General features: G+C 41.0%; 6 protein-coding genes across 10 annotated transcripts in view; 2 read left to right on the top strand and 4 right to left on the bottom strand.

Annotated features, from left to right (window-relative positions):
- The window catches only part of tiam2a (TIAM Rac1 associated GEF 2a), a 58986-nt gene extending 55547 nt beyond the window's left edge, over positions 1-3439 (bottom strand). Inside the window, exon 1 of one of the 2 annotated variants that reach the window (XM_053632336.1) lies at positions 3160-3439. The gene's annotated coding sequence lies outside the window, so the exon portion shown is untranslated. The remainder of the gene's footprint in view (positions 1-3159) is intronic. The other variant, XM_053632330.1, reaches the window with a different exon arrangement.
- A 13909-nt stretch (positions 3440-17348) lies between these two features.
- scaf8 (SR-related CTD-associated factor 8) lies at positions 17349-42826 on the bottom strand. The gene is made up of 20 exons (XM_053632337.1): positions 41891-42826; positions 39968-40051; positions 25706-25750; positions 25441-25602; positions 24931-25087; positions 23856-23983; positions 23079-23255; positions 22857-22936; positions 22633-22753; positions 22359-22490; positions 21984-22093; positions 21701-21897; positions 21449-21549; positions 21197-21310; positions 20896-21052; positions 20635-20768; positions 20412-20550; positions 20258-20323; positions 19964-20173; positions 17349-19836 (listed from the first exon to the last, which is right to left on the bottom strand). Exons 1-20 carry the CDS (start codon positions 41918-41920, stop codon positions 18362-18364), a joined length of 3819 nt encoding a protein of 1272 aa, XP_053488312.1. The 5' UTR covers positions 41921-42826; the 3' UTR covers positions 17349-18361.
- A 3401-nt stretch (positions 42827-46227) lies between these two features.
- On the bottom strand, positions 46228-57168 carry map7a (microtubule-associated protein 7a). The gene is made up of 15 exons (XM_053632780.1): positions 56040-57168; positions 54312-54647; positions 53201-53275; positions 52937-53100; positions 51704-51806; positions 51469-51582; positions 50579-50721; positions 50365-50474; positions 49067-49290; positions 48738-48885; positions 48448-48616; positions 47985-48068; positions 47740-47787; positions 47423-47636; positions 46228-46555 (listed from the first exon to the last, which is right to left on the bottom strand). The coding sequence occupies exons 1-15, from the start codon at positions 56146-56148 to the stop codon at positions 46545-46547; spliced, it is 2052 nt and encodes a 683-aa protein (XP_053488755.1). The 5' UTR covers positions 56149-57168; the 3' UTR covers positions 46228-46544.
- A 20101-nt stretch (positions 57169-77269) lies between these two features.
- On the top strand, positions 77270-85782 carry znf395a (zinc finger protein 395a). Of its 3 annotated transcripts, none has more exons than XM_053632339.1 (10): positions 77270-77545; positions 79509-79751; positions 79828-80015; positions 80104-80210; positions 80309-80499; positions 80609-80709; positions 81787-82009; positions 83003-83098; positions 83708-83829; positions 84187-85782. In XM_053632339.1, exons 2-10 carry the CDS (start codon positions 79548-79550, stop codon positions 84296-84298), a joined length of 1344 nt encoding a protein of 447 aa, XP_053488314.1. In that variant the 5' UTR covers positions 77270-77545; positions 79509-79547; the 3' UTR covers positions 84299-85782. The 3 variants fall into 3 exon arrangements, with proteins under 3 accessions (XP_053488314.1, XP_053488317.1, XP_053488315.1); XM_053632342.1 differs by lacking the exon at positions 77270-77545 and adding an exon at positions 77554-77874; XM_053632340.1 differs by lacking the exon at positions 77270-77545 and adding an exon at positions 77554-77984.
- Positions 85783-87226: 1444 nt separating this feature from the next.
- pnoca (prepronociceptin a) lies at positions 87227-98488 on the bottom strand. The gene is made up of 3 exons (XM_053632349.1): positions 96883-98488; positions 91325-91477; positions 87227-90137 (listed from the first exon to the last, which is right to left on the bottom strand). The coding sequence occupies exons 2-3, from the start codon at positions 91445-91447 to the stop codon at positions 89547-89549; spliced, it is 714 nt and encodes a 237-aa protein (XP_053488324.1). The 5' UTR covers positions 91448-91477; positions 96883-98488; the 3' UTR covers positions 87227-89546.
- A 23972-nt stretch (positions 98489-122460) lies between these two features.
- The window catches only part of kif13ba (kinesin family member 13Ba), a 33717-nt gene continuing 11998 nt past the window's right edge, over positions 122461-144179 (top strand). For both annotated transcript variants that reach the window (XM_053632210.1, XM_053632209.1), the window contains exons 1-21: positions 122461-123712; positions 126913-127006; positions 131724-131736; positions 131845-131905; positions 132173-132265; positions 132977-133157; positions 133876-133963; positions 134816-134950; positions 137036-137148; positions 138074-138185; positions 139053-139265; positions 139442-139552; positions 139661-139795; positions 140170-140300; positions 140413-140499; positions 140596-140789; positions 141043-141271; positions 141635-141797; positions 142519-142665; positions 142764-142913; positions 143024-143149. In XM_053632210.1, coding sequence (XP_053488185.1) covers positions 123643-123712; positions 126913-127006; positions 131724-131736; positions 131845-131905; positions 132173-132265; positions 132977-133157; positions 133876-133963; positions 134816-134950; positions 137036-137148; positions 138074-138185; positions 139053-139265; positions 139442-139552; positions 139661-139795; positions 140170-140300; positions 140413-140499; positions 140596-140789; positions 141043-141271; positions 141635-141797; positions 142519-142665; positions 142764-142913; positions 143024-143149 — 2646 coding nt within the window. In that variant the 5' untranslated portion in view covers positions 122461-123642. The remainder of the gene's footprint in view (positions 123713-126912; positions 127007-131723; positions 131737-131844; positions 131906-132172; positions 132266-132976; positions 133158-133875; positions 133964-134815; positions 134951-137035; positions 137149-138073; positions 138186-139052; positions 139266-139441; positions 139553-139660; positions 139796-140169; positions 140301-140412; positions 140500-140595; positions 140790-141042; positions 141272-141634; positions 141798-142518; positions 142666-142763; positions 142914-143023; positions 143150-144179) is intronic.

The raw sequence follows: 144179 nt of genomic DNA, 5'->3' as shown, positions 1-144179 counted from the left end.
ACAGCTGTCTACTCGCAACATTTCAGTCACAGATAAATATACTCTTACCCGAAGAGAAAAAAATATTATATATATATAAAATCTTTAAAAAAGAGAGGAATGTTACAGCCGCTGAGCTAAAAAAAAAAAAAAAAAAAAAAAAAAAAAAGCAGTGAAAACGTATCTGCTTTATGCAGATAGCTTTATGTCCAGACGTAAAGAGAGAAAAGGTTAAAAGAACCCTAGAAAAAAAAGGGGGGGGGGCATTTATTTATTTTTCCTGGCATGATTTGCATTCAACTAGAGATCGACCCACGATCTTGATTTCTTACAACGGATACTGATTATTTATTTATTGTTTTACTTCTGTTTCTGACACAACGATAACCCCACTGAACTGAATAAAACAAACCGTTTTATTGACGGTGATCGTGTCAATTTCACGTCGTCCTCGCATACAAAACAAAACTAATCAAGAGCCGTCGTGGCGGTCCTGCGTGCAATTCTCAAAAACGCCCACAAGATGGCACAACTTATCGGTGGATCCGATATTACAAAACCGATAACCGATTATGGGAAAGATATGCTAAAAGTCGTGGTTTTTTTTTTAAACAATTATAGGTCGATCTCTACTATAAACCAGCCTCGCTTTTCTTCTCGTCGGGTTAATAAGACGAGACGGGAAGAAGGAAAGAAAAAGCAGCTCGTCGCGTTAACGAGAAACCGCGACGGAGCGCAAACTCCTCCGTAACGAAGCGATCAGACGTTACAGTTTTCCCTCCATCCGTAAACGTTAGATAAACACATTCCTCCTTAACGATTACGCACGGTTCATTTCTTCGTATTGTTTGCGTGGAGCGCCCGCCGTACACGACCCTGTGAACGAGCTGTTCCTATAGAAACCGTAACATTAATATGCGCATAACGAGCGCATTGATACAAAACTGCTGTACAGATTTGGGATTGAAATAAATAAATACATACATACATAAATAAATAAAAAGTGCAGCTCTTGTTGTTTATATTCTCAGAAGGAAGAACAGTCTTTGGGACTCGAATGTTCGCGTGCAGAAATAGCTCTGTAATGGCACTCGTGGTTTAAAAAAAAAAAAAAAAGTTATTTTTAAAAGAAAAAAAGGTTTAAACGTTCGGTCTGGGGCCACGTCCTCGGATCTAAATTTGCCTAAACTTCTGAATTGGATTTGAATAATGTTCAACTGCCTCGCATGCGAGCGTCAAGTAAGCGACTTAAACACGACTTCCTGCAGAAACGCCACGACAATAAATAACCCGCGTGTCACTTCCGCACGGTCATTAAGTGAGCGGTGTTTTGTTCCCGTGACGGATCTGTCGATGCCTGATGGCATGTCTGGGCCTCGCTCCTGCAGCCGCCGTGTGTTTGTTCTGTCTCCTGCTCGACGATACGTTTCCAGGGGTCTGTGTGTTATAGTGCTGAACCTGACACCGCACCCTGCCATTAGAGAACCTCCCAAACATCACACGGCTCCGCTTAAACACCACTGCAACGCCGGAGAGACAGCAGCAGCAGGAGGAGGAAGGGGATTAGTCTTATCCCTGCCTGGTGGGGACGATATTTAACACCGCTCGCATTTCTATACTCCACTGACCTTGAAATATTAAATGGAACACGCATACAAAGAGTGCTCAGGATTGACGTGCGAGTGAATTAAAGAGATCGATTCGTTCAACTCGCACGTTTTAGCACTACGTTAAATCTTTTCAGCAGTTTCTAGACTTTTTAGTAGACTCAAAGAAATGACAGAGAGTAATACAAACACTGCGTATGGTTATCATAAAATAATCGACAATCGAGGGTTTTACAAAAGCACACAAACGCTCCAAATCCGAGTATCCAAAGCCGAAAATGTACAGAAGCCCGTTTCTGTCGGGGAAAGGGGGGCGGGGATTTATAGTGCTTTTTTTTTTCTTCTTTTTTTGGGAGCAGGGATATTTATAAATTGTCTCAAATATTCACAAAATTCTGACTTGGTATCTCGGAATTCTCAAAGTGGAAGTCAGGACTGTTAGATGAGCCAGAATTACGAGACAGTACGCCTTACTTCGGAGAAAAGTCTGGATATTTTAAACGCCAAAATTAGATAAGTCACATTTGAGAGAGGTCAGAAGTGGACCTTTGGGGATTAGCCAAATAAAATAATAAATAAACAAACAAACAAATAAATAAATAAATAAATAAATAATGTCGAAACTGTGAGATAATAAATGAACATTTCTGATATAACCCTCGAGATACGTCAGAAAAATCATTTTTTGAGATAATAAATCAGGATTATGAAAATAAAAGTCAAATTCTAGTTAGACATCAGAATTCTGATCTAAATATAGTCAGATTTTTGGGAGAAGTCAAAATTGTGAGATTTTGTGAGACTACTGACAAAAAAAAAAGGGGGGGTCGAATTTTTTACTTGTCTATCTGACAGAAATGCTATTTTATTTGAAGCCACAAACAAACACTTTAAAGAGAAGAAAGCATCACGACATTAATGAAAGTAAAACCTAAATATCAAAAATGATAGGAATAAAGCTTCGTCATTAAACAAGCAGGTAATAAAATGTAAATAAATAAATAGGGAATATTTACTTGCTCGCAGAAACAGACAGGAAAACCTGTAAAAACCTCATCACAACAAAACATTCATTTCACAGACTATTTATTTTTATAAGCACTCCAAACCAACCTGAACGAATCGGAGAGTTAAAGAGCCGAATCAATCATTTGCTGTACCGAACTAATGAATCGGATCAGTACAACAGAGCTGGGGTTTGAACTTTTAATAATAGGGTTTATCGGGGACGCGCGCGCACACGCACGCGCATCCGCATGCACACACAGACACGCGCACGCGCTCGCGAAGGTAACAAAGCACTGCACGCACCAAAGTACAGTCTTTTTTTTCCAATTAGTCAATTTAATAACAATTAATTCTGTTAAAGCACTGAAGCATAAAATAAAACAAAAATAAAATAACTTACAAAGTCTAATCGCGCGCATGTTGTTTTTGTTTTTAGAAATTGTAACACTAACTAACTAACACACACACACACAAACTGGATAGACTTCAGCACGTGCGCGAAACGCTTCAATTTCAGCTCGGTTTTAATCCCAACAGCTTGATTTGGAGAAATAACTTTACTCACCGAAACCTAACACAGCTCCGGTGTGAGTTTAATCTCCTAAATCTCGTGTTTATTCTCCTGAGAACATCATCTCCACCTCAGAACACCTCTCCAGAGTTCAGCAATATCTCCTCAAAGCGTGTGAACTTTCTCTCATTTCTCTTAGCAGGATTAAACACAGAGCACGAGCCCGAACACACACACACAACCACGCGCTGGATAGCCCTGACTCCGCCCACAAATGATGGACAGCTCCATCAGCCAATCAGAATGAAGCAGCCTCAGCGCTTATTACCATACGAGTAAAGAAAAGCCAAGTAAGGACAAGACGCTAGTCAAAGTCTGTGTGTGTGTGTGTTATTTATATATATTTATTGGATCTGATATTTTTAGAAATATGTAAATACCCCTGAACTCAAAAGTGTGACATTTAATCCAATTAAATCCGAGTCTGATTACGCAGGTCGGTTTTTTTGGGATCAGATTTACACACCAGCAGCAAAAAGTCATATGTAATCTGACCTGCATCTAGTCAAACTATGACTTGATGATAATGAGGTACGGAGAAGAAATTTAGCCACAGAGTACGCTAAGCAGAGCTAAAGTTAAGCCGGATTTATGGAATGAGATCTCGTACAGCGCTCAGATCACCAAAAAAATAACAGCGTAAGTCCTGAACAAAACACATGTGATTATTATGGCATGTCTTGGCTACTGTTAAGCTACTGAACAATAATTTGCATATTCATGCATATTCATACTCATGGTATTTTAATGAGTATAAAAGCGTAGAGCTATTCCTCATCTATTTCATTATTAAATATACAGTCCATACAAGATTTTTTTTCTGATTGTTGCGGCCAAAAATGCTTGATATTTTTAGTGCTTTTTTATTTTTGCAGAATTGGCGAAATCGCAATAGCACAAAATTATTTTGCGCGCTTTTTCGCAGTGATTTTTGTCTGTAAACGAGAACTTTTAGCTGTACTCGTGACGCGTCTCGGCGGAAAACCTGCGGTAATTTTGAAAAAACCGCACGCTCCTCCGAATACTGCAAAGATTTTGCGAAATCACTAAATCCTGGAGCTTCACTTTAAACGTTATAAAATGACAACATGCACCTTACTCACTACCTAGTGCACCATTTTGGTAGTTTTATTTACATATTTCCACACGAAGTAACCATTTTAGAAAACATCGCCTACAATAACTAACGATCTTTTGTACTGTAGAAAGCACCGAATGCATTCCCATAATGCATTTTTGCTATTGCTTAAATCTGTGGATTTTTTTTCCCCTCGGGTAAGTGTGCACAGCTCGTTAGTGACCACAAGGAAAAAAAAATGCTAGGAGGAGACAGCTAGCGTTGCTGAGTGTAGGAACAATCCTTACACTTGGTGTGTGTGTGTGTGTGTGTGGTGGGGTGTGACATTCACCCTGAAGGGCCTTTGGTCTATTGTAAAGCCCTGTCCTGTCTGGCAGCTCCGGGGGCGGCCACTGGGCCGGTATCCAATTATGTGCAATCGACTTTGAATGACATCCTGCCTACTCTGACACCAATCTTGAGACGACCCAGCCGTGACGAGAAGACAAGCAGGACGTGTTCGGGACACGTGTCGCTTCACTTATCACACGACTACGGTACGTGTTCACTCACTGATTAACAATCGTAAAAAAATATATATATAAGTCCTGCTCACTGTGTGTGGCATGTGCTACTGACATTTAATATGCTCTAATAGGCATGAAAATTGGGTCGTCATAGCAATTGTGTCACGTGACGTCACGTGGAGGATGTGATTGTTATGCACCGTGACGTTCTTTTTTAACCACAAAATCCAACCTTCACCTCCACAACACAATGCTTTCTCAACTCCTGTAATTGGCATGCTAATTTACCGTGATAAAATACAAATGGCTTGGGAGCAGTGGGTGTATGTGTGTGTGTGTGTGTGTGTGTGTGTAATGTGAAATAAAAGCCTCCTAATTTAATACTTCTGTGAAGTTCTTCTGTTTCTCCACACCTACACCGTGCCTCTACAGTGATGGCTGGTAATGAACATGAACGGAGGTAAATTAATTCTAATGAACATGTCTCCTGACGTGTTTTCGGAACGAAAGGAAACAGGTCTTCAAGAAAAGCCTAACGCTCTGCACGATGTTAATGAAAAATCAATGGCGGTAACAGTAGAAGGAAGAAAAGAAGAAACCCTCCTGCGGTAGGAGGGTCACCCGAGGTAAGGATGGAACCGTGAACCCTGGAGCTGCTTTTCTCTACGTGTTCTTTCAACCTGTAGTTTCAGACTAAATGTCTGTCAATATCCATAAACCGAAAGATGTCAACAAAAATCCAGAGAAGGCATATATTTAAAAAAAAAAAAAAAAAAAATCTTCCACGCTGAGGAACAAAGCGTCTCAGTTCCATGATCATATTCCTCAAATGGGCTTCAGAGAAGCGCAACGGAAGAGCGTTCGCTCTATCGTCAAGTTCAAATCCTCCCACACACGATCTGGGTGGGAGGAGCATGCTCTCTCTCTCCTCTGTCAATCACAGAGACACGAGGCAAACCGTAAGCGTCTCGGAGCTCGTGTATGCGGAAGAGGGCGGATAGCGCTTTCCTCTGAGTGTGCTACTCGGGAATGAAGAGAAGCAAAATAAAAGATGTGAACAAGTTCTACTGGACAACTCAGGATGTTGTAAAGATAAGAGTCACTGCTCAGAATGCCGGCGAGATTTTTTTTTAGGAACCGGCCCACGTTTCGACCGGGTTATGACTTTAAACCGTAAACAGATGAGGACGTTTTCGAGCACACAGCATAAAGAAATAAAGATTGTCCAGGGCGTAGCCTTCTGGCTTCGACACCATGTTTTATTATCCAAAGTCGAATCCTTCAGCGTCTATAAACAATTATGATTTTATTGCTTATATATTTAGATATAAATGTTTTGCTAGCATCATGATCGTATTATCATCATGTATGTAGCTTTCGTAAAGTGTTGCAATTCCCAATAATTCTTTTTTTTTTTTTTAAAACCAGACAATGGATTTACTGCTAAGAAATTTTATTTAGTTTATACTGTTCATGTCTTTTTATTGCCACGCCCTGTAAATAACTCCTGTTTTGGATGAAAGCATGATAACCAGCAGCTTTTTAGTGAGAAAGAGAAATGTAAAACACGCTACAGTAGCTCTGATCATCAGACACATGTTTTAGACGGTTAGTTTTAAATAAAAAAATAAAAAAGGGGGGGGGGACAAACTTTTGCACTCAAACCTAGCTATGCATGATTCAGCTTCTTTTTATTGAAGATGTTGAAATGGCACACAGATATTTAAAAATAAAGAAATTTTTAAAAAAAAAGCTGAACAACGTATACCTATGGTTGAGTGCAAAAGTTTGCACACCCCATGGTTCCTGAATGAAGGAAAACAGGAACGTGTGTATCGATTTGTTTACACAAATTTACACAAAATAGAACTCTAAGAAGTCGAAAAGGAGAGGGGAAAAAACAACTGAAAACTATATGGGAAAGAGGTTTTCAGGGTCACGCTTGACGCTTTTGGTCTTCAGGCCTGAACTGAATAAGGTCGAGTTTGACCTTGATCGAATGGTGTTCGAAAAGAGATGGATAGAAGAACTATGAAGATGGAGGATATATAAAAGACTAGACAAAGGGCAGTGGTGGCTTGGCAGTTAAGACTCTGGGTTATTGATCGGAAGGTTGGGGGTTCAAGCGCCAGCACTGCCAAGCTGCCACTGTTGGGCCCTTGAGCAAGGCCCTTAACCCTCTCTGCTCCAGGGGCGCTGTATCATCATCACAGGCTGACCCTGTGCTCTGACCCCAACTTCTTAACATGCAGGGGTATGCGAAGAAAAGAATTTCACTGAAAATCAATAAATACTCATTAAAGTTACAAAGGCTACATGTAGGTGAATATTTACGGTATATCACTATCAGGTAGGGCAGATGAGGTAGGGTAGATCAGGTATGGCGGATGAGGTAGGGTAGAGCATGTAGGGCAGATGAGGTAGGGTAGAGCGGGTAGGACAGATGAGGTAGGGTAGATCAGTTAGAGCAGATCAGGTAGGGCAGATGAGGTAGGGCAGATGAGGTAGGGTAGAGCAGGTAGGACAGATGAGGTAGGGCAGATCAGGTAGGCCAGATGAGGTGGGGCAGATGAGGTAGGGCAGATCAGGTAGGGCAGATGAGGTAGGGCAGATGAGGTAGGGTAGAGCGGGTAGGACAGATGAGGTAGGGTAGATGAGGTAGGGTAGAGCAGGTAGGACAGATGAGGTAGGGTAGAGCAGGTAGGGCAGATGAGGTGGGATAGAGCAGGTAGGGTAGAGGAGGTAGGGTAGAGGAGGTAGGGTAGAGCAGGTAAGGCAGATCAGGTAGGGCAGACAAGGTGAGGTAGGGCAGATGAGGTAGGGCAGATGAGGTAGGGCAGAGCAGGTAGGACAGACGAGGTAGGTAGAGCAGGTAGGACAGACGAGGTAGGGCAGATGGTATTACTGATGATGATAAAAGCACATCTGTGAAACGCAACACAACACACAATGCTATAAACTGCGTTTCTTTGTCGTCTTCGTTTTCGCCTGAGGGTGTGTAAACTTTTGGACTGCACTGCACGGTGTGTTTTCTGGTCTGTAATTGTGTTGTACGATCGTCTCAGGTTTCATGAGATTCGCCTCATCCCCATGCGAGGCTCTTTGTGTTCCTTCATGAATGAACAATAGCATTTTCTCACGTTGGAAGCCGGCATGCTTTTGAGCCGTTTAGCCGTTGCTGTGTCAACACCGATATTTGTTTGAGGTCAGAATGATTAAAGTAACGCCCGAGTAGCACCTGCTGCAACATGATCCTGCGCCGCATTCACTCGCAATCCACAAAAACGAACAATTCAGGGTCTAAGACCTGCTACGACTGTGTTTAACAGCACAGAGAGAGGTAGTTACTGCTCCGTTTATATCCGCGTCAGTTTTAGGTCTTTAAAGCCAAACGATTTGAAAGACTAAACAAAAAAACCCCAAAAAACTGTCGTTAATATAAACACTATTAATACATTAATACGCACGCACCGGCGCTAGAAGTATACACGCCTAAGTGCAATTTAATTCCGACTAAAAGCCACAAAAAGAACTACGGTGGGCGTGTCATATCTCACAATGACCCAAAGAGCAGCGTCTCCACGGCAACGCAAAGTTTTGTGCAGATTTCCGAGAAACTCCTCTGTCCTGAAGACGTCGGAAAATTTCACCTCCGACTGTTACGTTCCACGCACCGACCACCGTGAATCAGCCGTTACCATGGAAACTATAACGTACGACAACGAACGTATTAATATAAACCTGTGATTTACAAGGAATTCATAAAAAAATAAAATAAAAACACCTTCTGACCAATCAGATTTAAGAATTCGACCAGGCTGTGAACAAACGGTGATATTTTTCCGTATTTTTACAGGAAAGGCACGAGAAAGACAGCACCATTCGCTGCGGTAAGAAAAGAAACGACGCTTAAATTATTCACTGTGGAATTTCACAAAATGGCGTCATCGGTGCTAGTAAATCTGCAGTTACGGAACGTGCAAACGTATAAAACGTGTACAGCAGCCATGTTCTTTAAAACTATCCCTAAAAGTAGTGTAATAAACCTTCTCATACCATCTCCAGGTAGTTTTTACACTATGGAAAAACTGTTAAATATCCAGGACAGCTTCACGTACGGATATCGCGAACGTTATCCAGCGACGCTCCTGGGACTCTTCACACGCCGGCTAATATAAATTCCAGTCGGAGTGATGTAATTAAAGTAATATAACACACCGAGGTTTATTTCCTAAATTAATACCAGGTGCAATGTGTGGATTAAAACTGGATTATGAAATTGCATTTCGGGTTTTTGTAGCGCGACGTATCAAATACAGCCGGCTTTGTTCCACGTCTCACACCTACACCGTCTCAGGGTGAAACTGGATCTAGCAGAATCGGGAACGTCTACGTGTTGTTTACGTCTACAAACGCCTCTGACTCAAGAATGAGTAAAAACGTTTAGACGTGCGTTATAAGGAAACTGATTTTCTCCCATATTAATCTCACACACGCTACAGATTCAGCAGACAGAAGCTATACCGTTAATGTGTGTATATAAATATATAACACTCGAGTATACCTTTAATATGTGTATATTACATATACATATATATATATATATATATATATATATATGTATATACACACACGCACACACATTGCACATATTCCTCACTCCTGTGTGTGTTTGTGTGAGAGTGAGAGATGGGCATTGTTCAGAGATGAGGCAAAGCCTTCAAATGTAAACAGGGCATGGAGATAGTGTCACTCCGAGACTCCGGTCGAGACGTAGACCACCCTCGCACCTCACACACACAGCCGGGTGGTCCGGCGTCACGATCTCACACGGATCCGTCATGCTTAGCGCAGCTCTGTGACTTGCTCGTGTGCTGCTCTCCATCACTACCACACACAACATTCCTAATCGTCTCAAACGAAGCTCGCTCAGACGCAGCGGACAAAGCTGGCCGATTCTCGGCAGGACTGCGCGTTTGGGACGAAGCCCTTGTGGCTGTGCGCCAGGTTATGTTTCTCATTTTCACCACTGCTGTCCAAGGATGGCTCCCTGCCTGTGTGTGTAAATGTGTGAAATGAAGTGGGGGAAGGCTGGAGAAACACCACTCGTGTCCATCATGCATGAGCTGCTGCTGATCGATAAGACGAGCCGAGGAAAAGGAGTGGAGAGGAATAAAAAGAGGGGCCACACTGACTCATAAATCCCCAATGCAGGGGGAATGAGGAGAGAGGGAGGGAGAGAGAGAGAGAGAGAGAAAAATGAGAGCGCATCATGCTGCCTCAGCACTCCCCTGATACACTCCCTTTCACTTTTTTTTTTCCTCTCCTAGGAAACAAAGGGAAGGTACTGAATAATGGCACATACCTTAAATGAATCACAAGTCACTGACTCATTGACTCAAATGAATCAGGAAAGGGTTTTTTTCATTTCTCACAATATTAACTCTATAAATGATGGTGTGCCCTATAGGCTTCCCTACATACAAGAAAATGAGATGTACTGCCCTATAGGCTTCCCTACAACTGAAAAATGAGATGAAGTGCTCTATAGGCTTCCCTACGTCTGTAAAAATGGGATGTAGTGCACTATAGGCTTCCATACATGCAAGAAAATGAGATATATGCCCTATAGGCTTCCCTACAACTGAAAAAAAGAGAACCAGTGCTCTATAGGCTTTCCTACATCCAAGGAAATTAGGTGGTGTCCTATAGACTTCTCTACATCCGAGAAAATGAGATGAAGTGCCATATAGGCTTCCCTACAACTAGGAAAACAAGATGTAGTGCCCTATAGTCTTCCCTACAACCGATAAAATGAGATGAAGTGCCCTAAAGGCTTCCCTACAACCGATAAAATGAGATGAAGTGCGCTATAGGCTTTCCTATATTTGGGGGGGGGGGGGGGGGGGTGAGATGAAGTGCCCAATAGGCTTCCCTACATACAAGAAAATGAGATGTACTGCCCTATAGGCTTCCCTACAACTGAAAAATGAGATGAAGTGCTCTATAGGCTTCCCTACATCTGTAAAAATGGGATGTAGTGCACTATAGGCTTCCATACATGCAAGAAAATGAGATGTATGCCCTATAGGCTTCCCTACAACTAAAAAAAAGAGAAGTAGTGCCCTATAGGCTTCCCTACATCTGTAAAAATGAGCTGTAGTGCCATATAGGCTTCCCTACATCCAAGAAAATGAGATGAAGTGCCCTACAGGTTTCCTACATATAAGAAAATGAAATGCAGTGGATAGAGGCTTCCCTACAACTAGGAAAACAAGATGTATTGCCCTAAGGAAATCCAAGGAAATTAGGTGGTGTCCTATAGACCTCCCTAAATCCGAGAAAATGAGATAAAGTGCCATATAGGCTTCCCTACAGCTAGGAAAACAAGATGTAGTGCCCTATAGTCTTCCGTACATGCAGGAAAATGACATGCAGTGCCCTATAGGCTTCCCTACATCCGATAAAATGAGATGAAGTGCCCTATAGGCTTCCCTGCATGTTGGGGGGGGGGGGGGGTTTGAGATGAATTGCCCAATAGGCTTCCCTACATCCGATAAAATGAGATGAAGTGCCCTATAGGCTTCCCTGCATGTTGGGGTGGGGGGGGGGGGTGAGATGAATTGCCCAATAGGCTTCCTTACATGGTGGGGGGGGGGATTAGATGTAGTGCCCTATAGGTGCTCCTGTGTTAATACCCTTCAGGCGGCCTTTTTATTTTTCAGCCCATGTCCGCCCCGATAGGCACGACTAGCAAAATATTACCTCAAAATGTAAACTACAGGGAGCAAACACAGTAAGCAGTTAGCCATTCGGGATTTGTGCTTCGCCCAGAAGACGACTTTGGTCACTTTGATGAAGAAATGTAGGATCACGTTAAACAGCGATAAGGAAACATTACTGAGGGTAAACGGATAATAAATAAATAACTGCAAGATCGAATGTATGTCAGCATCATCCAGCGTATAAAGACCTGAGAGCGTAGCCCGGAGGTCAGATGTCACTTCCTGTCTCAGCTCTCGGACAGGACGGAGGCCCGTTTTCCTTTTTAGCCTTTGAGCCTCGTCAGATTTTCATACTTCAGTCTTTAATCTCGGGCTCGTCTGCTCGGGGTGGAGGGGTCGGAGGAGGCGAGGGACTACAGATGTCCGCCGTCATGAATAAACATGATGTTGAATAATTAAATCCGGTAAGTGGGGGAATATTGATGCAGCAAACTGGCTGAGCAGATTGGAGCAGCCACAGGGGAGGAGAGGACTGAAACGTCGCTAAATGTCACGGCTAACGTGTCAGATCTCGGTCCGAGCTCCTAAACTTGGAGCAAACCTTCAAAACGGGTTCGATTAAAAACCATGTAGCTGTTGATACGGACGCGTTTATTTAACATTTATGGAAGGAGTCTCCGGTGTCAGTGCTCTGTAACCGTCAGAGGTAAAGCTGTGTTCTTTCTGACATCTTCAGGCATTGTACTACAAGAGCAAAACATGGAGAACTTCAGAGGAACAAAAATGTCTTTCATGAACGCTGAACTTCCATTAAAAAAAAAAAAAAAAGGATATTAACAATCGATACACTGTGTAACTGAACACATTTCTCAGTGTCACACAGCAACAAACATCTCTTTGTGGCTCTCTTTCACACTCGTGTGTGTCCCCAGCATGTTCCAGGCATGATAAATACCAAACGCAGGAATTTCAGTGTCTGAAAACAAACAGGAAATGATGTCGAGCCTCAGGGCAGAGGTGGTGTACATGTGTTTCAGCGGTGTGAGAGCGACGGCGCTCGGAGGTGAGTCACGCTGTAGAACCAGGTGTAAAGACCAGACGGAGGAGTGTGAACAGCTCTAAACAGACGGCTAAAGGAAAACCTTCCTCGCGAGCTCACGTACTGCGGTACACGACACTCGAGAAGAATCTGAAAACGGCGTCCGAGGCGCCGCGTGGACGGGCGACGTGTCGTTCGGGAACGAGTCGACTCTTTAAACCGGCTCTTTTAGATAAACGGAAATAGGAGAAGGCAATTAAGACTTCCCAACGATCAGTATGAATAGAAATAAATATTCTTTAAACGGAGCGAAGACACACCAACGTTAACGCCGGGATGCTTAGTGTTTTTCTTAGCGCACCTTCCTTACTTATGTACGAGTTCAGCCCCAGCTAGACAAAGAACACCACGTAGTAGAAGAAGGAACGTATTGGAAATCTCGTAAACTCGACACAGAGTCATTTAGGAGTCAAAAGATTCGACACTCATCGATGAGAGGAGAGTCGAATAACCTGTTCGAATTACGAGATGGCGGAACCTACCGCGAGGCCGTTTTTCTAATCATCGAACCAAACAAAAAAAACGGCAAATAAATAAATAAATAAATAAATAACCGGAACGCGGCGACGATAACGGATCAGAGATTCCGCGTTCGTTCCATTTGATCGTTTTTGCGTTACGTTATGGGTGCGAAACACGTCGCGGCTTAAACGTCAACGAAACGTCTCGGAGCAGAGAGAGAACGAGATGAAACGGCTCAAACAAGTCGGACATTTATCCCTTCGGTGCCTGTGAGGCATTTTTCTTATAAGCTTTTCCTATCTGTCAAGATTTGTATAGCGGGCTTTGTCGCTTTTCTTCCATCTGTGACAGCTAGAAAACATTCCGGGATTGTTTTTTAGTTTGTTTCTTATTTATTTAGACCTGCATGCCTGCTGTGAATGTGCCTGAGCTCTTTGTGAAATGCAGACTGCTTGTTAAAGCTGCTCTGGTGTCATACTGAAGCCCGTGTCTAGCTGACCCCTGACCCCCCACAGAGCAGCTTCCTGCCCTCAATCACCCCGCCCTGGAGCAAATCAAACAAAGAGACGGAGGAGTCAAAGCTACGGCACTCGAATCAATGTGTGATTCTGGAATGTATGTAGAATTATTACACAGTATACGTGGTACAGTAGCCATGAGATTTGATATATATATATTTATATATATATATATATATATATATATATATATAAAATACAATAAAAGGTCCAGTGCTACAGAGTGTAGCTTAAAAGAAAGTTTCCTCGCTAATCTTCTCGCTTCTCTCTTGCCCGAGACCGGTTTTATTCCTGCCTCTGCACAACTCGAGAACAGAAAGCATGTAATTTTATTTCCCTTTGATGGAGAAATGTTGGGTGTGAACACGCCAAAGCCAAAAGGAGGCAATAACACACTCGATCACACGGTCGGTCGACGTCTTAAACGGGAGCTATATTTAACGTGCTCAAGCCACCACAGGAAAGATCCTGGGAGAATCAAAGGCAGTTGAAGACAGGACTGAGGTCTAGGTTGAGCACGCTCATATCGTTGCCTTTATGCAGGTTTAATACGTATAAAATATTACATCCACCCCTGCAGTGTGTGTAGAAATTTGGTTTTGAAGTGCAGGAAGTGATAAAAAACCCCAGCAAGACCCGCGGCATGTCCGAGCCAAGAACGGACCCCCACGGAAATATCTGCTTAGTGGTGGTTCTGTGGTGGTCGAGGGGGATTGGGGGAGGGGGCGGGGATACTTTATGCAGATAGGCAACAGATAGTCGGTAACCCGTTAATCCTGTCCATATTTTGTCGTGTTACGATCTGGACCTGAAGTGGACTTGATCGGGTTTTATTTTTGTCATGATTATACACCAAATCTGTCATGTAGATATTAATCCCACAGTGAAGCACGGTGCTGGTAGCATCGTGTTAGACATCACCTTTAAGACTTCTCTCTGGCTAATCCGCACTTTATTCGGTCACTGGATTTTGTTGGACAAGCTCCTCTAGGTGCCATAGTCTTTCCCTTCCGCTCCCCACCTAAATGGATTTCAAAGGATGCTCAAAGATTTCCATTTCTAGAACTCTGTCGCGGACTTGTTTCGCTCCTTGGTTGTCATGACCCAATCTATTTATTCTTCCAGGAACAGGTGTATTTATATCAAGATCATCCGACACTCAATACAGGTAATTATGCAATCCTGGTGCTATCAGAAGTCAATACAGGGGTTTCATAGCAATGTTTAATAAATTCGCAAACTATATTGAAACCCCGCCCTTCCCCAACCACCACCACCCCCTCACTTCAATATTATTAACTAATCGCGTTTAAAATCCCCATCAGGTTCGTTTCAGTACCAGGATGTAAAACTACACACTGTGGATATATATTCAAGGGCGGGGGTAAATACTTATACAAAAGCACCGTTTCCTAGATAACATCTACTATAACAGACGGAGAGGTAGAACAATAGTGCGGTATCCGCATGGCCGACACCAAGAAGAGAGGTGCGTCTGAAGCCGTGACAAGAGTGTGTGTGACCTCTAGTGGACAAACTCGGCACGTCAACTCAGAAGGTCATCAGAGCCTGAGAACTTGAATGGTAATCTTTATAATCTAATACCGAGAAGTTTAAACTCCGTTCACCGACACGTCGCCGACAGCTGTGCAGTCGGATTTAGCCCTCGCTTCGTCTTTATTCTAAAAAAAAAGGGAGAGCGATGCGGCGGCGCTTTAGCCTTTTAAGGCTGTCCGGCTCTCTCAGGTCCTCATCGGCAGACTCGGCTTCCAAATCTTGAACTTTCATGCTAGTAACATCAACACCACCACCAACACGTCATCTCGGAAGAAATAATCATTAAAACATAAAAAGCTCTACAGCTTGTCGTTTTGTCGTCTGATGATTCAGGAAGACAAAAAACGATTGCCAGAAAGAAGCAAGAAGCAGGCGGAGTACGTAAACGGTGGTTGTCCTGTGTAAATGATTACCACCGGACCACCTCACGCAGGCTTTTAACAGCTCACCCTGTAAGAGTTTTATTAGCTCCCAAGTCAACTCTCAACCCGCCTAACGACCTACAAGAGGGCGTTTTCATTCGGTACGTGTGGGGTCTGGAGAACAGCTTCGAGCAGGATCCTGCTGAGAGCTGCGTATATAGAACAGACCGGAACTTCTCACCATCGCATTCCTCTTTTCTTACTGAGAAGCAGCTGAAAGTCCCTCACAGAGGGAAGAAAAACAAAACAAAACACGACAGCAGATGAGCGACAGCAGCACATATCCTCGCGTTTTGTGCCAGCCCTCCAGATTGTGTTGCGGTCCAACTCACGACAGCTCACGAGACAGGAAGTGTGTAAACGCAACGGTTAGCTGGTCTACACGGATCGGTGCCGTGCCGTCACGCTAGCCGACAAACGAGGGACGCGTAAATGCAGAGCTTTTCGACCTGCGGCCGACGAAGAGACACAGATCTCTCTCTAATTTGGTCTCGACCGATCCTCCACCCACCAACCAGTTCTCCGCCCATCATACGACCTAACCGGGAAGGAGGATCAAATCTAAAACACACGACGTGAGCCAATCACATCGTTTCAAACCGCTCAGGCGTGTAAACACCTTCGGAAGAAAAGCGCTATCCGCCCGCTTCCGCGTACATGAGCTCACGCGATGCTAACGATTGATCGACAGCAGAGAGAACACGCCCCCTTTCACCTGCTTTCTTGGCCATGATTTCATTTAGCGTATCGGTTCGCAATCTTACAGTCGATGTTGCAGTCGCTTTTCCGGAAATTTCTAAGCGAAGGAGTTTTTGCGCGAGTAAAACGGGAAGACCCTTCGAGAAGCTCGAGGTGTTCTGAAACTGCTTTAACACCAAGGCCTAAATCTGAGCCGTGTGCAATACGCAACTCCGTCTGAGACTCCTGATCGGGTTCAATCAGTTCACGTCTCGTGACGCGTCTGGCGTGCGTGCGAGTGCGGCGTCCACACCGCACACCCGACGAGGACGAAAACATCAAAGGAACGGATTTAAATTTCTGCATCGAGTGATGAAAGCCGGCCTAGATTCGAAGGGACGGGCGCGAGTGCGCAGCATTTCTATTTCATCGTGTCTCGCTTCGGCAGAATGCAAATTCTATCAGAGAGAGAAAAATAATGAGGAGCTTTATATTTAAACCAAAAAGATAATTATTCAAAAAGGACTTCTTCAAGCATGAGGCACTGGACACCATGTTTTCCTCTGATATACTCTTACATCACACGCCGTGTTTGTAGGTTCTGGCTTGATGTCCGTTAGATGAAGTCCGTTTCGGGAATAGCTTTCGAAATACAAACGTCAATAGGAACCGAATGATCGACAGAATTTAAACCGGAACATCTATTACGCTAAAAGCTTTTTCCCTTGGAATTTCCTGGTCCATTTTTCCTGTGTGTAAATGTCTGTGTGTGTGTGGGGGGGGGGAAAGTCACCTGAAGAGAGATTAACAGTTTAAAAGGCTGAAGCTTGTTAGTTGCAGATGTGATACGAGTCTGGAATGATGCATAGCTCAGTGGTTGGTGTGTGTGTGCGCGTGTGTGTGTGTGTGCTACCCCAGACAGCTTTGTGGTTTATGAAGGTCTGAGTAGATTATTAACTGAAACCTCCATAAAGTCAACACAATGGAGCTACAGTGGCGAGTAGATTATGTTTGGGAGGCTTTCGGGAACATGTGTGTGTGTGTGTGTGTGTGGGTGCAGTAGCTATCAGCTAGTAGCCCCGAGACACTTATTAAGACATAACGTCATCAGATGGGCGTAACACAACAGAGAGAGAAGAAAAAAGAACAAAAAAAAAAGAAAAGAAGTCATATTTAGGCCACTACCTGCCCAGTATTCGGCTCGTGGTCGATTCATCGTGTTCGCGTGGTTCGTTAATTCCTTCACAGAAAATACAAAGTCCTAAAGCATTTTTTTTTAACCAACAAAGCATGTTTATTTGAAACTAAACAGAGTGCTCTTAACATCCATTTGCCTTCCGTGACCTTTTCTGGCTGAGCCGATGTATTCGCTGCAGTGTGATGAAGAAAAATCAGACATTTAAGATGGGGAGAGTACATCATATCATATTTTTAATCTTTTTGTATTCTTTTCAAAAAGCAACTAAAAACGGCATTACTGTTCTCACTGTATTGGCTGTACGTATCATTTTTTGCTTAAAAGACAACAAGCATTAAGGACACCACAAAGGCATTCAATTCATTTCATTTTAAAACTCTGCAGCCGCTGGTTGGAAAACAAAACACAGAACAGGCCTGGACTGCTTTTTTTTTTTGTTTGTTTGTTTGTTTTTGTTTGTTTGTTTGTTTTCCTTCCCCCCCTTCCCCCACTCCCCAATCACACGTTCTGCATTTGATCCTTCAGTGGGGGGGAAAAAAAAAAAAAAATAGCCAGCGTCCTTTTAAACTCTTCCATAGGAAGGTCACAGCTCCACACCCTCCCCAAAATCACAGTTAAGCTAAACAACATTTTGGCATTTTGGCAAGCAAATTCCAAGGATTTTAAAAACCTAGCTTTAAAACAGTGGGGTTGCATTTAATAAAAAAACAAAACAAAACAAAAAAAAAAACAACTAAAAACATGAAATTAAAATAAAACATTAAAATATCACCTACCAGTGAAATCCTCTATTGTGAGCCATCTATGATGTACATAACTGGCATGAAACGCAAGATCTTTTTTTTTCCTTTTTTTCTTTTCGGGCAACAGAACTGAGCAGGTCCTGTGGAAGCCGTTTGAAATAAGTACAGAGATGACAACTATACAAAATCTTTTTACCTACTGAGTGACGATTATGTTTCCTCAGTGTCCGTTTTCACTAGCTCAGGCTCAGTCCCAGTCTCGGCTTCTTCCTTCGGCGCGGTCTGTCCGCCGCCGCCGCCTGCAGCCACGGGCGGGGAAGCGGAAACTTCCGGGGCTTGCGTATCGTTTAGGGGCTTGGCTGTGGGAGCGGGCGGGGAGGGGCGAGACGGCTCGGCTGTGGGTTCCGAGTCGGTTTCGGGTTTAGAGTCCAGGTCGTGAACACTGTCACTAAAGGTGCCTTCGTGGTCCTGGCCGCCTGCACTCTCTCTGTCAGGCTGCGGCTGCAGGGGCGGCTTCGCTTCCGGCTGTGGTTCGGCTTGTCTCGGCTCGTGCAGTAGGACGGGTTTAGGATGCGACTCGGGCTGAGACGGAGGCAGGTTTAGCAGAGGTGTGGGTAGAGGGAGCAGTGGTTGGGATGGTCTGGGAAGAGGGAGGAGAGGTTGCGAAGAAGGAGGCGCCCAGCCGCCGCGCTCCCTGTCTCTTTCCTTATCGTTATCCCATTCTCTGTCTCTCTCTCGCTCCCGATTCCGATCTCGCCCTCGTTCGCGGTCTCGCTCCCTGTGCCGGTTGTCATTCATTTCCCTGCGGAAGTCCCTGTCGTCGCGGTCCTTCTGCCTCTCCCAAGGCCGACGACGATCGTCAAAGTCCTGATGCGAGTTGGCATTGAAAGGACCTCCTCCTCCTCCACCACCACCACCACCACCACCACCACCACCTCCTCCTCCTCCTCCTCGATTCCAGCCCGGCCCTACTCCACCCATGGCTCCTCCGCCTCGCATCTCGAAACGGTTTTGGAAATTCGGATTCCCGCGATCCTCCTGAAAGCTCTTGGGTGGTCCTGCTGGCATTCCTCTCATATCTCGCTCGTCCAAGTCCCCGCGCGGTGCGCCCCAGCGCGTCTCAGCTCTGAAAGGGCCTGGCGCGGGCTCCCGTCTCCCGGGTCCCTCCATGTGCACGCCTCCTCTGGGAGGTCTCTCCAGCAGTGGAGTTCTGACAGGGGTTGGCTCCGTCCTCATTTCAGGAGGAGGGGTCCTCAGCAGGCCCGTGCTCTGTTTCTCCGGAGGCGGGAAGCGATAGTCCTGATCGCCCTCTTGTTGACCTCCGCCATCTGAAGTAGTCGGTGCGTTATTGTTATTATTAGCTTTGTCCATGTTGTCTGGTGCAGGAGCTGTGGGATTGGGGGCCCTCACGAAGGGACCGTCTGCACGATTAAAGTGCTCCATCTGAGGGAAAGGGGTGCGGGCACGGACCTGAAGCGAGGAGGCGTCCAGGAGGCTGTTGGCTTGTTGCGCCAGGCCTTGCTGCATGAGCATGGGGAAACGAGCCCCGGCTCCCTGGAGGAGGTTGGGACGCAAGTCAATGGGCAGCAGCCCAGGCATCCTCTGTCCAGAGAGAGGGTGAGAGAGAGATGCGGAAGGGTGCATGCCCAGTAAACCCATCCCACTGCGTACTGCGTTCTGAAGTCCTGTTAACAGACAGAAAGACGACTCTAAGTGAAGGCTTAACAATATTTACCTGAAGTCTAGACCTAACTCAAGACCTTAGAGAGCTTACAAGCTTGAAGATCAAGATCAAAAACCTTAAACTCGTACCGTGTAGTGTTATTTCGTTAGGTGCGTCTAAGCTCTCTGCAGACACAGCTGTTTTGTCAGCGCTGGCCTGCTGTGCTTGCGCTCCCACAGGGTTGAACACCGCTCCAGGCATTCCCGAGGGCATGAAGCTTGCCGGAATAGTGCTCGTCGGAGGGAGCATCGCTCCAAACGTCTGCTCCTTGTTGCCATCTTGAGTCGGTTGTACCAAAGCTGTCAGGAAACCGAGTCGGACCCGATTAGGAAGCACGCTTTAACAAAGCACCCTATAGAGATTTCATATGAGGATGAACCTACGTGTTTGGGCGGAGGCGAGACCAGCTCCGATGGCAGACTGAGCGACACTGGAAGCGGCCATGAAACCTAAAGACGAACACGGAGATTAATAAAGCAGTCCTGGACTTAACGCTCAACAAGCTGCTTCAGTGGAGAACTGTGAAACCGGTTGTACCTGGAGGAGGCTGCGAGGTGTTGAATCCAGCCCTGAGAAATGGGGGCGGGGGACCGAAACCTGGTGGGGGCATCGTCATGGTGACCGGAAATGCGGGCGGGACCAGGCCGACAGCAGGGACGGTCTGCGCCACTGGGATCTGAGTTAGAGAAAACGTAGACGTATCGTGTGCTGTAGATACTTTGAACCAAAGTAAAAGAGTAACAAAGAGAGCCTGGTGTACCTGTACGGGCATCATCGCGACCGGCTGCGTGAAGGTTTCGTTCTGTGACGTGCTCGGCACGCTGCTCTCGGCAGCCGCCGGCTGAACCTGGGGTTCCTTAGGTGTTCCTTCTGTGTTCTTCTGAGCTTCCCATTCTGCCCAAGTGAATCGGAAGAGCAGAGTCAGGGGGAAACATATTTATATATATATACATATACACACACACACACACACACATATATACACACATCTATTTACACACACACACATATATATTCTCACCACTGTTGACTGTTTCCTGGTCGATCATGCCTCCTTCCGCAAAGCCGTCCAGGTCGTCCACCTTGACCTTCTCCCAGGGGATGTAGGTCACTCCTAGATCCACGTCCCAGAACTGTTTGTACTCCTGTTTCACACCCTTATTAAGGGCCCAGGCAATCTAGACACACACACACACAAGACGCTACTAATACCGAACACTAAACTCTATACACTCCACACCTTCTGATCAATCAGAGTTGAAAATAAAACAGCCCTGCGGTGTACAGGACCGGTATCAGTTGATCAGGAGCGGATTACAAACCTTTATAACCTTGGACCCGATTTTATACGAGCCGGTGCTTAATTTCTGTCTTGCGCGATAAGCGTCCTGACGATGCACCATGCAGATGTAAGCACATCCTCTGGGAGGAATCATCTAAACACACACACACACGCACACAAAGAATAACCCGGTCGAATGAAAGAACAGAAAGGTTTGAATAAGAACTTCTGGAAGTCGTAGAGCTCCTAAAGCTCTTTCAGCTCAACACAAGTCACACGCGTGCCGACTCACGTTGATGGATTCGATCTGGCCAAACTCCTCAAAAAGGTTGGTGAGGTCTTGCTGTGTGGCCTTCTTGTCCACTTGGCCCACCCACAACGTAGTGCTACAGACTGCAAGGAAATAAATATAAACACAGATAAACCTAAGAACATTAAAATGATTACAGACTTAGGCTTTTTAAAACGCGTAATACGATTTAACGGCGCTATTTTAGTTTACGTTATTACGTCACACGACCGTAAGCACGTTCCTCGACCGTACCGCTGAGAAATTTGGAGCGGATTGGAGGAAGGCCTTTCTTCTGCCGCTCCTTCTCTCTCTCCCGTGCTCGTCGCTCGCTGGAGTAGGAACGAGAGGATTTCGTTCTCTTCCGTTCTCTGGAGCGCGAGCGCGACCGTTTCCGGTGTTTGCGCTTCCGGGACCCTGAGCGTGACCTTGACCTCCTCCTCTTTGGGGACCTGCAGTAAGAAGTAAAAACGCGGTCTGATTTACGGTGAGACGGGCAAGAGAACGTGTTGCACCTGTGACTGGCTGCTTGTCAAACCTGGAGCGAGACCGAGAGTGCGTTCTGGAACGAGTACCGCTGGTTTTCTTCTCCTCCGACTCGAACGTATCCTCGTCTACAGTGTCCTGTCCCTCGTCCAGGTCCATGTCCTGCACCAAACACAAGCACAAAACCCTTCCTGGTCAGCTGTATAACCCTTCCTCCTTTTCAGTCTGAAAAGACTAATTAGTACGTCCCTGGTTTTAAAATCATCATCGTCGCTTCGTTTCATTTTTCTGGTTTACATTTCTGCGTGTTCCTGCTTCCTCTCATCATCGTCTCAACACTCTAAAGAGGTCGGAGTCGACGTACAGTTACTACACACCCGAGCTCTACATAAACAGTTGAGCGAATCTTATTGATATTTCTTCTTGCCTGTTGTTGGTTGTCAATAGAATCATCCAGTTTGGTTTCCTGCTCTTGGAGCTGCGGTTGGACGTTGCTCTGTGCTGGAGGGGCCGAGTTCTCCGGACCGAAGATGCTCTCCTGGTTCTCCATGGCCATGGACTGGAGAAAAAAAAAAAGAAAGAAAGAAGGAACCACAAAGAAAAAAGTTAAGCACGGACTCACCACGGTTTGTTCTGGGAGTAGAACTTTCTATAAAAGTGTATAAAAGATAGCTGTGTAGCTTCTCCTCGGTCTCCTTTACCTTCTGCTGATGCTGTTGGTGCTCTAGAATTTGTTTCTGAAACTGTTCGAGGTTCTGCTGCTGGAGCTGCTCAGCCAACTGATGGAAGAGGGAGTTGTTAATGGACTCTGAAACCATGGGCCTGTAACAGAAGGAAAAAAAACGGTGAGTTCCTTCGTCAGTTCTTCCTTCTCCGTCACGGATTCCGACGCGAACGAGGTAAACGACTGTAAAGTAGTACGTACAACTGAGGTGCCGCCGTGTCCTTTTTGGAATCTTCGCCGGGTTCGGACTCGCCACCGAAGTCGAACTGTCCCAAGAGCTTCTGCGAGAGGAGAGGATGATGTCAGAGCAGACACGGAGGAAACTCGATGCCCAAAGTAAAAGCGTTTGAGGTCCGCTAAAATGTTAAAATATCACGTTTATTGAATGGTGTGTGTGTGTGTGTGTGTGTGTGTGGTGTTCACCTTGTTGAAGGAGGAGACTCTCTGCTCGAGCGGGTTGAGCGTGTTGGCTGCTGCGGCCGCTGTGAGCTGAGCGGTCAGGGCCTGCAGTTGGACCACCAGACCTGCGTCTAACGCCTGCAGGAGAGACGGCTGAGGCTTCTGCTGCTGCAACTGCAAACTCTGCACCAACTGCTGCAACTGTGAGACAGAAAGAGCGTACGGGACACATCGATATACCGGTTACAGCTCAGCGTGATCTCCATCCATCCTCTGACACGTACTATGGCTCCATCTAGTGGTTCTTCCTGATATGACACGGTATGTGTCAGTATTATATTTGAAAACTACCGGTAAAAATATTAAAATATTGGCCTCGAACCCAAGCCTGGTGAAAAATTTCAATCAGCCCTGACAAATCTTTTTGCATCAGGATTGTAATTAAAATACCGCAGCACTGAGACATGTGTTAGTTCACCTATCGTGACCTTCAACTTCTTTTATTTAAAGACAAACACTGAGGATGCTGAACGGTGCTCAACAGCAGATGGGATTTTATCGCTCGCAGCCAAGGATTTCTGGAAACTCCCACACACCCCATTAGACTCCACTCCACTTAAGTGCACCGTGAAACCGGAGCAGCTCTTTGCGTCTCTGCCAAGCAATTCGACTCAACCCGTGTTACCCTGACTCAAAAACCCTGTGCCAACGAGACTCGTTTTCAAGGCCCTTAAACGATATTTAATTACACTCCATGCCACGGATAACGAGGGTAAACTAGCAAGTGAGATGGGGGCTGACCTGCTGTCCTTGAGGGCTCTGTAGGATCTGCGCTACGGCTGCCACGGTGTCCGAGTTGGAGATCTGAGAGGCCCAGTCCGGTAAACTGGGCACGATGTTGGCCGGAGTGGCCGGAGTAGCAGGAGTGCCTGTTAGACGAAGACAACCCGATTAATCACAAATAAACTCTTATTAGAAATGAAACACAGTGAGCCAATTCAGGAGAAGAAAAAAGAAAAAGAAAGATCAAAAAAGGACCCCGTCGATTTAATTACAGATTCAGTAATGTGTTCTGTGTGTTTGTGTTACATCATCATCATCATCACTGGAGTCTCTGAGACCCCAAACTACAAGAAAACAAACAAACCGTTAAGTTAATGTATGAGAAAGTAACATCAAACTGGCAGGGGTTCCCATTTTTAACCAGTAGGTGGCAGCAAAGGCCAAGGGGAAATGAAAAAAAAAATGAAAGCAGATCTGATGAAATAAGCAGATTGAAGTGCTGATGGGATAAAATATAAACATCTATGATTGAAGCAGAGGCTTAAACGGATCAAATAAAGCCGCGCAAAAGTGTGCAAACGTTTCATTCATGTCTCAGATGTTTATGTTGTGACTTCCATCTGCAAAAACACGACATATTTCCAAACCACTTTTCCGATTAAAAGTTAAACATTACACAAATCTTTGTATGCTACTGATAAATAAAGAACGAAAGAAAGCAAGAAAAGTCAAATACTGTGTAATAGACAACAACAACAAAAAAACAGAAAGTAGGGATGGGATTAGCTGCAAAAACAGAAGCGAGTGTGATGATCAAAACGTCTCCAGAAGACCTGCTGCGGAATGTCAAAGACGCTTGGTCCGTATTCTCATAAAACCGAACGTCGCTGAAGTGTTTTTAAAGCTAAAGATTCATCAGGGAAATTTTTTAAATGTGTAAAATGTTTAATTTCATTATTTCTAAAGACGTCTTTGCTTTACAGGATTTTTTTTTACATGCATAGTACTGTGTGTGTGTGTGTGTGTGTGTGTGTGTGTGTGTGTGTGCATATGAGAGAGAGAGAGAGAGAGAGAGAGAGCGCGAGAGACTAACCAGGAGTGGCATTGTTAACAGGAACCGCGGTGCTGGCGGGAACGGGTGTGACGCTCGGGGGCGGGAGTCCCGCTGCCATGTCCAGTAACGGCTGGATGATGTCACTTTTGAACACGCTGTTTTTCTGCCACAGGTTGAGGACACGGACGATCTTGCTCTGAAACGGGAAAACACGTCCGTTCATTCTGTCACACGCTAATTTATCTACTCCGGCGATTCCGACACCCGTGAACTACGTAAAGTACAGCAGAGAATAACGTACAGGGACCTATGATTCCGGACGTAAGGCTCGAAAAAATGTAAACGATACCTATCCGAACGTGTTTAAGTACCAATAGCTCCCCCTTGTGGTTAGATTTCCTTTCTGTAGCATACTGCTGATGTTTTTCTATAGACGCAGCTAGAGCTGTGGTTAATTACAATATAAACAGATAAAACTCAGAACTTTGAAAGAAAAAAAAAATACAACATTTCACCCAGGATCTGCCACTAACACAGCGGAGAGCGTACCTTATCATCAGAGGGGCATCTGTAGAGGTTCTGGAAAGTGCTGATGATGTTCTTGCTGAAGCGTGGAGCGAACACGTCCTTCTCCTGGCCGAACTGGTGCCGCGACTGACGCACGATCGAGTCGATGACGTACAGACCGGGGACCTTGTACTCAGGCTTGCACTATAGGGGGGAGGATTTGGGGACGGACGACCCGACAGGTAAGCGTCAAAGTTAATAAGAGAGTTTTGACGACAAGTCGTTTTGGATTCGTAAGACCACTCACCTTCTGAATGAACTTCTCCACGCTTTGGACCACATGTTTGTAGAACTGGAGGGAAGAAAAAAAAAAGAAGGAGAAAGCAAGCTGAATTATTTCATACGCTGACACAAGAGCTCATTTTCTTTCCTTTTTATTCCTAACAGAATGAACCGGTCGCACAGGCTAGCAAAACATACAACTTAATTTAACTCAATTGTTTGCTCAAGCGTAAGACCTGAAGAGGAGGTCTTTAACCCTATTTGGATGGGATTAAAATGTACACGGGGTTCCGGGGTGATTTCCTATTGTACAGGAGCTGCTGTGTGATTTTATTTCACACGGATCGGCACGGTCGGAGTTTTCCCTCTGTCCTCCTGTGAGAAAATGACCTCATCACCTACTGCCTTTCAGTCAAATGAAAAATGGATGCTTCTCGCACGCGTCGTGATTGTTGTTTTATTGTTTACAATTTGTCACTGGAGCTCTGATTCGTCCCAAACTGAAATAAAAGCCAGCGTCTCGTCTCTTCCCTTCTCTGAAAAACACAGATTTTATTGCTGTCTGGATGGATGGACACGAGAATGAATAAACGTGTAAAAAAAAAACAAAAAAAAAAAAAAAAACCAACAACAACAAAAAAAAACAAATAAAACGTATTACCGACGTCCCGCTGATAAACTAATCCAATCCGAGTAGGGCTTTATTCGGTCAGTTTAAACACAAGGTGAAAACGTCCTCAACGTCGACGAGAAACGTCCAGCACCTATTTGTCTTTAGTTGTGTTTCTATTTATTTACAAAGACCTGTTAATATTACCGACGGTCATAATTACCGCTTTATTAATAAACGAATGAGTCATTACCGATTTAGCAACACGGCTATAAAACAGTAATATCACGTCATCAAACAGTTCACAACTTCCTGTCTGAAGGAAAAAGATTTAAATAAGTAATAATATTTAAATTATGAAATAATTATACAACGTTAAATAAACGATCATATTATACTTTTTTTTTTTTTTTAAAAAGTGAGTAAGAAATGAAGAAATTGGGGGGTGGGGCGGGGTGACTCATCCTACATGTAAAGGTTTTAGATCTGAAATAAAAACAAAAGATCTCTGAGCACAGATGAATTTTAAGACACACAAACAGCAGTTTAAAGATTCGTACTCCTACTAACGAAACGCATTTCGGTATCGAGGACAGAAACGAATCTGACGTTTCACGTCAAACGGTCCACAGCGTCCTAATAACCTTTAACGTTAATTACTGTAAACGCATCCTACACTACAGAACACTCGCATTTCATAAAATCCCCCTGCAAGGTGTTTCATTATGCCCATTAACATAAATAAATAAATAAATAAATAAATAAATCGCAGACTGTTGCTAGACGTTGCTTTTTTAAATTGATTTCTGAATCATAAACAATGCAAAACAGTTTGCATTTCAGTTTTGTATAAAACTAAATAAATCAAAAATTGCTACGATCAGATGTTTAATATCGTAAACAAACTGTACTTCAGGTTCAACGTATCTTAAAAATAAATACATACATTCAAATTTGCCCCACTTGAATAAATAGTGAGTTCTGGGATTTGGAAAACGATCGAGTGAAACATAACGAGCTCTGTAACTGAAATAGAGCTCCAAAGTTGGCTAAAATGGCGCTTGCGGTGTTTGAAAGCTATACAAGAGCTCGTTTTAACCGTTACAACGGTGCAGACATCGCAGACTCTCCAGGAAAGAACCAGCGTGGGTTCTATACGTTATAATTCTACGGAACGTGCGGATCGGGACCTCTAGTGTACAAACGGTGCAACTGCATTACATGCATAATAAACAGAAAAATGATTTTTGCATCATGATGTATCGTGTCACGACGTATCGTTACACCTCTACCTTTTATGCTAACGACTAACATGTGATGTTTGATGGTAAATGAGACCTTTTAGCTGTACTCGTGTTCGACGCACGTGAATCGAAGAAAGCTTTGACATCACGACGCCTCATGGCCCAAATCTGCGGAAAATCTGCGGTAATTTTGAAAAATAGCGAGCGCCTCGGAATATTACAGAGTTTGCTTGATTTTGCGTTCATTTCTGCACTTGCAAAATCCTGGAAGGACTGCAGTTTTAAGGATTGTTTTATTGCCTTAACTTTATTGGGGGGGGGGGGGGGGGGGAAACTGCCATGTGTATCAAGCAGTGAGAAAATGATAATCACAGACATTATATTTCTTTATCCAAAATAACAAACAGTTTTCATGACATCAGGAGTCGAAACATAAGAGCTGACTCCCTCCACACACCTACACGCTCGACTCCCTCCGCACACCTACACGCTCACTAGCTAGCGCTATTACATCCTTAATATTGATTTAATCCTTATTTTGAGGAGATTAACGACATGGTGTCCTCAAAGAAAACTCATTCACATTCGCTGAGGCAGCTTTGCTGTAAATCAAATCAATTAAATTTACAATTCCCAGCTCAGTAAACTTGTGACAGGATGGTACATGCACACACACACATCAGCTAATTTAAAAAATAAAAATAAAATCTGCCTATGCAGTATCTTTAAACTTAAAAGCAAAATACAATACACAGCATCTTCAAACGGCTTTAAGAGCAGCGTACACGTCTTACAAAAAAATACTAAACACGTGGTACGTGAACGCCTCAGGCTCTTACAGCGTCCGACCTTGCTGTGACCTTGACTCTGTTTGGATCAATTCCATAATCTAATCAATTCATCTGCCGGTAACGATGATAATCTCAAATCCTATAACTCGTTCTTGAGATATTGCGCTGACGGGTCTCTCGGACAGATACGTGACTAGACGGACGGACGGACGACCTCGTAAACATTAAAAAAAAAAAAAAAAAGACAACAGCAGCTATCTAGCTTCATATCTTTCAGGAAGTGATGAATTCTGCACAGGAATTTAGGATGATTGGGAAACCGTTACGCGTTCTCGAATTACGCGTTAAATTAAAAAAGTGTTTGTTTTCGTTCCTGGTTCCATTTTCTAATCCCTGATTATACACATGCATTACCACTGGATACAATCGAGGTGTTGTATCGAAGCGTTAATGCTAACAGTTAAACGTTCACGAATCGCGTGTTGCAATTTGATCGTAAACATGTAAAATGATCATCACGTACTTGGCCCTAGGAAAATAATCACATGCCAAAGACCACCGGCGTGATCTAATCGCCTTTCAACGTACCGTGTACTATAAAGAACCAAACAAAACGGACAACGTAAACAATTAGCAAGTCATAAATAACATTTGGATTAAACTGGTTAGTTTGCTCGTAGTGCACGCGCTCACACACACACACACACACACACACACTACTGCATCCTACTGCACCATCAACACTGAGCGCTTCACTGATTAACGGTGTAACAGCACCACCTGCAGTTCGCTCTTATGATTACGATTATTTTTATTTATTCATTTGTTTACTCCAGTAGACAACCGCTCGTCCCGATTCGTTCTCGAATAGTCAAGCTGACACGGGCGGAGCAGCGAGTGGGCTGGAGGCCAAGAAACCGATAATGAAAAATAAACGCAAAAACAAAAAACCCATCGTCTGTGAAGCAGAGCGCAAATGTGACTTTCATTATTTTTTTTTGAAATTTTAAACAAACGTAGACTTTTGTTAACCAAATAAACATTAAGTCAAAGCGGCAGTCTGTACGGACCGAAATCTGGTCTCGATTGTCAAAATTCAACTCTCTTTTATAAATAAATAAATAAATAAATAAATAAGAAAGAAGGGAGCAAATGCTAGCAAAACAGCCGCTCTGCGAAACTTTGCTAACTTAAACCACATATTATCGTGAACGATATTACAGGGCCCTCCACTAATATTGGCACCTTTGGTAAATATGAGCAAAGCCGGCTGTGGAAAATTGCCTTTATTTGTTTAACCTTTTGATCTTCTGTTTAAAATAATCACAAAAATACTCTGCTCTCATGGATATCAAACCATTGAAAACACAACACAGGGTTATCAATCAATCAATCAAATAATGAATTAATCCTTTCCCAGCCATAATCCAGACTTAACTCTTCCAGGTAACGACGACAAATTCAAAACGAAAACAATCAAAACGAAACAAATACAATCGAGCAAAAAGAAGCTGAAAAGAATATTCTCTTGATTCTAAAGCAAATAAAAGAATTGATCACCTGTACAGGGTCTGTTTATACACACACACACACACATTTTCACAAATCTACAACAAAAAAAAAACAACAAACAAACAAAACAGCACAAATTATTTTTACACCGTATTTATACCACAAGCTAGCTAACCTCGAGGACTCGTTCACCTTCACTTAAAATACGATCTGACGTGCTCGAGGGACGCTTTTATTTAACAGCAGCCAAATCATAATGAGTATAACGGAGCGCAAACTTTACCGACAGCAAAGAAAACCACAAGGAGAAAAATAAATGAATAGGAAAGGTATCACGAATCTGAACGACTTCGATTCCACACACGCACCCCAACGAGGTAATCATTTCTGAAGCCCAAATGTTGTTCTGTTCACTATATCAAATATAGAAAGAGGTCTGTAGAAGGTACGTCGAGCTCCACGCACCCAAAAGAACTGTATTTAAGACTCGTAGCACTGAATAAATCACCTTACGAACTCAAATACAAAAAAATCATAATAAACACAAGTATCAAGTGGCTTTTTACTAACTGATTAGCGACTCGCGCCCGGTTTTTGTCTTTGCTACAAAACGTCTACTGAGAACATTTGTAGAAAACAGGATATGACCGGAGCAAATGAAGAAGCAAGAGTTTAAAAGTATGTGCACCTCGTGCACGCTGTGGACCAACGTTCGCGCCCGCAAAGCTGCAGTCGTAGCAGAACGTAGTAAATCCGGGTAAGTTAATATAAAATTACGACTTTGATTCTAGAAAACCGGACTTCAGCGCCGAGACATCAGCTGGTGTAGATCGTGTTAAAGTTCAGAACTCGCCATCGGCTTCTCAAACAAGGGATGTCTTAAGACTAGAGACGATGCTGATCACAGAAGAAAAAAACAGGGCGAGAAAAACAAAAAACAGGGGATCGGATTTCAGAGATATATGTATATATAAAATATTTTTAGAAAAAGAAAAGAAAAAAAAAAGAAAGAATGAATTTGATCCAATCCTGTAATAAACGAAAAGGAATGGAGTTGAATTTGGGAATGCTTACATACAGAAAGACTTGATTTTTTTTAGGATTTGATTTTTATTATATTTATACTTTATTATATTTGCACTGTGATTGATTTTTGCGTAAAAGCTGCAGTTTTGTGTAACTCGGGCTCAGGTTCCTGTATCGGCAAAGAAGATTGGAATCGTTCCGTCTCTGGCCAACACAAAAACATCACATCCATCAGTCGCAGCTTTTAAACCAGCGACCTAGAAACAGATTTTAACGTTTAAAAAAAAAACCCCCCACTGGTTCTCGGGTAGATACCGGTCCGGTACCCTCCCACCACTAACCGAACCTCCGACCAGTTACAGATTAATGAATGTGTAAGACTTTGTTAGATGAGCACAAGGATAAAACCTGAGAGAAACCAAAGATGCACCGCAAACCTTTCACGCAGACGTAACGTTCCTTGACTCGTGTCTATCTTTGCTGTCTTTTTTTTTATTTTATTTGCCAGTAATGGAAATTACTCATCAGAAAGGATTCAAATACGAGATAATACATATCTTTTTTTTTTTTTTTTTGGACAATATCAAGGTTTGCTCAGCATAAACAAACAAACAAACAAACAAACAAAAGCTGCATTTTTTTGTATTTCTTACTTGCACGAAGATGTGTTCAATGTGAGGATTTTAAAAAGAATAAGGCTTTAGGGCCGTGGCCTTAAGAGAAGTCTACTAAGTGGCTGGGAAAACCCGCTTACAGACACGCTCAGGGCCACTGGGGCGGAGCTTCGTGATACATGGGCGGAGCTTCGTGAACATGGGCGGAAATGGGGAGGTGGTCTCAAGGAGTTTAATTTATATATCAAATGTCGACTCCACCTACGTAACCATTAGACACCTTGACAAACAGTTTTCAGTTTAAGCTGAATTCAGTAAAACGAGTAAATCTTCGGTGCAGAAATACAGTGGAGCGAGTCGATGTTAGAAAAGTACGGATAAAAACCTCACATTTACAACTATGTTTAAAAAACACTTTAAACAGACTATTATTACATCACGAATAATTAAAAACACGGAAAATTCACTTAGCAGACAAACACAAGGGCGAAGAAAGTCCAGACTAGTTCTGAATCACCTGAGGAGATCCGATATAAAGATAAATCCGATCTGAGATCAGTAACGTAGTCTTTATTCATTTCATCTCAACCTGACAGAATGTTCTCAGTACCTTGAAGTAGTGGAAGCTCCATCTAAGCTTATTAATTCCGGTTTTATAACGGCTAAATGACACGATTCGTTATCGTTCGACTACGTCTTTGTCCTTGTAGGCGAGTTATTAAAACAAAAACAAAAAAACGGTCATAATAAAGACGCAAGGAGTCTGATAATTAAAGCGGTCTGTGACGTGAAAAAGAAAACGCAGACAAACGTGAGATGAAACGAGAGGCGTTAAAGCCAGACGTTACAATTTAAAATATAATTTTAAAAAAATTTAATTGAAACCAGGAAACGTTCTTATAAGATTTCTTACAAGCGTGATGTTCTGTCGAACACGTTTCCACAACGTTATCGTTCGTTACGTTTATTACTCATTAATCGCAACACTGCTGTATGAAATCTATCAATATTTTATTCGCAATATTAAACTTTAACACCGTTGCTGCTTGACAGAAAATTTAATTAAAGTACTGTACACGTTCCCATGGTTAGTACTGTTTCGCAAGTGGCTATTACATTATTTATTTATTTATTTATTTAAATGGTGGTCTCTGACTTTTGCTCAGCACTCGGGTGCATCGCGTTTCTCTGGATCATCTTCGAGATGTTTCTTCACTTTGACTGGAGTCCATCCGTGGCGAATTCAACTGATTGGACATGATTTGGAACGGCGCACGCCTGTCTATATAAGGGCTTTCGTGTGTGTTGCGCTGAGGAGAGGCTTCCGTCTGGCTGCTCTGCCATAAAGCCCAGATCTGTGGAGTGTTGCAGTGATGGCTGACCTTCTGCAAATTTCTCCATTCTCCACACACGAGGTCTACAGCTCGACTAGGGTGACCATCGGGTTTCGAAGTCAGCTCTCTCACCAAGACCCTTCTCCCCCGACTGCTCGGTTTGTCCGGACGGCCAGCTCTAGGAAGAGTCCAGATCGTTCCAAACTCCTTCCGTTGAAGAATTATGGAGGCCTTAAAGTTCGCTCTTGCGAACTTTCAATACAGGAGAATTTTTTTTGTAGCCTCGCCACAATCCTGGCACTTCCTTTGAACTAACGGCTTGGGGTTTTTGCTCCGATAGGCATTTTCATCTGTTAGACCTTATAAAGGTCTTTCCAAATCGATTGAATTTCCACAGGTGGACTCCGATCAAAGTCTGGAAACATCTTGAAGATGATCCGGATGCGAAATGATCAATTTCAAGTGTCGTAGCAAACGGTCTGAATACTTATATACATCACAGTGATGGTTCAGATTTTATCTTTTAATAAATTTACAAAGTTATCACAAATACAGATTTTGCTTCGTCATCATGGAGTATGGGGTGTAGATTGATGTGGGAAACAATTTTTTTAGCATACGGCTACAACATAATGTGAAAAAACGAAGGGGTCTGAATACTTTCTGAACGCACTGTGTATATATATGTTTGTATATATATATTCCACATTGCCTAGGGTAAACAAAATGCAGACATGTGGACTATCTATGATTGTCAAGAAGAGCGCTAACTAAACTACATAACCGGATTTTTAATGAAGGGGACGATGGGGAAAGTCCGCTTCCTTGAGAAGGTCCATTTAGCGCAAAATTTAAAGCAATTAAAATAGGAGACCACTCAAAACAAAATCACATTATCTGGTACAGCCAAATAAATAAATAAATACATACATAAATATGGCATTGGGGTGATTTGGTTCTGTACAGGGATAAGATTACGCTCCAGCTTTATAAAGAACAACTTTACATTTCCTGTAAATGTGAGAAGAAACATTAACGGTAAAAGCGTACGTTAGGATTGAGTGAGTGAAGTTATTTGGATATTATACTGTTATAATAAAATGATGCGTGTGTATGTGTGTGTGTGTGTGTGTGTGTGTGTGTGTAAGCCCAAACCTGTTCTAGCGTGTAAAAACACATTCTAACATGTTAGGTGCTTCTGGAAATTCTGTGCATGTCATAAACCTGCACACTTCTGAAATATGCTAGCGCATACTTTAAATATCGCTCTATATTAATATATTTTTTTAAACCGCAACGATTTAAAAAAAAAAACATACACACGTACGTATGTACGTTTACACTTGTTTGTGTGTGTGTTACATAGGATATTATAATTACTGTTGAAAAGCAATAAGCATTCAATTTAAATAAACAAACAGATAAATAAGGAATCGTTTGTTAATTTATAAATGTTATACCAGGACTAGAATTTTACGCACTGGTCCTCCGCGCTAAATTTTCTGGCCCAAGAGAGGCGAGACGACAGGCAGTGGCGTGTCCACGCCTAAAAACGATGAAGCGACAGTCAGAAAAATCACTGAAGCGGAAAAACAGTCCAGAACAATGAGTTTCTAATTCGTAATGCAGCACTGAACTCTTAGCAGAAAAGCAGCAGCACTGAATGAAAGGGATGTGGAGTTCAAGACCACGCTCTGCGACTTAATCAGGAATCAGACCACACGCTAAAGCCACGCCAAGAGATGTGTCCTGATTCACGCTTCACGAGATGATACGGACACAAATATAAGTATTAATACATGGCTGACATTTCAATACGTTTATTCTCGAATGACAACCGATCGAACCATTGTACTGTAAGAAAAGTAGCTCGGGGTTTATAATATAAATGTGTCATTTTCCCCGAACGTTTCTAATATTATTAACGTTATTTGAATCTTTTTCACCATCAGAAAACATACCGTGCTTACGTCTACGTAAATATACGGCATATACCCTTACATATGGCATATACACGTATATAGACACCGTGCTTACGTCTACGTACATATAAGGCATATACACGCATATATACACACCATGCTTATGTGCACGTAAATATATGGCATATACACGTGTGTGTATAATATATATATATATATATACACACGCTGTGCTTGCATGTACGTATGTATACATCATGTACACCGTGCTTACATGTACATACGTATACACGTATATATACACACCATGCTTACGTGTACGTACATATATGGCATATACACCGTGCTTTCGTGTACATATAGGACATATACACGTACATATACACACCGTGCTTACATGTACGTACATATACAGCATATACACGTATATATATATACACACACCGTGCTTACGTGTATGTACATACACACGTACATATACGGCATACACACATACGGCACATACACGTACATATGCGGCATACACACTTAGGGCATATACACGTACATATACGGCATACACACATACGGCACATACAAGTACATATAAGCGTACATATACGGCATACACACATACGGCACATACATGTACATATACGGCACATACACATACGGTACATACACGTACATATACGGCATACACACATACGGTACATACACATACATATATGGCATATACACGTACATATACAGCATATACACGTATGGCATATACATATACAGCATATACACGTACATATACGGCACATACATATATGGCATACACATACGGCACATACATGTACATATACGGCATATACACGTACATAAACGCCACATATACACGTACATACACGGCATATACACGTACATACACGGCACATATACACGTACATACACGGCATATACACGTGTATATACATCGTGCTTATGTGTACGCACATATATGGCAGATTACAAGATCGGCGCTAGGGATCTGCGACGAATTCCAGATAGTGTCAAAGTAGTGTACTACGCGCTGTTTCAGTATTTTTATGTTTACGCAGGAATGAAACGAGGCCGCGGGCCAGACATGGATGCTCGGAGGCAGTTAGATTCCTACTGGCAAATTTCGTGCTCTTCGTGAAACAAGAGAGCGTTCGTGAGGAATATTAAACAGAAATATTGCAATACGCCCCAGTGAAGAAAAATACATCTCGCCGGTATTTATGCGCGGATATTCGAGACGACGAAATTCTGTCTCATGCCTTAACATGTATTTATATGAAGCCTGAGGATTACTGACAAAAATGCTAAAAAAAAAAATCTGATTTCTGCAACACTTTAAGAGTCCGTCATTTACACAAATAGACCACGGAGGGGATTTTCAGACCGCGAATACATGTGAGGTTCTAACACCGCAGATCTCATCAACTAGCTGCAGAACTTTACAGCTCTCACATGTAGCCATATACTATATAAGCAATAAAACACTTAGGGGACGTCCTGTTACAGGACAATAAATCAGCAAATTAATATCCTAAGGCAAAATAAAGATCACCGGGGTACGAGAAGTTAAAAAAGAGCCGACACTGGAGACTCCTTCCATTAAATGTTAACGTCTCCAGAAAGCACCGCGAGATCCATAATTATACATCTTTCCCTTTGTTACATAACATGTTTTATAATCGATTGCTTATTATTATAACGTTTAGATTCTGTGGAGAGTCCTCGAGAATGAGCTGTTGCTATGGAAACGATGACGCATTAGATATTAGAATGGGCGCATTATTATATCCTGTGATTTGCAGCTTTAATACTGGAAAAAAAAAAAAAGTATTTTTTTTAATTCGACACCCTCTGGCCAATCAGAATCAGGAATTAAACAGCGCTGTGGTGTGAATGGCGATTAAAGTGCCGTTTCTGTGTTCTCTACATGCTGGATATCTCCAGAGCTTCACAGCACACTACAGAGACCTGTACTGATATCTGGAGGTGGAAGACATGACGGTCAGATAAGGGGCGCATCGGGATGTGTTCTCCTCTATACTGACAAAATTACAGCTGGATTCAGTTTCACATCAGCAGTGCAGAAGGTGTAAGTGGATTAATCCGGGCAGGGCGCGTGGAATATTTTCCGGACGGACCGTAACCGACAGCCCAGTACTGCTGCATACAAATACGATTCCGTACACTAAACCACTCTCTCAGAGTTAAAACAAGTGAAAATCAAGCACCGTAAGCAACTAATCATCAAATCTACATCCTTCTCACGGCACACGTGTACACAACACAAGGGTGGACAGACCATATTCATCAGCGAACCCATCAGGAAGGTAAAAGCTCCAAAGTGCTGTCCAGGACCATGTTTTTGCCATTTTTCATGCACGCATACAGACTTTCACATACACCGTGTTCAGTCAGTTGTGACCGGTGGACCAACAATACGCTTTCAATCAAACAAATACAGGAAACGGACCGGACGGGGCGAGCGCTTCGGGGTGCGGACGACGTTTCTCGGTAGACGTGAGCTGCTAAAAACGAGCCGGGAAGCAAAGGGGATTCGGACCGATTGACGAATCGAGAGCCAACACGTACAGTGGATTTACAAAACGTTTTAAACTAGACATCTCTATATCGATATCGAGCGCGTCTCCAACATAGCGTTCTCTGTGCTCGGGTGATTTATGAGATATACAGCGCTGTCTCAGGCACACGCAAAAACTTTTCCGTAAAAGATGCCGTGGATCCTTCAGAAACAATGAAGTTAAATGTTCATACGTAAAATAAACACTATAAATAGCAGAAAAACAAACATCTGGTATGACGTCTCTTCAGTCTAGCCGTCTCGGGTTCAGCGTGCACAGTTTTATAAGGAAACGAACGGGAAAGTTTCACCGAGCATCTTTTTACGCTTTGTATGTTGTTCATTTTTTTTTTTTTTTTTTAATATTTCGCTCCGATTCAAGCTAATAAAAAACATTGCAGGTAAAAGGTATTATTTATAAGTCTGGTTAGCATCTTTCATTTCTCTCCAGATGGGTAATCATGACGCGTACCGATATGTCCACCCGGGTAATGAAGCAACGGATTTGTCTACGGGCCAATAAAACAATCTGACCACGTCAAAACATACACAACTTGCAGCAAACACCCGAATCAACACCATCAAGCACCATCGCCTCGATCTAGAACAACAACATGATCGTCTGTAAATCTTAGTCTGAATCAATACATTTTGGAGCAAGTGAATGAACCAAGCACATCTCCAACTCCAACCAGTAGATATAAACTGAATTACCGACTTTATTTTAAGTCACACTACTTTCTGCATGTGTGTGTGTGTGTGTGTGTGTGTGCGTGTGTGTACAAGTCAGAGCACTTGAGTCATTTATTTGGTTATTCTTTATGTTCCATCGTCCTATTAAAACAGCCCATCTCCTACCTAAGCTGGTTAGGGGTTCTCTTATCACTTTGAAACTCTTTCTCTCTGTCTCTCTCTCTCTCTTTCTCTCTCTCTCTCACTCTCCCATCGTCCTGCTTCACTTTCAGTGCTTTGGGGTGCTGGGAGAGCTGCTGAGGGAAGGGGAAAGAGGTGTTATTCACAGAAAACACACAGTCACACAGCACGATTAAACCAACCTGCTAACATTCATAAAAAAAACAAACTTGTATAAAGAAAAATACAACTGTAAACACAACTGTAAGTTCTTTCCGCTAACGAGTCTCTCGTTCTGACTCACAGCCGGAGATAAATAAGGAAATCAGCACGTGTGTGTGTATTCCTCGTTTACGGTCTACTTCTTATCACGCTCTCACACCGTCTTCTCTTCATGAGAGTATAAAAGCAGCGACGAGGAGCGAATACGCCGTTTCTAACCCGTCTTCGAGACGCCACGTGCCACTTTTCTCTCGTATTTACCGTAAGGACGTCGAGGCAAAGAAAGGAATAAAACATCTGGCATGGTGCCTTTCAGGAGAATAATAAACAACAGGATGCTGTGATGAATCTGCTGATTATTCTCCTCAAATAGCAAAGCGTTTCATTCCTTTTTTACCACAAAGAATTGTCAACGATTACAATTTCTAGTAGGTAAATAAATAAATAAATAAATAAATCAATATTTAAATAAAAAGGATTTAAAATACACACGTTTTGTTAGGAACCATTAAAACTTTTCAAATTACTTTAAATTTCAAAAAAAAAATTTTTTACAAAGATTTTTTTGGTTGCAAGGAATTCTCTTCGAGTATTGCGATGTGATATTTTGGTCATATCGCCCACCTCTAGAGGGAAGGGGAAAAAAAAAAGCAAAACCGTGATTGCCGACGCATTTATCGTGTTTGCGTTTAAGGATTTAAAACATACACCATAAAGCAATTCATCATCTGGTTGTGTTTATTTGTCCCATTTCCAATTTACCGCTAACCTAACGAAACATCTGGCTGCTGGAACGCTTGCACTTTACATTCGCATGTATTCATATGCTAGACGGTTTTCACACACCAAAGTGAAAGAATTACAATCCCAGGAGATTTAACCTCATAACCGTCTGAACACTGGATCAGAGCTTTAACAGCCAGAACTACTGTCAGAGCTGCCGACCAATCAGAATCGAGAATTCAAGACCACCTCCGTTTCCGCTCCCACCCTGAACGACGCTTTATAAATCGCGGTAAAATCCTCCCGTGACGTCAGAACAACACACCCGCCAACCTTTCGCTGGAATATACTTTAATTTATTCGTTTTTCTGGGTGGACTTGTGCTTAAAGATGCAATCCGGTTCCACAGAGGTGAGGCGGTTCTACAATTTACTTCTTTAGACACTGAGGATTTACGTAACGTACGTAAAATATGTACATAAAACGTACAAAAAAAAACAACCTGTCTCTGTTTTCCTTCCGGGTTCAAATTCAACGCGTACGATGCTTGATTTTCAGAGTTGTTTAACGACATTTAGAAACAAAACTACGATGATTATAGGCTAGGTTTTTTTTTTTTAAAAACATTTTTTATTGAGTTATAAACGTACAGATGCAAATATACTTCACTTGCGCTATGCGTACGTGTTACACGTCAGAGCCAAAGACGTTATACATAACGACTAGCTTCGTTTCTCTTTAAAACTTTCTTCCGTCGTCGTGAATGTTGTCATGATCCGCGTCTTGAATGGATGCTGAGAGGAAACCATAAACCCTGCTTTCGCTCCAGACTTGCATTTATCTAGATACTTACCTTTATCGCTTTAATGGCTGACTTGGTGATCTGGGTCATCTTCGCTTTGGAGATCGGAGGCTTGTATTCATTCAGAGAGTACAGCTGAAAAACATAACACACACACACACACATTTAATTTAACATCATCACGGAGTATCAGCAAAGTTCTGAAACACGTAGTAGAATTAGTAGCTGTTTAAAAAAAACCCCAAACACCTCACGTATAGAAATTTCAAGTCATTTACTTGTAGATCGAGTCATTTTTACTAAAACCTAAAAGTCACTGCGGCAGGTAGGGGCGGAGTCAGCAGCTCATCGTACGGCACGTATGAACCGACTCAACGTCTCGGGCCGGTATGAGACTCGATATCGGTACAGCCTTAAAATAAAGTGAACTGTGAGCTTGCTGGCTCAAAAAAAGACTTACTTTTTTACCTCACGATACTTTACTTGGTTTACTGCAGGTCAAATAAAAGGCTGGATTACATGTACATGAGGTTCTGGAATCATTTCCTGTTTTAAACGAGCTACTCTGATTTCATTCCCGTCCGTCTTTCCTACTAGCTACTGTTTTTCCGCCAAGCTCGGTGCTCGTCTGATCGTTTTCTGCTGCGTTCGGATGGATACCTCCGTACTTTTCTACACAGCTGGCGCTTCACGTTTTGAAACAAGTAGATGTTTTGACTGCTGCTGCTTGCCGTGTTTAGTCTCGTAGAGCGCGCGTCAGTGCTGTGACGGATATTAAACCCTTCCCGAGTCGGGAGGAGAAAGAAAATACACTTCATCATCCCGCAGGCTGATTAACCCCGAGCCGAACAGACCGTTAGGGTTTCCCTGATCCTGGTGCTGAAGTTCTCACGTTTCTATCCTTATGAAAGGTTTACGACAGCCGGTTCTATAAAAATGTACTCTCTCTTTAGTAACTGATCACGCAGGATATAGAATAAACCCTTCGTGAGGGCAAAACGTGCGTGTGTTAGGACTGAGAAACATTGCTTAAGGTGATCCTTCCAGAACAAGACAGTCGAGTTCGACCAATATAACGATCTTATAACGGACAGAGGCTGAGAAGGTCAAATTACTGAGCAATAATAATAATAATAAACAATCCAGATGATTCCTATGTCTCCATGTTATGATCCATTTCCGGTTTCCATCCTCATCACATCTGTCAGGGGATTTTTTTTCCCCCCCTCAGGGCACGTTTTCTTTCTCAATCTTTCTTGCTCATACAATCCAGTGTATTATTATTTATTATCCAGTGTATGTACATTAGCATGATGAGCAAAATGTCATCAAAAATTAATTTCAAATTCAGACTGACCTTCAAAACAAAAGTTAAATGTTTTATATACTTTATATACTCTATATATATATATATATATATATATATATATATATATATATATATATATATATATAAAAACAGGTTGCTGCTGTTGGCTAGCAATTACTCTCTGTGTACAGCTGATGCTAATTATGCTAGGTTATGCCTAGCAAAAATAAGAAGCAAATTTCCTCTAGCTAGAACTTGCTTCTAGTTAAGGGTGAAATTTTTATTATTATTATTATTACTTTATTAATTACGCTGGCTAATCAAGCACTATCAATTCTGCGCATGTATTAAATGAAATGAAATATGACAACCTAGCAAACATGCTAGCGGCTTTTGTGTTAGCGTTAGCTGCTAAAGAACTAGCAGCAGTACGTTGCGTATATTTAAATGCAGCAGTATTGTAGTGTTTAGCATTAGCCGTGCTGGAACGCTTGAATGAAATGAAATGCGCTAGAACATCGGGCTTTGGCTAGCTAGCTAAGCGCTAAAGATGTACGTAGAGTCACAGGCCTACGGCGCTTTAGCATTAGCTACACAGACCATAATATTTAGTCAGAACTCATATTAAAACTCGAGTAAATTATAGGAGTTGTTAATGAACAAACCTCGCCGTTAAACGCTTTAACAGCCTCCATGGTGCACTCGTTATCTCTTCTTTTGTTTATGAACCAGAGTGAATATTTTGGGGTTATTATTTTTTTTTTTTCGCCCTGTGCTAGTCAAGGCCCGGGGGATGGAGCTGGAGCTGCAGCTGGAGCAGGCTGCATGGCGCTGAGTGAGAAAGTGTGTGTGTGTGTGTGTGTGTGTGTGTGTTAGTGGGTGAGATGGAGGAGAGTCGGCGCTAATATGGCTGACCCGCGATGCGAGGAGCCGCAGCCAGAGGGCGACAGTTTACATGATGTGTCCTTTTAAATGTTTAATTTAAATTTTCCTTTTAAAAATGTAAAATTTTCCTTTTAAAAATGTAAAATATTCCTTTTAAAAATGTAAAATTTTCCTTTTAAAAATGTAAAATTTTCCTTTTAAAATTTAAATGTAAAAAAAAAAATAACGGCTTCGCCAGTTTTCTGCACGCGTGCACAGTGGCGATTTTGACTATGAACACTGTGTTAAAGTACATGTGAAGTTTAAATGCTCATTCTGTTTAAATTTGTCAAACATAAAAGGTTAATTCAATTATTAAAAAACATTTTATGTGGAAATAATTTGTTATTTAAAAAAAAAAAAAAAAAAAGAGCTCGTCTTTATGATTCCACCAGGGGGCAGAATAGCACTCCATTTTGTTAGCAAGCTGAAATTCTGATTTTGTAGCTAGAATTCAGGCTTGACGATACAAATGACGATATTTGACGATACCAATACTGAATCTGCTACAACAGAATACAGCGAAATTCAATTCATAAGATTATGATACGTATGATATTTGATAATACCACCGGTACGATACAATTTCGATTCAATTTGTTTTGACAATATGCTGAGATACGATACAATTTAAATTCTTAACGCAACGATGCGTTATATGACATCACCACCGAATCTGCTACAAGAGAATACGGTGTAAATCAATTCATATGGTTATGACACGATATTTAATGATACCATACGTTATCATTTCGATTCTTAAGGCAACAATCCGTTATCTGACACTAATGAATACTAACGAATCCGATATGATACGATACAGTTTAAATTCTTAAAGCAGCGATTTGATGCGTCACAAAACCACCATGTCGGTTACTATATGGTACAATTTTTGTTCTTATTTGACGATACTATAATGAATCTGCTAAGATATGATACAATTTAAATTCTTAACGCGATGCGCTATTTGACGATACGGCTGAATTTGCTATGATACGATTCAATTTTGATTCTTAAGACAATACATTATTTGACGATACCCTGTGATGATATGTTAAGATTTCGATTCTTAAAACAACAATTCGATATTTGACGTGACCAATGAATCTGCTACGATACGATTTCAATTCTTAACGCAAGAATATGATATTCGACGATACCACTGAATCTGCTACAGTAGGATACAATTTCAATTCTTACGGCAGCGATCCGATATTCGACATATTTCATATTTATTTGTTTGTTTGTTTTAATTATAAACGCATGTAGCTTTTTATGACATTCATGATTAGTGGACCGTTGGGTCTTTGAATCATTAATTATTTTGAACAAATCTGGTTTGTTTTTTGTGAGAATGGGAGGAGGTGATCTAGTAGCGCCACCATGTGGACAATAATGGAAAATTTCAATCAAAGGGTTTTTGGATAGCCTTTGGTTTAGATGACCACAAACATAACAATTTATCATCAACTGTACTTTGACATACTAATTACGTCAGCATACTAATAAACTAATACTAACGAAATGATTCTTAGAGCATGTTTGATATATGAAATTTAGATACCTAGATTTGATTTTTTTTAGTTTTAATGTACCAACTAATTCTGTTGGGCATATTTATGCACATATTTAATATTCATCACCATCATACAACTGCTTTAGGATCGCAGAAATAGTCAATCTTGTATTTTTTTAAAACATTCTTGTTGCAAAAATCTAATTATTAGTTGAATTTTGAATTTAAAAAAAAAAAAAAAAAAAAAGCTATAGTATAGTATTACTGAATATTAACTACGAGTTTAATTAAACATCCCGTATAGCGAAGTACAATTTTAAGCAGATGGAGATAAATGGTGAATTAAAGTGCAGGGATGGGATTTGATATAAATCATTTGAAATAAAGCTGTAAATAAAAATAAATAAATAAATAAATAAATAAATAAATAAATAAATAACACCGTATGCCGTTTGTGCAAACTTTTACATGAATCTTTCCATAATATTAAGCAACAACTGCCTACATCAATAAATACAGCACAGTTCATTCGTTACAAGAATCGCATCGGGTCATAGTAACTTCGCAACACACACCCGCGCCCCTCGCTCATTTTAAAGCGAGTTTATTTACACTAATAAAACACTGCATTACATGTACATTCCATATTCATTGTTTTAATTATGCATAATTCGTCATTGCACAAGCTCAGATCTGTACCGATGCTAGAAGATCTGTTATTCTACTGGAATATAGCTTGATAAAAATGAAAATAAAAACTAACAAACAAAAAAAAAACAAAAAATGGAGAACACTTTCCCCAAAAAGAAATGACATTTTTAATCCTCTTAACTGGTAGACAGAGAGCGAGAGATAGAGAGATCGAGAGAGAGAGATCGAGAGAGATCAATGTGATGCTCGCTCGACCATTTAATAATGATCTCTGTGGTGCAATGCTTTTGGGAAACCCAGGACGGTTATGTTCTTACTCTTATTTGGAATAGCTGATTAGCAGCAAAGCTAAATGTAAAGTTTACTGATGAAGCAGCTGAGCTCAGCGCTCGTATCCCAGCAGCAGGGTGTAGTACGGCACAGCAAAGCACATCTGACGCAAAAGCACTTCGATTTCGTACTAATAGACACAAAACAACCGCTTCACAACGAAGGTTCCTGAAGCCGAAGTCGTACGCTTGTATACGTAACAAGTAAGAAGTCTGTACATCAGTGTGTGTACTGTTTATAGATTAAACACTTAACATTTCTCCTCGAAAGCATCTTCACGTTTCAGGTGAGGCTCGTCGGGTAACACTTTCTCTGAAGCATGCGTCATAAGGCTGACATAACCACGTTATAAACCCGTCATGACAGAAACGATACTGCCAGGTTTATTACAATGACAACTTTCTTAACGTTTGATGACATGATAGCTAGCTAATGTTACCAGTGCTCTAGTTTGCATAGGTTTTATGATATGACATGTTGTATAACGTCGATACAACATTACTCATCTCTGATTGGCTTGCAGGTTCTAATACATTATGGTTTCTATAGTAACAGCTCATTCACGGGGTCTTGTACGGCAGACGTGCCTCATAAACTAATAAGAATTTTTTTTAAACAGATTTGTAATATGTTGTTATTTAAGAAAAAATGTTCACATGACCATTTACGGAAGGAGTCTCCAGTGTCGGTGCTTTGTAACAGCCAGTTTTTACTTTCCTCTTTCTCTGGAACACGACAAACTGCGGGTTTTTTTTTTTTTTTGCCTTATTAAGTTCAAGAGAAAACAGCGAGGCTGGTGAGGAAACGAGTGTTTATAGCTGTTATAACGTAAGTGAGAACAGGATTTAACTTGTTTAAATGTAACTACAATTGGATAAAAAATACGATGTGTCTTTCTTTAATAAATAATATATTGTAAATATTATAAGAGGAGTAAAACACTTCCGGACATGTTGTTATAGGAAAATAATCCGCTTTCACTTCAGGGTGGTAACAGTAACATGAGTTCCATATTAAATAGCTAACCGGCTAGTTAGCTGCTAGTAAACTAGCTCACATTTGTCACAGGTTGACACAAGTGGGGTTTTAGCATCAGAGTCTTGATTTTTATCCTCAATTCCTCACTGTTTAATTAAAGCACAGCCAAACGTGTCAAAATACGAGGTTTATCTATCAAACACGGTTTGGTTAGTCACTAAGATTAGCCAGAATAGCTAGTTCTGTGGCTAAATGTTTTCAGATATCATGTTATCCTTTGGTAATTTGCATATCGGAAGTGATTGGTTAAAAATCCTGGGTTGTGACATCACAAACTGAGCTGTTCTGAATCAGCTGTGTGGTTTAAATGGAAATTTAACACTGCTTCACATCGGGATGCACTGTTGATTATTTTTTAAAAACAGCGCCCCCCCCCCCGAGTGTATTATTCCTTACATATATATCATAAAGGGTTATGAGTTGCATTATGACATGTTACCGCTAAGTCTATGGCAGCATTATAAAGCATGTTTACCTTAACATCTACCTTTACTATAACGCACATGCTAGCTAGAGGACACTTGGCAAGAACTTAGCACGTGATGTAAGCGGACAGTTATCTGTAACGCTGACGTGACAAGTCTGGACATGACGATGCGCCATGACACGGGTTTGACGTGGTTGTGTCACGTTTATGAAGTTTTCCGTAAAAGGTTACACTGGGAAGTCATTAGTTAAGTAGCGAGTTACCAAAAACGCCAAGGACAAAATAAATAACGTTTCAGCAGGGGGTCAAATACTTCTGTTTCACTTCAAAGGTGCGAAAGGTGTCGAGGGTTCTTAAAGTGCAGGTGAAGCGTTTCTGCTTGTTTTCATACATAAAGTACAGAGTTGCAGGTTCCTTGGAGATCTTCTCATCTTTAGATGACTTCTGAAGGATGAAAAAAGGAAAACAATTTTTAAAAAAAAATAAAAAGAAACTGTTAAGTTATTATCCATGAATGTGAAATTCTAAACCATTCACAATAATCTACCTAACATTACAAATTCACCCTCATATAAATACCAGGATCTATAAATATACATGATATGCAAATTGGAAAAACTTTCTTGTTATTCTGCCATATTAAATAGCTAACCGGTAATTTGCATATCGGAAGTGATTGGTTAAAATCTTGTGTTGTGACATCACAAACTGAGCTGTTCTGAATCAGCTTTGTGGTTTAAATGGAAATATAACCCATGAACCAATCTATATAATAGGAATTAGCTAGTCCTTTAAAGACTACCCATCCCAAATTGCTAACAGGCTAGGTACCTGCTGATGACCTGGTTCATATTTGTCAACGCAAGTAGGATTTCAGTTTCAACTGTCATCATAATTGTTTTCACGGTTTGATTAAACCTGACAGGCTAAACGTTTCCAGATGTCATGTCATCCTTTGGTGATTTGCATATTGGATGTGATTGGTTAAAAGTGTCACTGCGTCTGTGTTGTGATGTCACAAATTGTGCTTCGCTGAATGTTTTATACAAAATTATTTTTATACAGATAAAAAGTGTGTTTAAAATGGACACATGACCCAAGAACCAATCCGAATGAGCTATTCGAGAGGAGTTCAAACATTTAAATCGAGCTTTTCGCTTTAAGGGAAGTTTAAATTGTTATCTCCGTCAGTGGCTCCTGGTTCAAAACGGATTAACCGAAAGACTGTGGTTACTGTGCCATCGTAAGTTTACTACATCGTGTTAAAGATGTCCCTGAAGGCATATCTTTTGATATTTTTTGGGTCCTCACCTGCCCTTTGATGGGCCTGGATCTCCTCCAGACCCGTGAGGGTGCGGATGGACCTGCGCTCCTTGAAGGCCACTGCAGGAAGAATGTCCTCCTCGTTGGCTAAGCTCATCATGGAGCCCTTGGCCGGGCTGGGAAGCTTGATCACTTCTTCTAAGGGGAGGCTATGGAGGGACGTCACGTTCTCATTCGGTGGCACAGACGACAACTGAGGTTTCTACGAGACAACGTGAATTTACGTATGAATACGTGGTTTTCTTAAGATTGCAAACTTGTGGAGAAACATCTATTGAGGTATAATCCGTAATTCTCTTTATTACCATCTCAGCATCTGTCTTCCTTGTTCTTTTCATAATTTCTTCTAACCGCTGTGGACACCAATATAACATATTAGGACATAAAACAGCTCTTTGGGTATTTTATTTTTCTGTATGGAGATGGAGATAGAGATGGCTGGCCTGTAATTTTCTAGGATGCGAGATATAAATAATGTCGACGAGGCCAGCGTTCAAGCTCAGTGCTCGGGATGACCTACATTCACATCGTGAGCCGACGGCCATCTTACCTTCTTCCTCTCCTGCCGCTCGGTTTCCTCTCTCTGGAACCGCGTCTCTCTCTCAAGCCTCTGCCTCTCCTCCTCTTCTTCTTTCTGAAAGCAAAGACAGAATGTAGTACCTTTGAGAAACGTACAAAAGAATATTGGATGGGTTAGTTACTGTAGTTAAAGGAGCAGTTTGAGAGGTTTAGAGCCCTCTGCTGCCCGTGAGGCGAACTGCAACTGCATTTAAAACATGCATCACTGATATGAATTTAACCTCCTTCTGTGTTTTAACTATATATATTATTTTTTTTACAGAAAAAAAGCCAAGACATTAGCAGCTTGTTTCTAGATTGGGGTGGAGATCATTTCAGGGCCAGAAAAAATGCTGTTATAGAAAATTAATAATTAATCAACACCTTCTGACCAATCAGAATGGAGAATTCAACACCACTGTGATTACACTGAAGCGTATAAACACACGTGTGACCTGTTGCTGAAGTCTCCTCTCCTCCTCTCTTTGCTTCTGAGCCTTCTCCTCTTCTGCCTTCCTTCGCTCCTCCTCCTCCTCCCTCCTCCTTTTCTCCTCACACCGGGCCTCCGCCTCATGCCTCGCTCGCTCCTCAGCTCTCCGAAGGGCCAATTCTTCTCTCCCTCGCCTGAACACACACCCACACACACACTAATGCGTAGTAATTGTACACTTTTACGACTTTAAGAAATACATTTTTGAAGACGTTTGAATTCTGTATAGTGTGCATTCTCCCTCTTTCTCCTCACCGCTCTGTTTCCTCCCTATGCCTGCGTTCTTCTTCCTCCCTCTCTCGCTGCAGCCGAGCTTGTCGTCTGTTCTCCGCCAGCAGACGTGAAGCCTCTTCAGGGTCTGTGGTTCCTGCTGAGGGTCTGCTCTGGGTTCCGACACTTGGCTCTAAAACAACAACAAAGAACAGTTGTTCTGAGTAAAAAAGCACCAATGTTTGACCATGAAGAAATAACCGGGTGCCAAAACTTTAGGAACGTGGTGGGGAAAAAACCCTATAACTCGGCAATTCTGTCCTGAAGTCAAGCTTTTAAACTGGTTGCGGATCAAAAGCTGTTCTTTCGCTCACCGTTAGGAGTGCGAGGAAATCCAGGAGCAGCCGGAGGTCTGTTAGAGCCCGGGTTTTCCCGGACCAGTCCATCACACCCAACATCCTCGTGCGAGCACACAGCAGCTGACTGGTCACGTTGAGGCCGATGGGAGTTCAGTGTGCTCTCTGGCCTGGGATCTTCCTCCTCAGGCAGGGCGGGCAAACACTCCTGACTGGGGGACACTCTCGGAGTCAGCCTCGGTCTAGTAACACAGAGAGAATCTGTTGATTTATCTTCATATAAAACAGCTCTGATTCTATAACAGCATCTCTGACAGCACTGCAGCTGCAACTACACAGCTGTGTAATTGTTTTCGTTAAGTGGCGCTAAGTTAGCGAATGATGACCAGTGATTGGTAGTTGGCTGGTGGTAAGTCGGTTTACTCGACTTACCACCAGCCAACTACCAATCACTGGCCATCATTGCTCCCAAAAAAAAAAAAAAAAATCATAGATCACTATTGTTCTTAGCATTATATCACTGATTACGTGTCTTTCCCAACAACCAATCACTGATCACCATTTTTCCCCCAACAACCAATCACTGATCACCATTATTCCCACTGACAAATCACTGATCACCATTTTTTCCCCCCAACAACCAATCACTGATCAATATTATTCCCAACAACCAATCACTGATCACCATTCTTTCCCAACAACCAATCACTGATCACCATTCTTTCCCAACAACCAATCACTGATCACTATTATTCCCAGCAACAAATCACTGATCAGCATTCGTTCCCAACAACCAATCACTGGTCACCATTGTTCCAACAAAAAATTAAAAAAAAACACAGATCACAGTTGTTCCTAACAACCAATCACTAATCTCCATGGTTCCTAATGACAAATTACTGCTTTCCATTGCTCCCAACAACCAATCACTGATCACCATGAAACCATGGACCATGAAATGTGAAGGATGTGGAGAGATTCTGTATGGAAGAACGTTCTCAGATCCCTCGCCATGTATTCTCCAACCTCATCAGGGATTATAGGAGAAGACTCAGAGCTGTTATCTTGGCATAGGGAGATAGCACAAAGCATTGACTAAAAGGGTGCCAATAATTGTAGCACACCTATATTTAACAAAGATATTTTTAGATAAACCTGTGTTTTGTCTGCAATTGCTTGATATCCATGAGAGCAGAGTATTTTTGTGAATTTTTTTAAACAAAAGAGCAAAAGGTTAAACAATAAAGACAATTTTCCACGGCCTTCTTTGCTCATGTTTTCCAAGGGTGCCAATATTAGTGCCGTATTTTACATACCCTGTTAACGAGGATATTGTTTTGTTCTCGGTCCCTGATGTGGAGCTGACTTTAACTCTCGCCGAGTGAGAATGGGGCTTTTTCCGTTCTCGCCTCTCGAGATTTGAACCCTGAGACCCATACGACACGCACAAACAGAGACAAAGAGCTTCCATTACATTAGCATGTCAGTGCACATTATTAGCAGTCTTAATAAACAAAGCAGAACTCTCACCGGTTTATTCCCGGAGGTTTGGTGGCTGCCATCCTTCACCCCGGGCCTGAGAGCCTTGCTGTGTGTCGATGCTCCACCAGGTTTCTGAGGACTGCTATTGCTCATAGTGTGGCATGAAACTGCACGTCGACAAATATGAACAACTGAACAATGACAACATGGGTTGTTTTTTTTATAAAATAAAAAAAAAAATTAAAAAAAGAATGAAAATGAGTGAAGCAAAAGAGGACGAGAGAAAAGCAAGCACCAGCGTTAGCACAGCTGCTTCGCCTTCGGTTTACTGTAAATCTCTGAGCGATTGGGATTTGCTATTTTTAAAGGAGCAGTTTGTCATTTTTAGGGCTCACACTGCTGAAACTTATGCTTTCGGAATCATCTAAGCAGTATTAATTTGCTGGGAGGTGGAGCCAATTTCAGGGCAAGAAAAAATATAAAAAGAAGCTTTAATATGAAGAAAATAGCCTGATCGACTGCATGGGAATATTCTGAATCAAAATGTCTCTAAGATGTCCATGAATATGTAATATTACTACATTGTGAAAATTACAAACGGCACCTTTAATATACTATAAACTGCACCTTTAATGCATCTCTCTAGTTATCTCCTCTCTGCTGTCTGCAAGGTAACCCACTCCTCGCCTCAAACTACTTCTTTAGAAGTTGAAGGCGGCAAAGCTAATCAGTATTACTTTAACAGATGGTGGAGCCAATTTCAGGGCCAGAAAAATGTCAAATAACACTTTAAAATGAAGAAAACTGTGTTGTACAGCTACACAGTGCTTCACAATGCTTCTAAGCTGTCATCAATTATTACAGCTCGTGAAACGTTGTTAAACTTACAAACCGCAGCTCTAATATACTACAAACTGCACCTTTAATACACTGTTTACCTTCTTCTCTGGACAGACATATGGCACTCCTGCTCCTGGCTAGATAAGAGATGGTAGGAGTCTGAAGGCGATTAACCAGGTTTATCTCCCACTGACTAAGAGAGCGACGTTTAGCTGGAGAGAAGCAAACCACAGACACTTAAAGCAAAGAGGATCGATACGAGGTTAACGAAGAACACGCGAGAAGCCAAAGAGAAGGGTTTAGGCTTTTAAAGACACACTCGCAGAATTTTACCGTTTGTGTTGTTCTTGGTGTTGCACACTCTCCTCTGTGTGCTTCTCTGTTTGGCTTTCTGGCTCCTCTCCATGGTCTTCTGCACCACAGACTCGTACCGCTCCTGAGAGAAGTCCAGAACGTTACGTTACACACCTAGTAAAGTTCTAGTAAAGTCACTTAACGGTAATCGGCTCCTGCAGCTTAGTTTGAGTAATAACATTCACGTAGAACCACCACGTCCAAGTCAACAACTCAAGTCATAGACAATTAAGTCCAAGTGAAATCACAAGTCATGAAAATGACATCCTGGACTTCAGTGGAAAAAAAGTTAGGACTCTAGAACCTGTGGGAAGCCTTAAAGGTTCTACGTAGGATCCTCCAGGAGAAGACATAGAACCCTTTTGAGAAATTAAGAAGCATTATATCCAAAATTATCCAAAGGACCTTTCCTCTTCTCTAAGAGTGTGGAGAAACCGTTACAGGTACGCTTATGTGTCGCTTATCCAAAGGACCAATGATGAAGCTTTAAATGATTCATTTTCTTCTACGAGTGTGTTGAAACGCTTAAAGCTTCCATGCAGGTTCTATGTAGAACCATATACCAGTTCTTCCCCAAGAAGAACCCTTAACTATTCGAAGAACCCTTGATGAAGGACCGTCATTCTTCTACTACATGACGACGTGAGTATTTCCCTTTCCGAAAGGGTTCCAAGTAGATCAAAATAAACATTTTTTAGATAAAGAGGTTCCTTCTAGAAGTCCTCTTCATCCTGTTCATTTGGAGGAACCCTTAAAGTTCGCAGAAATAGAACCCAATCGTAGCAACCGATAAATGCTGTAAAACAAAAACAGTTTAACATTAAAGCCTTCTTTGTCATGTCCATTTGGAGGACCCTTCAAAAGGTTCTACATACACGGAACCCTACAATACAACAGCACTGACATTTCACAAAGGATCCCAAGCAGATCCTGTGTATTTAGTGAGCTAAGAACCCTATGAGGAACCCATTTTTCTATCAGAACACTGTTAGCCACCAGCAAATGTCCAAAAAAAATAAATCAAGCAAACGCACTTAGAAAAAAAAAAGGGTTCATTCTAGAACCTTAAAAGATTCACTGTCCTGTCCCTCTGTGAGGTTTTTTTTTTTTGAAAGGTTCTATATAGAACCCTACAACAGAGTATTTCTTTTTCCTAAGTTCCTAAGGAAGCGTTCTATCCATGAACCCCTTGAGGAACCCATTTAGACTCACTCGCTCTTCTTTGAGCCTCTGTCTGCGTTTTTCTTCCACCGCGTTCCTCCTCCTCTCCTCCCTCTGCCTCTGCTCCTCCAGCTTTTTCCGACGCTCCTCCATGTGTTTCTCGTAGAACCTCCGGGCTCTCTCCTCTCGGACCAGCCAGCTGTGCTCCCGTGATGCTAAACACAGCCACAAGCTAACAGTTAAGTAAAAAAAAAAAAAAAAAAAGACATGTGAAGATAAAAGCATCTAGAAAATGATGCTTGTGGAAATAAATACCGAGCTGTTTGAGGTGCTCCTCTCTCCGTTCTCGAGCCAGTCGCAGTCTCTCGTCTACCTTCACCGTGTGGGACTCTGAGAAACACAACTACAGTCACCGGCTGCTACGTTTTACACGTTATACAACATGCAGAAAGAATACTTTTATATTTTACTTGAATATTATTGAAAGTTAATACTTGTACTCTTACGTAATTACGTCTCCAAGAAATAAATGTACTTTTAACTCCTTACATGATTCGTTTAAGCTTTCAAAAGTACTCATTAAATCGTGAACGTTTTGTTTCTAATCCAGTCAATGACTGTGCTGCAGGGGTTTCCTCCGGGTACTCCGGTTTCCTCCCCCAGTCCAAAGACATGCATGGTAGGCTGATCGGCATGTCCAAAATGTCCGTAGTGTATGAATGGGGGTGCGAGTGTGTATGTGAGTGTACCCTGCGATGGATTGGCACCCCGTCCAGGGTGTACCCCGCCTTGAGCCCGATGCTCCCTGGGATAGGCTCCAGGTTCCCCGTGACCCTGAAGGATAAGCGCTATAGAAGATGGATGGATGTTGAGGTAATTTTCACGAATTTGTTAATATTAACTGCCGATATTACCTCAGTTTTTGTGTATGTGTGTGTGTGTGTTTTGCTAACACCAGGTTCGACTAGCATAAATTCCAGTAGCTAACATAATTAGTTTGGCAGCAAGTCGAATTCTAGCCATTGCAATGTTTACAGAGAACGAATGATTTATTTATTTTTTTCAGGCAAATTAAAAAAAAGAGAAAATAGTTTTAGATAAGAGATGAAAGTTTACATAATTAACATTACATTTCAGCAGTTTTTACTGCTTAATACTTTTAAGCACTTTTAATATTAGCAAGTTTGTGACTTTCGCTTGCGTACATTTGATCCACTGTTTAGTGAGTTTGAAAGATTTTAAAAGATTCTGAGATATTATCTATATTTACTTTCATTTCAGTATAATTTCTCAGTACTTTGTCCAACCTCTGATCTGATCTAATCTGATCTGAAAACACAATATCAGTCTCATGGTTAAATGAGGACACTGAGTGAATCACATGATTTTTTTTTTCTTAATCTGATTTACTAATGGATTTTTTTGCTTAGAGCTTTAAAAGCTCTTGTCTTTTTGTGTGTTTTGTTGTTGTTGTTGTTGTTGTTGTTGGTGTTGTTGTTGTCGCCTCCCCCCACCCCACAATTTGTTTGACCAGTACAAAGAGGCCCGTTGTGCCACTGCACCACATCAGCACCACAGTCTGGCCCGAGACCGCTGAAGTGAAGGAGGAAAGCAGGACAGCAGGACTGACGGTCAAGCTCGAGCTGTTTCACACCTGCAGCAGCAGCAGCGTTTCCGTTTCTTCTGAGGTTACTCATCTGAGCTGAGGGAGAAAAGGACGCTCGCTTCTGCTCCGGTTTGGACTTCACATCAAGGTTGGATCCTGACAAACAGCATCAGATCAGATTCAGTAACTCTGTTAAAGCTTAAAGGTGAAAGGTGTCACGTTTGAAAGTTTTACAGACCTGTAACGTTCATGTAACGTCTTCCTAAAAACTGTGATTCACAATATGACCGTGTGATGGATGCCGCTAATTTCTAAATGTACTAATGTTGGGGGCGGGACACTTCAAATTCTACAGAGCGTATGATTGGACAGAAAATCTGATAAGATGCTGAAGTGCAGTATGATGTCATCAGAATCGTTGATCCGTATCGGTGGTAGAGAGAGACGGTCGATTTTGAACGCGTATATCTTCTAAATGCGAATTTTGTCATTGTTTTGGAGCGCACTAGCTTAGAGCTAACCTTAGGGCGAGCATATTCATATTAAAAGCCATTTCATGGGGACTTTAAGTGGGCGGCCATCTTGGACAACCGGAATCACTTTTTTCTCAGCACCCCCTAAGCCCCGCCTCCCAACGTTTGAAGGTGGGACTGTAGCAGAAAGCTGCGAATGATGCAGATGACGATAAAGTTCTGCTGTTGTAGAAAACTGTATGGACTTTGAATTAAGCGTGTACGTATTTTAGTTCTGCAAACTCCCTCGACAGCTACAAATACGCTAGTTGCCATAGCGAAACATAAACGAAACATGCTAACGGACAAAAAAAAAAAAAAACGCTCCTTATTACCTCAAGCTCAGTTTTAAAGCACGTTTGTGTTCATGTGAGCCAGTTTTCTGCTTGATGTTCGTTGATAAACAGAACGTCGTCGTAGAAAACAACGTTTTGCTTTGTTTAGATCGATTTAGCACTTTAAGATCTTTAATAACCAGCAGGCCGACGTCAGACCCGTCCAATGCTGACTCTGAGAGTGTTGTTCTCCAGCACAGCCCAGGGCCTGAACAGAAAGGTACAAAGACGTTGTTTGTTTGCGTCGAGAGTGTGTCCGGGGGACGATGTGGATGAGATAACACATCCAGAGCGCCTGACTACGGTTCCTCAAAAACTCCATACTCGGATGCTGGATGTTAGGACAGAGCTTGTGAGAAAGGTATGCTTTGTGTGAAGTCAGATCGTTCCAATCTTTGCTCTGTGTGTGTGTGTGTGTGTGTGTGTGTGTGTAGGTGTGTGTGCGCGTGTTACATAACAGAGAACCATGTGATTCCAAGAGAACCCTGGGGAATCAGTAAGTTCGTCGTACGGTACATGGGACGGTTCCATCTGTTATGGTGACACAATTCTATACTGTATTTATTCATAAACGTCCTGAGCAGCGAGCACGTACTGTGTACATTGTGTATGTAAATGTCATTGACACACATACAGTATCATCCACCAAAAAAAAAAAAAAATACCTCATCATGCTCGTTAGTGTTAATCCGTTCACCCACCTTTCATCTTGTCTTCTTCTGGAAGGATGGAGAGTCTGGGGAACGTCACCTTGCCAGCCTGCCTCCAGTTCCTCTGCTGCCCTGCCAGGCTCATACATGGAGCTGGCATTGTGCTGTTACACCCTGATTCTCCTGTGTGCTGTATCTGCTCCAGGATGTGTGTGTGCGTGTGCGAGAGAGAGAGAGAGAGAGAGAGAGAGAGAGAGAAAGAGAGAGAGAGAGCCTGGGCTGCGTCCCAATCCCACTCAGTACGAAGCGCTCTGTAAATGAATCTATTTTGATTTGCACTCTCTCTCTTCCCCTTTAAGAGTCTGCATCGTTCACGTCAGCAAGGATGAGGCGCATTTGGAGCTGAATAAAAACACACACACACACACACGCTCCACAGAAGTTACCAGAGCAACAGTGAAATATCAGTTTGACGGCATGACATTACCCATCTGTTAATAAATGGGAGGATAAATATTATATACAAAGAAAACAAATATAAATAAATCCTTAAAATAATTTGCATAAACGTGGGAAAAACTACAAACAACTACATTAAAATAAAATCTTCAGAAATAATTGATATAAAATTGCAATATTTACAGAGACAAACTAAATACGTGGGAAAAAAACGAAATAAATATTAAATAACTATTTTTAATCATAGAAAAAAATAATCTCAGGAATACATTTGCATAAAATTGCAATACATGGACAAAAACTATTAAAATAAAAATGAAACAAATACAAATCAATCTTCAAATAGAAATTTATTAAATTTAAAAAACAAATGTATTAATTTAATAAACATTCATGATAAATGATAAAAAAAAACAATAGCAGTGATATAAAATTCCAGTATAAACACAGGCAAAAAAAAATTTAATATACGGACTAAACTAAATAAATATAATTTTTTTAAAAATCTTAAAAACGAATTAATATAAAACTGCAGTATAAACAATGGCAAAAACTAAACATTAGAAATATTTAATAAACAAACAAACAAATATTAAATCTTAAAATATGAATTGTGCACATATCCCATAATGCCCAGCTCTACAGTATGCATGTCTCAAAGTACATTTTTTAATAAACCGCCATTAGGTGGCGCTCGGGATCACATGATACCTTGGTGACCCCCCCCCCCCCCACACACACAACCCCAGGACGTTCAATTATTTATTCTTGGCGTCATTTAATTTTTTATTTTTAAAAAAAATCCTTTACAGAGATACAGAGATTTATACAGTAAAGTGCAAAAGTTTGTGCACACATCCCTTTCAGCTAGGAAACTGTACGTCTGTTTTACACTGAATCTGATTTAAAATGAAATTCTATTAAATTAAGTTTAATAAAAGATGCTTGATGTTGGTATTCTGTAAGGAAACAACGAGTCAAAGCATTTTGGTTGAAGGTTTGAGGGTCAATTGAAGATCCAGAGGCGCTAAAACAGCATGGAGACGGTTACAAAGGCAAAATGTGCACATTTACATTTACAGCGTTGAGCAGCCGAGCTTATCCACAGAGACGCACGTAAGAGCTTTATGTCTCCATAAAAACAAATCCTTATGCTGGAACAAACAGATCAGGGTCAGGGCTAAAACGCTGTTAGTTAGTCAAGTCACGTTACAATATATTTATTATAATGCACATTTAAAAACAACTTTCATTGACCGATAAGCTGTGAAGTTTTGTTTTTTTAAAAATTAAGGATATTAAAAGTGATAAAAAGCTACAAAATAAAACAACACAGTTAAGATAAAAAAGAGAGAAATTATAAACGAATGAATAAAATAGAAGAGATGACGAAGAGGCCCTCAACTCCGTGTTCAGCAACTGATATCAAATCAAAATGGCTGCTCATAGCATCAGCAATACCTTGCACTGTATATACATTAGCTTTAGATCACACAACATATATACAGACATTGGAATCTTACCCGGTTCCTCATGAGCAATGGCGTCCAGTTCAGTAATATTCTCGGGTTTGCGTGCTGCAGCCGCCGCCTTCAAATCCCACCGGAGATTTTCTATGTGGTTCAAGTCAGGTGACTGTGATGGCCCTGTAGAATCTTCCAGGACTACTTCTGCAACTGCCTTGGTGGAATTTGAGGTATGCTTGGGATGATTGTCCAGTTGGAAGGTCCAATGATACCCAAGCTTCAGCTTCCTCACAGATGGCGTGACGTTTTCTCCTAGGATTTCCTGATACTTCAGTGAATCCATCTCACCTTCCACACGCCGCAGGTTTCCAGTGCCAGAGGATGCAAAGCAGCCGCAGAGCATCACCGAACCTCCACCATGCTCGACTGTGGACAGAGTTTTCTTTCTTCATTCTTCTTCCTCAAGACATACCGCTGATCCATCGTGCTGAAAAGTTCCAGTTTTGTTTCATCGCTCCACAGAACAGAATCCCAAAACTTCTCCGCATTATTTATATGATTTTGAGCGACTTTTCTTGTGCTTTTGGGTCAGTAGCGATGAACGTCTTGGAGTTCTGGCATGGAAACCTTCTGCGTTTAGTACGCGCCTTACTGTGCTCACTGAAACCTCAGCGCCTGTTACACCAAGTCTTGCTGCAGGTCTTCTGCAGTCGCTCGAGGGTTTTTCACAACATGTCTTCTGCAGCCGTTGATAGCTTTTTTTGTTTTTTTCCCCCGCACTTTTAGGGAAGGTCCTGATGCTAAGTGGCAAAAAATATGATATAATTATATAGTTAAATATGATCGTTCAAACGTTAAAAGTGCATGTCCGTGCATTTGACTGAACCTTTACATGTAGTTCACAGAAACAAACTCTCCTCGTGTTCTAGCTAAGCAAATGTTGTGGCGTGACACAAAACACACTCTCTAGATGTGTATGTAAATATCCTGAGCAAAGGAAATGTGGTATGTAATTATAGGAAACACTGATAAGAACAGAGAGAGAGAGAGAAAGAGAGAGAGAGAGAGAGAGAGAGAGAATGTGAGAATGAGAGAGAATGAGGAAGTGACGCTTTTCAGTAAGGTGTATATCACCTGTATGTGACACACACACTCACACACACACGCACACACACTTTCACTCAGACAGGAGACGGTACTGAGCCTCGTATTCAACCACACTGACATGCAGGACACACACATGGAAAAGGAGCTCTGCTTGTGATCTAAGAAAAAGGTCAAGAGGTCAAGAGGGACATCATCAGCAGATCGACGAACGTCTCAGCGAGAACACGTACGTGACTTCATCTTCCTTTTTTCCTTTTCAACGAAATTAAAAGAACAGAGCTTAGCTTGTGTATACACCTGCATCACACTTCACCATCATTTTTTTTCCCGCTTTCATTCTGGATTGTTTTTTTTTTGAGATTTGTCTTTGTTCCTGAAAGAGAGTCACTGTTAATCATAAACAAACAAAATTTTTCGGAATATTTTCTTGGGTGAGGTGAAGCGAAAAAAGTGCTGCGGACTAGTGATAGTCTTATCTCAGGCTGTAAGAACCAGTTCCCGGCTTTAATTGCAGTTTTGGGGTGGGGCTAAAACAGCACATCCGGACTTATAACATCACGCATCATGACCTGACAATTTCATTCCTGAACTATATCATTAAATAATAATAATCCTAAATTATGCATAAATTATTGTTGTTATTTAACTGGTAACTCTTTAACTGGGGCATTTTATTTATTTATTTTTTTTACAAACGGTCACAAAGTTTTCCATTATAGCAGCACGGTACATTTAATTAGTGTACGAGTTTCATAAAATGAATGAAGGTTAATTAACCTCATATTAAACTTACAGGAACAGTGTTTGGTTTATCCGCGTGAGGAATTGAGGGACGATGCGTCCTGGATATATTTTGACTTATTTCATTCAAGCAGCAGACAAACCTTGAATTATGGCACGATGCCAAGTGGGCATTCCCATCCTTTGTTTCAAGTTTGAAGAGGGGTGGGGGGGGGGGACTGCAGTAAAACCGCATTACATACTAATGTACTCAGCCAGCGCTGCGCTCTCCTCCCAGTCATCTACCCAAAGAATTGGACACACCTGATCTAGTGATACAGATGATGATATGCATCAGAAGCACTCTACTGAGCACCTTTTGTACTTTTATTTAGTGTTACAACCTAAAAACAAACCGATTGTGTCGTAAGTCTACACGAAAAAAAAAAAAGCCAATTAGTAATAGTGTGTAGAGTGGCTGAGAACTAACCTATAAATTACTTCTGGCACACCATGATGAATGGAGGGTAATTAAAGTGTCCAAATGTAAATACACCTGTTCCTGGAAGAACCTGGAGTTTATTACTTCAACAAACAACGTCATGAAGGCCAAGGATCTATGAAAAGAAGTCCGGGACAAAGTTCATGAAAATGAGGAGTTGGTTACAAATAAAATATCCCGCAGATATAAGAACGTTAAATCTCAAAGACGGGTTTAATCAGAGAAGCAACCAAGAGGCCAAGGCTAACGCTAAACACGATGCTACCACTACCGTGCTTCACGGTAGGGATGTTGTCGTCCAGGTACATTGGCCTTGCATGTACTTGGAATTTGTTTTGGTATAACAAATACCTTAAACGGTACAAATACCACAGATCAGATTGTTGTTCAGACGCAGGTTAAATGGTGGTTTAACATAATCGGACATATTCAGAAGGGCTTTTTTAGGTTTAGGTCCAGGATTTTAACAAGAAAAAGAACACCATCTTCCTTAGTGAGGTTGTTTAACAGTCGAACCATTTTCTTTTTAGTAAGAAGGAAACGTCCAGCAGGTTGGTCGTTTGTGAGATTCATGGCTCGTCATTTTATACGGTTTATTTAAAGGGGCGTGGCCACATGGGTATCGCAGGGTGTTATCCCGGAGCCGTGAATCTTCCACCTGGAATCACATTTCCCACAGATTTAACGTTTTAAATCGTACGTGCAGTGTTATACGTATGACGACCGTAATGATCTGGAACTACAGAGCGCCATGTGAAGCCAATACAATAACCTCGTGAAGCGACTGTTAATTCTACAGAATTGTAGCGACTAATCTGGACGCTCCCCTTTTTAAATGTCGTAGCAAATACAAATTAACGTGACTAATTGACTAAATGTGAGTTATAGCAGGTTTCATGTTATCCTTAGAGATCAACTACTCAATGACTTAAAGGTGCGGTTTGCAATCGAGACTTGCCGTGATGATCAGGTGATAATCTCAAACATGGCTTAGAAACATTCGCAGATTAAAATCTGACCAAGCATGTGGATCGGGGTGTTTTGTGGTTATTTTCAGGCTTCGCTCGAGACTTTTCTAGCCCAGAATTAAGCTCCGCCCCCAACACCTGCTCAGCTCTGACCCTTTTTCTGTCGGTCGATCGGAAGACGTGGGGTCGGATTTGGAGGAAGCGGAAGGATTGGGAAACGTGTCAGCGGTTTGTATTGCAAGAAGCAGCGAGCTTTTTTTTTTCCCCCCGTGTCTCATTTGTCATAAACAAAACGTATCAAAACATATTTCGCCATCGAGATATAATAATCGAATGGGGTGAAAAGAGTTTAAAAATGTAGAACTACTGAAGCGGGAAACAGGTACTGAGTGAGGAATGATAAAGACACGAGATGCAAGACAAAAATGAATACAATACAAGACAAAGTGCAGTGGGATGCATCGTCACATAGCGTTATTGTTGGTTTCTTCAGGGTTCTCCAGGTTCCTCATCCAACCCAAAACAGCCAGTAGGTGAATTAGTGACTCCAAACTACCCCTGAGATGTGCATGGTGCCCGGAGATGGACTGGCAGGGGTTTATCCCAGTATTCCTGGGATTAGTCTCCAGCTCCATCACATAAACATGCATTAAATCATCAGATATAAGTGTGTTGAATTAAATAAGCTATTAAATATATAGGTGTAACGTGTTCATTGTGGATGCAGATGTTTTCTGCCCAAGCGTTACTGTGAAAACAAAACAATATCCTTCGGTGAATATACGTCATTTCCTCTTGCCACGATCAGACACTGTGAGAACCTTCACATCAAACAGACAGTTTTACACCTTTACAGCCCGTAACTCATCACCCATAACACATCACTCGGGTTTCTTTCCAGATTTCTTTAGAATCAGGATCATGGCAGCCATCTACGTCAACCTGCAGGCGTGGGAAGCGGCAAACCTCCCGGGGATGGCGCTCCTCTCCGCGGTCATCCTCATCATCCTGGCCATCACGCTCCTCGCTCTCTGTACCAGCTGCCAGAGGTGAGGGCCGCCGTGGAACGCGTCTCGGCTACGAGTCTCGTTGGCCTTCTCGCTCTGGGGCTCTTCATTCGTCTGCTCCTTTACTACAGCAACATTCCAGGACAGCACGGTCAAGTTTGTCAGCTCGAAGGAATCTGTCAGGAATTAGGCGTGACCCAGTCATACCAGAGCCTGCAGACGAGAGTTACAGAATGAAATAAGAGTTAATAAATATAATGATACAGATATGAGTTTGAGCTCAAAATAAATAATATTTTAAGCTTAACGTCAGCTGAAATAAAGAGCCAGACTGGGTCAGGGATAAATCTCGTTTAAAGAAAGAAAGAAATGTTTAAAAAAAAAAAAAAAAACAAAGAAGCACAGGTATTTTTAGTGACTGTATAATTATAATAACAACAACAACAAAACCAAATGGAAACTTTTATTATATACAATATTACAAGTTATGTTTCATACCTTTTTGAATTACTAGTAGCTTTTATAAATAAATAAATAAATAAATAAATAAATAAATAAATATATGCAGTACTATTGTCACGCTTTAAGAGAATTATTACCTAAATCAAACATTACACACGTTGTTTACGTTTTCAGCCATTTGAGGAATTACCTTTCCTTTACCTTTAACCTTCTTCTTTTCAAATAATAGTATTAGTAATTATTGGCACCCTCAATAGACTATTTAAAATACATTTAAAGAAAACAAAAATGTTTTGTAAAAGTCACTTATTTTTTGAATTTTTATTTTTTAAATTGTTCTTGTATCCAGGAAAGAATCCTCTTGTTGTCTTCTTTGACTATTTCACATTTTTTGTTTTTGTCATTCGTCACCATGGGGAAAACCAAAGAGCTTTTTGACACGACGGAGACACCTGGCTGTTGAGCTGCATACTGAAAAGGCTATTACGTTGGACCAAAAGTCTATACGGCTGCACTCATTTACAAGCCAAATCTCGCTCTCGCTCCCTCTCCCACACACACACACACACACACAGAGCAATAGACCCCCAAATTGTTTTCGTTACCTACAGACAAGGTGGTGTGATTAAAGAACGACACATTATACTTTTTATCAGTTTATAGTTACATACGTCATGGAATGTCCTTGAAATGAGTGAGTTCCTGTTCTCACTTACGTTATAGCAGCTATAAACAGTAGTTTCCTCACAAGCCTCTCTTTTATTTATTAGTAAGTTAATGAGATAAAAAAAAAAAGAGCGTAGAAGTGTAACCTCCTCTGTCCTGAAGATGTTAGAAAACTTTAACCAATCAGAAATGTGAATATCGGATCGGGCCTGAATTGAAACCGATCAGATCAGATCAGATCAATTGAAGTGTAGTGAGCTGTTTTATTAGTAGTTTTATTGGTTTTGTATTATGCTGCGCACTATGTATCAAGACGTGTATCGTATTTTCTAATAAATAAATAAATAAACAAACAAACAAACAAAGTGGGAGATTAACCTCTCTACTATATCTTGAATGTAGTCGAACTTATCTAATATTTCCTAATATAAGATTCGGACAAACCAAATGTAAGATTATTAGACCTAATTCTAGACAGCAAGCTTGGACTAATGTTATTCTATTGCCAGATAATTTTGTTAGAATTAAGCATTTATTTCCAGAAAGAAGCAAAATGATCTGATTTGGTTTACTGTAATCGTATAATAAGAAATACTAGATAAATACGACTATATTCAAGATATTTTCATTTGCTAAGATGTCATTTTTGCAGGGATGTAAAAAAAAAAATTGTAATATAGAATTCCTCTAGAGCTGCACTTACAGATATTTTAATGGAGGGTGCCAATAATTGTGGTGATTAATAATTAGGTTACAACTTGCAGTTAACTTAACTTAATCGCAGCCTGCAGGGGGCAGTAGAGGATTTCGGTGAATCTCATTTTTCAAACGCGTTTGGGTTTAAAATTAAAATGAGAATTGTAGCCACTAGAGGGCAGCCGAGATTTGTATGAGAAATGCATCATGTGGTATGTCGATGACAATTAATGTATTTTTATTACATTTATGCTAATGAATGCTATCTTAACATCAGCTATTTTGTGGTGTTTAACAGGCAGTCGTTTTCTCTGGATAACAGCGTTACAGCGGACAGAAACACACCCACAGTGGTTCAAGTTGTAAGCAAAACCATTATCCGTTATGCCAAATTTGATCCATTTTCATCCAGATTTGCTTTGTCAGGTTTTAAAGAGTTTGTACATGTGTGAACAGGTGAAGCCGGGAAACGCCGCAGAGAACTCCACTCCAGAAAGGAGTAAGCATCCCAACAAACAGAGCTGCACATTCCTGTCTGTAACTCTATCAGCCAGCGCTCATACGACCAAACGTTCTTTACTCTTATCTCAGCAGATCTCACTGTGCCGCCCGAGGACTTACAGCTCGGTCCCAATCAACAGTTCAAAGCCTGGAGGAGTCACACACTAGGCACGCCTCTGTCCTTCTACACGCACTAGCACACAATCTGCTTTACTGAAAATATCAGACCTTAGTCACGTTATGTTCTGTACGGCTTCCTAAATGATGATAAGACGTGACATCTGATAGTCCCATCTGTCATGTTTGTGTGACTACCATACCAAAATGTCTCGTTACATAAAACTCACTGAGGGCTGTTCATGAATTACACCACTAATACTGCAGAATAGGTGTTATAACGAGACAAAAAAGGGTGTTACAACAAGACATTTATTAGTGAAAGTCTTACCAACGCCGTGTGGAGCGATAGTTCTGGTTACTTTTGAGATATCTTGTGCCACCAAGAGGAAAATGAGGCCTGATGGCCCATTTACTTTCAGCTAACAGCGTTTCTAGGCATGTTTACATTCAGCTAGCAGTATTAGCTGCATATTAGCGATCTGCATTTACTTTGAGCTATCAGTTACCTGTTTGCTACTTTTGCTAATATTGTTAGCTAAAACTAGCTTCATTCATAAGCAAAGCATATAAGTGTAGAATGAGACTGCTAACAGAGAAAGTCTTACCAAAGCTGTTCTTTTCTAACACTGGAGTAATAATACATTAAATACCATTTCAAATTACATACACTTTTCATTAAAATTTTGTGATTTTCACACACCCTCAGTCAGAAAATGAGGCACTTATGTATTTAAGCTAGCAGTTAGTGTTCACTGGTTGTTTGTGTTGCTAACGCTAAGGTATCAGAGCTAGCCATTTGCTAGAGTGGCTAGTCTTGTTTACTTTGAGGCTACAGTTGTTAACTTTAAAGGTTCAGGTTTACTAGTGTCGCTAACTTTGAGCTAGCAGCGTTACCCGTGTGCTAGACTTGCTAGTCTTATTTATTTTGAGGTAGCAGTGTTTTTCAAAACGAAATCTCGTCCCCCTAAAAAAAAAATAATACAAGTAATAAAAATGTAGTTTACTTACAACTTGTGCCATCAGTTGCAAAAATTAAGCACTTCTGTATTTATTTTAAACTACCACTGTTAGCTCAACGGTAGTTTCTTACCAAACCAGTGTTGCTAGTCTTGTTTACTTTGAGCTAGCAGTGTTAGCTAGTTTCTAGTCTTGTTTACTTTGAGCTAGTGGTGTTAGCTAGTTTCTAGTCTTGTTTAATTTGAGTTAGCAGTGTTAGCTAGTTTCTAGTCTTGTTTACTTTTTTAGCTAGCAGTGTTAGCTAGTTTCTAGTCTTGTTTACTTTGAGCTAGCAGTGTTTGCTAGTTTCTAATCTTGTTTACTTTTTTAGCTAGCAGTGTTAGCTAGTTTCTAGTCTTGTTTACTTTGAGCTAGCAGTGTTTGCTAGTTTCTAGTCTTGTTTAATTTGACCTAGCAGTGTTAGCTAGTTTCTAGTCTTGTTTACTTTCTTAGCTAGCAGTGTTAGCTAGTTTCTAGTCTTGTTTACTTGGAGCTAGCAGTGTTTACTAGTTTCTAGTCTTGTTTACTTTGAGCTAGCAGTGTTAGCTAGTTTCTAGTCTTGTTTACTTTGAGCTATCAGTGTTAGCTAGTTTCTAGTCTTGTTTACTTTGAGCTAGCAGTGTTAGCTAGTTTCTAGTCTTGTTTAATTTGACCTAGCAGTGTTAGCTAGTTTCTAGTCTTGTTTACTTTGAGCTAGCAGTGTTAGCTAGTTTCTAGTCTTGTTTACTTTGAGCTAGAAGTGTAGCTAGTTAGAGTTGCTAGACTTGTTAACTTGCTAACAGTGTTTTATTTGCAAAACACAAATGTTTTTCAGAATAGAGCCCAAAGAGAAAATAAAAAGTGCTGCAAGACTTCAAAATTCACAGATTCTTCCGTCTGAGGAAGTACTTCCATCTCTGGAAGGATGAAATACACATATTTATAGCTTCATTTACAAATAACTGACTAAAAAAAATGATCGTTTTAATAATAAGTAATCTCTTCTAAGGATGCCATGTCTTGCAAAAATGTAAAAACAGATTATATATTTGTAACATCATGATGTATTTTTTCCCGCCGCAGAACGCAGCCCACAGACGGCGGTGAACGGTGTCATGGTGGCTCTGTAGGGTGTATGACGATGAGTATGCACGCAAATCACGTTTTTGCACACATGAACTAGCAATAAATAGAGCTTCTGTCTTTGATCCGTCAATGCTCTTATCTTCTACAGGAACGGCATCATCCCGCTCAGGATTTAACCAAATCTTTCATGGAATTGAGTCTCGAACTCTGTCTACGCACACTGAAAATGCCTACCATAAAAAAAATGTAAAAAAAAAAAAGACAAAACCTCTCAAAAAAGATGCTAATAACACCTCCCACACCTTGCTGTTTCCATACCACGACTTTAGCACATCTACGAAACTGTCGGAGAGAAGAAGGTTCCAGAAATCTTCACGAATGGAGCTCCGTCTTTTACATCATGACTCACTGTGCAATAAGCCAAAGCTTCTGGCTAGCAGAGGAACCGGATGATTGATCTTGGTGGTATTGATATTAACATCACAAGCATGAGTAAGAGCGTCTAGCACACCACAAGAGTCAGAGGAACCTGCTCTACCTTCGCCAGGAAGAACATAGAGAACTGAAACGTTCAAGCCTACTCTTAAAGAACCATCACCGTACAGTCTTACAAAAAAAAAAAATAATAACTGGGGTCCTCAAGCGTTCTAGATTTCTGAAGGGGTTCGACAAGAAACCATATATTAGCGGTTCCTCGGAGGAGACAAACCCTTTATGGTGCCCACTGAAAAGGTTTTAGACTGGGATAGGAACTTTCTGAGTGAGCTTTATCTCCACAGTTACAATCAATTTCATGGAACTGCACTGATCAATGTTTCATTTCTAAAACAATAACATGTTTAAAGTAATATCTAAACCAGCTATCTCTACGGGGTGTAGGTCACTTTATCTTGCAAACATATGATGTTTTAAATATTATAAAAGTGTATGAGGATTTATAATTTTACCTTCGGTGTTGGGGAATCTGAAATTTCTGAAAAGAAGTCTACGCGAAGTTTGCGCGAAATTCAGAACACTAAAAGCGAAGTATTTCTAGATTTATCCCATATTATTATTATTATTAACCGAACTAGAAGCGATTAACAACTAACATGTGAAAATTAAAGAGTAGCTTTTGGTAAAGCTACTCAGACAATTATTTCCCAGAATTTCCCTAAAATTCTATAATTATAAAAGACACATTCCAGCTCACACTACAGTCTGTCTGTATAAATGGTTCGCACTGGGCCTCGTTTATCAATCATGTTGCGAGTCTTTTTTTTCCCTTTTTTTTCCCCATACGCCAAACCGAACAAAAAAATTCCCACCAGATGTACAAACGTTTCCCTGATTTTCTTCATAAAACTCTCATCTCTTCATCAAACTCTTCATAAAACATGCGTACATTGATGAATGGCTGCAAAGTGCTGATTTTATATTTAGCCATGTGCACAAAACACCATAGAGACAAAGCGCACAGAGAGCTAAAAACGACAAAATGGCAACCGGACGCTAAATATTCCAGTAATGCTGCTCAGCCACTGTGGCGCATATCTCTCTAGACACACGCCAACTCTTCCTCCTTTTATAGGACGCCATTACTTGTGTCCTAATTGAACAGCAAGTCTTATGTTAATTTATAGCTTCGACTTTCACAAAACGTTTATTAAACCGGTGTGTAATTGACATGAATAAGCGATTTAAACTCGAATCGGTTTATAAAATCGCAGTAACTCATCATTAATTACACGACTCGAAGCCGATCAATCGAGGTACAGTTTACCGAGTGTCCTTATTTACACAAACTCAAGAGCTAAACTAACTGGATTTTCATGAATACCACATTTACTTGTGTAAATACTCTGCAAACGATTGACAGAAAACCTGTTTGTTTTCCAGCGTGATAAACGAGGCCCACGCCAAGCCATCACCAGTTAAACAGTAATCACCTGCGGTAGAGCTTTGCGAATAGGACGTGAACCGTAACACAACCAAGGATGTCGTGTGTGTCTGTGTGACTGAAAACATGCAAAAACCTAGTCAACTCCTTGTAACCTCTTTTCTTTTTAAACTATTTTATACGCATGTATGCCACACACAATGGCATGAAAATAAACGAGAGAAAATGTATCTGTGGCGGGGGTTTTTCTTCCATTTAAATACTTTTCCTCACTATTAAGAGGGACTTTAGTCTCTGTCGTGTCTCAAGATAAAATTGTCAACTAGATGCCCAATGAAATCAGGATAAGCAGGTTTCTCTACCTACCTGTCAATCATGTTACTCCAGAAAACTCTCACTTATACTATAGCCTTCAGGTGTTACAGGCTAGTCGTGCAGGTTGGGTATTACTGAGCTTCAGGTGAGGTCTGATAAAACAGCCAACAGTACCGTTAAGCCTAATAATCTTAACACTTGTAACAACAGTTCTCGCTCAGGTAAAGTAAGAGTAGCTTATTTACCCTTTAAGACATTTTGCCTAAAGTGTTACACCAGAAATTAAATCAAATCAAGTTTTCTTTCACTAACAGCTTATTCTGAAATAATCTGGAGAGAGCCGTTGAGTTTTTTTGACACACAAAAAAACTATTTAAATGTAATAATAATAGTAATAATAATAATAATAATAATAATAATTCTCAGCTAGGCTGTCATTTTTTTCTGGATAGTATAAGCCAGTACTTAGAATAAGTTAAATCTGAAACATTGTTGGACAGTATAAATACATTTCAGGCTATGAATCAGGGAAAGGAGATTATTATTACTGACTATTAACGATTTCTGATTAATACATCGAGTTTATTATGTACAACTAGCGATCTACGTATTCCATACAGTAGGTACTATTTACACAAAACTTACTGTACGGCAGTCTCACCTTTCCTCAGTTGGTACTAGTTCCTTTCTAGTTTAAAACAATAGACAACATGCTAATACACAATAACCTTTCTCTCGACCTGTTAGTCTAGGAGTGCCTCAGGGTTCAGTCCTTGGCCCCACCAACTTTTTTTTTTTCTTTCATTTTTTCTCATTCACACATTCTCACAATTTTTGCAAGAACGCTACGAATGTCATTCGGAATGAACAGATAATGTTTTCTGATAGAAAAACACAAATACAGATATGAATAGGAGGTTAATTGTTATTGTTTTTTTTAAGAGACCACAGCTGTACGTCAGGACGCAACAAACAAAAAAAAAAGTCACGTTCACTGGAGGTTTTTAAATTTCATGTCGGCATCAAACATCAAGCTCGCAGGACAAACAAAGACCACATTCATCAACAGGAGCATGTGGTGCTGCATGATGCATTTATAACGTCCTCCGTAACGGTGGTTTCTCTGAAGCTGGTTTATATTTTTGGGAAATAGAACCAATCTTAATTCATTAGAAAATATTACAGATTATGAAAACAGTCCTGTACACATCTCTAGTTGAGAACTGGAGTGACGTAGCTGAGGTTGAGCAAGAATTCACGTGCCACGCTGACGTTTCTAGATTTCTTCCACTATTTCCTGGAGCACAGTCAGAATTATGAGCTGTTACAAGGGTGATGTTACTGCGTACATTCTGTTTAAGTCTTGCTAGCGACGTCCTCCAAGTTACTTTGCAATTTTGGTCTCTTTTCTGACGTTAGTGAATTGACTGAAATTGTGTTATTTCTTCATTGCGAAATCGCTGACCTCTGTAGGCTTCTAAGTAATACGAAAGATGCTAAAACTGTGGTTCGTGAACTTCCTTATTTGATTACTGATTATTCAATTTCCTTTTAACCGGTCTCCCAGACTGCACTGCCATACCAGGCTCTGATGAACACTTTCACAGTCACATGCGGAAGACCTTCAGATCACATGTCAGACTCGATTCTTCTGGGTCACAACCTTTTCGGTGCCATATGTCCTCATACGTCCACGATTATTCACGCAATGCTAACGTGACACACAGATACATAGCGCAGATGATTATATACAGTACAGTGCATCTAAAAAAATAACGTTTTGTATATTCATTCTACAATAACGATGTCCATAAAAGATCAACGATGTCCCCATAACGATTCCTTTATATTTAACGTCAAATGAATGCATCCCTTGGTTTGTTTAAACACATTTTATTCGTTACCACCAGTTATAACATTATTAATATAGAATCACTGATTGATGGGAAAGCATGAGCACATGACAAAGATATTTTATTTCAACACGTTTCTTGATCCACGTCTGAAATCAAGTCCTGGTTACACCACTGTGCTGAACTCTCTACCTCTACATACAGTATCTGTAATGGTGTAAGCAATTTTATTTCCGTTAAAGGGATATGCCAGAGTTTCTCAACCCAATCTCGATATCTATATCTGTAGTGCACGAATGATTACTATTCACAAGACATTTCTGAAAACCAGTTTATTCCAAACTCAGTCTAAAGTCAGCTAAATTATTCAAATACTAGTCTAAACACTGTAATTATAAAGGCGTTTACGTAAGACAGACATGAGAGAGAGTCCAGAGGCTCGGGAAGGCATTTTGACACACAGACAGGATGTACAAAGTGACATCATGCTAAATGAAGTCATTATATGTCTTCCCCCCCCCCCCATCCCATGAAAATGAACAGTGTGGTTCATTTTTTTATCTAACAGAACGTGTTCCAAGAAAATATACAGTACAAGATAGATGACACTGATAACACGAACGTTTAAAGGGTTCTAGATGTATCCTTCTTTTCTAAAAGTGTATGAAAAAAACATTATTAATATTCTTATTATTATGCAAATTTCAACTCTTTAGAATGGAAGGTTAATATCCTACCTTTCCAAAAAAGTTACAGAAGAGGAAACCTGTTGTATGTTTCAACAGGGACAAACAGAATAAAAGAAACCCCACCTAGAAACTAAAAAGCAAACGGTCACTGGATGTGGAAGGTTGGAGGTGGTGGGGGTCAGTAAAGCAGATTTTATCTGAGCTTGAGGATGGTCTGGTATTGGTATGGTGCTGTGTTTTGTTCATTCTATTATTTAATTAAAGAAATGACTCAATGTTATTTAAATTCCCTCGAAAGACATCCGGTTCTTAAAATCTACCATTATAAAGCTTTTTTTGTTAGGCTTTCCTTTGATTCAACCGTGGCATTTTCTATATCGTCTATTTGTGCTGTATGTACTATGTGCTATTTGCTCCTGATTTGAGTCTTTTCTTGCTCTAACTCAATCACTTCACCTCAGCTGTTAATTAGCTGATCAATTAAATCAGGACTGTTGGGAGAAGAGAAACACTAAACTGTGGATTCTCCAGCACCAGAGTTGGGAACTTGTGAATTTGAGTGATGAGAAAACACAGTTTTGTAATTATTTTGGACTCTAAACACGAATTATGCAAGAAAATGAAATGAGTGTCTGACTTAAGTTGTGTCATTAAAGAATCTGGTGTGGCTTTAGCTTTCTTTTCGGTGTAGTAAAGGGAAGAATGTGAAGAATCGAATCTTTCAGAAAGAATCTTTGAAATGAACCGGATCTAAAAGACTTGTCAATATGGTGCTGATTATATTCGGTCATATAATCTTTTTTTTTTGTAACAGATGAGTCAATAGAACCTGGCAGGCATTTAAGTTATGTAAATGCCCCTCACTCAGTTTAAAACAACAACAACAAAACACACAACCGAACAACTCGGAACGAATCAGTGAGTGAAGGAATCGAATCACTTTGTTGTACTGAACTAAACAAATCGACTCACTATAAATGAAGTGCTCTGTACACCACTGTGGCATTCATTATCTTACTGTAATTATCATCGAGTTCATATTACGTACATCAGGTTATTAGCAGGCTAATGCTAAAGCGCTAAAAAGTAGTTTTTACCGGAGCTCACGGTGAAAGGGGGCGGGGAGGTGGAGCTTGTGATGCGACGTGCAGCGCGAGCTCGCGGAGCCACGTGCTCTTCTGCACGTTCTGCACGTACACTTTCTTTTATTCGCAGTGCAACAGCACAGCAGTTACTCATCAGCGCGCACGTAAGAGTCGTCCACTGGGTGTGCGCGTGCATGCAAGAGCACAGCAGGGTTAACCAAAAAAATAAATAAATAAAATAAAAGAACACCATCACTTGTGCGATCCAAGAGACAGAAAAAAATATGCATGCAACAAACAAACAAACACACAACTCCGTTACGTGCTGGCGTGACGTCACGAGCACTCATTTACAGGCTGCACTACAGTAACCTACATAACCGATGAAAAGCTATGGGTTGTCATCTATATAACATTTTTTTTTAATGGTTGCTTTTCGTGCAACTTATCTCTCTGTCTCTTTTAAAGAGAGTAAAAGAAGAGCGCGAGGGTGGAGTTGCTGGATTTGTGTTTACGGATAAAGGATTTATGGTGTGTGTGTAATTAGAAACCACACTGAGCTATGCTATGAAGCAGTTATGTAATCACTTCCCTGTTGCCCCTGCAAGCATGCATGCTGCTCTGCACATCTCACTGCAGCTCATCTGAACATCCAAACAAAGTGGAATTCTCATGCACTTGATTAATGATTAAAGTGCAAACATGGCATTGTGGCATTGGTATTGCACCTGGACTTCTGTGGCACTATTACTATTACTAAAGCATGCACTTGTGAGTGAAAATGCGTGCACATCATTCTGCCATTATGCGGTGAAATTTACATTTGTTCTTGAGATTTCTTTTCCTTTTTTAGATGATCTACTCTGCAAAAATACCTTCTTTGCCATTGTGGCCAATGCCTCCTGCACGCAGGGTTGCCAAATTGCATGGGCTTTTATTTTTTGACTCTCAGTCTAGAAATGAAATTCCTCCTTAATGCACGACAAATTGTAGCTCTGACACATGAATGCTGAGTATTGAGTGAAAAATAATCAAGCAAAAATGCTCCCAGAAATATACCCGAGTATAAGAACACGTTTTTATTTCCAGGAATGAAGTTTAAAAAAAAAGAAAGAAGAAGAAGCAGGGTTTGGGAGAACAATCTGGCAACCCTGGCCACCAGTCTGGCGTAAACAAGTCGGGATTTTAGGGTGTGAGTCTTACGAATCGCCTTTCAGCCAATCACAGCTCACATCCTGCCCACATGGCTGGGTTGTTTACTACAAGAACTGGAGAGAGGAACCGAGAAACCCAGGAACTGACTCAAACCGGCATGTACAACACAACACACACACTACAATGGATATGCCTCAAAACACACACTTCTGTACTACTATAGATTGAGGGTTACACAACTGTTTATACACACACACACACACCTTACATTAAAAACATCAGGATGATGAGATGTATAAGCCAAACATTTAAAAAAGTGCATGAGATTCTTCTTTAAATGCGAGCAGTAACTGTCAGCAGTGCTCACTGTGCACTTTAAGTTCCTGAAGATGTCGGAAATCTTAAAGTGTACAGCTTTACCTCTGACTGTTACAAAGCGCTAACACTGGAGACTCCTTCCATAAATGTTAAATAAACATCTTATAGAATGCGCACAGCTCGCCATGTTACTGAGAAATCATAAACTCCTCTGTCCTGAAGACATCCATCCATCCTTCCATATTCCATACCACTTATCCTACATAGGGTCGTGGGGGAGACTGGAACCTATCCCAGAAGACTCGGGGGACAATGGTCCTGACTTACAAATAAGGAAATACAAGCAAAGTGATATATCAAGCAGAGAACAATACAAGTCGTGCTACAATGCAAGATTTATAATTGAGTTCTAGAGAAGCAAAGTGAGCAGAGTCGAGGTGTAAGAGCCAGAGAAAGTTTTATTTATTTATTTATTTGAATGAATAATGCGGGGGTTAGCATTTTAGGGGTTAGTTAGGTGTTCATGGAAGAGGTGGGTCTTTAGCTGTTTTTTGAAGATAGTGATAGATTCTGTTGTCCGGATTGAGGTTGGAAGTTCATTCCACCACTGAGGGACAGTTAGTTTGAATGTTCTGGAAAGGGACCTTGAGACACGCTGAGTAGGCACTTCTAAGCGTCGGTCTTTAACCGATCGCAGATTGCGGGAGGGAACGTAAGCCTTCAGGAGAGTGTTGAGGTAAGGGTGTGCGGTTCCAGACAAGGTCTTGTACGTGATCATCAAGGCCTTGAATTTGATACGGGTGGCTACAGGAAGCCAGTGGAGGGAGATGAAGAGGGGTGTGACATGGGTTCTTTTGGGCTGGTTGAAGATGAGACGTGCTGCTGCATTCTGAATCATCTGAAGGGGTTTGATGGAGCTGGCTGGGAGACCCGAGAGTAGTGTGTTGCAGTAGTCCAGTTTTGATATGACAAGAGTAGTATCTGCGTAGCCTGTTCGGAGAGATAGGGTCTGATTTTCTTGATGTTGTACAGGATGAACCTACAGGACCGTGCAGGTGTTGAAATGTGGTCTGTAAAGGTCAAGCTGTCATCAAAAGTCACCCCAAGGTTCCTGGCTGTCCTGGTTGGCTTGAGTTTGGTTGAGCCGAGCTGTACAGTGAGGTTGTGGTTGATTGAGGGGCAGGCTAGGATGACGAGAATCTCAGATTTTGCCAAGTTGAGCTTAAGGCAGTGTTCCCTCATCCAGTTTGAGATGTCAGACGGGCAAGCAGAGATTCGTGCAGAGACAGATGGATCATCAGGCTGGAAGGACAAATAGAGCTGGGTGTCATCGGCATAGCAATGATATGAGAAGCCATGAGGCTCAATCACCTGCCCCAGAGATGTAGTATAAATAGAAAAGAGCAGAGGACCCAGGACGGACCCCTGGGGAACCCCAGTTGTGAGTTGCTGACACTGATACTGGACACTCCTTCCACAAATGTTTCAAGTTTCAAGTTTTATCGTCATGTGCATAAAGAGTGCTGTAAGCATATATATACAGTGAAATTCTTTTGGTACTGTTGCAGAGACAGGGTGCAAAAATGAAACAAAGTGTAAACACGTGCAAAGAATGTTTTTTTTTTAAAACCCTAAACATTGTAAACATTGTACGCAGTCAAAAAAGTGAAACGGTAGGGGATAGTACACATACAGGTAAGGTTGAGTAAACATCCATTTTCCATACCACTTATCCGACACAGGGTCGCTGGGAGCCTATCCGAGTGACCAACACAACGTGTGTTAAATTATTGTCGGATTACGTTGCGGACTGCGCTGCCGACCTCATCATCCAACTCTGAATTCCCTTAAAGTGAATGTTCGTTGCTTTGACCTTCTGATCGTGAGTCTGAGTCCTGATTTGAAACCAAATAACCAGAGGTAAGTTAGCGTCCATCACTATTTAGCGTTAACGCTGCTGAAAACGCCTGGCCGAGTTTGTGATATTTAGTCAGGGAGCTCACGAAAATGTTTTCATTGTAAAACAGTAACTGAGCGAGTGATAATTAAGTTTACTTATCGCTACGGCTTCAAAAGTGAACATCCTGTACTGCTTCCTCAGTGTTAGCGTTACACAACTCGCGTCATGTGTTTATGTTGGCTGTGAAATATGGACCGAGGTTATTCTATAAATCTCTGGGTCTGTATCTTATCTGAGGCTCGGAGTTAGGGTTAGCTACCTGGATGCCGTCATCAGTCACAGTAGGGATGAGTGATGCTAACCTAGACGCTCACCTGAGGTAATAACATTACTTTAGCATACAGCTCGCGATATTCCCATGACCTTCTTGAAAGTTAACATTAACGTAGCATCACACCTGTACGCCATGATGTAATACAGAGAGCGGGTTAACGTGAATTACATTTAGCAAGTGTTTTTGAGAAGGCAAGCTGTAGTGATTAGAATTAGGAGGATGGGTTAGAGTCATGTTTCTTCATGTATTGGGTGAATGTTAATGCCGGGTAACAGGTGCAGACAGTCAGCGGCTAACGGAACTTAGCTAGCTCAGTAATGTCGAAGCCAAAAGTTCTTCACAAGGTTAACGTGACAAAAAGAGAGGACGGGGTTTACAGTAGGTTGTAATGCTTTCCACTATAATGTTGGTTGACTTAATTACTGCAGGTTGTGCAAATAAATTAGCGGTGAGGTGCTAAAGGCAGGAAAAGAAATATTCACAAGTTAGCTAGATTTCCCTAGCGAGTCTACAGCGCCATTTTGTTCATTAGGAGAGTATAGGTCACATTTCCAAAATTACCCAATTCTGTAAAGCAAATGCATTTGTCTATATTTTTGTAGCTAACTACTAACCAACACAATTTTTTTTTTGCTCTTTTAAAGCTTTTCACATGGAAAGGAGTGGGACTCCTGTCTTCCCAGATGACCGGGAGATTCGTAAGAAGATGCATCTTCTCCAGTTCTTACATCTGTCGAACGTTGAAATGATTTTTAATAAATGTCGCCTGAATGTCATGCAGTTGTTCGTTTACGTTGTGAGCATTTTAGTAGGATTTTAGCGTACGAACAAATTGCATTTTAGGATAACTGTAAGGGGGAAAAAGTATAAACAACACATCTCCGTGTTATTTTGTACTAACACCCTGATTGTGTTGAAAGCAACTTAACTAGACACGTAGGTGTGTTCAGACTCAACACGTGATGGTGTTATTTATCTGTTTTAAGAGGGTCGAAGATGAATCAACGACCTCTGACCGTGTAAAAGTGAGCTGTGAAAGGCTTCTGCAAGCGGACAGGCTTCCTATTACAAACCAAGTCCATCGAAGTGGAAAGCTGAAACGAATGAGTGACACGCCCACCGGTGCACGCCTTTACAGCACGCGCTCCTTCAGCAATCCGGTGCGGGTTTTGTCGCGTGCCAGGAGTGCGCATTTGGAAAGGGTTTCGAGTCGGAGCCGGTCAGAGCAAGTTCAGAGTGAAAAAAAAAAAGAAAGAAAGAAGGGGGAGTGTGAGCTGGAGAAGACTACAAGCAGGTACGAAATGTTCATTCAAAAAAGAAAAAAGCTAAGGTATAGATTAGTATGTACGTGAGTGCGTGCGTGGTGGTGCAGTTGAGCGCGCGGCGTTTGCGGATTTGTTAGGAGAGCGTTTTTTTATATGTTTTTTTTTTGTAATTTATTTGATTTTTTTTTGTGCAATTTTTTATTTTGTATTATTAGACCGAGTGAAAGTAACGAGTGGGTGTGTTGGAGTTCGACATTCCTTTAAGGGAAAGCAAGCGCGTGCTTCGTGTATTCATGCGAGAACTTTAAACAGACATTCTGTAAGGAAGGAAAAACAAACAGCGCGCGCGCGCACGCGGGTGGGTGTGTGTATGTGTATGTGTGTTGCACATTGAAGAACAAGCTTGCTTTGCGATACACGGATCTTTATTGCACTTTTACTGCAGTAACCAGAGGCAAAATAAACAAGGTGGGTGTATATATATATATATATATATATATATATATATATATATATATATATATATATATATGTGTGTATGTGTATGAGCTTGAATATCTCTGTAGGCTGCTGCATTAGTGTGACGTCATCCATACATCGATGACGCGCCGGTGAGTTCTGTGAACTGATCAAGAAGCGCGCGAGGGGTGTGATGGTGGCTTCGTTTGCCTTGTTTTCATCTTTCAGGCTTTAGAACCTTTAACTAGAACCCGTGTAGTGCACTCAAGGCATTTCCTGTGGGTGATGGATGTAATGCAGCTGGAGATTAAATGTCTCTCTCTCTCTCTCTCTCTCTCTCTCTCACACACACACACACAGACACAAAATACTGCTGAGCTTCTTAACTGTTTATGCAATATATATGAAACCTGTGCATTATTGTTACAACGGATCACGTGACTTGAAAGCTTTGTTTTCATATTAATTAACCACCCCTGCTGTTGCTGAACATAATTAAATTACAAAAAAAAAAAAAAAATACTAATCAGACACTGGGAAGTTTATAGAGTAGTATAACCATGGTGCAACAGGAGGAGGAATGCCACTTGGAAAGCATGGAAAGTTCTATAAAGATCACTTTCACTCATGAATCAGCCTTTATCGGAATCATGGAAACTTAAAACCCAGCTGTGCATCGCTCCTTCCCACTGCCTTTCATTGTAATGGCTTTTAGGGCCGAACGTTCCCTCATTATTTTGCCCATAATGGGTATAACTCTAACCAGAATCGCAGGAGGGAGTGTATGCGGGTGTCATCGTGTTGCAGCCCACTCGGATCTTCTTTTATGCTAATTTGGACGTTCGAGGGAAAGTCCAAATAAAGTGTAAAAGAAAAGTCCACGACCTTTCCAAATGTCAGTGGTTGCGCTACGTGATTTGGCTCACGAACGGTCGAGTCCTGAACCGATGATCGTGAGATCGTGGTGTCGATGTCAAGTTTTGACTGGTTTTCGTTTGATGAGTCAAAGTGTGACGCCCGGTCTTTCAGGATTTTGCATCATACCGTGTCGTGGTGTTTGAGTAACTCGGCCGGTGAGTGGACACACACCTGATTGCCGGGCTGCTGAGTCAGGGTGTAATCAGCGGGGGTTTGAGTGTACAGTTAGGCTTTAATTATCGCACGGCGCGCTGTTTTATATCGCAGTATTTTTAACACCGTCCTTACCTAATCGCTTCTAGTCGCCTGCCGTAGTTCTCAGGAAAGTGATGTTTGATTATGGCGGAATTAAGGAGACTCGGCGTGCGATCGAGTCAAGCCTCGTTCAGCACTTAACGAAAGCAAAGGATCTACCTTGACCGGCGTTTGTTGGTTAGTTGACCTGTTGTGTGGTTGAAAAACATATAAAAATGGAGACACTGGAGCCTCCTTCCATACATGTTAAACAAACATCTGGACATTTGAATGCGAACGAGCTGTTACTATGGAAACGATAACGTGTTTGAACCTGTGATTTGCAGCTAGTCTGTAACCCAAACTTTTCCTCTTCCTCAGCTTTTCTCTTGGTGCAGCTGATCTCCTGCAGGAGTAACGATGGAGAAGGTGCTAACAGCGACGGTGCTTCCGAGGAGCCGGTTAGGGAAGCGCTCTCCACTAGGAGCCTTGGTGTGCAACTCTTCAGCAGAGGGTCTCGTGGACGTAGGAGGACACGGAGACACCGACGGCGTTCCTGTGATCTCCGGGATCGGAGCAGGAGTCCACGGTGTCCACAGGGTCAAACTGCACCCGGGACAGCGGGTAAGCAGGAGTTCTGAAGTATCGAAGGACGATGTTTTGTCGATTTTGCTTTCTGATCTGTTTTCGTGTGTCTCAGGTGTACGTGCATTGTGGTGGACAAGAGCGTGCTGGCGCTGTGGAGCAGCACAACCACGTGGACAACGAGGTGTCCATATTCATACAGCAGCTCAATCAGCGCGTGCACCGGAAACTGGAGGACGTGTGGTTGAGCCCGTCAGGCGTCCTCGCTCACCCCGTGTCTTTATCAATCGACGTGCCAAAAAGGTTTGGTTTTGCTTTGGCTTTCGTCAGGGATTTCTGTTTGCTTGAATCGTCTCGGCTTGGTTCTGATCTTCTCTGATCTTCTGTTCAGGAGCGTAGAGAGCGCCGACATGGACGAAATCATGGCTGCTATGGTGCTAACCAGTCTGTCCTGCAGCCCAATGATCCAAAGCCCCGTTCATGGAGAACCAGCGCCAGGTTGGCTGACTTCCAGATTTTTGGTGTGACTTCCTTTGCCATGTCAAATGTGTTTTTTAAAAAAAAAATATATATTTATGCATAACTTTTGTTCACAGTGTCAAACGGGACAGATAGCACTGGTAGCGAAATGTCTGATGGTGGTTACTGGAGCTGTGACCATGGAAACAGCAGTCCTGCGCCGTCTCCACCTGACGCAGAGGCGGACCGCACCCCTCCTGTCGACGATGGCTTGGACATGGAGATGGATCAAGTGTTGTTTGATGAACCAGCACCGAGGAAACGCAAGGTAAATACTTCCTTCTGGTTTTGCGAGGTTTAATATACAGCAGGGGATTTAAAAAAAAAAATGTTTTTGTGGGACTAAATTGTATTCCTACCTGCTTTATTTCATTTAGAACTCGGTGAAGGTGGCGTACAGGTGCCTGTGGCCAAACTGTGGCAAAATCCTCACCACTATTGTAGGCATGAAGCGCCACATTCGTACTCTTCACCTGGGGTAAGTTTCCACAACAGGAACCTTTTCCGAAACCACTCGAGAACTCGCAAAGAACCAGGACCTATTTTCATTCCTGGTTCGTAGTTTCAGAAATGTTCCAGAGTAGGTATCAGGAACCAGAGCTTGCTGATTGGTCAGTGGCACGCTTTACAGAACAGCCTAAACTTTAAAAAAAATAAAAAACCAACAACAATCCTTCAAGGGTTCTTAGCTTGTCATAGAGGTTCTGCATGAAGTCCCTTTGTTACTGTACTTTTCCATAACGGTCACGTCCTGGAATTGTGAAATTCTTGTTCGAAGATGTTCTCTTTAGTTCCTTAGGAAGTTTGAGAACTTTATTAGACACATTTGTTTTCTGAAAGAATAGTTCAGGAACTCTTTGGTTCCTCAAGAAAGCCCAGAAACTCAGTGGAAACATGTCTGAAACTGTCTGAACTGCTCTGGAATCTTTGGTTCCTCAAGAAAGCCCAGAAGAAAACATATTGTAACTGTCGGAATAGTTCTGGAGCGCTTTGGTTCCCCAAGAAAGCCTAGAACCTGAATAGAAATGCATCCTAACTGATTTCTGGAACTGTTTACTTCCTCATAGAGTTCCAGAACTTTAGTAGAAAGAAGTATTTACTGACAGAATAGCTCAAGGACTCTTTGGTTCCCCGAGAAAGCCCGGAACCGCAGTAGAAGCATATTGTAACTGTTGGAATAGTTCTAGAACTCTTTGATTCCCCGGGGGAAAGCCCGGAACCTCAGCAGAAACACATCGTAACTGATTTCTGGAACGTTTTACTGCATAAAAAAGTTCCAGAACTTCAGTCGAAGCATGTCTTAACTGACGTCTTAATTGTCCAAGAACTACATTTTAATTTGGACAGGATTATTCCAGAACCTTTTTAAGCTTTATAGAAGGTTCCAGATCTTTGGCAGAAACGTTTTATTTAACAGGGTCGTTCCGAACCCTTTACGTTTCTTAGAAGGTTCCGGAACTCTTTTTAGAAACGCGTCATCTGCTCGCCTCTCTCATTTGGAGCTGTTTGAAATCCGGAGCTTGCTCTCACGCTGTACTGTGCTCGCCTTCACCAGCCGACAGAGCGAACAGGAGCGCTGCCAAAGAGAAGAAGACTTCTACTACACGGAAATCTACCAGGACGCGGAACAACCGGCAGCTCCGGCCGGCTCCGGATCGCCTTCCAGTCCGAGCCATCGGAGATCCTCTCCACCGACGCCGGAGCCTCTTCAACCCAGCCCGCTCAGCCAGTCGGCCCCCAGCAGCTTCTGGCAGGTCCACTCCGAACACTCGTACCAGGTGGGTCACGTGACATGAGCACCTTGTCCTGTTGTCTTACTGTGATGCACTATGGTAACCACGATATTACCACAATATTGCGGTACTTATGTTACTGTTATGTTATTACGTAACAGCAGGCAACATAAGAAGGACACATAGTGTAGTTTTTTTTTTTTTTTTCCAAAAATTTGTGTTTTAATGGTTAAAAAGTCTTTATAACACACTGTGGTCATGCTTTACGCAAGATCCACTCGTATTTTAGTCAAAATGTAGGCTTTTTTTTTTTTAACAAAAACCAACAACGGCACCCTTTTATCAAACTGCCTGTGGTTAACCCGGGGTTTCACAAGCCTTTGGTTTGGCTTTTTTGGTTTTGTTCCAGAAACCCAACTCCTTTGCACTCAGCGGAAACACGTCTAAGCTCCGACTCTGGATTAGCAGCTGTCGTATGACATGGGGTTTTCAGGTAGTGGCGAGAATTAAACGGGCTACGACTAACCTGAAAGGAAGTTGTGTAAAAAAAAAAAAAAAAAAAAAAAAGTACAAACCATTGCGTGATGCAGTTACGGAGTGAAGTAACAGAATTACATACGGAATAAATGACTCAGTGTCATGCTGTTATAGGGAAATAATCATCTACGCGCCAATAACAGCACGTCCCCGAGTTGGTTTATTTCAATTAGCGCCTGTTACTGGAGACTCCTTCCATAAACACATTGCTCCTTACGGAAGACGTCGCCACGTCGACGATGACACCGTGTTTTTTTTTTAATGCGTTTATGTGAAGCATCTGTCCTACACGTCCCTGTGAATGAGCTGCCGCTATATAACGTATTAACGTAGCGAGCGTGTTAATATAAAACTAAGATTTGCAGCTGCGCTTCTGTCAGAAAAAATTAAACCGCTGTTCAAGCCTGACGTCCATCCAAACACGCAAACCGTTGGCTTTCGGAAGGATTGTTGTTGTAAGAATCGTAACTCATCGAGCCTTTCTGGCGTGTTGCTTTACAGGCTCCGCCTCCTGTTGGTTTGACTCCGTGTAAAGCCGTGTGTGTGCCTGTCCTGCCTCGCTGGGCGCCTCTCGTCACGCCACACCAGAACAAACAGGTCAGCTTCTTCTCCACCAGCTTAACCTTTTGACTGGGAACATGTTGGGAAATTCTGCCACGGTGTTTTAAGTACGTGCTCAGATCCAGAGGTGCTGATGGCGCTTCTGCTATGTGTTATGACTCAGTGTGACTCTTGCTGACTGTTGAGTCGAACATGTGCTGGTGTGCACGTTGTGGGTTTAGGCAATGAAGCAGGCCATAGTGTGAAATCTTAAGTCGAAGCAAAGGTTGAATAGACTGTGTGTTTTCCTCAAGGCTGTAAAATGTCCATGGTGTGTTTGTTTTGGTCCTTGGTCTGCTGCCACTCTCAGTTATGGCGATACACTGCCATCTAGTGAGCAAATCATCAAATTGCAGACGTTGTACTTGTTCATTTATTTGTGTAAATATACTGCATGATACGTATCGTATATAAATGTTGTAATTTATTGTGACGCAATTAAATTTATCGTGACACTTTTTTCAAATACTTGAGTCTTTTTGAGTCTGATTTTGTTCAATTATTTATTTATTACCAAACCTAAAGTCATGAAAATACTCAAAGTATTATAACGTGACCGTGGTGCGATCTTGTGTGCTGAGGTTGTGTTTCTGTTCGCGTCTCCAGGCCGCTCCATTCCGGCGTCGTTCGGTCAGCGTAGGTGAACAGTGGCTCCAGAGCCACAGCGCCCCCTCCAGGCCTCCACACCTCGCCAGTGTTTCACCTCCAAGAAGCCACTGCGCCTCACGGTTCGTCCGCTTCATCCTCGCCCTTTTATTTATTTATTATTCTTTAGGGAGAAAATATCAGAGGTATGTCTAGACCATTAGCATTAAAATATCTTAAATACCGAATTGACACATTTATCAATTTATAGGCATTTTTTTATAGGCACGGTTTTATTTTCATGTCATGTACTTAAAATGTTTTTATATATATATATATATTGACAACCTATCTAAACTCATCTTCTATATAATAATAATCTTGTATAATAATAATAATTCTAAGAACATCATCTACATTATCATTTGGTTTGCGTGTCAGCTTTTCTGTAACGTTGTATTACTGAGCAGTTAACGTTTTCCTATTGGTTCTCCTAACAGGAGGGTTCGAGGCGAGGCTAAAAAGTGCCGGAAGGTGTACGGTATCGAGCACCGGGATCAGTGGTGTACGGCCTGTCGCTGGAAAAAAGCCTGCCAGAGATTTTTGGACTGAATCTGGTGCTGAGCTGAACGACGTCCGAACCAGAGACCGAGGAATTAAACGTGAACAGGTGGATCAGCTACACCGCGGTGGAGGGAAAACAGACGAACAACCTTTCTTTTTTTTCGTTTTTTTTAAAATTCTGTACATTTTATAAGAGACGTTTTACCGTTATGGCGCAGCGTTAACTGCGGACCGATCTACGCCGCAGTCGGTCTCTCACACCGCGTCAGTCTTCCTGAGGTCGTCCGCTCGGTGCCGATTTCTTTCGATATGCAACAGCCATATTTTCTGTGACGGCTCAGATTAATCGAGGGTCGTGACACTCCGTATGGTGACTCTTTTGTTTACCGCGAGAGATTCGCAGTCATTCCAGAAAACCCGACCCGTCTTTCTGTTTCATCGTTTTTTTTGTATTTTTTTTCGGCGATTCGAAAAAGCCGAGGTTTTACAGAAAGACGTCGTTTTTTTTTTTTCTTTCTTTGCTTTTTCGTATTTGGGTTTTGTTTCGTTTTTCAGGGCAGGAAGTGAACGGCAGCTCGACGGTGAAAGTGATTTGTATGGACGTGCTTTAAAAGCATACACGCCTTTTATGTTTATGTATGCCATGTATACCAGCTGTTACGTGCTGTTACGTGTTTTTATAACGACAAAAAGAGCAAAAAAAAAAAAAAGCCAAAAACCAACCAAACACTTTTTGTTTGTTGTTGTTGTTTTTTTTGTATTAAGACGTCTAATGACTGTGATTGCAGTCATGATCCGTCTATTTCTACATCTATCATCTCATATCTTACGTGCGAAAGACATTTTCCTTTTTCGGCTCCAGAAGGCGAATTCGTCCAGCGAGATTTGATTTCAGCGATGGTTGTTTTCGTTCTTATCGTACGCCTTTCGTTCCAAATGAACCCCTTTTTCTGTTGTCCTGTTTTCACTTGTATATCTCATCCCTCCCTTATCATCACCCAGCTGCACTACTTGGACTCTGTGTAAAGAGCCAGAATCCTGGATTTGTTTCAGCGTGCGATTGTAAAAAGGACGTAGCTGATTATGACGCGTTCTGAGACGATCTCCTAATTAAAAACCGAACGAAAGGAACATTCTTTCAGAATGAGGTTGCGGTTCGTGAGACAAAACTCTGGCAAAACAAACCCGTCGACAGTTGAGTGGAAACGCTCGATATTTTTGGGGTCCAAGCATCCGATTCGTGTTCATATTTCGAACTGTTATCGCGTCTTTCCGTTTTGAACGCCCGCTCCGAAACTGTCGGCTTTACACGGCGTTAACCTTGGGATACGGAGATGAACGAACGTTCGAGGAGGTTCATCATCAGGTTCGCCAAAGTCTGAACTATCTTCATACGACAATATCATCATCATCATCATCATCATCGTGCTCATCAGTTATAACCTGTACAGTATTTTGCATGAAATGGCTCTGGAGTTTTACATTTTGAAATCGTCATTTTCATGTTTTAATACACTTTCTATGTAAGTCAACGTGTCGTTATTGTTTTTTCTACTTTCGACAGAAGAGCACTGCACATATATATATATATACACAGTATATATTTAATAAAATCGAATAAAGTCCTGTATAATCACAAGGACTTCTGGATTCTGGAAAAGTCTCTTGAGGTCTGTAATATCTCTCGTGCTGTGAAAGATCATCCTAATCATTTAGATCTCATTTGCCGCTGTCGATATGTTCTTCTGTCTTTATTCCGTTTGTCGCTCAGATTTGTAACTCAAAAAGATGTCCGATATAAAACACTGAACAATTTGCGCTTTGTAAATGCAAGACTTAAAGACTTATCATATTTAGAGGTGCGTTTATTAAAAAAAGCCACGTCTCTTAACAAAATATCGGTCACAGATCTACTCACGGCTGCGAAGGACTTTTATTTCTGCACTGTTTAAAAAAAAAAAAAAAAAAAGTTGTCCTAGGGAAGTCCGCGTACGCTTCGTTATTCAGTCTGTAGACCAATCAGAAGTCGGGTCAGCGGGTCAGCGACAGGTAGGATACGGTGGGCGATACGACAGACATGTCACACCACGATACTTGAGGGCGTTTCTACCATACACCATGTGTATCATGCTATATAATTTAGCTAACCATCTCTGCAAATCTACAGTAGAAAAACAAACCAAAAAAAATCCTGTTAAACTGACTTTGACGATACTTTTCTTTAATGCCTATAAAGACTACGGGTTTTTTTTTTATTTAAAAAAAAAAAAACGCTAAATCAACAGCATCCGTTCAGTACCATATCGTTTATAATTATTAAAAATATTTTTAAAAAAATAAAAAACTGTACTGATCACTGTACCAACGATATCTCAGAAAAGTATATCGTGTAATCATTTATCGCGATATCGATATATCGTCCCGGCCCTAGCGACAGGTTTCCTTCTCAATAACAGTAACAGGTTATTTTTTAAATTTTTTTTTTATTTTTTAAAATTTTTTTAACCTCAAAATTATGATTAGAAATCTTAAATCTTATCGAATAGAAAAGATTTGCAGTATAAACAGCTCACCATGTGCACGGTTTAAAGCTTAAAGCTGACTGTTTGTATATTTCGGTATATTATATTTGTATATTATATAAATTCTTTAAAATAAAAAAACTGAAATGATTCATTCATTTAAATAGTTTGTATGATGAACACACGTCGAAAAGCACTTTGGATTCGCTCAAACAAGCAGACAACGAGACACACAATCATTTGCTTCATGACAAGCCACAAAAGAAATAGTAAACTATTTTATTGAGATAAATTGTTTTTTTTTTTTTTTTTTTTTTTTTCTCTATGTACAATTAATATGATGAGCAATATAATGGGTTATATTATAATAATAGTAATAGCAGTAAGTAAATAAATAAATAAATAAAAATCAAATAATTGTTTACATAAATACATTTTGCTTTTCTTAATTCCCTTCTTTTTTTTTAAATTATATATAATTACAAGTGTTTGATGATTTCCCGATGTAAGGAAATAAAAACCAGATGCGGAGGACTTTCGGCGCTGTATCATCAGTGAAACTGAAGAATCCGATTACACGGCGGTGTTCGTGATTGGCAGGGAGGACGGATCGCCGTGCCTAAATGACCTCTAGGTGTCAGTGTGGTTCGTATCTAGAACGCTTAAGGGTTCTCCAGCTTGTCCCTCCTCCACGTAGAACTCATCTAGGAACCGTCGAAGAACCGTTTCTGTTCTAAGAGTGTATCGGCGTATAAAGATCCTACTCTCCTCGCGGAAATTTCTAGAATTTTGCTTCTCCTAGACGTCTTAACAAACTACAGTCCCACCAAGAACTTCTGTTATTCCATCATTCAGCAAAAACGAAACGCCGAACGACGGCTAACGCTTTCCACGAAGGCCATACGTACGCGTATACAGTATGACTGACCTATGAATACATTCGTAACACGTTACACTTCATGACACGCATCACAGGGCGTTATACACACTGTTTTATATGGAAAGGCATACGTTTATAATAGCAGTGTTTATAATGTATTAAAAATGCATCATAAGGAGTGATTATAACACATTATATCACCATGTGTGCTAAAGAAATTCAGCTTTAGTTTGTTTAGCGAATGTTTAGTCAGAGATGATTTGATTGATTATACACTGACCGCCATGTGATGTTATAGCCTAAGTATAATAAGCTATAACGTGTATATATCTGTGAGATATAATGGAAACAAAAATGTTTATTACATCAATTTCTACGCTGCAGCTCTATATCAATTTTCAGCATTAATTTCGATTTTTTTTTTAAAAAAAAGAACTCTTTGGTATAATTCATTTAAAGGGATTATAATGTGTTATAAACTACTACTGACATTATGCCGACGATTCATAATGCGTAACGAGGACGGCTATAAAGCATAATGTATTTTCATCAGTCCTTATATTATGACGATGTGTATAATGATGTACAGTATGAATGTGCTATAAATACCGTATGAAATATGACCTTCATAGGAAGTGCTAGACGATGTATATTATTATTATTAATTATGATATTTTAAATCATTCATGAATATTTAAAAAAAAACAGTCGTGATTGTACAGGGATCCCAGCTTTAGTGAGTACACCTTGTATCCGAAGCACGTCCTATTCCCGACAAACTACAGCATGCATTATTGGTGTCCTGCAATCTCCTTGGGTATCTTTGCACACTAACCTATTGCAGTGCATCGTGGGATTTCGAGAGTACGCCGAATAGTCACACGAGCGAGCGATAAACCTGAAGGGGAATTATTTCCTAGCTACGTCCACCACACCGAGCCGCCGTTTCAGCCGCCATTTGCCTTGAAATCTTCCCAGTTCGCTTCAAAATGAGCTACGACGATCGGCTCGAACGATTCCTCGGACGTGCGCGATCCGACGTTCCTTCAGTTCCGCGCTCACAACTTTACTTCCTGCCTGTAATTTGTTCCCCCTTTCGCACAAATTACGCGCTTTCATCTTATCCTTAAATATACGTGAACTCTCGTGATCATCACGCGTTACGAAGAAAAATCTATTACAAAGAAAAATAAAGCAGGGAAGGAAGGAGCCGAGATCGTCTGCGCCTCCGTCGAGTGTACGTAGCTAGTACAGTTAGCTTGCTTTGCTAATCTGACAAAGAAGCTAGCACGTAGCCTAAGAGATTCGATTTTCACACCGATTAGTGCGTTTATTTATTTTGCGTTTATCTAGTTCACTTTAGAAACGGTCTATAGCGAATAGCGTTTCTCATCTGAGCTAAAAAAAAACAACAACAACAACAAAAAAAACAATTACCGGACAGGCCACGCCCACAAGAGACAAATTACATGCAATGTAAGAGACTTGCTAGTGTGAACGTAGGATATCTAGGGCACTAGATACCGTATATAGATATAGTTAGCAAAGCAAATTCCAAGATAAGACACCCCCAACGTTACTTTTGCTTTCTTTCATGGGATTAAAGTCTTTATTAAGGTTAATGTCAGATCCCACTATTAATGGCATTTTTTATTTGCACTGAAGCATGGTACCAGTATCATCCGACAGTTACGTTTCTGATAACTGATGAAATAACATTTCCTGATAAAACGTTCTTGGCTAAACAAGGACTCTTACATTTGCTACCATTTCGTAGAGGTCATTTTTTTTTTTTTTTTTTTTTGATGAAGGTGAATTAAGAAGTGTATTAACAGATGAAGGCTTTGCTGGGGAAGTGTAGTGTGGAAATGTAGCGTAGCGCTCACGGCGACGCTCACACCTTGTTCTGCCGGATGATGTCAGTGGACACGCTGTTGAACTTGCTAGCGCGAGTGGTCATGCCCAAGTACTGCTTTAGGAACTCGCTGAAGCGTTTCTGATTGTTCCACTTGCGGGACGACTTGCGGACGCCTATGAATCCGCCGTATCTCTTCTGCATAGACCGGCCGGGGTCCATGAACTTCCTGTAGCCGTACTTGCTTTTCAGGAACCCTCCGAAACGTTTGGTGAGGTTCACTGGTTCGCCTTCTTGGTCGCTTTTTATCTCCCAGTCCGCAGCGTCGTGTTCTTCCTGCTCATACTGAGGCTGGACGGCCGTGCTAAACTGGGAGATTTGGTTCTCTTGGTTGAGTTCGTCCAAACCCAGAGCTCTTGCCACGTGGTCGAACCTTTGCAGGGTTCCAGAATAGGTCAGAGCTCCGTCAGATTGACCCATCGGCAGGACGGTTTCCACTTCCTCCTCGGCTCTTTTCGGCATCGGGTTTCCTACGGACAGGGACGCCAGGGGTTCTTCCTCCAAGGCGGTCTGACACCTCTCCCACGTGAGGCCCGGATAAACCGCGCCGTGACATTCCACCGTACAGACCTGAGATCGTACAAGGACGAGCAAAACGTGAGGCAAGATTTATCTTTGTTTTTGTTTAACCCTGGTTCCACATTTTAGCACAAAAAACGCCTTGTATAAAAAGGCCAGCGTGCCAGTTCCTCCCTGTATGAAGCTAATAAAGATGGAAATGTGAAGGAGTTAAGCGTTAAGTCACGACGCATCAAATGGTGCGTTAAGAAAGTGGACAAATTGGGAAAACCCCATTCTCGTTTCTCGTTCCAGAGGAATTAATTAGCTGACATAAATTAAAAGGAGTCGTGAAGAGAAAAAAGAAAAAAGGAAATGCCACGATTCTGTTCATTCAAGCCGCAAAGTTATAAAGAACGGCCCGAGGAGGTTCCCCCAAACACCAAACCGGGACAGCTAGACTCCATCAGTTTCCGCCACCAGCCGCGCCAGATGATGTTGTTGTGTTTTCCATTTAATTATGTGCAGAGTTAATTAAATCACCACAGCTGCTTTAGACTCAAAAAAACAAATTAGTGCTTCCAACCCCTCGAACGCTTCCGATCAACATCGGGAAACATGGAGATGGAGAGATCCGGAAGGAAAACGCATCCGAAATAAGGAATACGATATGCAGTCTAATTAAATATCTACATCGTGGTTAACGTCTAACGCGTGTACTATCGGTTGAGCTGAGTGCAAAAGTTTGTGCACCCTTACCTTTGTATTTTAAAAAAAAAAGAAGATATTTCTGAATGCCATGTAAACGTGGATTTGTATTTCCACTTGAAATACAAATGACGCCTTCTTGTAAATTAACTACATAATGCGAACATCCTATCCTGAATGAGACAGACGTGGATAGACGTGTTTTGGTAGATGTAAAGTGCAAAATGAAAGTTTCCTTCGGAAAACATTTGCACTGAACTGCCTAGAAATCCAAGTCATATTCTCGCAAGGGTGCACAGTGTAAAATGATAGCGACGTATCAAAGGAGCCAGCTGTAGTTCCAGAAAAGGAACAAGACTGAGATGTTTTGTCTGGGGGGGCGGGGCTTATTTCTGGGCTGTAAAAACAGAGGCACACGAGAAACTTCTATGACACAGCGATCTTGAAAATCACAGTTTTACCGTTAAAATGAAATGATCATCACAGGTCTGGAAACACTTTTAAACATTACACACGGCACCTTTAATAGACATGAAGTGTATGGTTCTCACCAGTGTGTCAAAGCCGTGGTCTTTGGGAAGGATTTGGCTGCAGGTGAGACAGTCTGTCTGACAGTCGCTGCGTCCGAGGACAAACAGTCCCATCAGCAGGAGAGTCCATAATGGCGTCTTCATTATACACTGATTGTAGTGATGGCTGAAATTCTGCACAGCGAGAGAGAGAGAGAGAGAGAGAGAGAGAGAGAGAGAGAAAGGGCAAAGACGATGATTTCTTCCATCATTCTAATTAATATGACTGAATGAAGAAGAAAGCCAAAAGAAAACAGCACACCAGCGAATGATTAGAGCAGCATTTGACATCTTCGGTGCTTAATTGGCTCCATTGTGGAACAAATTTCAGTGGGGGGAAAAAAAAACCAGTGAATGTCTGAGCAGATTAGAACCATCGACCTTACGTTACGACGAGAAAGATACGCTTGTGCGTGTGACAAACTCCGCATCTGGCGAGTACTTCATTAGCAAAACTCATCATCGTCTCTAATTGAAGCTTGAATTTCGCTGGCGGTCTAATGAGACGCGAATGGAAAAGAGAAGGAAGGGGAGAAGGGGCTCGGATTGACAGCCGTAGCACGGTGCAAAGTCACTACCAAGAGAAAAGACAAACGCAAAGAACATCTAAAAGATAAAAGAAGAAGAAATAGGACTGATAATAGATCGACGTGTTGACAGGTTTTCCATTTGCTTCGACAAACAGACCCTTCGCGAGGACTTTGAGGTCGGCCTGACGCCGAGGCAGCGCTGAAAATTCCAGTTTAAAAAAAAAACAAACCACGATGTAGCGTCGACGTGTGAATCGTTACGGCCCGGGAGATGTTCACCAGCCAGCGCAGATCCCAAAGAGAAATCAGGGTGAGAAATTACAGGGTGGATAAAATAAATGATGGACACGATATCTATAAATGTGAAAAAAGATTATATTGAAACATCAATATACATCACGCACTGAGAGCTACAGGTCTCATACCACTGCTGGGAAAAAAAAAACCCCAATAGAAACCCTCATAGAATTTGTAATGGTTTTAATGGAAACTGTAATGGGTCTCGCTACTGGTAATTTGTTGCCTTCTATTAGTGGCACTTTGGTTACATCTAATAGATGCAATTAAGGATCAATAATGGTTTTAATGGTTAGTTGATGGATTGTAATGGTAATTGTAGTGGAAACCATTAGAATTTCTGTGTTGGTTTCTATTGTTTGGGGGGGGGCGGGGGCGGGGGCTGTTCAGCAGAGATGAGTCATTGATTATATGATTATCTACCTGTTCACACTGGTGTAGATGCACTGCCTCTAAGTCTTTAGAGATAAAATATCATCTCGGAGCAAAGTGTAAATAGACCGGACAGGTGTCCAGACTTGTTCTCAAAAATTGTTTATCCATCCCGCATTTCATCATTCCTTCCATTCGGAATAAACGAGTAGAAACACTGGAACACCATGAAGAAAACATTCTGCTCTGGAGCTTTAAAATAGGAGCGTAAACACTGTTATAGTAAAATAATCAACAACGGAGCGGTGTGATGAAGTGGAGTTGATTATTTACCTGTAAGAGCACGCCGTGAGTTGTTTTACTTACTTTCACTCGTTTTCCTTTTTCTTTCTTTCCTTCTTTTCTATATGATCTATATTTCTGTTTTCAGTCTTTCTTCTGTTTTCTCTTTTGACTCATTTTCACGCTTTCCTTTTTCTTTCTTTCTCTGTATACATTCCCTCTTTCGTTATTTCCTTCTTTCTTTTCTATATCGTCTATATATTTCTCACGCCCCGAGTCGTTCCACAGCAGCAATCTGCCAAGGATTACAATTTTTATTGATTAAAAAACAGCATACTTATAGACTATTACGCACTGACAACTGGGCTCCGAAAAAAAAAAAAAAAAAAAAAGAATTAAAAATGAAAAAGTGATGTCGTTTTTAAGCGTTTCTCTCATTTTAGAGGTTTTTGGAGACTGCGAAATAGAGCTGGGTGAGAGCTTAATTAAGATCGTGAGGTGAATGCTGCTGTAAATCATGGCTCATTTCACCGGTTCACTTGATAATCAGTGATAAATGCCAGGGGATTCTCAAACACACGCAAATGGGGACGTTGAAAATAGTTTCACAGCAGTAATTATTACCGACGTTGTGGTTTGAGTCGGGAATCCTAAACGCGGCGAGTCGCACACCTGTAGAAGTGATGCCACAAACGAGAGTGAATATAAACGTGCGTAGTTTATGAAATCATCAATGCCCCGACATTGTGGCCGTCCTCAACGGTTATCCGTTGAATTATTCCAAAAGTCACGTGATCACGTTCATCAAGCGAACGATAAGGACAGCGAACCTTTAGAGAAACCCGCCATATTTGATTCTGCAACCTCTGTGCAAATTCTGTGTCTTGGCATAAGCAACCATAAATGTTATCACACCCACACACTCGCACAAAAAAAAAAACCTAACAATTTTAACGACGCTTGCTCACGATGCTAATTCTAATCATTCAGATTGATGTTTAGGACAAATTTGTCAGTGCTTAGCTAGCTTAGCTAGTCAATTCACAATGTTTTCCATTTGGAACAAAGATTTTCTCAGGATTTAACAAAAAATAATAAGACTGATTAGTTATAAATCTGTTACATTAGAGAATGACAGTATGGTACTTTTACGGAAACTTCTAGCCACACAAGCTGAGTGCTAAGCTAGCTAGTTAGGTAACTTAGCTAATATTAGCGATTGAACAAAATGGTGGTTGTAATGCCAACGTTATACACTGAGAAAATCGTGATGTAAATCAAGTTACAAGTGGTAAATATGAGCTAGTTTACAAGCTAGCCGGTTAGCTGTGTAAGATAACAGGAGAACATGGGTTTATGGTTTATTTTTTTTCTCCCCCCGATTTGCTTATTTATGTATTTGGGTATATTTTAAGAACTTAGATGCTAAGATGCTAACATTTCCCACAGATGCTAAATATCTAAGTTTCTGTCCATGTTAGCAATTTTTAATGATGTAATAAATGTACATAGGTTATTTTTAATAGTTAAAAGTCCTTGATCCTCGATGCGACACTTCCGTCTGTCCAGCTCGAGCCCAACTGCACAAACGATTATAAGAAAAGTGAAGAAGTAATCAGTGGAGGTTTGTGTCCATCGATAGACTCTGTTCTTTTACCGCTTGATTTAAGATCAGCGTTAGAGCCGGTGTAAACATGCTGAAAGCATGCGATCGATGAAGCGACCAAAATCATTGTAGGTCATTCTGAAGCGTAATGAGGTTTGCAGGTTCTGAGAGACACGTACCAAGTGGATCGTTCTGGGAGCCGGTGAGAAAAGTCCATTATTAGGAGGTCTGATTTACTGGCTGGATTCATCATCATCATCATCATCATCATCGTCATCGTCATCACCTCATTGTGTGGTCCAAGGTCACATGTAGCACACGTCAATACACACGCTAGCATGACACGCGAAACAGTCTCAGTAGAACTCTATACGGTTCTAACCTTTTATACTGAGAAGCTTTACCGAACTGTAATAAGGTGGAAGATAAAACTTCAGCGCACGGTGATGCAGAAAGCTGGAGACGATCTGAAACGGAGTCTGATTTCATTATTTATAACGCTGTTTACGTTCCGAGTGAAGGAATCTGCTTTGGTGGGCTTTGGTGCACTCCACATGGATTTTCAATGAAAAAAATGCATTTTTTTAAACTTAGATACATGGATGAATGGGAGAATTGAAAAGAAAGGAATAGAGAGAGAGATTGAAAGAGAGACGGAAGGAAAGTGAGAGACAGAGAGAGAGAGGGAGATTTGCTACAAAGAAAGAAAGAAACAAGAAAAGTTTGCGTCCCCTATGAATTTTGAATGAAATAGGGAAATATATTTCTGCTTAGACAGATAGATCAACTTCATCGATCCCAAAGAGAAAATCTGGACTGTTGTACAATTCACCTAAAAATCTCTCTATATAATTAATCATTCCAAGATGTAAAATGTGGACGCAACAGAACAACAATCCAAAACGGAAGAGGAACAAATGTTAAGCGGAGAGGATTCAAGCGCGGCTCAGAGGAGTCACTTGATATCCCCTTTGTCCTGGGGTGTACAAACTTTTGCACTCAACTGCAGTAATACAAATGCAAATCAGTTACGGACAATGAACGAACATGAATCACTGTTATATCATGAAATGCAAACTGCAACAAGTAAAGTGTCTCGGTGCAAAAGTTTGTACACCCTTAAGGACAAAAAAAGAACAGAAAAAACCCTGAAAAGGACAAATTTCAGATTGTTAGCATTTAATTATGAACTAATTACGCTGAATTAATATATTCTTAGTATATATTTTCAGGTGGCTTCTAACTTTTTCAAACACAGCAAGCATCAATTAATACGCATAAGGTTTAATGCACATTTAGCTAGATTTTTATCTTACTAACGTTTAGGCAGTTCAGACCTCATTTATTTCACATATTTATTAACGTTAAAGCATGGGAATATTGTTTAATCACATTTGAGTTGTATTTTATGGTTACTATGCACACACACACACACACACACACATATTCAGGAGTGCACCTTACAGCACCAAGGAGTTAAGGAATGAAGTACAAACGACAGTCAGTACAATGTGATGTGCCAGTATTTGATATCTACAAGCCTTTCCACGGATAATCTTCACATCTCTCCATAGCTGGGTTCGGCTTTCTGGATGGAATGAACATGAATCTGCCCGAGGTTGGTGAAGATCATTGCTAAATCTGTGCTTTTTTATTTATTTATTTATTTTTATCACCAGTGCCAAGACCATCTTATTAACCCTCAAGTGAAATTCCAGAGAGTGAACAATGTGTTATAGAAAACATTGCTACTGTAGGTCCTAAAAACTGTTGCCCTTTGTTTAAAATGTATTAAAAGAAAGTGAAATAAAATAAAACGTAATTAAAAACAAAAGAGAGCAGTTTAGTTTGAAATTGAACTAACGTTTCTAGCAGCTGTTTAAGGTTCATTCGTTACGTCCCAGGTTTGTGATCCTTCGTCTGCAACGACTGACAGAAAACCGTATAGGAAGGAGTGAATGATTAAGTCACACGTGTGCGTAGTCCCTTAAAAACATCACGTGACTAGTTCCTTTCCTTTAACGATCAAAGCCTTAATTCAACACTTCAGCGAAGATAAGCCTTTAAGCTGAAGTGCCCTGGGGTTTTTAATGACGATAACGATCGCGCGCTCGGAGTACTTGCGTTGATCTCAGTACGAATCAGTCGATCAAATAATAATAATAAGAAGAATAATAATAATAAGGGGATTGTGGCTGTTATATGGATGAATAGAAAAGAAATGAGACATGTTTGCTGAAACCCTACACAGGACCAGGTATTAAAAATGTTCCATTGAATCTTATTCTAATGGAGTAAGTGATGCTTAATCAAACTGTTAGTTAGTATTAAAACATTGCATATAAATATTACAAGTGAAATGGTAATCCTTTTTATATTTATATCTGGTGAAATATGTAATAATGAATAGCCTTTAAAAATAAAACCAGGGGTAAAGGAGGTGCTGGACGTACCTGTGCTGAGGGCAGACGTGTACCTGTCCTGAGAAATGAAAAAGCGTCTGTAGTGTCCTGTTCTCTGCTCCTGTTAGGATGTGAGAGGACACTGTTGCTCGGCTGTCTTTATAGCGACACGCCCCTCTCTGTGCACCAACCCCTGAACCCTCCCTTCCTCCCTCCATCCATCCATCCATCCTTCTTGTCTCCTTCTTATCTTAACAACTTACTCCTGGAGGAAAAAACAACAACAGCAGTACAGCCTCTAACGTCGTGAAGTGAACGAGTAAACAACGTCCTCGATTGTATCAGGGAGGATGTCCTCCTACGCCATGTGTCACAGGCACAAATCAGGGGGCTGTAAAAACAATGCAGGCATTCGATTTAAAAATAGTTTGAGCCACAACGTTCTGGGAACGTCACTCACACGACTTCCCCGGGTCAAGAAGGAGGAGAAACGTTGCAGCAGCGTTGCAGGAGCGCTGATCGATGGTTTTCAGCACGAGACCTCTTGAGAGAGTGACTGTTACCAGATGTGATGAGGAAAGAAATAACGAAAGAATAGAGAAGGAATGTGTGAAGAGAAATAAAGATAGTAAAAGAAGGATAGAAAGAAAGGAATTAAAGACGGGGAGGAGACGACAGAATGGAGAGGAACGTAAAAAAAAAAAGGAAAGCGGAAGAGAAGAGAAATATGTATAAATAATATAGAAAAGAAAGAAAGAAAGAAAGAGGGAATGTGTACAGAGAAAGAAAGAAAGAAAGAAAGAAAGGAAAAAAGACTCAAACTAAGTAAAAAGAGAAAACAGAAGAGAAGAAAGGCTGAAAAGAGAAATATATAGATAATATAGAAAAGAAAGAAAGAAGGAATGTGTACAGAGAAAGAAAGAAAGAAAGAGGAAAGAGTAAAAATAAGTAAAAAGAGAAGTCAGAAGAAAGACTGAAAACAGAAATATAGATACTATAGAAAAGAAAGAAATAAAGAAAGAAGAAATGTGTACAGAGAAAGAAAGAAAGAAAGAAAGAAAAAGAGTACAAAAGTAAAAAGAGAAAACTGAAGAGAAGAAAGACTGAAAAGAGAAACATATAGATAATATAGATAAGAAAGAAAGAGAGAAAGAAAGAGGGAAAGAAAGAGTAAAACGAGTAAAAAAAAAAGTAAAAAGAGAACACATAAGAGAGACTGAAAAGAGAAATATAAAGATAATTATATAGAAAAGACAAAGGAAGAAAGAAAGAATGAATGAAAAAAGGCTGTATTGCATTCAGAAACTGAGATACAAACTTTGAACACAATATTTGTCTATATTTTGTTGTGTGTCCTGGGGGTGTACAAACTTTTGCATTTATTTCCCACCAGAGCTTGTGATTGTTTTCTGAATTCTACACTCACTGTGTCATTTCAATGCTCTCTCTCTCTCTCTCTCTCTCTCTGTGTGTGTGTGTGTGTGTGTGTGTGTGTGGGTCAGAAACGGGCAGATGGTATCTGAGCTGTTTAGTATTTGAGCTTCCGTTTTTACCCTCTCTCTCTCTGTATGAAATGCATTTTCCAAAACAAAGCGAGTTGTGAAAGAGAAGCTGAGAGAGAAGGAACGAGGATGTCTCTTCCCTCCCACACACTCCTGCAGTTTCACCACCTACTGACGGAAGCTTGGTGGGAATTTCTTTTTCTTTTTTAACAAATGATATAAGATCTTCCGTTTAAACCTGTTCCCAAAAAAGTCTTTTTTGTTTCCTGGTTCCTGATAACTAATCAGTGTGTAACAGTGTTGCACCATATCACGATGACAACAGCACAGAGAGAATGCTGCAACACACAACCCAGAGAACATATCCTATATGGATTACACACACACACACACACACACTGGAGCAGCAATACATTCATAGCACTACTGACTATGGTGTGTGTGTGTGTGCGTGTGTAAGCGCATTTTCTGTCCAAATAGAAAGAAAGATGTTAGAGGTACATACTATAAGATGTGCTTACTTTATCTAGCTAGCTAGCTTCATATATTATACGATATATTGATATATTTAAATCTCATTACAGTGCAGTAATTCTACTCTATAGGTTTATAATGTGCTAAATGAACAGGATATCCCAGAAAAGTTGTCTTTTTGAGTGCACTCACTAAACTACGCTCACTCAGAATCTGGAAACTGCTGAATTAGCTTAACTAGCTGTCCTTGAGAGAGAAGCTATAAACTAAGAGCTACTTCAAGGCCGTTTTTTCAAACCATAACGGCGATGTTTCAGTCCTACATGCCAGCAGAAATGTGTCTGACCCCCATTAGCTCCTGTCCTCTCCGCCCATCACCTCAGCGACAGTCCTTACTCCGTCACGGCCGCAAAGGGACCTCCGAGCAGCGTCCGCAAATCCTCTATCTTTAGCATACAAGGTCCCATAATCAATCATCAAACGCTGATACGGTTTCTAACTCCTAGGCTGATACGCTTCTAAAATGAAGTGTTCTGAAATATCCTGTTAACTTAGCACAGTATAAACATGTGCAGTAGAACTGATGCACTATAATGCTATTTAAATATATCAATATATAATACATGAAGCTAGCTCGCTAGGTAATGAAAGCACTTACCCCAGTTAATGTACCTCATCCAGTCTAGCTGCTTAATGTTAGCACTGAACAGTAACGCATAAACAATTCCTCACAGAAATCCTGTCAGGTGAGCTCAGCTTAGCTGGCTAATGCTGACTAGCTCATTAGATAAGAATATTGGCAAACATAAAGACCATAAACATTCACTAGTTGGAAAGTTACATCCTCACAGAAATCCTGTCAGCTTAGATCATGTTAGCTAGCTGGCTAATGAAGCACTTAGCTCATATTAGATCAAAAACAGTAACGATTATGGATGTTACGTCCTCACAGAAATCGTCACGCTAGCTCATGTTAAGTAGCTGGCTAATACATAAGCAGTTAGCTCATCTTATCTAGTGTTTTTAATCCTATATTCTTTCCCCCCTCCCCCAAAATGGTTGTGACAACATATTCCCCAGTCATGTACGCATAAAAGGTTTTACAGAAATATTAAAGGAGATAAAAATTGTCCGTAAGGGTTTTCATTACATCGAATGTGTAGTGCCGCCACCTCAAGGTTTGGCATTCTGAGATGCTTTTCTGCTCGACTCGGTTGTAAAGAGCCTTCAAGCAAGCTCGAACCAGTCTGGCCTTGAACGTATATCAAAGGTAAATCATATGCTGTGCTAACACTCAGGGTCAATAATAATAATAATAATAATAATAATAATAATAATATGTTCCACCTGATATCGATTTATTTAGTCCTCATTATTAATGAGATTAAACCCAGTTCTCTGAAGTCGACTCAGCTGACCTTAATGCCTACATTTAACTTGTAGGAAACGTGTCCTTCTGCATGTACCGCGTGTGTGTGTGTGTGTGAGCACAACGCTTTCAGACTCCATTAGAGATTTCTGCTCCGAGTTGACACAAGGCTGCGGACGAAGTGCTATAAGTGATGCTTATTTGTGCGATAACTCTGCACCCCTTTTTTTTTTTCAACACCACTGCTGCACTGTCTAAACACTGTAATCAGTTCAGTCAGCGCACACTTCGCCTTCCTGTGATGAAAAACCTTTCAGGCATCGAAGCCTTTAATGTGGCGTGTATGAATGTTGTTATGGCAGGACGGCTTCAACCTGACACCGGCTTAATTGCGTATCGCTCATGTAGCAGGAGGCATGTTGAATACGGTGTTGGATTTCTCGGTTTCCGAATCCTGACCAACCAGGGGATTAGTACGAAAATGATTCGACATTAATGAGAAATTGCGTGGATCTTAATTTCCTGTAATCAAATAATCAGACTTATTCATGGCTCATGTGGCAAGATGATAACATTTCCATGTAAACTCCGAAATTGAGAAAAGCGTACATGTTTCGTGTTTAATAAACAACAAGCATCATCACAACAAATACACACCTATACGAACGTACCTTTTTGTTACACTGATGTTTTAAAAGTGCATCATGGATAGGTTTTCATCAACAGACAATGAGATATTGACAGTGTTTTATCCACAGGAGCGACTGATCACATGATCGCATCTTCGTTGAGGATGATAATGTGGCAATACGTTTAATCTTTTAAAATATAAATAGTAGATGCTTTTTTTTGTGTTAAAGAAGATGCATCTTCCTCCGGTGCACGCGTCAGTTTCATAATCACCCGCGTATCAACTGGTTAAAAATAGAGAATTGCGACTGAATGTTTTTCTGACTTTCGTAGTTTTAACTTTCGTCAAAAATGAAATGTAAATAAATTTGAAAAAAATCATTCCTTCTGGCCATTTCAGGAATTGTTTCATCGCTGAAAGGATGTTAATTGCATTACTTTACTTTGTTCTTTAAATTAGGAGAGTCCTCACGTAATCAACGCGCCCCCCCCGTCCCCTGTCCCCCGTAGCTGATTAGCTAAACCTTCCTCATTAACGTCCGCAAAACTTCTTTGTGACTGGACGTAGCCTTTGCACTGCAGCAGTGTGAAAGGCTTCTGGGACCCATCAACGAGCTCAGTCTAACGTCTACGTCAGTTTGGGAAGAGTTATAATGAGATGCTCTCTATTTTTAGAAGGTCTCCCAAATCGTGTGTCCGGGGTGAACGTGTGCGCTGCGCTGTCATCTTCTGACGTCCCGATCTGCAATTCAGGACGTCCTAGAATAGTGTCTCGGTGACGTATGCTTCAGTGAGTTGATGATTGCCTAGGTGTGTGTGTGTGTGTGTGTGTGTGTGTGTGAGAGAGAGAGAGAGAGAGAGACAGACGAATGTGTCCTACAGTAAATTCACATGCAAAGCAGAACTATTCTGAAACCAAAGGCTCCTGGGTCACAAGAAAAAATTATTACTTTTCTATTTTGAGTTAATACACAGCTCAGAGGCATTCAATCAGCCGTTTTGCTCTGGGATCATTCTGTTCATTGTCTATCTGCATGTATATATATATATATATATTCATCACCTCCTAGTGCTTCATTAGTGGATGCTTTCCTCTTTTATAAATGGAATATTTATTTAATCTTTTGTCATTTATCGATGCGTTTGTTTTAATGATCAGTTACACCCGGCCTAATGACGCTTTACCCCGAACTGAATGAATTCCTCGATGAGTTTACTGATTGGGGGGCGAGAAAAACAATCCTTTATTGCTTCTTCCCATCATTTATTTATTTCTTCTCCCAGCTCCAAGCAACAGCGCCATATTGTTGTTGTTGTTGTTGTTGTTGTTATTATTGTAGGAAATATTTGCCTGTTATTAGTTTCGGATGTTATCTTTAAGCAAATCCACTCGGAACGACTTGCATATCCATTTTTACAATTAACGTGATCATTAACGCTGTCCAAGAATGATTTTATAATGAAATTCCGAGTTTTTACTTTTTTGGATTACCCACAATGCCATGCTGATGGATAGCGCATGCAGTGGGATTAAACCCTCACTTCGTCTCTACCTAAAGACTGAAACGCGGTGGCGCTTTAACGTCTCTCCAGCTCTCTCATCTCCTCATCCGTGCACTCTGCTCAAACAGATCAGCTTCCGAAAGTTTCAGCACCATCACCGCATCTCGTGGATCTCTAACTAGCCGAGCCGAGTCTCGACTGCGGCGTATAGGCGCGTTGCGTTCTGGGACGTTGGATTTCTCGTTAATATGACGTTGCACGAAAACGGTGAGTGAGAAACAGCGAGGAACCTTATTAAAAAAGCCTTATCGTTTTTTTTTTTCTCCTATTAAACGCCATTGTGACCACGCTAGCAATAAGATCAGCGGGACACACTACCGCTAACTTCTCACTGGAACAATGAAAACACAGCCCCAGCCATCAGATTTGCACCAGAATCGCTAAACACATCAGGAATATTTCAGAATAAACATATGTAATGTTTCAGAGCGCAGGCGTCGCGCCCATAGCAGCAGTGAGTGCGATTTAAAGCTCATTGAACGCAGTATGGACTCGTGGTTTGATTGGTAAACCTGGAGAGTAACGAGAAGACGTACGTGTCATGTTTATGCAGCCTGTAGGACCTTTCGGTGCGGTCACTCTGTACTTATTAGAGAGCGAAGGCGTGGGATCTGTCATGGGAGGTCCATAAAATGAATGCACCGCGACCCTTGGTGGAAAAGGAACTCACAAAAATAGATGGAAAATGTCTGAGGGAGGCAGGAGGAGGCAGGGACAGTAACCTTTCTGCCGTATTTATTGGGATGAGTGACACACTCGAGCGGCTCTTGAATGAATGCCGTCTGTAGAGATTAATCCTCTGAGAGACTTGCCCTTTTCCCGAGACCAGCTGAAACAAACAAACAAATAAATAAATAAATGAAACATCTCTTCTGGCCAGTGAAATAAATGTGCAAGAGAGAGAGAGAGAGAGACAGAGAGAGAGAGAGAGAGAGAGAGAGAGAGAGTCTTTTCTCTTTTCTCCACTTCACCTCACTATTGATGAGAGATTGATTTCCTCAAGGGTTCTTTTAACGTTTAAATGTTCTACATGAAACCTTTTGTAAAAGGGAAAGCCTCTGTTTACTCTGTTTACACATGGAGAGGCTGCGGAGGAATGGAAGAATGTAAAAGAGTCAAAAGAAAGAAAAAAAAAGAAGCGAAAAGTATGAGAAAAGAAAGAAGAAAAAATGAGGCAAAAGAAAAAATAAAGAAAGACAGCAAGAACAAAAAGGTAAGCAGAAAGAAAGGACCCAAAAGAAAGAAAGAAAGAAAGAAAGAAGAAAAAAGTAAGAGGAACGAAAGGAAGAAGTACAAAAGAGTTGAATGAAAGAAAGAAAGAAAGAATTCTTTGCTGAAAAAAATCATGACAGAAAAGTTGTAGCGAAAGGAAGAACATAAACGAATGAAAGTAATAAGCGAACAAACGAAAGAAAAATAGACAGACAGATAGAAAGAAAAAAACAAGTAACCGAAAAGAAAGAAGGAAAGAATGAACAAAGAAGTAAGAGAAAAGAAAGAATAAAAAAAAAGTTGAAAGAAAGAAAGTCTTTGCTTGAAAAGTCGACAGAAAAGTTGTAAAGAAACAAAAGAACGTAGAATAGTCGAAAGGAAGAATGAAAGAAATAAACAAACAAAAAGGAAGGAAGAAAGAAATGCATTTCTTGAAGCGTATACTCTGCATGCACAAAGCAGCATTTGAAAGAAAAAAAGAACTCTTAGTTGAAATAGTCATCAGAAAGAAAGAACGAACAAATAAATAAATAAATAAATAAATAAATAAATAAAAAAAGACAGACAGATAGAAAGACAAAAAACAATTAACCGAAAAGAAAGAAAGAATGAAAGAACAAAAAAAAATGAAGAAAGAAAAGTAAGAGAAAAGAAAGAAGAAAGAACATAAACGCTTCAAAAGAAAGAATGAAAGAAACAAACGAAAGAAAGAAAGAAATTTGTAATGAATGAGGTGAGAATGATTGATTTGTACCTGAGAGAGAAAAAAGCACCGTTAATCTGTACACTCGTTTATGTGTAAAAGGAAATGAATGACGTCTGAGACGTCCGAGTGGTTAAACTGCTTGAAAAACCTGATCTCGTGACAAAAAAAAAGAAAAAGCATGAATTTAAACAACCAACAGACAGATTTGATCTTTCTTTGGAATTTAATACAAATGAAGACGGTATAAAACCTACAAACTCTCATTTCACTTCAACCCAAAACCTTTTATACAAATAATACTTTTAATATCAGATTTAGTCATGATAATTGTTCGAAGTGAAAGATTAGGCGTGTTGTATATTATATGATATGATATGAAAATACGGCTTGCTTTAAATCGTGTGTGAATAACCGACGGTGGTTGAACTCACAGCTTCTCCACGTGTCCAGACGACGTTTAACACAAAGCACAGTGACGCACATGCATTAAAAAGTATTCATGCACCGGGGTGAAAGTTTTGGAAACGTAATTAACGCCATCTTTATCGGTGTTATTGTGTTCACTGGAGGTTTCTGACGCTCGGTGGTTTCAGGCTCGTCCTCCTGCCAGTTAATTATTTAATCAGCTTTGGAGGCCACGCGGTGCGGGCGTGGAGGGGACGCTTCTCCCACGCTGCCTCGCTGCCTCGCTCCACTGCGCTTCAAGCAATTCCTCTTCCCGAAATTACACCTAAATTGCACTCGGCTTTTGGGCCAGATAACACCGAAGACCTTAAAGGAGAGGATTTTCTTCTATCCCTGCGTTAGGGAGGAAGTAGAGAGGGAATTTCACAGTTGGTCAGACATCACCGAAATGCAGGGTAAGCTCTGGGGGGGGGGTTTTAGTGAGCAAATACGGCGGGATATAAAAAGTTTACGCACCCCTGTTAAAATGGCAGGGTTTTGTGATCTAAAAATATGAAACCGAGATCAATCGTATCAGATCTTTTCCACCGTCAGTGTTAAGCAAACGTGTGATTTTTTAAAGAAGTTGAAAGAAAAAACACCCCCCCCCTCTGTTTGCAGGGTTCTACAAAGAACCTTTCAGACTTCACACAGAGGGACAAGACAAAAAGTGCGAAAGAAAGAAAGAAAGAAAGAAAGAAAGAAAAAAGAACAGAAAAGAAGGAAAGAACAAGAAAGAAAGAAAGAAACAAACTAAGAGAAAACTGAAAGAAAGAACAGAGAAAGAAAGAGAAAGAAAGAAAGAAGGAAAGAACAGAAAAGTAGGAATGAACAAGAAAGAAAGTAAGAAAGAAAGAAAGAAACAAATAAACAAACTAAGAAAAATGAAAGAAAGAACAGATAAAGAAAGAAAGAAAGAACAGGAAAGAACAAGAAAGAAACAAACAAACTAAGAGAAAAATGAAAGAAAGAACAGAGAGAGAAAGAAAGAAAAGGAAAGAACAAGAAAGAAACAAGCAAACTAAGAAAAATGAAAGAAAGAACAGAGAGAGAAAGAAAGAAAGAAAGAAAGAAAGAAGGAAAGAACAGAAAAGTAGGAATGAACAAGAAAGAAAGAAAGAAAGAAAGAAACAAACAAATAAACAAACTAAGAGAAAAATGAAAGAAAGAACAGAGAGAGAGAGAGAGAAAGAAAGAACAGAAAAGAAGGAAAGAACAAGAAAGAAACAAACAAACTAAGAGAAAAATGAAAGAAAGAACAGAGAGAGAAAGAAAGAGAGAAAGAAAGAAAGAAAGAAGGAAAGAACAGAAAAGTAGGAATGAACAAGAAAGAAAGAAAGAAAGAAACAAACAAATAAACTAAGAAAAATGAAAGAAAGAACAGAGAGAGAAAGAAAGAAAGAACAGGAAAGAACAAGAAAGAAACAAACAAACTAAGAGAAAAATGAAAGAAAGAACAGAGAGAGAAAGAAAGAAAGAAAGAAGGAAGGAAAGAACAGAAAAGTAGGAATGAACAAGAAAGAAACAAACAAACAAACAAATAAAGGAAAAATGAAAGAACAGAGAAAGAAAGGTTGAAAGAACGAACAAAGGAATGAAAGAAAAAACAAACACAAACAAACAAACAAAGAGGAAAATTAAAGAAAGAACAGAGAAAGAAAGAAAGAACAGAAAAGGAGGAAAGGAACAAGAAAGAAAGAAAGAAAGAAAGAAAGAAAGAAACAAACTAAGAGAAAAATTAAAGAAAGAAAGAAAGAAGCAGAGAACAGAAAAGTAGGAAAGAACTAGAAAGAAAGGTTGAAAGAAAGAACGAAGGAAGGAAAGAAAAACAAACAAACAAACAAACAAACAAAGAGGAAAATTAAAGAAAGAACAGAGACAGAAAGAAAGAAAGAAAAATACATGATGTAAAAAATATGGGGGAAAACAATAGGACATTCTTTTGACAAGAGTCAAAAGAAAGAATGAAGAAAGAAATTAAAATGGCATGAGTTCATGTGGAATAAAACATGCTGATGAAACACATGCAATCAAATCTGTTAATGCTCCTGAAGGATAAAAAACAATCCTTTAAACTGTCACATTTCCAACTTTTCTCTCTCGTCTACCTTTTAAAAGAAACACCTCCATCTGGATTCTGAAACCAACAAAGTATTCAAAGATGAAAAAATAAAACCCGCTAATTTTCTTCAAACATTCAAACCACGAGTTCAGGGTCAATAAATTCCTTACAGAATTCCCTGATTGGATTGGCGAGGCTGAGCACCTGCAGGAACAGATAAGCTGCTTATCTCTGAGCACCCAGTGTTTTCCAGCTCATTTCGCACCGGGGGCCCATTCTCCGACGATCAGAGAGAAGACAAACACCTAAATGCGAGCGTAATTGCACTTTCACTGTCATAATTACGCCATCACAAAGCTGTGAAAAGTAGCAGCATTATCATTAGCGTCGAATGTCGCGCAGATGTTGATGGAAAACCACACGGCATGCTGACGGAGGGAGCCAGAGGCGGCAGGATGTGTGCGCCAAGGGTTTTTACTGGGGAACATCCAAGAACACGCAGCAGGGCTCGAGACACAGTTTAGGGGAAGAAATTATGGAATCATAAGAGTGAGGGGGAAAAAAAAAAAAAAGAAAAAAAAAACCCCCAGGTAAACACTGAAACATAATGAAATGGATGAAAAGGAGGATTTGAACTGCAGGCAATGTGATTTTATAAAGAGAGAACAGAACATGGAGGATACACACTCAGAGCATGATTACACCTTTAAAACACACACGTGGAGCTCATGATGGTGGCGATGATGATGACGATGATGATAATGACACACACGGAACACAGTGTGAGTAAGGAATATCGGAAAAATGAGCTACAGTGGATCTGAAAAGTCTGTGGAATGCGGCTTTGTTCGGAATGATCCAATCATGTCCAATCTCACGTTCAGAAGTAATTATCATACAGCTGTCATTAATGCAATTATTCCGATTAACCCCAAGTAAAGACAGTGAAGCGCGGTGGTGGCAGCATCATGCTTTCGAGCTGCTTTTCTTCAGCCAGATCTAGGGTTCTTATCAAGGTGGAGGGAATCACGGAGAGCTACAGATACCATTCGATTTTAGTGCAGAACCTTCAGGTGTCTGCTAGTAAGCTGAAGATGAAAAGGAATTTCTCCTTTCAGCACGAGAACGACCCAAAGCACACATCCAGATCAACAATGGAACGGCTCAACCAAAAGAAGATTGATGTTTTTGAATGACCGAGCCCGAGCCCAAATCTGTGGGGAGACCTGAAGCGGGCTGCGCACTGGAGATACCCTCAGGATCCGATGGACGTAGAATGTTTCTGCAAGAAAGAGTGGGGAAAATATTGCCAAGGCACGATGTGTCACGCTGATTACACCCAAAAAGACTGGTGTAATAACATCAAACGCTGCTTTAACAAAGTATTCGTTTAGTCTCGTTTTTTTCCTAGTTTTCTTTGAATGTTTCTGATTGATTTTTAATCAGAAATGTATTTGTATACGTATGGGGCGCACGGGGGCTTAGCGGTTAGCACGTTCACCTCACACCTCCAGGGGTGTATAGACTTCTTCTATAGATTTAAGGTCAGTATTATAACAGTGATCATGACACTGCAGTACAGCCGGATAGGGATACGACAGGGTTATGTCAGGTTTATTACAGGGCCGCGTTCTAAATTGTTCCTAATTTCAGGATGTTTGGGAGGTGAAAGCACAGACACTTTCCAGAATATTACTACGCATGCAAGCAGCATAAAGAAAAAAGAGAAAAAGAAAGAAAGAAAGAAAGAAGGAAAGAAAGAAAAAGAACAGGAAAACAAAATGAAAGAAAAGAGAAGAGAAGAAAGATTGTAAAAAAAAAAAGAAAAAAAAAAGAAGAAGCAATAGAAAAGAAAGAAAGAAAGAGTGCGAGAGAAAGGGAGATAAATGAAGAGAAAGAGGAAAAAGCAGCAGAAAAAGGGAGAAAGGAAGTTCACAGTGTGCTGAACTGCTGGAGCGGAGCGAATTCTAGAAAACGGAAGAAAAGAAGGAGAAGAATTCAAAAAGAGAAAAAGAAGAAGACGAATTAGAAGAAGACTGGAGTCTTGCTGGAATAAGCGTATATCATGTTAACGTTGACGTTTTTGTGTTTTTATCAACGTGACACAACGAGTCAGAAAATGGGTGTGTATGCAGATCCGTCTCTTATCGGCGATTAGCTGTGATTTGCTTATGCAGCTTTTAATGAGGAGTCAATTAGCGACTATAATAACCAATAAAGAGCAGAAATTCTCTGCAGGAGGCACAGCGGGGTTCAGATGAGAGAACCGGCGGGACGGACGTATAGATATAGTGTTATTCCTGTAACACAAGATAAATAAATAAATAAATAAATAAGTTATTACTGTGTATCGCTGTTATTATTCGTCCCGACTTTCGCATCTGCGACGAGCACTGGCGTATTCATCTGAAGCGCCTAATGTTCTTCTTACAAATGAAGTCTTGAAGATTCTACCCAGAGTTTCTACGGCAACGCACGAATTGGTTACGCGAAACCGAATTTTAACGTTGTTGACGTTCGTGGAGACCGAATATATCAGGACAGATATAGAGAAAAGAAAGGAACATAAAAAAGTAAGAAAGAATCGAAAGGAGGGGAGGTGAGCGTTAAAAAGAAAGAAAGGAAGAAAGAAAACAGAAACGTCTCGGACTCGGAAGTTAACCGTTACTACGACAGCGCACAAAGTGTTCTGTGTCAGCGAAAACTATATGTTATTTGATTTCTGTTCTTTGATAGAAAGCGTCATGCTACACTCTTACGAGCGCTCAGCTTAATCAAAACAAAGGCTAGGAGAAAAAGAATCCCTAGCGTTTCCATGGTAACAGCTCATTCACAAGGGCTCCACGTAAACGTTTTGAATTTTTTTTTTTTTAAATCGTGTGTAGTTTTCGATATGCTGACGATGTTTATTTAACGTTTGTGGAAGGGGTCTCCAGTCTCAGCGGCGTTATTAACGTCAAGACCGAGAAGAAGAAAAAGAGGCCGGTGAGGGAATGGAGAAGAAGTATGACGTGTCGTTCTTTAAATGGAACGGTTGGAAAAGAATAAAAATGGCCTTGGTGTAAGAGGAATAAAACCCTTCAGGGAACACTTCAGGCGTTGATTATTTTCTAGAACAGAACGACATGGAGTGTTTTATCGGACTGGATTCTGGAAAGTCGCTCATGATTAAACCGTGACATATGGCGAATAAACGTAAGGAAAAGTTCAAAGGCATAGTAAAGACGTAATGTTTTGATTACATCATTGTTTTTGAAGCAGCATGTGCAACAGGTCTGACTCCAGACGGCTGATTGATACACACCCCTCCACCCAGCGTGAGTCACCACCCAGCATGCATCTCTCCCTACAGACCCTCTCACAGACTGCTCGCATCTTCTGTGGAGGCCCCCCGTCTGCGCAACGTCACCAGTAAATCACGGAAAAGATGTTTTCTTCCTTTTTTTTTTTCTTTTTTTTTTTAAAATTTCCTGCTTTTTCACTTAGCTTGTGCTGAAATGATAACATATACTTTATTCTCAGTTTTTAACTTTAAAAATAGCAAAAGCACAAAGTCGTATATATTCCATGGGTTCAGCAATGTTTTGCCCGTTCAACTTGAAATTTCAACCTGTCAACTTGGGGTCGTTTTCTGGCGTCAAACCAACATGGCCGCTCACACTGTGAGCAGTGTAAAATCCCCGTCCTCTACTTTAACATGAGTTTATAACAGTATCGGCTTTAGTTTCGTTAATATAATGGAGAGGTGTTGTTGTTGTGCAGCAATTTCAGTCCAAAATGTTGCCTGAATGTTTGAAGGTCACTATAGTACAACCGACCCAGTAGTCACCCCAGCCTTTAACTGTAAAAAAGAGGTTAGAGTAACTTTTTATGAGCTTTATGTGCTCTGACATAGCAAACACGCGCTTTCATGCAGGAGTCCGCGTTTTTATTATTATTTTTCCACTTGTCGAACGTCACGAAACGATGTTATTACCACTTGCAAATGACCACTTACACATTACAAGGTCATGAGTTGCCATGACAAGCTCGTATCGAGTTGTACAGCAAGGTCATGACATCTGTTAAAGGTGTCATTTCACACCATAATGACTGTCCGTGAAGTGTCACTCGTCGTCTATATGTCTTTTAAGTCCACTGAGATAACGTCCCGAAACTGATGCGCATTAGAAATAAACGGACGTATTATGCGTCTTCGTTACTGAATTAGCGTATGTATTCAGATTTTATTTAGCTAACTTCCTTGTCAAAATGCCACCGTTATAAGATAGCCGCTACGGTTATGTCTCAGAGGATACGTCTTACTCGGTCCTTGTGTTAATCTTTTCCACACACCGTCATCAAGAAATCATTACCTTCCTTGTAAAACCCGTTTTACAACAGATGGGGTAAATGTATCGCGTTAATCAATAAGACCGTGACCCATGAGGCGTGCGGAGTGAGCGCTCTTGTGTCTGGTGTGTAATGTTCTACCAAATATATATAAACCCACGTCATGTTTAAGTGTGATGAAGATGTCATGCGTTTCTTTCACGTGACCCGCTCGTACAGAGCAGAGCAGAGCTTACTGTATGGTGTGACGTCACCCCGGTATGGTTGAGGGGTCTGTCAGATCACACGCTGCCAAACTCACCAGTGCACACAATGTTATACGTGCGGAGTTACCCACTGACTGAGTCGCGGCTTGGAGTCTTAGATCACATGCATTCAGCCGTGATTAATAACATCTTCTTCTTCTGATTTGTCTTATTTTGAAATCCTTGCTTGAGTTTAAAGTGTCACTTAAATCAAAATGGGTGTTTTAGAGCTTTTCGTTCCTGTCCCTTACTGTTATGGACACAATTACAACTTCGACATGGGCAACATTGTGATGGTAGACGACTGGGTCAGAGCATTTCCAATACAGCAGGTCTTGTGGGGTGTTCCCAGTATGCAGTGGTTAGTACCTACCAAAAGTGGTCCAAGGAAGGACAAGCGGTGTACCGGCGACAGGGTCATGGGCGCCCAAGGCTCACTGATGTGCGTGGGGAGCAAAGGCGAGCCCGTCTGGTCCGATCTCACTGAAGCTCTACTGTAGCACTGTAGGGTCAGAGCTGTTTTGGCAGCACAAGCATGACCTATACAATATTAGGCAGGTGGTTTTAATATTATGGCTGATGGGTGTTTAGCCAAAAGTGCTGCTTTGTTTACTGCTGATGCTGTAAGCAGCCGTTTTGATTTGACACCATTTGCAGAACTTGGGTTGAGGGGGCGTTTTTGTTGTTTTATCCTGGTCATGACTCGCGAGTTAGTCAAATGCAGCATAATCGTGTGCTAATGTCGGTCCAATTCAATTCCTCTACAAACTATACAGTATGTAACATACAGTCTACACCTCAACAAGGGGCGGGTCTTGCTCTACATGAGCAGTTTGTTAACTCTTTTGCAGCAACAGCAGCTGAAACCCCTCCCCCCCAAAAATTCTCTCACTATTCTCCATATTTAGCTACTTTTCTAAGCAATTGTCATGTTTGTATTGTCAAGTGGATGGATCTCGAATACTACTGGCTGTCAGACATTTCTACACACAGCCCCTCTGATTTCCTGTTTCAAAAGGAAATACGTCAAAATACAGAATCAAATCACGTCTCCGAAGCCATTTCAGGAAGAGACGAACGTCAGAGACACTTCGAATGCCCTTCGGCAATGCCACGCTGAGATATTAAGAGAAGCAAACTTTTTCAATTATATTTCGGAGTGGAGTTCCTGCACTTTGATTGACACTCACTTCATAACCTCTTCGCTTCGTTCTAATTTGCCCTTGGATATTCAAATTTAAAATTACCTTGATTGCACTTTGCCTATAGTAATTGACAAGGACAAGAATTTCATTTGCTGGATACTTATAACCTTCGTCGTGTGTTTTTATTCCAGGGTCTCCAGGATTCACAAACCTTTATAAGGTTGAATATTTCAGCGAACCATCCTGGTGTCTCCAGCGTCGGTGCTTCAGGACAGGTCTTTTCACGCCTTCTCGCTGGGCTAAGCGCTGGTTTTAAGGCTCCTCTCCTAATTATCGAAGATCCTTACATTTAATTAGCAGGCATGAGCAAAGATTCGTTACGCTACCCCCTGCGTGGAAAGAAGGAGAGCAGAGAGCTTCTCTCAGTGTGTGTGTGTGTGTGTGTGTGTGTGTGTGCGAGTGACGCACGAGCAGGCAGCTGAATCAATGAGACGTCAGTGATGTCTTATCATCGTCTGGTGCAGCTTGACTCCGGTTTGTCTCCCGCTGGTAGAGGTCTTGGAGGATCCTTCATGTCCGTAAATCTTTCAGTGTAAATGACACTAAAGCGTATACTGGAAATAACTTTGCTTCAATATAGTGTTTCAAAAAGCATTTATATGTGACAGGATGGACAGTCAGTAAGACATCAGAATCCCTGAACACACACACTCCTTTCGAAGACCAAACACTTTCCTTTTGAAGCTCGGCACTGAGAAACTTTAGGATTTAGCGATGTAGCATGTCTAACATGTCCAGTAAATTTCATCATGGACACAAACTTAATCACGTGACAGAAACATTCCTGCTGTGAAAAAAAGTCCTTACCAAAAATCCTGTCAGGTTCATTCATGTTAGCGATCTGGCTAATGCTAGCAAGGAATATTTTTTTTTTTGCAAAATAATCCCCTCATAAATCCTGTCAGGATTGCTCATGCTAACGAGCTGGTTAATGTTAGCACTTTCACATTAAATCACTTAAAAATCCTGTCAAGTTAGCTGACGTTAGCTAGCTGGGTAATGCAATCACTGAATATTGGTAGAATTTTAATTAAAAAATCCTCACAGATATCCTGACAGGTTAGCTAATCCTAGTTAGTATTTTGAATCCTAGGCTAATGTTAGCACTGAATATTATTAGACTTTAGTAAAATCTTCTCAGAAATCTTCTCAGGTTAGTTCTTCCTAGCTAGTTGACTAATGTAAGTAGATAGCCTATCTGAACGTTGTCGGACATAAATAAAAAATTGTGGGTTCACGCAAATTAGCTAGCTGGCTAATGCAAGCAAGGAATATTTTTGCAAAATAATCCACTCACAAATCCTGTCATTTTAGCTCATGTTCGCTTGACAGGTAATGTAATCACGTAGCTTATTTTATCTAGTTGTCCTTATGTTAGCATTGAACATTATTAGACTTAAAATAATCCCCTCAGAAATCCTGTCAGGTTTGCTCATGTTCTTTAGCTGGTTCGTGTTAGCACTTAGCTTAGCTTATCTACCTGCTTTTTGTTAGCACTGAACATTAAATCACTTAAAAATTATCTGACATTAGCTAGCCGGCTAATGTAATCACTGAATATCATTAGACTTTTTTAAATAAAAATCCTGACAGAAATCCTGTCAGGTTAGCTCATGCTAACTAACTGGCTAATGTTAGCACAGGACTTTATTGGAATCATATCAGGTTAGTTCCTGTTAGCTAGTTAATAGATAGTAAATAGATAGCCTATCTGAACATTGTTGTACGTTTAAAAAAAAATAAAAATCCTCAGAGAAATCCTGGGTTTACTGATGGTATCTAGATGGCTAATGTTAGCAGTTAGCCTATCACTGGACTTCTCACAAAAATGATCAGAAATCCTCACAAAGATTATCAGTGAAATCCTGTTCAGTTCAGTTCAGTTAGCACTGAACGTGTTTGGACTTAAAAATCCTCTCTAAGATCATGTCACACAATAGTGCACTAGCTAGTTATCTTAGTTACAATCTTATCTATCTGGGTAATGTTAGCAATTAGCTAAGCTTATCTAACTGTTTGATGTTGTTTGATGCTGAACATTGGACTTCAAAAAATCCTCACAGGAATCTTGTCAGGTCAGCTCATGTTAGCTAACTGGTTAATGTAAGCGGTTAGCTTATCTTATATTATCTACCTGGTGAATGTTAGCAGTTAGCTCATCATTTCTAAATTGCTAAAGTTACTGTTTAATGTTACAATGGAACATTATTGGACTTAAAAATCCATTCAGCACGTTTGTCAGGTTAGCTTATGCTAGCTAGCTGGCTATTGTAAGTAGATATCTCTTATCTTATTGTCCGCAATAGTGCTTAGCTTATCTTGTCAGGTAGGTTCATTTTAGCTAGCTGGCTAATGTAAGCTGATAGCTGGCCAATGTAAGCTGTTAGCATATTTTATCTAGCCCGTTAATGTTAGTGCTGAACACCGTACTTAAAAATCCTCTCAGAAATCCTGTTACATTAGCTCATGATAGCTAGCTGGCTAATGTAAGTGGATCATCTTATCTAGCTTGTTTACTCTGCACTTTTTCTTTTCTTTTCATGCACTTATTAACGTCACTCAGTTTTTGAAGTTTATCCATTTCACTTACAAACTAGCTTTTCAGAAAAGGTATGCTAATGTTAATCGTTTATACTATGTGTACTTCGTGGGATGTTCATTTTTCACGTGCAAGTAATGTGTTTTCTCACATAATTAATTTTTCAGACGCGATTGTGTCACATGAGTAATATTTTCCGCCCACTTGTCAGCACGTATTGTTTACATGCGTGTGCAATTTCAGGGCAGGGCACGAGATGTTGAAATACATAATAATAAATACCCCCCCATTAAAGGTTGAAAAATGGCACAAAGCAGTACTTCAGGTTATGAATACTTTCAGATTCTCCAAGTACTTTCACCTTTGATCCTTAATTTTATTCTTTCCCTGCAATCCACTAATCCTTCACACACACACACACACACACACACATACAGAGCTCTCTCTGCATTCCTCATGGAGGCCAAAAGTCCAGATATTCATAAGCTTTTTTTTTTCTTTTCTTCTTTTTTTTTTTTAGTTTGACATTTTCTGAAAATATTGCTGACGTCCGCTTTCACTTCCTGTCCATGACGCTAGCACCGCTTCACAGACTCTCGTAGCTTTTAACATTCAGCTCAGATACTACATACGTGACCGTGAAGGGCTGCACAAACACCTGACGTGGTTATAAAAAGTTCGTAACGATAAATTATTGTGATTTTCAGGATACAACAAAATATTTTTTTAGCATTTGACCATTCCTTGGTGTGACAGCACTCGAGAGCTCTCTGTGGCTTATTTTAAGGAAGGGTCAGTTGTTTACCCATGCTACTTCCTCCTCCACACACACACACACACACACACACACACACAATGAAATTGAACCATCTGCCTGCCGCTGTCTGATTAGCAGCCGGAACAATTACTTCAATCGTGTCATCTTAACGAACCCCTGCGATAAGCAACACCGGGCCCACTAATCCACGGAAAACCTTCGCAAACACAGAAAATTGTCTCTTATCGCTTTTTAGAATAAAGATAAATCACTTCATAAACACCAAATGAAAAACGCAAACATCCTGATTTAATTAGGCTGTAATTGAATTCCTTTTGCAGTTAATCACAATGGACGATAATAATAAAAATAGGGATTAATTCTGCTGTATTATATTCTCTTATATAACATGACAGCGTGGCATTTTGTAGTTAACGGCTGTGTGCTAGAAGGACCAGAAGGATGTGAGATCAAACCCCAGAGATCTGCTGACGGGATTTAAAAGAACAGTTGTACAGGTGTAAATGAATTAAACGAACATACGGTAATTTAGCCGAAACGTAGTCAATCAGACGAGACATACTGTATTTGGTGACGTTTGCCTCGTTAGTTTTGCGCTGGAGCTAATATACAGTGCCTCCAGAAAGTATTCACCCCCCCCAGTGATTACTGACTCTCTCTGCTATATTACAAGAATGGGATTATTTTCTGCTCCTTATGAAGTGACTCGTTACATAAATCAAATTAAATTAAGTATTTAGTTGGCGCAATAATTTGAAAAAAAAAAAACAAACAAACCACCAACCCAACAACCTTAAACTGTTTAACTGATAAGCATTCAGCCTCTCAGGGTGAATTGTCTTTTATTTTTTGCAGCAGATACAGATTTGAGTTGTCTCGGATTTGTCTCGCTGAGCTTTGCGCAGTTTGATTTTGATATTTTCTTCCATTCCTCACTGCAAATGTTCTCCAGCTCGACATGCCAAACTACATGGAGAATGTTGGCGAGCAGCGATTTGCAGATCATTCCTTAGATTTTCAACTGGATTTAAGTCTGGGCTTTGATTCGGCAAACGCAAGCAGCAATCATTCCTCTGAGCGTAATCTTTTTTCTTTTCTCTGACGTTATACTCAGATCTATCCGCTTTCACCTAAATATACACTTTTATACACGTAGACATATTCAGAAAAGACAGAACTACAATGGCTGGAGCTGTGAAGGAGGACGAGGAGGAGGAGGAGGAGGAAGAGGAGGAGGACAGCAGCATCAGAGGGTTCAAAGCCTGTGGCCTTTCCCCAGGACGCCTCGGCTAAACACATCACAGCGGCTCCCTCTAAAGCCCAGCGAGTACTAAAAACACCGTAACATTTACACTAAATTACCGAGCTTCAAAAAGGGCCGTGTATATTTAGAAAAGAATAATCACGTCCTGACTCTAAAGAGTCACGCGATGGGAATCTTTTAATTGAATTCACAATTAAAATTAGAATGAATTAAATAATGTTGTGGTGTTAAAGATGCGGAGTTACTGTGAGCGCATAGAGTCGATTCATTTTCTATAACGCCACGTCCACAACTTTTACATTTTTAAAATGAGTTTATAAAAGAATGACACGTTATACTTTTTATCCCTTTATAGTTACATTTAATGTTGTGGAGCATCCGTGAAACAAATTTCCTGTTCTCACTTACGTCATAGCAGCTATAGACAGTCGTTCCCTCACCTCATCTTTTTTCGCAGCTTGTCATGTTACCAAGAAACTGCAACACCAACAAAAAGGAAGGCGTACAGATGTCGGAAAACTTCAAATCACAGCTTTACCTCTGAGCGTTACAAAGCGCTGACACTGGAGACTCCTTCCATAAACGTTAAATAAACATCTCCTTCTAGAATGCTAACGATTACACGTCACTGTGAATGAGCTGTTGCTATAGAAACCATTAGTATCGGAAGGAGCGCGTTAATATAAATTTGCAGCCGCACTACTGTCAGAGCTGCTGTTATGGAAAATGGATCAACACCAATCAGAATCGTGAATTTAACATATAGGTCAGTGTTATTTCTTTAAAGAACTGGTTAGCACTGTTAGAAAATCCTGTTGAGTAAATTAGCAGCTGTAAACGCAGCCCGCCATTATTTACGCTTACCACTTTCAGTACAGTACATATACATTTCTATCATCGTTTGTGTCAAAACAACATTAATTAATAATAAAACTTCTCATGGATCAGAAATATAGTATGTGATGATTGATGCCTCATGGGTTGCCTTTTATGGAAAAGAGGTGTAACTGCGCAGTTCTGATCTGCCTGGGGGCGGAGCACATTTCCGGACCTCAGAATAGCAAAGGGAATGGCAGAGAATGGCAGTAACCTTTATATGATTATTCAAACATTCAAACATTACACATGGCATCTTTATTGTTGAAGTTATATAACGGTTGTCCATCCATCCATCCATTTTTTATAGCGCTTATCCTACAGGGTCGCGGGGAACCTGGAGCCTATCCCAGGGAGTATGGGGCGTGGTACACCCTGGACAGGGTGCCAATCCATCACAGGGCACACTCACATACACGTTCACACACCCGTTCATACACTACGGACACTTTGGGCCTGTCAGTCAGCCTACCATGCATGTCATTGGACTGGGGGAGGAAACCGGAGTACCCGGAGGAAACCCCCGCAGCACGGCGAGAACGTGCCAACTTGGAGTATAATCTTTATTTGGCACTGTATATCAGTGTTTACATTTAATTATTCGCTAAATGCATTGATTCAGACCAAGGGATTTGAGCTCACAGCCTTCTGGTTACAAAAGCAAAATGGCTGAAATACAACTTTATTATTATTATTATCATTATCTAGGATTATATGTGATTCTGACTTTACTTTCTTTCTGTTCTTTCTTTTCACAGTACCATCGAGAACGTTTTCAGTGCTACAACTTTAAGTCTTTCTTTTTTTTTCCTCTTACAGAAAGCCAGCTCCACTTCAGCACCGGAGCAGGAAACACACCGACATTTCAGTGTAAATCTGACTCACGTAAGAGCACTTGGTGTGATCCCAGGTGCGCCGTGAATCAAGCCTTATTCGTTCTGTTATTAGGAATTATTGTATTATAACAAAGCTATCTGAAGGAATCGGATGGCAGGTTTAATGACTAAAACGCTGCGTTGGTGGAAAGTTGAGGAATACAAAGTTCTACGGATGCAATAAATAACCAAAATATTCTTGCGCATATTTAATGAGGGGAATATGTGAAAGGTTTGATTATATTCATAAAATAAATCTGTTTATGGTGGAGTCAAGCTGTCTGAGGGGCAGGGTTGAAAAAATAAATAAAAAGGGGACCTCTTACATACAATGGGGAAGAAAACGGGGCATCTGGAGGTCATTAACTTGTGTTTTGTTCTACTATAGAGGCACCCTAGAGGGCATGTCATCTCAATTTCTTGCATGGAAAGGAGCCTTTAGGGCACTGCATCACGCATTCGCCACTGAAAGAGTGCCCTAGACAGCACTTCATTTCTCATGTGCAATTCATTTACTCATATGTGGGGCACCCTAAAGGGCACTACTTCATGTTTTCTCAGACATAAGGGCACCTTAGCGAGCACTTCATCATGTTTTCTTGCACATAATGGAACCCTAGAGGGCACTTCATCACATTTTCTCGCACATAGGGGAACCCTAGAGGGAACTTCATCAGGTTTTCTCATGTGAGGTAATGCTTCAAAGCACTTCAGCATGTTTTCTCACACATAGGGGAACCCCAGAGCGCCTGTCACCACATTTTCTCGCACGTTGCGGAACCCTAGTGGGCATTTAGTCATGTTTTCTTGCACGTAGTGGAAGACCTATAGAACACTGTGTCACACATTCTCCACTGGATGTACACCCTAGAAGGCACGTCATCATATTTTTTTCACACATAGGGGCACCCTAGAGGGCACTTCATTTGTTTTTTTGCACATAGGGGCACTTCAGAGGGCACTTCATAAAGTTTTATATATATAGTTTGCATTTCATCACATTTTTTTTTTCCATTTGAAGTGCAGCCATTAGGGCACTTCATCACATTTCTCTACTGTAAGGACACCCTAGAGGGCACTGTATCACATTTTATCAACCATAGGAGGACCCAAGAAGGCACTTTCATAGTGTTTTTTAAACCCCCGACCCTCCCTCCCGAATGCCCCGGCAGGTATGAGCACATGTATGCACATTTTTATTTGTAAATTCAGTGTAGCTTTGGAAATTCCTATTTGATGCACTAGATTTCAAGAAAGAATATCTTAGAAGGATATAGATAATAAATCTTTCCTTTGTTCAGTGCCAAATATAACACATTTATACATTTATACATTTACTGTCAGCAGATGTGAACACTCAGCGTCTGGCTCCATCTAGTGCAACAATTGCTTCACACTCTGTAGCTCTTTAATGGGGTCAGTGTATTATTGTTTTTAGTAAAAATACAGCGCTGTGCAAGAGGTTTCAGGCGCTGTACATTTTTTCTGACAGACGATCATCATAAATCTGAAAGCCATGTGAAAATGGCTATATATATTATTTTTTTAATGCCATTTCTTTTTGTTCATTAAAATAATAAAAAAAAAACAACAACAATATTATATTATTACAGGAAATATGATTATTAATATGAAATTGCTAATAATATGTTTACTATAATATTAATGATTATAATATCCTAAATAAGTTCTATAAAGTATTTTAATATTAAATATTAAAATGATATTAATAGTTTAAAATATTATGTTTTTAAATACTCAGCATTATATAGGCTACAGTAATATGCAATAATTATAAACATAATCTTTGAGATAATATTATAATAGCTAATAATCAATTAATAATACATTGGCTTTTTATTTTAAATGAACAAAAACAAAGAAATACAGTTTTATTTTTATTTATTTATCTGTCTTTCTATCTAGTTATGTATTTATTTGATTTTTTTTTTTTTTTTAATTTTCAGCAATCATTATTTTACCCTATTTTACCTCTTTGATGTCTTTGACGCCTGGTGTCCACATGTGGATATTTCAGTATTTCAGTGTCTTTTTAATATAAATGATATTTAGAGACAATAAAAAAGCAAATTCATGTGTCTGTATTAATGTATTTGGAAAAACAGTGTAAAAGCAAAATGGCATGATTCAGACAGAGACAGTCAGAAAGTGCAGGAGCTCAGAACTTGCTCTGAGTTGAAGGATCTTGTTGATTTGTTTTAAATCTGGAGTGGATGAAATGTGTTGTGAAATGTGGATGAAGTGCATATTACCAGCAGATGTCACCACAGCATTATAGTTTGACTTGTTTGGCGTCCTGAGAATAGAAACTATACCTGAAACCAAATGTTAGAGCTCATGACATGACGTACACAGTAAAATCCCTAGTGTTGAATTAACACCCCGAGTGTTCATTCGTGTCCAGTGGACTTATATAAACACTGTAGGGTGTAAATTCATCACTCTGGGTGTTAAATCAACACTGGGGATTTTGCTGTGTTAAATATTAATATTAGAATATTAAACAACAGGTGCAATATTGATTAATGTACCGATATGAATTATTAATTCATATAAAACTGGGTTCAGTGTGGTAGAAACATTGTGATGTTTGATGCAGCAATCGCACAGCATGGTCGATTCAAAAGATAACAAATGACATTATACACTATTATTAAATGGTTAACTTCATTCAAAGAGATCCAATAACAAGAACGGTATTGTAATTAAAGAACATTTATAGATTGAAATATCATCTTGAAGTTAGGGCGGGGCAATATGACCATGTAATATCAATATCACAATCATTTATGTCACATTACCTTTTTGGGGGGGAAATTAAACATTTTGTACTTGACATTATAAATGTAAAATGTTTTATAGACATTATATAAACAGTTCCTTGAACTTTATTTATTTATTTATTTTTAATTACTGCATTTGCATTGCAGACCTTGTTCTCATATTGTAAATAATCTGGATATTGTAAATATTTTACAACACTTAATACAACACTGCTATTACTACTATTTCTACAACAACTACTACTACTACTACTAATAATAATAATAACAAAGTATTATGTTTTGTTTATATGCAATATATTAATATGTTGTTTATAACATTATTATATAATATTATATATAATATTTAAATATATTACACAGACATTTTGAGTGTTAATGGGATGCTTTTAGGCATTCTTGAAAACCATGCACGATTAATATAATATTATTATTATTTTTTTTTAGGTATATAAGTAGCCTACTTTTTTCTATATCCTAGGAACATCAAATTCATTTGTTTAATATTTTAGTCCCTTATCGATTACATGGTAACTTTTGGGCTAACAAATCATAAATAAATCAGAATATTTTAAAAAGACATACAGTATTGTATAGCGCCTGTTTTGACCTCACAACAATGGCGCGAAAGGTAAAGGTTTCATATTACCTCACCACGATGGCGCGAAAGGTAAAGGTTTCATATTACCTCACCACGATGGCGCGATAAGCTGCCCAACCCTTCACGGAAAAAAACAACAACAACAACCCGGAAGTGAAGGGGCGGGGCTTATTCCGGGCGACTGATGGGAGGAAGCTAATATGTTAGCTGATTTTAACGCACAAGTCGTGAATTCTCAGGCTGTCGCGCGTGCACTTGGCTACGACAGGAATTTCCCGTTTAAGCGACGTTTTATTTCGTTTTTTCGTCCATGCCTCCGCTTTCCTGATATGACACCGACAAAGAAAATACGACACGGTCGTCTGGGGAGAATCTTGAAGAAATGATGTCGGGTTCGCCGGGACGGATTTAATTTTGTGTCACGCGCCGCTCCGTGGGTTTAATAATGAAATCGGAGGCGAGTCCGTTAGCCAGTCAACGCTGTTGCTATGTAACGTTAGCTAGCTGTAGCGTTTTAAGTTAATAACACTGTCTGTCATGGTTTAGTTTTTTTCCTCCCCCTTTGTCTTTCGAAAGGTTTATCATATTATTTAGGCTTTTAAAAATTTCATTGATAACACATCAGTTTGAAATGAAGGTTCAGTGATACGTCAGCTAGCTAGCTAATAAATAATTTACATAGATACATAACTAGCATAGCTGGAGTTTAGCTGGTGAAATTCTTAATACAGAGGAATAACAGACTGGTAATTCAGCTAAGAAAGGGGAGAATTGCTTTGTCGGTTTAAGTTTACGAGCCAGTGCTGATTTTTTACTTGCACAAGACATTAATCAACATTCAAGTCAGTCCGGCGGTTATGCTAGCAATTTGACTCGGAACCGACTCGGAACCGAATCTAATGTAAGTTAGGTTAAAAAGTTCTGTTAAGCGCGTTGACAGTTTGGGTTTCAGGGAGTAAATATTTGAGGCCCTGCGTGATTTCCAGTTGAGATTTGTGGCACTCCAGCAGGGAGTTGGCTTTCTGTCAGCTTTCTGATCGACTCTTAGGAATATTTATCATCTTACTAACTCTAAATCAAAATGAAGAACTACATGGCGAAGACCAAGATGTGAATTGGAAGAAGGTTGAGCTTATCATGGCCTCTTTTCCTTGGCGTGACTTTGTTGCCCTGGAGGCTGAGATGTTCCAGAAATAAATAACGCGTTTCTAAAGGATTCTAGGATTTATGGATAAGTATGTGTATATGTATATGGGTCTGTCTGGATCCTCCGACTAGATCTCTCTTTTAACGTTGGTCTTCTTGTGGAGAACTGTGTTTGTGTACAAACATGGGAGAAACCAGCCTGAACGACTCGAACGTCAAGGTGGCCGTCCGCGTCCGACCCATGAACCGGAGAGGTGAGGAACCAAATCTCAAATCTCACTTCCTAATGATGTCATTATGATGTCATTACACTGTCTTTTATTGATGACATGTTTGGAATGCGACACACCCTCTCCTACCCCCTCCTACGACCTCATACCCTCTCCTTCACGCTCATACGCTCTCTCATCCTCTCCTGCCCTCGCAGGTACCATTATTGATGCATGTTTTGTCCCTTTATTTCCTGGAAGGTGCTTGTGGTCTACTTTTAAGCTTTACAATAGATCCTCGAGGTCAAATTATGTACCTTTTTAATTAGTCTTAAACGGATATTTATGCATATTAAATTACAAAAACCTCATTGATGAGGGTGCCATTATTTATGAGAGGTATTTAGGGTTAAGGGTTAGCTTTTCCCGTCCCTCGACATGATTATGCAGGTGTTGTCACGCTTGTCTCATATTGGCACAACAATCAGAATTATGATAGATCTGATCTGAAACGGAACACCGCATCATCCAGGGTGTATTCCCGCTTCACTCCCGGCATTCCCGGGATAGGCTCTGGATCCACCGCCGCCCTAACCAGGAGGTAAAATAACGAGCCTGAATATTGTTGGATGATGTTTGGAGCGGAAGCTGTGGAATTTATTTTACAGTTACACCACATCATTTGCACACCGAGCTACTGCAGTGCATCGTGGGATTTCAGGAGTGCACCATGCTTTTAGACACGACAGCTTGCGCACCGTGTACGAGACGCGGTGTCGGAAACGGGCATCGTTCCGTCGTAACGACAGGACCTGTTAAAATATTCGCGCATATCAGTTGGTCTCTGACCCTGGGTCGAGTTTACAAAATGGAGGTTTTATTGGAAGGGATTTGTCATCGTGCTATCATGCAAAAAAAGGACATCATAAGGACACACTGCTCTGTCCTGGTGATGTACCCGTGAAGCTCTGGATCTTTCCCAGAAAGATAACTCAGACTTTCAGTGTCGTTACGTGAAACTCGAACGTCCGGGTGCAGACATTTCTGGAAGGTGAACTTTGTCCACGCGCCTCAGTAAATAAAAGGCAGCGAAGCATGTAAAGTCGTCACGTGTTGGATTTGTGTGTAAAAAAAAAAAAAAAAAAAAAAATTCGGTCACAAGACGACCTTAAACGCTCTGAGATCGAATTAATCTCTAATCTCACTCGGGTACAGGTTTAAGATTCGGCTTTAGATATATATTTCTGTCTAGGTCTTTATAGCGTTATTATTTTTTTAGAGAGTTTCTGTACACTTTTTAAACGCCATAAAATCAGCAGACCGGAGTTCACTCAGATGTGGACTGCCGTCTGTCCTTGCCTTACTTCCTCAGATCTCTCCTCGGTTCTGTTTCCGTGTGTGTGTGCGTGAACAAAAGAAGGAAGGGAGTCTCAGCGAGCCGTAATGAACTATTTGCTAACGTTGCATAACAGCGGCACGTTCACGTTCTTCTAGTTCGAGTCCAAAAATCAGAGCGAGGAAATTCGTCGACCGTTCGAATAATTTCCTGACGCTCCACGTTGACAGGAAAGCGATGAGCTCACCTGCTTATCTGTTGTCAGACTGACGTGTAGGGTTTGTACACTGTGCATGACTAACGAGGCGGCGCTTCTCAATTTACTGATTATTTACTGAGTTAAAAAAAAAAAAACACACTTTGCACGCTTATTGTGCCGGTGCAGTTATTATTATTATTATTATTATTATTATTATTATCAGTCTCTCTTAACATATATTAGTACGTCAGATGTTTCGACACGTTCTTTTCTCCCAGCCGCAAGCTCCGTTCTCTCCCAGTTTCTCCTCCAGTTCCTCCTCGGCTCTCGGAGTGGGCAGGAAACCTCGGTTTCCTCTTTAAACCGAGCTGCTGGTTGGCATTTTTGGTTCCACGCCGTGCCGTGTCCTCTCCAAGGATTTCTGAGTCAGCGACATTTCCTCTCTAGTTTCCAACACCGAGCTGCTAAAGCTCTGAACGTTTTTGATCCGAATGGTTATTTATCATCAAATAGTGTTCGAATAGAATTTACTTTCCTGGTCCAACACTTACTTCCTTTTTTTTTTTTTTTTTTTTTTTATTGGCGTGGCTAAATTTGATCTGTTTTGCATGCGGTTATTAAAACGTGCTCAGAAGTTTTTGCATATTTAACATCAAACAGTTAAATTAAACATTAAACCAGCTTCAATACTATTACCGTAGACCAAGATTATGATCTATATCATAACGTCCCCCCCACTGAAATGCCTCGAGGGGTCGTAAAATGGGGAGGGTAAAAAGTCTTTCGTGAAAAATTACTACCGGACCAGTACCGAAGGTTCTGTTGGAATATCTCTTGGTTCTTTTGTATTTGTAGCGAATGTATAAGGAACAAAACGCTCGGTATGACGCCGTTACAGGAACATAATCGAGGATGAAGTGGCGTGATGAAGCGGCGTTTCCGTTAAGTTGATTATTTTCCCATGACGGCACGTCGCGACGTGTTTTATTCCTCTTACGCCACAGCAGTTTGCCAATGTAAGGTTATTATTTCTTAATTTAAGAAATGTCGTTATATTTACACCTCTGACACTGGAGACTCCTTCCGTCAATGTTCAATTAAACCTCAGGTTGTGTCATCTTATATGTAAATCATTATACACACGATGTAGGAGTCGCACAGCTGGAGGACGGGATGCGTGACGCTCCTGTTGCTAAGCGATTGGCGTTTGTTATTACGGACGGCACCGTGTACGGACATGCCCGAGTCTCAGTTCCAGCTAAACAAACCGATTTCTGTAATTAATTCAGATGGAATATATGCTGTTAAGCTTGTTTACCACTAAAGTCAACAAAACAACTTCCTGCATTCGTTGTTCAACAAACGGTCCGAGGACGCTGTCGGTGTGTGTGTTTGTCTTCAGGCAGGAGTATTGTTATGGCTGGTATTTTAAGTAATTCATTGTTTAGACCTCTCTCTCTCTCTCTCACACACACACACACGCCCTCTCTCTCTCTCTCTCTCTCTCTCTCTCTCTCTCTCTCTCTCTCTCTCTCTCACTCACACACACAAAGCCAAAACATTTCCATGTCCCATTTCACCCCCCCCACCATTTTGTTCTTCAATAGCAGCCGCATCAGTCTGTTATTATTATTTATTACACATAAATCGTAGTGTGTGCGTGCTGTACAGAATGTTGAATCCGCTGTGTCTCTCCATATTTGTCAACAGAAAAGGACCTGAACACAAAATGTGTGATCGAGATGGAGGGGAACCAAACGTTCCTGTATCCTGCAAGCGGGAACCTGGGAAAAGCCGATTCGAGGTGAGCTCACGTCAGAGAGGAGTTTTCGTATCTGCTTCAGAGAGCCGGCATTCTTTTCTTCATAACATTCTACTTCTTCTTCTTCTTTTTCTTATTATTATTATTATTATTGTTCTACTCGAAAATTTGTTTCGTTTTTCCTAAATTGTTAAGCAAGAAATAACAAACTACCACACGACGCTGATTATTTTCCACTAACAGCACATCCACAGCGAATCGTTTTATTCCTTTTATAGCTCTGCAAAGCACTCGTCTTTTGTTCAGTTACTATAGAAACGATAATGTTTAGTATTACACAGAGTACATTTATTTAAACCTGGGATTTGCAGCTGCACTACTGTCAGAGACGCTGTTCTCGAAAATGAATCCACACCTTCAGACCAATCACAATCCAGAATTCGACAGTTTGGTCTTTCTTCGGTCGATCATTAGGATTTGTTGGACGTACACGATTAACATATGATCGAGACGGTGTTTGGTTTTTTGTTGTTTTTTTTTTTTCTACCGGTGTGTTTGGAAGCCATTTTGTTAGCGCGCCTAAATATCCAAATATCGTTCAAACTAGCTTGTGTCGTAGAATTTTGTACCGATATCAGTAAGATGTGTGCGTGTGTGTGTGTGTGTGGGGGGTAAAGCTGTGTATAACCCATGTTTCCAGACATAACTCTCCTCCGTCTGACTTCTCCCTATTTTCTTCACCCCTCTGTCGCCGTGGCAACGTCGGGGGGAAGGTTAACCCCAGGTCACCCTCAGCCGAAGGACGGTTCTCCACGTTAGACAGGAGAGCATAGAAGTTAGCTTTAGCATCTGTTGGCCATAAACGTTTGTTTTATGGCGGTAAACAAGAGAGCGCCATCACGGCTTTCTCCCGACGTGGCGCGTGGACAAAAGGAGCTGCTTTTAAACTTGGAAGTGAATGGACCCGCCGCCTGCTGCCTTCACACAGCGGACAGTTTAATTGCAGACCGGAGTTCATGTGTTGAATTTCTGCTCGTGTTACCACCGCACCAGATGCCGCCGCCGGCACGGTTCACGTGGGTGCAGCGTGGCCGCTCACAAATCCCGCGCACTCCGATTCATATTCATTGTTCAGGTGGGCGTTAGAGAGCATACGGCATTCTCCCCCGCCGTCGCACCCCGTCTCATCGGACACGTCTCCCTCTTCCTTTTGTCACGGAGGGGATTCCACGACTTTGCGTGAGCGTATCTCGTACTGACTCCGACGGGTCTTAGTGCCTGACACTTTTAATAAAATCCAGATCGTACGAAATAGATTTACGTTCACGATTACGTTAATTAAAGAATAAACGTGTGTGTATTTGCTTTTAAGATGAAAGCGAGATTTTTCTCAGAGATCATTAAAGACGCTTCACAGCTTTTATGAACAAAAATGACCAAAACACCAACTAAAAAAATATATATATAAAATTTAAAATCCATCACGTTCCTGTTTTGTCTTTTGTCTTTTCTTTTTTTCTTTTTCTTCCCCAGGTTCTTCGCATGACCGTGAACACTTTTGTCACACCTGTGTCTTGTTGTGGCAGGTCTGTGATGACTAGACTCTTCACCTCAGTTTATCAAAGAACGAAACGTACTTTTATGCGTTTATTGTTTGGTTTAGTGTTGTGAAAGGAGTTAGTTACTGTTCTCATATATGTTATAGCAGCTATAAACAGTGTCTCCCTCAAAACAAACAAAAACAACCAAACTTGCCGCTTGACCTATTTTGTACTATCATTGGTTTAGCGTATGTAAATGTCTGCCTGACTGTAATGTAGGTCAGATACCGTAACCCATCTCCTCACCGCTCACGGGCTGCGTATTTGCATACAACTGAAGCGGAACGTAATTCTTAAAATGATTGCGAGAGACCGAGCGAGTAAGTACGTGAGTAACGTTTAAACGGCTTGTCTCATCTTTCTGACATCGTGTCATGTGGTTCCCCGTCAGGAGGTCAGACGCGGAGCCTCTTAATCACTCCGCTGACTCACACTGACGGCTGCCTCCGAACAACCGTGTCGGGTCTTGAGAACGTGCCGTAGCGTAAGCGGACGGAAGGAGACGCTTTATCGCACGGCGTGTTCATCCATCATCGATCGAGACGCCAACGTGATCTATTTAATTCTCGAGACTTGGACTTGTGAGCCAGTTTCTTAAGATACATAAAATAAAAATAACCACCATAGCTGTATGGTAATGATGTAGTTCTAGGCAATTACACGGAACTTCTGTGCTTGTATTTATGGTTGGCTTTTAAACCAGAGAGAGAGAGGAACCTGGTCATCCTTCTTCCTGTTTGGTGGAATGGGTCTCTCTGGTGGATCTGATGGCCTCAATCAGTGGCACAGTCCCGGACCTTCGTTAGCCGGGCGTTATTCAGGACCCCGTCGAGCCCTGGTGTGATAAATGATAGGAATTTAGGAGCATGCTGTGTGTAATGTTGGCCTCATCCACAGAATTCTAACTGTGCAGCTATGCAGGAGTGGCAACTGTCTCTGGGGGAAATGAACATTATGTACGACTGTGTGTGTGTGTGTGTGAGAGAGAGAGAGATAGGAACAAGTGTGTGTGTGTGTGTGTGTGCACTGTGCAGGAGTGCAGCAGCTGCAGATGCAATCCACACACCATCAGTGCTCGCTCAAATAACCAGCACTCTTCGACTCCGAAACAAAAGATGAAGCACTGAAGAGTTCCTGTGAGGAAATCTGATCATTATTAGACACTAAAACACTCCAACAACCCAAAGTTTGTGTGTTTACACTCATCCTCCAGCCTGGTTGTGATTGGTCTCACCTGTCGCGAAGGTATTTTTGGGCTAATAATAACCACACGCTTTATTATGAAGGTCAACATGATAACGATGCGAGTCTTACAGTATGAAGAGAAAACATCTGAAACAAGTTAGTTAATGTTGTTACTTACATTATAGCAGTCTGTCCTTCACCAGCCTCTCTTTCTTCTCTTTCTTCAAATTACTAAGACTTGTCTGACACTGGAGACTTCCTTCTTAAGGACGACACTATATCAACACACACGTTTACAGATATTACCGTAGAAACGATGACGTATTCGAATGTAAACATGTGACTTGCAGCTGCAGTATTGTCTGAGCTGTCGTTCCAGAAACTGCCGGCCAATCAGAATCCAGAATAAAACAAACCGGTCACCATATAAAATAAAAAAATAAAGGCAAGACGTGTGTGTTTGAGCTAGCTAGGGGATATTAGAGGTTGTTAATTGTTGTTAATTAGTTGTTAACCTTGGAAGTGCATCTTTCTATACTCTGATATGAGTATGAACCAGTATAAGGAGAGATAAGTGAGAATCAGGGGCTTTGTCTGCACTGAACTAATGCCTTTTTGACTTCTAACACACACACACACACACCAGAGACCTTGGTCTGTTTCTCTCACACACAGTCCACAAAACACACCATCTGACCTTTAGCTGTGTGTTAGTTCTGTGGCAGAAAAATCTGAGAAGCAAAAAAAATATATATGTCTGAAATTGAAATCTATATTTGAAAAGGTTTAGTAAGTCGTCTTCCTTATCGATTTTATCAGACGTTACATTCCTGTTCCAGGTATAATCTCTCCTCAGTGACAGGATGAACTGATTATTTATTTATTTATTTATTTATTTATTTATTACCACATCAATCCGGAGTGTCTCACGCAGCAGACGGCCCCGCGATGCCCCGAAAACGCTCCACGGGGGGCCGAATCGCTTCCAGCTCGCTCTGCAGCGTGACGGGAGATTCTCCCGTTCCGCTCGTTATCCGGCGACAGAGCTCTCCGAGACATGGCCTGATTTTAAACGACAAGCCGAGCCCGAGGTCACCGGAACCGAAACGCCGTTTTTGCTTTCTGCGTTTGCTTCACTGGCTTTTTTCGGATCGCGCGCTCCGGTCACACTGTTTTTTTTTTTTTTTTTTTTTTTTTTTTTACTCGTTTTTTTTCTTTTTCTTTTTAATGTCATTTTCAGGACGCAGAAACAAACTGACTACGTGCCCTTCGTTAGTGATGAAGCATCAATTTCACTCTACTTTGTACTCATAGGTGTGAAAGCACCCTTTAGAACAAAATCAGCATGTAGGAAAGCTAAAATGATTTCTTTTGGATTCATTTCAAACCCAATTTTATGAATGCCAGACTGACTAATTGTGATCTCATGCATTATGATACCAAAAACAATACTGAGGTACGATGACAGTCCTATAGTAACATGCTTGTAATGATCTAAACGTGGATAACTAACTGTATAAATATATAAGGTGTGTAGTAATGTTTATAGAGGTCGTTATATGTGCATATGGGGTGTAGAACAGCTCTGAGTCAGAGTTCCCAGTGTGTGTTTACTCTGTCCTCTCTCTCTCTCTCTCTCTCTCTCTCTCTCTCTCTCGCCGACCGATCGTCTCTTTGTGTTCGGGTCCACTGAGCAAAGTACAGCTGATGACATGGACTCAGGGTTTAGGTTTCTGGGTCCTAGTGCATGTACACTTTGCTAATAATGAGCTATTTTGGTCCACAGTATGTGCGATTTCATGCTTCTTCTGTTTTCTAGAACAGTACCAGATGGTGTATATGTATCGTTGAAGCACATTTATACCAAGAATTGTAAGTTAATCATGATAACCAGCGTGATGATAAATGTCTGGTGTATTCCTTTTCTCCCTCCTTTATGTGAACCGGTGCCGTGTTGGAATGTCATCCGGCAGGAGTCAACCCAAGGTAATCTAATCTAAGAGCACTCTTTTAGTGCATCCTACCTTTTTTATAAATCAGTCATACGAGCACATAAACAGAGATGTTTAAGCCTTTTTTTTTCCTGTCCTTTAGACTTTTGCGTACGATTACTGCTTCTGGTCCATGGACGAGTCCGAAAAGGAAAAATATGCAGGTATTGTTAGGACATCCCTTCTGCCGGATCTGCCAAACTTTTACGCATAATGCTTCAGAGCTGTGCATTTTAATGTCCGAGTTTTATTTACTCGGGGGGAGGGGATGGGGGATGGGGGGGGTGGATGAATCATGTGAACTGAAATTTGAGTAGCAGTTCAATCAAAATGCAAATGTCAGCGGGAACATTTCCCAGATTTGGATATTAGAGGTTGATCTTCCTGGTCGTTCTGAAGGACTGTCGCATTCTTTAACCCTTTATCCACAGGACAAGACATAGTGTTTCAGTGCCTCGGGGAGAGTTTGCTGCACAACGCCTTCCAGGGTTACAACGCCTGCATCTTCGCCTACGGGCAAACGGGTGAGAGACGCTCCATACGCAACCAGGTCGTCCCATGGTGCATCGCTTCGGTCTTTAATCTTTTATTTTACACCCAAGTCAGTAGGCGAGAATCTGACCAGATTCGTCTCTAAGATCTATGTCTCAATGTTAAAGACAAATTAAAACAGACTTATTTAAAAAAAAAACAACTTTGTTGGATGTTCAGGTGGGAGGTGAAAGAACATATTACCCAATATTATGTCACTTTCATCTCATCAATAAATTCAGTTACTGGACCAGCTGATGAGTTACTGGACCAGTGACTTTATACTTATTCTACAGAATTTAACATTTTGAACTTTTCAGTGTATTTTATTTACATCTATTTTTCGTATACATTTTAAATACATTTCGTTAAAGTATGAATCAAACCTATTATACATTTATTGTGTATTGTAGAATCTTCTAGTGTTGTGATATTTTTTGTCATAACACCCAGCCCTACTTCACATTATCCCTTTAGGCAAGACGTGTGTGTGTGTGTGTGTGTGTGTGTGTGTTTTAGCTAGCTAGGGGATATTAGAGGTTGTTAATCGAAATATTAAGGATGTCGGTGGATGTGAGTCATTCTAAGAATGCAGGAACGTTCCTGGATAATTTCCTGAAAAGTGTGAGAAATCTTCAAAGTGTATCTTTCTATACTCTGATTACAGTGTGTGTGTGTGTGTGTGTGTGTGTGTGTTAATGTAGGCTCGGGGAAGTCGTACACCATGATGGGTTCGGCAGACCAGCCGGGTCTGATCCCTCGGCTCTGCAGCTCGCTGTTTGAGCGCACGCTGCAGCACCAGAGACAGGAAGAGAGCTTCACCGTGGAGGTCTCTTACATGGAGATCTACAACGAGAAAGTTCGGGACCTCCTCGACCCTAAGGGGTGAGGATCAGCACATGATTGACCATGAGCACTGCACACGTTTATTATGTCATTGCTTAACATTCTGGAGGCATTGACCAGTAACATTTTATATATATATAAAATATAATGTATCATTTTTTTCCTGCCGATAACAGCATGTCACGAAGTGTTTTATTCCTCTTATACCATAGCAACAGCACAGAGATTGTTATTAAGCACTTATTTATTAAACAATGACACGTCTTACTTTTTTATCTGTTTATAGATACATTTAATGTTATGGAACAAGACGGAAGCGTGCAAAACGTAAACTAAATGTCCTAAAGATGTCGAGAACACGTACAAAAAACTTACAGCTTTACCTCTGACACTGGAGACTCCTTCCATAAACGCTAAATAAACAGCTCGTCAAAGAAACGTCTGCCGTACACGTCCCCGTGAATGAGCTGTCACTATAGAAACAATAACGTATCGGAACGTGCAAGTTAATATTAATTTGGAGCCGCACTGCTGTCGGAGTCGCTGTTGGCCACCTGACCAATCACAATCTAGAATTCTAGAGCACTGTGGAGTAATTGGTGCAAGAGCTGTAATAATCATACCGTTTAATGCTACCTCACAGTAAGGGGGGGGGGGGAGTGGTAAGCGTGGGGTAATAGTTTCACACGCAGCAGATTGCTCGAACAGCATTGGCGCCGGTCATGTCGATTGGTTTAACCTTGCCGTCTCTTCACAGGAGTCGTCAGGCTCTGAAGGTGCGAGAACATAAAGTGCTGGGGCCGTACGTGGACGGACTCTCTCGGCTCGCCGTCGCGAGCTACAAGGTACAAGTCTAGTACAGACAAGACGAGCGATGCGAGAGTCCTTACTATTTTTAGACATCATGTTTTCACAGCTGCTTGTGCAGTGCAATATATTTCACAAAATGTCTTCAGGATTTTGCTTTTGTTACCGATTTCACTCAGCCAAAAGGAAAAAAAAAAAAAAGGTCAATTGAAAAAACTGCACGTTTTTACCACAGCAATACGCCACCGTTTTTATTAAACAACACGTCATACTTTTATTTATCTGTTTGTGGTTAGATTTAACGTTGTGGAACCTCCATGAAACAAGTTCGAGTTTCTCACTTACGCTATAGCAGCTGTAAACAATCGTTCTCTCACCAGGTTTTCGTCCCCCCCCATTAAGAAATTAAAATAATTAAAAAATAATAAAACGGAGCTTGTCATGTTACTGAAGCGTGAACTCCTCTGTCCTGAAGAAAACTTAAAACCTCTGACTGTTGCAAAGCACCGACACTGGAGACTCCTTCCATAAATATTAAATAAACATGTCTTTACAGAAAACTTCACATACATATCAGCGATTATTCAGGTTTGCGTATGACATACAAATGCTAGCACATTAATCTAAACCTGTGATTTGGAGCTACACTACTGTCAGAACTGCTGTTATAGAAAATTAATCAACACAGCGCTGGTGAAGATTATGATGTATCGAATCTTTTAGGATTATGTTAAACCGTGTTCTTTATGTAAGTGAGAAACACCATATGATTGTTATTATTTGCTCAGGTTTAGTTCAGATTTAATGTCATTAAAGGAGAAGTGCTGTGTATATAAAGGATTAACAAGCGTGAAGAACTTCTCTCCTCCTCTCGGTTCATTTCCCTACAGGACATCGAGTCGTTAATGTCCGAGGGAAATAAATCTCGCACCGTGGCTGCTACCAACATGAACGAGGAGAGCAGTCGCTCCCACGCCGTTTTCAAGATCATCCTCACACACACACTCCGAGACCTGCAGTCCGGGGTAAGGCCCAGCCCCGATGACCTCATCGCTCCGTCCGTGTTTGCCTTTCCCTTTATCAACTGCTGTTAATCCAAATGAGCTTTAACCCTGTCTGTTCCTTTCAGCTTTATGTTGGAGTTTCCTTTTTACACCAGGACTGATTTTCCCCAAACTAACACGCCGGGTGAAAATAATTCTGGATTCTTGCATTTGTGCACAAAATACAATCCTCTTTTTTTAAAACATTTAAAGAAAAAAAATATATATATATGTATAACATTGTACATAAAATATGTATTTATGTATGGTGCCAAAACATTTCTGTTATTAATCGGCTAATCATCAGGGAATTTAGGCGAAGTCGTTCAGCCCTTGAACACACATGAAGCTTTGAGAGCAGGCCCTCCAATCGGGAGGAAAATCAATGAATAAGTCATGCCGTTTCCTGACTCGAGTGTCGACTGATCTCAGTCCCACTTGCTCGTGTCACCGCGTCCCTCTGCGCTGCCCGTTTTATTCGCTACCCGGCAAAGATCGCTTGCCTTCCAAATCAATAATTCAGCAGCGAGTGAAGCGTACCTATGAATCAGCTGCTGCATTCTTTCTCACTGCGGTGCCCCGAGCGCTGAGCTTCTCTCCCCAGCGCTTTGGCAAGAGCAGGACTTTATTTACATGGTATTTTACATGCAAAGGCCGTAGTTTGAATTTAAGAGCAGGTGTGGCTCTCTGATTCATCTTGACTGCGCTGTTCTCTCATTCCAGGACTTTACTGCTCATGATAAAGGGAGCGATTGTGTCTGTAGTGAAGTCTGTGCTCGTCTGTCTGTCCGTACTTCATAAGGCAGAGAGGAAACAATGATCTCTTGTGTCCCGTTTGGCACGGCCTCGGTCGCTTTTGTTCACGCTCAGCTGGAGATTTCGGCCCAGTTTGGGCAGCAGGATCGTTCCAACACCGTTCTGCAAACAGGAAAATGTGTAGAAAGGAAATCAAAGTGTACACAGTACAAACTGTCGGATCTTTACTTTGCTTTTTCCTTTTTTTTTTTTTTCCCCCTGTTATTAAGGCTTAAATTTATATGGTCTTAGGGAAGATCGACACCAACAGGATCCTGTGATACTCTGGGGGTGGGGTAGCACCACGGTTTGTTTCTGATTGGTTAAGAGTATCACCATATACTCTGACTTGTTTGTTGTTGCTGCAAAAACCACTTTTTGAAAACTTTTTGAGCAAATTAGCAATCGGAGCAAATGAGAATGAAGTTCCTGGCCGGAAACGCCAATTCACCGAAAGGGAAAGGACGTGAGACGTGAAAGACCGGCGCATCTATGTATTAATTAGCATTAACCCTGACATTTTCCATGTTGAAACCTGCTCTACATTATGTGTTTTGTAGTAAAATTCTGCCCCCCCCCCCCCCCCCCCGCTCTGCCTGCTAAGATTTTCTTGTTACAACGTTGGCGCATCTCAAATAAATTTTGTTTTATTTCTCAAGCCGCACAAGCATTTATGTTCTTAAGAAACAACTGCGACTGCTGTGAAGCTGCAGTGTCCTTATAGTCAGTGCTTCCGCCCAAGGCATTATGTTTTCGGGTTGTCCGTCCGTCCATCCGAGATTCTCACAAGCGCGATAACTCAAGAACGACTTGTTGAGTGTTTTGTAGGATTTATTTATCTGGAATTGTCGCTATAACCAAAAGACGAACTGATCTTAGATTTTGGAATCGATCCAAACAGGGTCGAGGTCAAAAGCCTGAAATAATTTTTCCATTCAATAGCTATCTCCCTTCCTGTTTGAAGAATTGTTTGTGATCGAGGCGTCACAGTCAAGTTCTTCTTGTTCCTCTTTTATTAATCATCGTTATAATCAAATAAACTTGCAATTTGGCCAAATGTGTTAAAGAAACATTCTACGTTACATTCAGTTATTCCATCTTGAACTTAACAATGGTGTGTGTTCTGGAATAACGGTCTGCTTCAGTTGGTGGAAAATGAACTGTTGGCCCTGGTCATGTTTTTGAATGTGGCATGGAAAAACACCCAAAGCGAAGATTCTGATTTAACTCTCTCTCTCTCTCTCGCTCTCTCTCTCTCCCTCCCTCCTCTAGACCAGTGGGGAGAAAGTGAGTAAGCTGAGTTTGGTGGATTTGGCTGGAAGTGAGAGAGCAGCTAAGACCGGTGCGGCTGGTGAGAGACTGAAGGAAGGCAGCAACATTAATAAGTACATACACTCGACTTCTTTCCGCAACTCGCTTCAATCCTTATATGGCTACCTTCACATTGCAGCATTCAAATAGCACAAATCTGTTGAATTTTTTATTTTTTTTTTTCTCTTTCTTTTCCCCCCAAATGTCAAGCAAATCTAATTTATTTTCCAGACAGTTGAACAAAAAAACACATGTCGGTAGTGCTTTTAACAATAGACGTTGCCACAAAGCAGCGTTTTTACAAACATCTGGATTTTGATCTAGGTCCAGTGAGTATCAGAGTATACAGGTGCAGAAGTACTGAACAGTATGTGTGAGTGTGTTGGAAGGATGAACATATTGCGAATGAGTCCTGGGATGAGCACAGGGCAGTGTATATGCTTACAATAACTACGAGTGATGCTTGGGGGGGGGAAAAAATCTGTAGAATCCAGGTGAGATCCTGGTGCAAGCTGATCTTTAGAGTATCCTTGTAAGATTATTAACATCCCAGCTTATCAAAAATCTTTGTGCCCCGGAACCTCCATACCTTCCATATCTCCCAGGAACCTCCATATCATACCTTTTACTAAAAAGAAAAGAAGCTATTTTTAATAAAATGTCTGATGAACTGATTAGCATTTCAGCACAGATTTAAAGATTAAAACTGAATATTAATTGGAGGTCTGTTTCATAGCTGCGGGGCTTTGTAGGAAAAGTGTTATTGTGAAGTTGTAAGTGATGTGGTTGTTGTCTCTGGCACGTCAGACGTGAAAACGGCAAGCCCAGTCAGAAGAGGTTGATTTTTAGGTAGTGAATGAATCCTGAATAGAACCGGCTTTTCTCTGTGTTTGTGTGTGTGTGTGGGTATAGAGGGATACTGTAGTCTCTCTCTCTCTCTCTCTCTCTCTCTCTCTCATATATACTTTCTCTTATGTTTTTTTATGATGCACTGGGCAGGTCTTTAACCACACTGGGGCTGGTGATCTCAGCACTGGCTGACCAGGGTGCAGGAAAGAACAAGAGCAAGTTTGTGCCTTACAGAGATTCCGTGCTCACATGGCTGCTTAAGGTAACTGACTCACCAAGAAAAATTTCCACCATGTTTCCCAGTTTCCTTCTCTTTTTTTTTATTTTATTTTTAGAATGACATTTTTAAAAAAATGTCTCGGAGATATTAGCTTTGGAAGGTCTAAAGAGATCAATTCTAGCTTGTAGTCTCATAAGTGCAATATCAGAGTTTTCTTTTGGGGGGGGTTGTGGGGGGGGTTATGTGCTAAAATATGCAGCTGTATTTTTATCCAGTCTGTGCGAGTAGTTTCTTTATAAGTGCAAGTCATTATATATGATGCAGCTCTACCAAAGCAGTGTTCGATTCTGGATTCTGACCAGTCTATATTAACAGTTTCTATAGTAACCGATGGTTCACAGGGGACGTGTGTGTTCTTGGTGAGGAGGCGTTTATTGAACATTGTTACCGGGGGACTCCTTCGTTAAATCAGCGCTTTTCTGAGATCTTCAGGACCGTTTATCGAATTCAGTTTTATTTATAGCGCACTTTTGTCGCAGAAATCTGGATATAGATTTATATTTGACCCTAACGAGCAAACCAGAGGCGACCGAGACAAGGGGGAAAAAACACCCTGAGACGACACGAGGAAGAGGAACCTCTTCTGGGTGACACCGAATAGTGCGATTATGAGTCATCACTCATAATCACAACTGGATACTATAGAGTCAGAGAGTGCTACGTGTAAAAGATATTGATCTCAAGTACGATCCTAAGTACCTGTAAGCTCAGGGCCGTATCATTTATTTATTTATTTATTTATTTATTTATTATTTTCTTTCTTTTTTCATTTTTTCTTCTTTTTGAGTTTTCACTTTTAAGTTTCGGAAAAGTCCTTTGTATCATCGAACCGCTTTCCTCTAACCCCAGGACAGTTTAGGAGGAAACAGTCGGACCGCCATGGTGGCCACGGTGAGTCCGGCCGCCGATAACTACGACGAGACTCTGTCCACGTTGCGCTACGCCGACCGCGCCAAGAGCATCGTCAACCATGCCGTCGTGAACGAGGATCCTAATGCCAGGATCATCCGAGAGCTGAGGGAGGAGGTGGAGAAGCTCCGGGACCAGCTCACACAAGCAGAGGTATGCAATGAGCAATCGTTTTAAAAGGAGCACTATGTACTTTTTTATTTTGATTATTATTATTTTTTTTAATGAATGATTTCAAGCCCAGGACAATGCAAACAGAATCCTAAAATAAACGGGTTCATATATATATATATGTGTGTGTGTGTGTGTGTGTGTGTGTGTTTCCTCAGTCCATGAAGGCTCCAGAGCTGAAGGAGAGGCTACAGGAGTCTGAGAAGTTGATCCAGGAGATGACAGTCACCTGGGAGGAGAAACTGAGGAAGACCGAGGAGGTTGCTCAGGTAACCTGTAAAAGGTGTACTGCGCTCCGCCTCGCCAATACCTCTGCGTTCCATACGGATTATAAAATGGCAACTTGGGTAAAATGAAGTTACTATTTCTCTGTTCAGGAGAGGCAGAAGCAGCTGGAGAGTCTGGGCATCTCTCTGCAGTCATCAGGGATCCGTGTGGGAGAGGATAAATGCTTCCTGGTCAACCTCAACGCTGACCCCGCCCTCAACGAACTGCTGGTTTACTACTTAAAGGTACACACACCCTGGATTTCTGTGTGAAACCTTGGCAAATGATCACCTTTTGTATGATTGTCTTTGAACCTGCATTGACAAGTTTTCTGCGTTATTGCATTGGCATGACATTGACCTTAAGGAAGATAAATGCATTCTGGTGTGTTTACAGTTCATCTCATGGCTTGCTGTGCAGCCTGCTATGCAAACTATGACTGTTTGTTTGGTGACTTTCCCGTGCCTACATGTGCTTCAATGGAATATCTTCCTTATTGTGTATTAAAATGGGTGGGGCTGATCTGTATAGATATAGGAAACGTACAGGAAAGTACTTTGTTGCTTAAACCTAACCTTAATTATTTTATCTGGAGTCGATGTGTTATTGTTGTTTGCAGGAACACACGATGGTGGGCTCAGCAGACTCGCAGGACATCCAGCTGTGCGGTATGGGCATCCAGGCCGAGCACTGTGTCATCAACATCACTCCCGAGGGCGCGGTTTTCCTCAACCCGTACAAGAATTCCAGGTATTTCAGTCTTCAGAGAAAAACCTGTTCTTTTAACTACAAACAGACTGAAATGGGACTAAACCGGACGAAGTATTTGGTGTGATGTTGACCTGCTGATGTGTTCACACAGGACGTGTGTGAACGGCTCTCCAGTCACGAGCCAGCAGCAGCTTCACCATGGCGACCGCGTACTGTGGGGCAACAACCACTTTTTCAGGTCAGTCATCACCACTGCAAAGGAATCGGAGTATGTTTGAATCGATGCGTGTTATATATATTGAGATATATGGTTTAACGGTCATTTGCCCTCCAGAATAAACCTTCCGAAGCGGCGCCCTCGTCCTGCGGCCGATGAGGAGGAAGGGGAGGGCGGTAACATGAAGAACAGCAACAGCAGTGAGCAGCTGGACGTAGACGGAGACACGGCCAGCGAAGTTTCCAGTGAAGTCAGCTTCAGCTATGAGTTCGCGCAGACGGAGGTCATGATGAAGGCACTGGGGAGCAACGGTGTGTCCAAAATGAGAAATAATATATAGTGCATCCATACAAGTTCCGGGTTTAAACGTTGAGCTGTTGCTTGGTTACGGTGAGCCTGTGTGCACTGTAGCCTGACAGGAGTGGAACTAGACGTGGTTTTCTGCCGTCGTAGCCCGTTCTGTCTTACGTCTCGTACATTCTGAGATGCTCTGAGATTCTCATAATGACTCCTACCTTTCTCTCTCTCTCTCTCTCTCTCTCTCTCTCTCTCTCTCTCTCTCAGATCCCATGCAGGCTGTGCTGCAGAGTCTGGAGCGACAGCACGAGGAGGAAAAGCGCACGGCCCTGGAGCGCCAGCGGCTGATGTATGAGCAGGAGCTGCAGCAGCTGCGCAGACGGCTCACCCCCGAACGGCAGAGCACGCAGACCCAACAGCAATACCGCAGCATGGAGAGACTCAGCCTGGGTGGGGCGTCGTCGTCTTCTCGTCTGCGCCAGTGGAGTGAGGAAAGGTAAAGTGTATACCGAAGTGTTTTTTTTTTTTTTTTATTATTGTTTTTTTTATATACAGAATCATATTTCAGACTCGGTTACACACCTTTTTTCCCGTTGTTTTAGAGATTACTGATGATCACTATCTTAATACGATTATAAAAAGTTTATATCTTGACGCGTCACTATTTTTGATGTCTAAACCAGACGTTGAGTCATAATTGAGTCATTAGTAGTCATTCTTCACTGCTAGACTATAGAGTTTGGTTAAGCACTGACGCATGCATCCAGAATCGTAGTTCTAACCGACAGCTGAATGAGAATGGACAGGAAGGAATCACGATGATGTATTTGTCAACCCGGTCAATATCCGACGGCTGCAGGGAGGCGGTGCTGACACGGAGTTTGCGGAAACTTCGGGAGCAGATCGTAAAAGCCAACCTGCTGGTGCAGGAGGCAAGCTTCATCGCCGAGGAGTTGGACAAGAAAACCGAGTACAGAGTCACTCTGCAGATTCCTGCTGCTAACCTCAACGCCAACAGGAAGGTAACTCCCCTCCACCCTCAACCATGCTGAGTGCGCAGGTATTATCCCTTATGCTCACAATAGCAAGCATCGCCGTGACGGATGATTCACTTCCAACGGATTTCCTTCCGGGGAATAAGGGTAGGCGATGTTAGAGCCAAGATATCGTTTTATTCAGATTAGTTGTAGATAAAGTAGGTAACAAATCCTGAAATAAATCCAGGGTACTTGTTCTAATCTGTAAAAGTATGCAATTTCAAAGTTTTTTTTTTTTTTTAAAAGGTAAGGTTTTTAAATATGTTCTCTTTAGGTATTCGTGTATTCTTGTATTCGTGTAAAAGGTCAGGAATTTTCCCTTCAGGAAAGAGCAAGAACTCTTCTTGGAGTTGTCTGATGTCCTTCTCAACTTTGGTTGCACACTCAGACATTGATGGAATAACGTACATTATATATACATTAAAGGTTAAAAATGTAAAAACACGCTATTTTTTTTATATACCTAGGATCACACTTGGTTAGCAAGGTTTCAGACATCTTTACAGTTTTGGGTCTGACCGTTTCCATGTCGTTTTCGGTGAATTCCGTGTACAAATACGTCACCCGGATGCTCCAGATACAGCCACGGCGACATCCTCACTTTTTATTTTCACAGAAAGCCGTACACGTTTCGTAACGCATACGCACACACGCTCACCGTACCACACCATGCCGTGCTACATCTCCTCCGTTTGTGTCCTCGTAGCGCGACGCCGTGCTGAGCGAACCTGCCGTCCAGGTGAGGCGGAAAGGTAAAGGCAAGCAGATCTGGGCTCTGGAGAAGATGGAGAACAGGCTGGTGGACATGAGGGAGCTCTATCAGGAGTGGAAGGACTATGACGAGGATAATCCCGTACGTCCTTTACGACAGGAACATCATCGTCATCATCATCGGAATCTCGGCGACGATGGCATCATTTTAATCATCGTGTTCTCTCGTATACCTCGCAGGTGATGCGTTCATACTTTAAAAGAGCGGACCCTTTCTTCGACGAGCAAGTCAATCACAGTCTGATCGGAGTGGCTAACGTCTTCCTGTCCTGCTTGTTTTATGACGTGAAGCTGCAGTACGCCGTGCCCATCATTAACCAGAAAGGAGAGGTACAGAGTGCCGATGCTCACATTCATGATCGTTATTTCTATTATTATTATTATTATTTATGATATTGATTAATCTATTGGATGTGTGTGTGTGTGTGTGTTTGTTATAGGTGGCAGGACGGCTGCATGTCGAGCTCGTGCGTGTTGCTGGAGGTGTAGAGGACAGCATGGCTGGAGGGGAAGATGGGGACAGCAGCCCTGAAGGAGATCCACTCGAGCGCAAGCTCGTCTGTATGGTAGGCATTAAAGGAACGTCATGACGTGAGATTCATTATCTTCATAGCTCCTGTACAAAACCAGTGCAGCACATCTCAGACACCGAAAGTGTTTCGGATGATCAGGGGACATTTAGTAAGCAGGATACGAACAGATTTAGATACGTTTACACGAGCAATGTGCTATTAATGAGAGTGTTCGAGTCCTACGCTCACTCCTGAGCTTGTGTTGTGTAAATTTTACACATACGGAGACCCTCTAATGTAATTGACTAAGTCATATAATTAGTAATGATTCCCTGAAAGTTTTCATATCCATCTATCCATCTATCTATCTATCAATCCATCTATCTATCTGTATGTACACTACCGGTTAAAAGTTTGCAGACACTTGACTGAACATATTCTTGACCAACATTTTCATTTCTTTCATTAGAAAACTAAAAATTTCTTTACAAAAAAAATATTTTTTTTAAACAGACGACTCTGAGCGAAATATTCCGAAAAGCAGCCGATAAGTGTCCAGCGTCGGTGGGAACTCCTTTAATACCGTTTAAAAAGCATCTCGAGGAAATTCCTCAAGAAATCAGTTGAGAAAATGCCGAGAATACATTTCTGGAAATTCTTTAAAAAAAAAAAAAAAAAAAAAAGGGTGTGTCTACTTTGAAAATGTTAAAATACGAAATTATTTAGATTTTTACATTTTTGTTTTTATCACAACATAATTCCCATAGTTCCCTTTGTATTCTTCCAAAGTTTTGATGACTTTTATTATGATTATTCTACTGTTTGTGTACGTACATGGATTACTCTCTCAGGTTAAAACCACATCTTTATTTCAGTTCAATTTGGCTATGAAAACATTTCCACAGAACTTTTACTAGAAACTAATAACTGTGTGTAGTTTATTTTTGGCCAGAGTGCTTCTTTAATGTCTGAGTATTCAATGAAGACACTCTCTTACCTGACTGGCTTTATATATTCTCTACACGTCTACGTATTTAGTCTGTTTGTTGCGCTCGATGAGATTTTGTTTTTTTTTGCCCCCTCC

This window comes from Ictalurus furcatus, chromosome 9 (genome assembly GCF_023375685.1).
Source record: "Ictalurus furcatus strain D&B chromosome 9, Billie_1.0, whole genome shotgun sequence".
NCBI lineage: Eukaryota > Metazoa > Chordata > Actinopteri > Siluriformes > Ictaluridae > Ictalurus > Ictalurus furcatus.
This window is presented reverse-complemented; position numbering and strand designations above follow the sequence as displayed.

Coding starts and splice junctions, on each gene's coding strand:
- scaf8 (XM_053632337.1), bottom strand. CDS start 41,920: ATGGAGGCTGTTAAAGCGTTTAACGGCGAG. Junction 25,751..39,967: donor CAGCCATTAAAGCGATAAAG/GTAAGTATCTAG, acceptor TCTTCCCTCCAG/TTCTACAAACATGTGGTCCA. Junction 21,898..21,983: donor CACTCTCGGTCTCGCTCCAG/GTTTGACAAGCA, acceptor TTCTTACTGCAG/GTCCCCAAAGAGGAGGAGGT.
- map7a (XM_053632780.1), bottom strand. CDS start 56,148: ATGCCAGCTCCATGTATGAGCCTGGCAGGGCAGCAGAGGAACTGGAGG. Junction 53,101..53,200: donor GGAGCACCTCAAACAGCTCG/GTATTTATTTCC, acceptor GGCTGTGTTTAG/CATCACGGGAGCACAGCTGG. Junction 48,617..48,737: donor CATAGGGAGGAAACAGAGCG/GTGAGGAGAAAG, acceptor GTGTGTGTTCAG/GCGAGGGAGAGAAGAATTGG.
- pnoca (XM_053632349.1), bottom strand. CDS start 91,447: ATGAAGACGCCATTATGGACTCTCCTGCTGATGGGACTGTTTGTCCTC. Junction 90,138..91,324: donor ACCACGGCTTTGACACACTG/GTGAGAACCATA, acceptor GTACGATCTCAG/GTCTGTACGGTGGAATGTCA.
- znf395a (XM_053632339.1), top strand. CDS start 79,548: ATGGAGAAGGTGCTAACAGCGACGGTGCTTCCGAGGAGCCGGTTAGGG. Junction 82,010..83,002: donor ACTCCGAACACTCGTACCAG/GTGGGTCACGTG, acceptor GTTGCTTTACAG/GCTCCGCCTCCTGTTGGTTT. Junction 83,099..83,707: donor CGCCACACCAGAACAAACAG/GTCAGCTTCTTC, acceptor TCGCGTCTCCAG/GCCGCTCCATTCCGGCGTCG.